This window comes from Trachypithecus francoisi, unplaced genomic scaffold (assembly GCF_009764315.1).
Source record: "Trachypithecus francoisi isolate TF-2019V2 unplaced genomic scaffold, Tfra_2.0 Lachesis_group0, whole genome shotgun sequence".
NCBI lineage: Eukaryota > Metazoa > Chordata > Mammalia > Primates > Cercopithecidae > Trachypithecus > Trachypithecus francoisi.
This window is the reverse complement of record NW_022681453.1, coordinates 155,005,886-155,150,064: the sequence shown is the minus strand read 5'-3', so window position 1 is coordinate 155,150,064 and position 144,179 is coordinate 155,005,886. Positions and strand designations below refer to the sequence as shown.

At 42.0% G+C, this 144,179-nt stretch overlaps 5 protein-coding genes, 1 long non-coding RNA gene and 1 other non-coding gene across 7 annotated transcripts in view; 2 read left to right on the top strand and 5 right to left on the bottom strand.

Annotated features, from left to right (window-relative positions):
• Window positions 1-159, bottom strand: part of FOXL2 (forkhead box L2) — a 2,909-nt gene extending 2,750 nt beyond the window's left edge. The window contains exon 1 of the mRNA XM_033201312.1: window positions 1-159. This exon is cut by the window's left edge and continues 2,750 nt beyond it. The gene's annotated coding sequence lies outside the window, so the exon portion shown is untranslated.
• A 119-nt stretch (window positions 160-278) lies between these two features.
• On the top strand, window positions 279-3,594 carry LOC117077609 (FOXL2 neighbor protein-like). Its single transcript, XM_033201302.1, has 3 exons — window positions 279-489; window positions 2,580-2,699; window positions 3,323-3,594. The coding sequence occupies exons 1-3, from the start codon at window positions 390-392 to the stop codon at window positions 3,574-3,576; spliced, it is 474 nt and encodes a 157-aa protein (XP_033057193.1). The 5' UTR covers window positions 279-389; the 3' UTR covers window positions 3,577-3,594.
• A 24,624-nt stretch (window positions 3,595-28,218) lies between these two features.
• On the top strand, window positions 28,219-60,572 carry LOC117077593. Its single transcript, XR_004434808.1, has 2 exons — window positions 28,219-28,255; window positions 60,490-60,572. It is a non-coding gene; the product is annotated as an uncharacterized LOC117077593 (long non-coding RNA).
• Window positions 60,573-61,496: 924 nt separating this feature from the next.
• Window positions 61,497-62,540, bottom strand: LOC117077584 (proline-rich protein 23A-like). Its single transcript, XM_033201278.1, has one exon. It carries the CDS (start codon window positions 62,369-62,371, stop codon window positions 61,625-61,627), a length of 747 nt encoding a protein of 248 aa, XP_033057169.1. The 5' UTR covers window positions 62,372-62,540; the 3' UTR covers window positions 61,497-61,624.
• Window positions 62,541-76,115: 13,575 nt separating this feature from the next.
• On the bottom strand, window positions 76,116-77,613 carry LOC117077574 (proline-rich protein 23B-like). Its single transcript, XM_033201268.1, has one exon. The coding sequence runs from the start codon at window positions 77,337-77,339 to the stop codon at window positions 76,551-76,553; it is 789 nt and encodes a 262-aa protein (XP_033057159.1). The 5' UTR covers window positions 77,340-77,613; the 3' UTR covers window positions 76,116-76,550.
• A 28,491-nt stretch (window positions 77,614-106,104) lies between these two features.
• PRR23C (proline rich 23C) lies at window positions 106,105-106,945 on the bottom strand. Its single transcript, XM_033201259.1, has one exon. The coding sequence runs from the start codon at window positions 106,894-106,896 to the stop codon at window positions 106,105-106,107; it is 792 nt and encodes a 263-aa protein (XP_033057150.1). The 5' UTR covers window positions 106,897-106,945.
• A 1,806-nt stretch (window positions 106,946-108,751) lies between these two features.
• Window positions 108,752-108,823, bottom strand: TRNAE-CUC. Its single transcript has one exon. It is a non-coding gene; the product is annotated as a tRNA-Glu (tRNA).
• Window positions 108,824-144,179: the final 35,356 nt, after the last annotated feature.

Genomic DNA, 144,179 nt, shown 5'->3' with positions numbered 1-144,179 from the left:
GCCTCGCCGCCCCTCCCCGCCCAGGCCAGTCCCCGCCTTGGTGGGTTTTCTTTTCTGCTCTCTTCCCCTCCCCCCGCCCCCCGGTTTCCCGAAGCACGACCCGCGTCTCTGGCAGAGCTGCCTCCTGGAGTCCCTAGTGCGCCAGGAGCCTTGCTCTGTTCTGATTCGTATGGGCTCCACCGAGTTCCGCTTGCGTCAGGCGCCTTCGCCCCTATAGCGGGGCGGCCAGCCGCGCACGGGCGAGTTCATCTCCAAGTCACTTTTTGTAAACGCCCCGCACAGCCTGGACCGGCCTGCCCCCGCCCGGCGAGCCTCCGGGGCCCAGCCGACAGCCAGGCTCACGCGCCCTTGAAATCTGCCGGTACTCGCTCTGAGGGCTGGGCTGGGAGATGACGAGGACCCCGGTGGGGTCCACCCGCACCCGGCCAAAGCCCAGGAAGCTCGGGCCCCAGCGAGAAGAGGCACTCCAAGCCTCCTCGCAGCTTTCAGGTGAAAGAAAACGACTCCTTTGCTCTGCCGTTTGCTGCTGTCTTGAGGCTGAACTAGCTCGGGGCTGGGGAGGGGCGAGACGGCGAGAGGGCCGGACGGGGAGAGGGGGGAGAGCTGCTCTGAGGCTTTGGGAAAATGAGCACAGAAACGCGTGTGACTGTACGAAGAAACCTCGGACTGGCCTGTCCCTGTCGCTCTCAGAGTAACTCGTCTGGAATGGGGCTGGGGAGAGGATCTCTGGGAATAGTCGTACAGGGGCACCGCCTGAATAACCTCTGCCTCTCCCTGCGTTGCCAGTGGATCTAGGAACAAGGCTCCTCCTTGGAATCCCTGTACTAATCCTATGGGGTTGGAGTGAAGGTTGGATGTGTGCTTTAACAGCACCAAGTAGATGCCCCTCAGCTATTGCGCTAATACAGCCGGGGATGTTGCCGGGACTTTGCGGGACTGTGTATGTGTGTGCACAGGGGTCACATATGGAAGTCATGGAGAAGAACTGTCCTTGAGATGGGTGAGATACCAGGTGCATGTATGCTGCTCAGAAACACAGGTATGCACATGTACAAGGTGTGAGATTTGTATTTACAAGGTAAAACACACTTATACTGATAGTTACATAATATGTTCATCAAGTATCAGAGTAAATGTAGCTGGTGGATATAGCGTCTTCTCTTTTTTCTCCTTTCTTCTTTCCTTCCCCCCTTTCTTCCTTTCTTTCACAATTCTTCGATGCCTCTTTCCCTCCCAGTGCATGTATTTTGCCACAGACTGGGAAGAAAAACATCAGGCTGAGGGAGGGACTTGTTCAAATCTCTCTCCTGATGAGACATTTGTTCTGATCTTTCTCCAGAGGATCAGGAGTTAGTTGTCACCCACCTTAAGCAGAATTCTGATGGGAATCCAGTTATATCAGCATGTACAGAGATTGTTTCAGGGAAAATCAGGTGTGCCTTTTAACAGTATGCTCCTTAACAGTGCCTTTTAACTTGGCCTTAACAAAAAGTCTGCAGTTATAAAGTATGAGAGAGATGGCCAGTGTTTTGAATCCTCAAACCCCAAACTCCTTGGTACTGAGGAGTGGGGCAAGTGGGGCAAGGCTGCCTTACGGAGGAAGGTGGACTGAATGGATATCGTGTAGGTGTGCGTTTGTGATTGGCATGTCTGGAGTGGCTGGCTCAATGCCTGTCACTGCCTCTTCCTCCCAGGCTGCTTAGACTCTGAGAGTTCTCCGGAAGCCCAAGGAGCCTTCAGTGGCCTGTGGTTCCAGCATCCACAGGCCATCTACAAGTGTTGTCTGCTGCTCACGCAGGCCTCTGATCTGCATTCTGAGATGAAAGGGAGGGAGGACAAGGGTGTTGGGGCTCTTTGGAATTCAGCATCTTGAAGATGACACCAGAGAGGTCAGCAGGGCAGCCCTTGCCTAGTCACAAGGATGAGAGGGAGCAAGGCTATCCACAAAGTAGCTTGGTTTTTTTTATGGGCGGTCTCCCACTGCACCCAATACACATGGGGGAAGCAGCACTTCTGCAGAATCCCTGCTGCTGCTTTCTGAGCAGGAGTGCAGATGTTTTTCTTCTTCCTTACCCCCATCCTTGCCCAGGCTTTGGGTGGGAGTAGTGAGTCAGATTTGGGGCTGCTGCAGATTGGCCTAGTGCCTATCCTCCCCCAGCCAGGGCCTGGGCAGAGGGAAAAACAGCTGGGTCTGGCCCTATCCTGGTGGGGGCTCCTCTCTCCTTTTCTCTCTCTCTCTTTTTTCTTTTCTTTTTTTTTTTTTTCTGACCACCCAGGCTGGCTCTCTGCCTCTCTCTCTCTTTCTTTCTTCTTCTCACAGGCATTTCCGCTGCTCAGCCCTGCAGCAGCCAGGTGTAACAGCATTGTTGTGTGTGTCATCACTTCCCTGAATTCCATACTCGGCTCCCTTTTCAGCCTTTAAGGAGCCTGTGTGTGTATGTGTGTGTGTGCGCGCATGTGTGTGTTTGTGTGTTTATTGGGATTGGAGGCAAATGAAGGAGTTCCTCTAAAGGATTTTCAGAGTAGAAAGGAGTTCTGCTCTGAAAATATTGATTTCTGACTGTCCCCTAGAGGAACAGAACCCCCAGCCCTGGTGCAGAAGAGGATGCCTGATGCGTGCACCCTGGGAAGGACTGGAATCTGTCTTCCCAAGATGTGCCTTCACATGGCTGTCCGGCATTCGAAGGCTCAGAAAACAGGCAAGAAAATGCGGGCGGGAAGCCTGGCAGAATGATTACCTTCAGGTCCCCTCCAGGCCTCTGCGGAAAAGCAGGGGCTTTGAGCTGGAGATAGAGGAGCCTAGGAAGAGAGTAGAATCCTCTCCTTGCTAGCCCAGCCAGAGGTGGGTGAAGCGGGCGCTCCAGGAAACGGTGCGGGACGCCTTGATTTACTTCTCAGCCTTCGGAGGCAGGCTGGTTGCTGGTGGGGTCGGGATCCTCTCTGAACAGGGCATACTGTGCTTAGGTTTTGTGGACGCCCGGGCCGGTTCCTTTTCTCCCCGCGGCACTGGGGCGACGCAGGGCCCCGGTTTAGTGACCTTGGGGCGGCGCTCACCTCCAGAGGCCAGGGTGGTCGGCTGGGCAAAGCTCACTGCCTCTTTGCCCCAGTTTTCCAGGGTCCCGCAGCTGCAATTCAGCAGCCACCGGCGCCTCCTGACCGCGGTCCCACCGGAGCGCCGCCAGCGGATACGGTTCCAGTGAACCGCCGACCGAGCGCAGCCTCAGCTCCCGCGCCTCCTCGCAGTCTGGCCCCGCGCCTCGGAGGTCCCGACAGCCGGCGCGAGCAATATGCTCGGCTCTGATGGAGACGCTTTTCTCCCCAGGGCCGGGAATCCTGCAACAGCGGCAGAAGCGGCCCTCGCCTCTGGCTCCCGGCGGCCCAGCTCTACTAGGGGAGCGTCGCGGCTGCTCTGAGGCAGGCAGCGCTTCGCTAGAACCGTTCAGCTCGTCCCGCGCCGACGCCGGCTGCCTGAACCAGGTCCCGCGGTCCCCTTTCCTAGCGGGACCCCGAAACACCCGCCGGCCTCCCATTCCTGAGCGGGAGAGAATAGAGCCTGCTGCAACCCTCTGCTTGTAGGGATGGCCTCTGCAGTGCTTCGCCAGCAAAGGGAAGCTTCATTGTGGCTATTAGTACATCCGCATACACTGCACTCCTCAACAACTGTCAGCACTCACTCCCTCCTGGCACCTCACACCTCCCTTTGCACCCACACCTCAGGGACCCGGTGTCCCTCCACTTAGGTCACGTTACTCCATCCACTTCTCTCTCCCTCTCTCTCGGTCAACTCCAAATCCTCTCTAGTTCTCCTTCCCCGCCTATTTCTCTCACACTCACCAGCTACACATACTAATTCAGATCCTGCACATGTCGGTGGAAAACATGTCAAGCCATTGTGCAGACCCTGAGTTTTTTCCGCACTCTGCTCACCTTCCCATCTCACGGCACAGAAGGACCTCTGGGCTCCGTGTTTGCAAGCCTGACTCCTAGAAGCCTGTGGATTCTCTGATGTCCTTGGCCTGTGATTGGGGTGACTGGGCTGCCACCTGGGTGTTTTCATGGTGGGATTGCTGCGCAGACCACAGAGAAGCTCAGGTACTGAGCACATTCCAGATACACTTTAACATGCACAGGCCACTCACACAGGCTTCATCTCTGTCTGGCAACTCTGCTGAGCTTGCTGCTCCCACCAGCAAGCTGCAGCAGCAGACACCCACATAGCACCAAGTCTGAAGCCAGTGGGTATTAGTCTGCCTGGCTGGGATTAGCAAAGTCAGTTATGTGCTTGGGAGAGAACAGGGGAATGGAGAGAGAGAGATACTGAGAAAGAGGAAAGAGAAGCGACCTCCTACTCTGGGAAGAACTCACACATGAGAGCTGTTTCCTGTTGTTAAGTGTCTCATTGAGCTCCCCTCTTTCTCCCCCAGGAAGGACTGAGAGGCAGTAGACCAGAGCTCTGGCTCCTCTTTTCCTTGCTGATGTGGGAGTATGAATCCACCAACACCATTTTGTCCCAAGGAGTATGTGCCTCACCGTCAATCAGGCAGAATGCAGGGCAGTTTTAGGCCTTTTTCATGGTGGAGGCCAACTGGGAAAAAGGCAGAAGGGGCTGGGTCCTGGGCCAAGTCAGGCCCTCCTCCCTCCAAAGACCCCTGGGATGCTCTCAGAGGCAGATTCTAGGGTGGTGGGAGCTGCTGACAAGCATCCTCTGATATCCCTCATGACATCTCTGGCCCAAAGCCATTTTGTTCAGCTCTGAACAGTGAGTGCCTTGCCAGTAGGCCTCAGACTTGCTTGGGAACATGATGTGCTCTTAAAAGTTGCCTTGTTGCCGCTCTCCACACCCAGACTGTAAGCGCTGATGGGCAGACTCTGCCCTCTACTCCTCACTCAGTGCTTCCCACCAGGATGGGCTTAATGCTTTTTAATAGAATTAGAAAATGGTTCCACTGGTCAGAATTGGGAAATGCCACTTTCCTTATAATGAAGTTAGAATTTTCAAGAAAGGGACTGTAGCTGAGGAAGAGTGGTTTGACCATTGAGAGCCAGCTCAGGATCTGAGAGTTCTCTGCCATTTGGGGTTACTTGCTCATTATAGCTGCATGACCATGGTGCTGAACCTTAGGCAAGGACAGGGACACCTCCCTAGTCCCCAATCAGGGTGAGGACCTGTCTGAAACATTCAAACTAGACTACTGGAAACAGGTCTCTGCACTCAGGGCAGCTGGCTTGCAAGGTAAGGCCTGTAGTCTCCACCCCCATGCTAACCCATGAGGGGATGCCAGAGAGAGCCCTTCCCCCTTGGTCCTCATTCCTGGCTCAATTTTCTCCCACAAAGTGGGCACTGCCTAAAGACGATAGGCAACTGCCATACAGGAAGGCAGTTTTAGATGCCTAGCTGGCACAAAGTCCAGAGGAAGGGAGGGAGAAGGGCTGAGTTTTGTATTACTGTTCTACATTTGGAGATTTTCCTCATGCCAAGATAGGTGTGTGTGTGTGTGTGTGTGTGTGTGTGTACGCAGCATAACTTATTAAACACTTTTTTTTTTTTTTGAGACAGGGTCTCACTCTGCTGCCCAAGCTGGAATGCAGTGGTGCAATCTCGGCTTACTGCAGTCTCCACCTCCCAGGCTCAAGTGATCCTCCCACCTCAGCCTCAGCCTCCCAAGTAGCTGGGACTATGGTTTTGAGCCAACACAGTCAGCTAATTTTTTTTTTTTTTTTTGGTATTTTTGGTAGAGACAGGGTTTTGCCATATGGGCCAGACTGGTCTTGAACTCCTGAGCTCAGGGTAATTTGCCTGCTTCAGCTTCCCAAAGTGTTGGGATTACAGGTGTAAGCCACCATGCCTGATCAGTTTTTTAGTTTTTATTTCAATAGTTTTGGGGGAACAGGTGGTTTTTGGTTATGTGGATAAGTTCTTTAGTGGTAATTTCTGAGATTTTGGTGCACTTGTCACCTGAGCATTGTACACAATACCCAGTGTGTAATCTTTTATCCCTCACCCCCCTCCTACCCTTCCCCACCGAGTCCCCATTATATCATTTTTTTTTTCTTTTTGTGACAGAGTCTCACTCTGTTGCCCAGGCTGGAGTGCAGTGGCGTGAACTTGGCTCACGGCAGCCTACTGAGTTCAAGTGATTCTCCTGCCTCAGCCTCCTGTGTAGCTGGGACTACAGGCATGCACCACCATGCCCAGCTAATTTTTGTATTTTTAGTAGAGATGGAGTTTCACCGTGTTGGCCAGGCCGGTCTTGAACTCCTAACCTCAAGTGATCTGCCCATCTTGGCCTCCCAAAGTGTTGGGATTACAGGCGTGAGCCACTGCGCCCGGTCCATTATGTCATTCTTATGCCTTTGCGTCTTCATAGCTTAACTCTCACTTATAAGTGAGAACAGAGGATATTTGGTTTTCCATACTTGAGTTACTTCACTTAGTACAATGGTTTCCAACTCCATCCAGGCTGCTGTGAATGCCATTATTTTGTTACTTTTTATGGCTGAGTAGTATTCCATGGTGTATATATATCACATTTTCTTTATCCCCTCATTGGTTGATGGGCATTTAGGCTTGTTCCATATTTTTGTATGCAGTATAACTTACAGATGGTAAACAATATACAGCTTGATGTATTATGACATATAATGCAGTATGTAACCACCACCTGGATCAAGATATGGAGCATTTTTGGCACCTCATAAGGTTCCTTCATATCTTTTTCCAATCAATATTGCCTCAAAAGGGAACCCATATTTGGATTTCTATCACCATAAATAACCTTTGCCTGCCTTGAGCCTCATATAAATGGAGCATATAGCATATATGCCTTTATGTCTAATTTTTTCTGCACAGTGTAATTTTAATATTCACTGGTCTTGTTGCATGTGTTAGACATTTATTTCTTTTTATTGCTGTGTAATATTCTAGTATTTGCTTATCCATCCATGTGTTGAGGGACATTTGTTTCCAGTTTTTGGATATCATAAATAAAGCTGCTGCCCACATTGTTGTACATGTCTTTTTGTGAAGGGCATTTTACTACTCTTAAGTGAATTGTAAGAGTGGGCATATATTTAGTTTCAGTAGATACTGCCAAACAGTTTCCAAAGTGATAAAACCAAATACAGTGGTACACAGATAGACAAACATACTTTAACAGGGCCTTTTCCTTATAGATAGCATTCTCTAAAAACCACTGTTTACCTGCACTTATTATTACTATTACTATAAATGGAAAAAACAGCTTTTTTGTTTTTTGTTGTACAAGGTCTCACTCTGTCACCCAGGCTGGAGTGCAATGGCGTGATCATGGCGCACTGCAGCCTTGACCTCCTGGGCTCAGCCTCCTGAGTAGCTGGGACTACAGGTCACACCCAACTAATTTATGTATTTTTTGTAGAGATGGGGTTTCGCCGTGTTGCCCAGGCTGGTCTTTAACTCCTTCAGACAGTCCTCCCATCTCAGCCTCCCAAAATGCTGGGATTACAGGCGTGAGCCGCCACACCTGGCCAAAAAAATAGCTATCCTTTATTAAGCACTTATTTTGTGCCAGGAACATTACATGCATTATCTCATTTTGTTTTTATGAGAAACCTAAGGGATTGGTACTATTCCCATTTTACACTTGAGGAACCTGAGGCTCAGAGAGAATGAGTAACTTGCCAAAGGCCCCCAGCTGATAAGTGACCACTTGACTGTGGGCTCTGAATTTCACTTCCATACATGTACCTCTGTTTTTTCCTGTGAGGTCAGGAAGTTCTCCCTTCCATCCGACCAAATCCAGCTGCCAGCTAAGAGACTCATTTCCTATCAACCTGTGGTCCTCTCTGCATACCTTCTCACACCTAGATTTGAGATCTATGTACACACACATATGCACACAGTTTCTCTCCCACAGCCACACACTCACTGTGAAGAAGGAGAGGATGGGGGCCAATTTAGTGAAGACTTCAGAGCTTGCCAAGTCCCGGGCTTAATAACCTAATGGGGTCCCTCTCAGGGAATTTGCAGAAGATTGGACTAGGGACCAGCCTGTTTCTGGATGCTGCAGAGGATAATTCAGAGCCTTTCTTTCCCTGGAAAGAGATGGGAATTTGGTCCTCCTCCCAGCATGCTGAGCCAAGCCCATGGTGGGCTTCAGAGGCTGATGCCTAAGGCATCCCTCTGCAAGGTTTGTCGAGAGATGTTGCTCTTTGCCCTGGAACATGGTGAGTAGGAAGGATGTGTGTGGTCTGAGCAGGGAGAGAGCAGGAAGTCTGGGGAACTGCCCCTCTAGGCACAGTGCTTGACTAGGCCCTGCATGGAATAGTCACCATGGGAGGGAGAACCAGCAGCCTCCTCCTTGGGACCATGGGTTACCAAATCTCCAAGTCTCCAAGCCCCTAAGCTTGACTGAGAGGAGTGTTGCTATTCTGTGGGTAGAGGCCATATGTGGGTTTTCTATGCTTTGCAGGTGGCCCCTCCTCAGGCCCCTTTCTAGACTAATTGAGGTCTTGCTGGGCTCTGGGTTTATAATTGGGGGTAATTGCTGACAGGCTGTTGTGGTGGTACAAGCAGGTTTTTGTCGGGGAAGCAGTAGTCAGGATTTGGGAGCTTTGGGTGGGGACAGTCCAGGATCCCAATGTTCCCTGTCCCAGGAAGCTCTTGTCCCTCCATTTGCTTGGAGGCGGTACTCCTGAGGACCAGGGACTGGTAGCATGTCTGAACAGGAAGGGACCTCCTCATGCGGGTGCTGGGAACTCAGATTCAGAAGCACACAGAGGGAGGTAGTGCAGCTGCAGCAGAGGTTCTTATGCCTGGCACTGTCATCTATGCACACCACTGACAGGCTGGGAGGCACTGCCGTTGGGTGGCTAACAGACCTCTGTTCCAATTCTTACTCATACCATCCTTGGAAATGATGGAACCTCACCTTGCATCAGAGTTTTAATTTTTTTTAAATCATTTTTTGAGCAGGCAATGTGTTCACATGGACCAAAATTGAAAAATATATAAGGCTTGCAGTGAAAAGTTTCTCTCCCACTTCTGTCCCCCAAGTCACCCTTATCACAGGCAGCCAGTGACCCTAGTTTCACATATATCCTTCCAGACATAGTTTATGCACATACAAACATACCCACATACATTCTCCTGCACTCCTTCAATTTTTGCCTATGGCAGCATCACATGCACAGTGTTCTGCCCCTTAAAAATCTTTCCACATCAATGCATTCTCTTTTTAGAGCTGCAGGTTGTTTCTGATCCTTTGCTTTTACAAGCAATACAGTACTGTATAAGCTTGTATATATCTCATTTTGTAAGTATGTATATATATTTATAAAACGATTTCTAAAAGTGTAAGATTGGGCAGTGGATATATGCACCTATAACTTTGATAGATTATGCCAAATTCCTTATAGATTGAGCCAGAATACACTCCTGCCAACAGTGTGTGGCATTCCTGTTTCCTCATAGCCACTCTAACACGTCTTTTTTTTTTTTTTCTTTTTTTCAGACGGAGTCTCGCTCTGTCGCCAAACTGGAGTGCAGTCATGTGATCTCGGTTCACTACAACCTTTGACTCCCTAGTTCAAACGATTCTCCTGCCTCAGCTTCCCAAGTAGCTGGGATTACAGCCATGTGCCACCACACCCAGCTAATTTTTTTTTTGGGACGGAGTCTTGCTCTGTGGCCCAGGCTGGAGTGCAATGGCACGATCTCTGCTCACTGCAAGCTCTGCCTCCCGGGTTCACCCATTCTCCTGCCTCAGCCTCCCGAGTACCTGGGACTACAGGCGCCCGCCACCTTGCCCGGCTAATTTCTTGTATTTTTTTTTTTTTTTAGTAGAGATGGCATTTCACCATGTCAGCCAGGATGGTCTCGATCTCCTGACCTCGAGATCTGCCCGCCTCAGCCTCCCAAAGTGCTGGGATTACAGGCATGAGCCAATGCGCCTGGCCAACTTACACTGCACTCCAGCCTGGGTGACAGAGCGAGACTCCATCTCAAAAAAGAAAAAGAAACAAATCTTACAGATATAATTGAGGACCCTGGCTTCCTCGATTCCCCTCTGTCCTTCTCTCTCTTGAGGTGATCACCATGGTAAATTTGGTGCTTAAGATTCCCATACCTGCTTTTGCACTTGTACTATGTATGTACCCATTCCTAGGCAACACTTACATAAATGGTATCCTGCTGCTGCAGAAAGACACGTGCTTGCTTTTTCATTCAACCTCATGTTTGTGAAAAAGTTCCTGGTTGCCACACAAAGACAAGCTCCATTCATTTTCCCTGTGTTGCACCATTCCATTGTATGAATACATCATGGTTTATTTATCCATGTTCCTGTTAAGAGCATTGGGTTATTTCCTATTCTTTACTATTACCAATAGTCTTGCTATGGATATTCTTAGGCATGTTTGCTAGTGCTTATGTGCTACAGTTCACCAAGAAGTAGGACTGCTGGATGAAAGGTTACAGGGATTTTTAACTTCACCAGTTACTGTTGAGCAGAGCCTCATCTACATCTGTGAAACAGAGAGTGATGCGTATACCTCAGGGAGTCCATGCCCGTAAGTGGGATGGTGGAGTGGGAGCAAATGTGGGCTCAGGTTTTAGCAGGTCTCAACTTAAATTCTGGCTCTGTGATTTATTTGCGGTGTGACTTTGGGCCCAATATCCAGCCTTTCTTTGCCTCATTTCTCTCATCTGCAAAATGGTGATGATAGTATCTATGTTGCAGGGTTCCTGAGAGATAAATGAGATACTGTATGAAAAGATTTAGTATAGGGTCTGGCACAGAGGAACACTAAAAGACCCTGGCAATGATTAGTAATATATTCATAGTATTAATATTATGAATATAATATTAATTTGTTATTATTAATATTATCATATTGTACCTCTGATCTCTTTTTAACTTGTTATTGTGGCACATTTTGAACCTACAAAATGGAAGAGAGAATAGTACACTGAACCCCCATCTGCTTCCCTCTATAGCCCCATCCAGTTCCTCACCCCTTCCCCACCGGATTATTTTGAAGCCAACCACAGACATCATATCTATTACTTCCTTTGTAAATATTTTAGTTTACATCCCTAAAATATAAATACTTAAAAAATCCCCAAAACTGCTGTGGCTATCATACTATCATCATACCTAAAAACAGTGATTTTTTTAGTGTAGTGAATACCCAGCTCATGGTATTCAATGCTCACACTTTCTCCACAGTCTCAAGAAGATTTTACAGTTGGTTTGCTTGAATCAGTATGCAAACAAGATCTATACTACACATGACATTTGGTTAATATGTCTCTTGTGTCACTTTTAATCTATAGATATCTCTCATTGTTTTCTTTTTTTCTTTCTTGCAATGTATCTGTTAAAGACACTGGACCACTTGTCCTATAGAGTTTCTCACAACCTGGATTTTGCTGACTGCATTCCTGTGACATCCTTTAACATGCTGCTCTGTCCTCTGTATTTCCTGTACATTGGTAGATCTGGAAGCTTGGTTAGATTCAAGTTTGCTATTTTGGTAAGAACACTTCATAGATAGTGCTGTGTAGCTCCACCAGAACACTAGTACCTGGGTTGTTTGTATTTTGATTTTTAACAGTCATTAATGATCACCACCTAGAGTCATTATTCATTAGGGTTTGCAAAACAGTGATATTTTAATTCTATCATTCCATCTTATTGAATTAATCAAATTCTTCCATAAAGGAAAGTTTTTCCTTAACAACCATTTGACTGCCCTGAGTTCAGGCCCGTGAAGGACAGGCAGGATGAATGATGGATTCTTCTTATATCTGATGATAATGTTGATGGAACTCCAGGGGTCATTTAGGAAATAGCTGAATTCGTGGGCTCTTAAAAGACATTAGGTGATATCTTCCACCCCGAAGAAGAAAGGAAGAAAGAAAGAATGAATGACAAAGCACCAACTCCACATCAATCACATCATTTGTTTCTTCATACATTTGTTGAACCCCTTTTCTGTGCAATGACTGTTATGGGTGGGGAAGTGGAGAGGAGCAATGCATGATTTCTGCTCACAGAAAGCCCCAGGTGACAGGTACAAGCCTCTCCACAGCTCTCTCAGCTCAAGGCACAGGTGCTATAGGAGGGAAGAGGAAGAAAGGAGGGATTTCAAGCTGGGCAATATGGGAAGGCTTGTTGGTAAGGGCCAAGTCTCCTAGGAGAGGCCACAGTAGGGCTGAGCTGGCCACCATGCCACTGCAGGTACTGGGGACCGGAGGATAGATTCCCATTGCTTTAAACAAGGGAAACTTTCAGTTGCTTACCTGACAGGTGCCCAGGTATGTGCCAAGTGCTCTGGCAAGCATAAGAAAAGATGTAGAGTAGTTTCTGCCCTTGAAAATTTTTCTTTAGTCTGGTTTGGAAGAAAACACACGTATAGCCCACAGAGATCATTAAGCATTGGCTGTAATTTAACAAATATTCCTTAAGTATTTACTGTAGCCAGAAGCAGGGCTCTGAAGGGGAGTTGGGCCTGGCCCCTACCCTCAGCAGGCCATTTGGTCATCTCAGCATATCCATGTTCTGGGTGCTCTGACCCTGCACACCCCACTTTTCACACTGAACCAGGTGCAACCTTGGCCATGTAGGCCTTCAGGTTGCCCCACTTGGGCATGGTGAAGGGGAGTTGCCTATTAGTGTCTTCTCAGCTGCTTGCTGTTCATCCTTCAAGTTCGCTCAAGGGTAGCCTCCTCTTAGAGGACTTGGAGGTCTTCCCTGTCCCAATCCTATATATCAGTAGGCTGGGCTTGGTGTTTGAGCTCCTATGGCACCTTCTCTGTGCTTGCTTTTTTTTTTTTTTTTGGAGACAGAGTCTAGCTCTGTCGCCCAGGCTGGAGTGCAGTGGAGTGATCTCAGCTCACTGCAACCTCCACCTCCTGGGTTCAAGCGATTCTTCTGCCTCAGACTCTTGAGTAGCTGGGATTACAGGTGCCGGCCACCACGTCCAGCTAATTCTGTGCTTGCTTTTATCTCAGTAGATATTACCTTATGCTGTAATTTATTTGTTAATTTGTCTATCTCCCTCCACTAGACGGAACTCCCTGAGGACAGGGCTGTGTTCTGATTCATTTTGTTTTACGTAGTGCCTGGTGTGTAATACCTCTGACAGAAAATGTTCGTTGAGCGAATGCCGGGGACTTCGCATTTAGAGCTTCTTTCTTTTTTTTTTTTGAGACGGAGTCTCGCTCTGTTGCCCAGGCTGGAGTGCAGTGGCCGGATCTCAGCTCACTGCAAGCTCCGCCTCCCGGGTTCCCGCCATTCTCCTGCCTCAGCCTCCCGAGTAGCTGGGACTGCAGGCGTCCGCCACCTCGCCCGGCTAATTTTTTTGTATTTTTTAGTAGAGACGGGGTTTCACCGGGTTAGCCAGGATGGTCTCGATCTCCTGACCTCGTGATCCGCCTGTCTCGGCCTCCCAAAGTGCTGGGATTACAGGCTTGAGCCACCGCGCCCGGCCAGAGCTTCTTTCTTTTAGATGAAGATTTAGTCTGGTAAGGGATTAGACATGCAATTGTTATTAGTTATTGTGGAAAGCTGGGGTGGAGAAGAATCCAGGTCAAATGTTAGGAGTCCTCGTATGTGTTCATGGAGAGTGAGGCAGTAGCATGAAGAGGCGGGAGATTTAGGATGGGAGAGGACTGCAAGGCAAAGGCTGCGGGCAGTCAGGCCAGGTTCCTGGGTGGAGGAAGGAAGGCACGTTTCCCGGTGTTGTTCCAGGCCTGACGGGGTGTTCAGGGGTGTAGGACTCGGGGTGTAGGACTCAGGGTGTAGGACGAGCGTGGCGCGTCCCTCCGGACCGGAAGCGGGGCTCGCCTCAGCAAGGGGGTCTTCCTCACTTTTGTACCGCGCTCCTTCCCAGCAGAGGCCCGGCGGAAGCGGCAGCCGGCGGTGGGGACCAGGGCCCGGAACAGGCGGGTGATGCAGGAAGCCCGCGGGGCGCCGGGGCATCGCCGCTCAGACCTCGGGCGCACGGGCACCGACGCGCGCGCCCAGAGCAGCTCCTGAGAGCTGGGGTCCTGCACACCGGTCACCTCGCCTTCCTCCTGTCTTCTTGATGCCTGCTGGCTCTCCCACTCTGCACGCTCCCAATGTCACCCTCGGCGAAGTCCTGCCACGGATGCCTGTTCCAGGAAAGGAAGGAAGGATCCGTTCTAAGATGGTGGGACTGACGGGGGTTTTACTGTGGCCGCTTCCAGGGCCGAATAACGAGGGCTTTTAAGGCCAAAAGAAGGAGTAGCGAAGGCATTCTTTAGGCAGGCGCAACTTTAAGATGCGGTGAAGTCCAGATGCGGTGCATGCCTTGTGTAGGGATGGCTGGCACATTCACTAAGAACAGGTGGGACTGCCCTAACTTAACTTTTCTATGAGAAATGGGTGCTCACGGGACTTGGGACTGGGCAGTCTTCTGGGACATTCTTTATATGCCAAGAGATGGTCTTTTCTTAATCTGAAGAGTACATGAATGGAGTAATATAATCATGTAGGCTTGGCTGTGCCCACGCACATGGTTGCACGTATACACTGCATGCTTGCGCACACGTGCACACAGATATGAATACATAGTTGTGCACACAGATAAATGTGTGCCTGAGTGTGCATGTGTGTGTGCTCACCCTCCCACCTCCCCTCCACCACGTCCTTGTCCCCTTTTCTCTCCATGTTGAGTCTTAGGAAGACTATCCATATTGAATGCATACTGTATATGGCAGTCTGTGCTTACCAAATGTTTTTACTGGTATTTCTCCATTTTTCCTGCCTGGAAGGGGATTTCTTTTTCTTTTATCTTTTTTGAGACAGGGTCTCCCTCTGTTGCCCAAGCTGGATGCAGTTGTGTGATCATGGCTCACCGCAGCCTTGGCCTCCTGGGTTCAGGTGATCCTCTGACCCCAGCCTCAGCTTCCTGGATAGTTGAGACTACAGGCATGCACCACCACACCTGGCTAATTTTTTGTATTTTTTTGTAAAGACAGGGTTTCACCATGTTGCTCAGGCTGGTCGCGAACTCCTAGGCTCAAGGGATCCACCCACTTTGGCCCCCCAACATGCCTGGGAGGGGATTTCTGTTAGGATCCCACTAGATTTTCTTTGGCTCTGAGGGCTTTGTAGCAGGATGCTTGCAAACTTTAAACCATATCTGCCTTCTGGGAGGAGGAAGCTTCTACAAGGTATGTGGGTTTACTTGAGATTGACTGTCTCCCAAGGACTGCCTTTAGCACCACCCCCTGGCTGGTAGAAGTTGTCATTCATGCATTTGAGTGAACATACGTATCCAGGGCATCTCTTTATACGCCCTGTGCTAGGAGTGAGGATTTGGAGAAGAGGAAGGTCTTGTTCTTGCCTTTGGGGAGGTACAGTTTAGTGGGGAGTGGGATAAGTAAACAGACAAAAGCAGTTTACTTTGATAAATACTATGATGGGGGAAGGTTGAGGCTGTGGAAGCATGGAGTCTTCCTGGAGGTCCTAAGGGACCCATAAGAGCCAAAGAAGGTGTGGGGAAGGCATTCCAGTAAGAGGAAGCATGTGTGTGAAGGCCCAGAGCTGAGGTCCCTTCCCTCACAGGGAGAGCACCTGTGGCTGGGGTTGGCAGTGCCCAGTGTAGGAGAGGTGTGTCGGGCAGCAGGCCATGAGCTCGGACAGGCTGACAAGGTCTACATCACTGAGGGCCTAGGGTGCCTCCTTGAGGGGCTTGGACTTTATCTTGTGAACATGAGGGGTGTAAAATGGGAGTGAAAGAGAGGTTTTATATGTTAAGAAGGTGAAGGTGGCTGCAGTGTGGAGGATGGAGGGAGGGTGCTAAACCTGAAGCAGAGTCCAGGTGAGAGAAGATGGGCCTGCACGAAGGAAGAGGCAGACAGATGGAGACAAGGGTCCACCTGGAGAGACATTTAGGAGATGGGATCTATGAGTCTTAATGGCTGATTAGGTGTGAGGGTGAGGGAGGATTGAGCACCTCCCAGTTTTCTGACTTGGTCTACTAGGCATAGGGTGTGGCTACCCTGAGACAGGGAAGGCTGGAGGCACAGGTTTCTTGGGAACATGATGATCTCTGTGTGGAACACATTACATTTGAGTGCCTGAGGGACATCCAGGGGGAAATGTCTGGGAGGCAGTTGGACATGCGGGTCTGCACTCAGGAGAGAGGTTTGGGAGTTCTTAGTCTACAGATGAGACAAGATGAAGTCACTCAAGGAGGGCGTGGAGAGACAGAGAGGAGGAGAACATTAAAGAAAAGAGATAAGTAGAGTTGGGGGAAGGTAAAATGATGGAGCAGGAGTAGCTGAAGAAGCAGAGGTGGCCAAGTGTGTGGTCCCACGGAAGCCTTGGGAAGATAGTGGTTAGGGTCCACTCAGAACCCTCTCTAAGACCCACCTTCTCTGGCTTCCCAGGCGTTGGGTGCTTTGTCCCCCATGTGGTGATTGGTACAAAAAGACTCCGTCTCTGTGATGGTGAAAATTTAGGTGATACACTGTAGACTAGTTGCCTGTCAAAGGTGGGAGTCTACTTATGTGTTTTAAATACTCTTAGTTGCAATTATTCTTACTAGTTGTCAGTAACTTTACAAACAATATCTCATTCAACCTTCAAACAACTCTTTCCAGATAAATATTATTTTCTCACTTTACAAATGAAGACATTGTAGCTCAGAAAGTTTAAGTGTCTTGCCCAAGGCCACATAGCTAGTTAGAGCTGGAGCTGGGATATAGAGTCAAGTATTCTTGCTTTACATGCCTCAAGTTTTTTTGTTTTTTGTTTTTTTTTTTTTTAAATGCCCTATGCATTTTTTCTTTAGTGCACATTTAGCAGTGGCTGCCTCCTGCATTAGCATCTGGGCTTGGCCTGCTTGCTCACGCCCTCCAAACCTCCAGGCCATGGGGACTTCAGAAGAGGCGGCCTGTATCCCAGATTAGCCCCAAAGACAACATGCTCCGTAAGAAGAAAGAGGAGGCCCAGGCACAGCCAAGGCCTGTGATGGGAAGGGCTTCCCGGGAATCAGTGGGGAACTTCCTCCTGGGAAAGCCACGAGAAGGGCAGTTCCTCTCCTGGGCCAGGCGTCAGGGAGTCAGGGCCTCAGCTGTTCCTGCCCAGCCGCCTGCAGCCCTGAGCACCCACCGGAGACAGGAGGCCCTGCCTGCTCACTGCCCATTGTCCCAGCACCACAGTGCCGCTTCCCATGCGCCTCCTGTTTACACAGGAAGCCCTGCTCTGGGATGCTACCTCCCTCTCCTGATGGCTGGCCTCAAGCTTGAATTCCTCACGGGCAGCTTCAGTGAGTGAGGGCTAGAGTAAGTTATCACTGCTCAGTGACTTTAAAAATTAGTATAGCACAGTGGGTAAAAGCATGGCCTTGCAGTGTGACTGCCTTGGATCTGAACTTGGCCACTCATTAACTGAAGCACTTTGGGTATTCATGCCAATAGTATGAATGCAGATTCCTCCTCTGTAAGATGAGGAGTATTACGCCTACCTGTCTCTCACAGGTTTTTTTGTAAGGATAAACAAAATATAGAAGTAAAGTGCTTAGAACATAGTATGTGCTCAATAAATTATACATCTCACAGTTGTTATTTACCTCTTATGTGTAGTTGCACACAATTTTAGCTGCACTCCAAATGCTTGTGATAGTTTAAACTATGACCTCCAAATTGTGTGACACTCCTCTCATTGAGAAGTGGGGTCAATGCCCCCTTCCCTTGAATCTGGGTGGGCTTATAACTACCTTGACCAATGTGGTACAACTGGAGTGACACTGTATTAATTCCAGGCTTTGTTTTGGTTGCTAGAACACTTATACTTGGAGCCTTGAGCCACCACGTAAAAATCTAATTACTTGAATTTGGCAGGCAATGAGGATTGTTCTTCTTGAAGCATGACCAGAGGGGTGGGAGTAGGTTTTTCCAGTTCAATAAAAATTTGTTGAGTGGGATTTTGTGATAGTAGGCTGAATGCAAACTGGAATTCCCTCCCTTACCAATGAAAGTTGGCAAAAGTTAAAAAGATAAAATAATAAGCACAAAGTTGCACTTAAATTATGAAGGAATACTCTTGTTAGACCAGAAATGGTGAAACGTTCCTGAAATAAACAAGTAAATGGAACGTGACAGCCATAAGCTGAAGGGCTTCTGAGTTGCATGCCCAAAACATGTGCAGAATTGTCTCAGAAGAGGCATGCACAATCAAGAATCACCAACCAATAGACGTTTGTCAAGCACTTATGTACTAAGCCTTTGTCACTATTATCTGTATATTTTTACAGTCAATGCTTGTTTAGAGTTACTCAGATGTGTGCATTTTCTTTGCTCACCCATTCCTTCCTTCAGAGTTCAATTTCCTTCTTACGGCAGTACAGTGTTCATGATGCTTTCTTCAAAGGTCTGTGAGTAGTAAGTCTTTGATTAAAAATTTTTAAATTTCATTCTTCCTCTTCACTGATAATATTGCAGAATATAGAGCACTGAAGTTGACAGTTATTTTTCCTCAGCATGCTGGAAGATAGTTGGAATATCCCATTATTTTCTAGCTCTGTGGTCGCTATTGAGAAGTCTGTGGTAAGTCTAGTTGTTCCTTTGCAGGTGATATAGCTCTTCTCTCTAGTGGATTTTAAGATTTTGTTTTGATGTTCTGCAATTTTATTATGATGTGTCTAAGCATGGAGTTATTTATATTTAATCTGTTTGGGGATTAGATGATTCTTCCTTGTGAGGATTTATCTTTTTCACTGTTACTGAAAATTCTTTTTTTCCCCCAATAAGCCTTTTGCACTCATAAATTGAAAATTCTTGATGGTTGTATCTTTTAGTATTGCCACTTTCTAATTCTGTTTGCTCCTTCCTATTACAAATTTGATGAACCTTATTATTTCCTCTTCCATTTCTCTTATCTTTCATACTTCCCATTGCTTTCTTTCTGTGCATGCTTATGGATGATTTCCTTATACATATTTTCTAATTCATGAATTCTCTTTTTAACTCCATCTAATCTACAATTTTATCCATTCATTAACATTATAATTGTGATGACTATATATTTTTTCATTTCCAGAAGTTTTGTTTGGTTTTTTAAAAAACCTGCCTAGTGTTTCATTATGATTTCTATTTCTTCTCTCTTTTTTTTTGAGACAGAGTCTTTATTACTCAGGCTGGAGTGCAGTGGTGCGATCTCAGCTTACTGCAACCTCCACTTCCCAAGTTCAAGTGATTCTTGTGCCTCAGCTTCCCAAGTAACTGGGATTACAGGTGTGCACCACCATGCCTGGCTAATTTTTGTATTTTTAGTAGAGATGGGGTTTTGCCATGTTGACAAGGCTGGTCTTGAACTCCTGGCCTCAAGTGATCTGTCTGCCTCAGCCTCCTGAAGTCCTGAGATTACAGGTGTGAGCCACTGTGCCTGGCCCTCTTTTTCCCTTTAATCATTTTAAACATACGTATTTTATAGTCTTTCAGAATGTTCAACTATCAGAAACTCTTGCGTTGTCCTTTCTCCTATTTGTTGTGTCTGCAAACTCTTGGAGTGCAGTGGTGCAATCTCAGCTCACTGCAAGCTCCGCCCCCCGGGTTCACACCATTCTCCAGCCTCAGTCTCCTGAGTAGCTGGGACAACAGGTGCCCACCATCATGCCCGGCTAATTTTTTGTATTTTTAGTAGAGACGGGGTTTCACCGTGTTAGCCAGGATGGTTTTGACCTCCTGACCTCGTGATCTGCCCGCGTTGGCCTCCCAAAGTGCTGGGATTACAGGGGTTAGCCACCGTGCCCGGCCCAGTTTGCCATTTTCATTGATGATTTCTTTCCCTGTGAGAATGCTGTGCTGCCTGAATTGTAGGAATGGCCCTACAGAGAGGTTTTATTTGGTTTTACCAGGTGCCCTGGAGGTTTAACCAGCCTGGGATCTGTGTTTTGTTTATTTGTTAATTTTTTGAGTAGAGAATACTGTACAATGTGGATGGTATAAGTTCAACTCCAAACCATCCCCTGGTGCAAACTTAGTGCTTCTATGGGAGACCAGGAAAAGACAAGTCCTATTGTTATGTCTGTGCACTGGTGAGGAAGTTTTTCTAGTCCTTTTAAGGGTGCAGCCTTTCAAAAGTCCTGACTTTATGCAGAATTCTCACTCTTACCTTACTCTGAGTGATCCCAACACCTGTATCGTGTTCCTGTGGGAAGGTTAGAACCCAAGCTTCTCATCTTTTGTGGATATTTTCCAATTTATAACCCCCCTACCCCCATCTAGGGTTTCTTCTGTGCCAGCTCATGTGCCACTCTTCTGGTTTTCATTTCCCTCCACTTCTAGTATCTAGGAAATGGAAAAAAAAAAAGAACATTTTTATTAGTTATTTTATAATATAGACTTTCTGTAAATTTGTAGTGGGAGACTCTTTTTGTTTAAAAACAAGAGCTTCAGGTCACAATGAACCTTTCTGAACCCTTTGCATATGTTCTCTCATATTATTCTCATGAGAACCCCACAACACAAACATTTTCAAATCAACTTCCTTTCATGCATTAAGATATTGAGGCTTGGCAAATTTAAATCTTGTCCCAGATGAGACAGGGAGGAAATGGCCTTGTCCAGATTTGAATCCAGGTTTCTCTGATTCCACTTAATGTAGCACTTAGGAAATTATTGATAATAGCATCCCCACACCTTTTCTTTTAAAAATCTTCAGACATTACATTACTAATCACCCAGATTCTAATGATCATTTTGCAATATTTTCTTTATTTTATATATATCCATTTACCTATCCTTCTATTTATTTGTCTATCTTGTTTTGTGATGAATTTCCATATAAGTTGCAGATAGTAGTCTACTATACTTCTAAACAGTTTAGCGTGCATATTATTAACTACAGTTAAATATTTCTTTAAAGTTTCTTTCCCTGGGTACAAATGAACTAATCTCAACTCTACCATTCTATGAGTTTTGACTAAAGCATACACCTGTGTAATATCTGCAGGCAGTTTGCTCCTGTCGCCTCCTGGACAATCCCTGCACCCCCTCAGAAGCAACCGTTCTTTTTATATATATTAAAAATATATATATGCACACACATATACACATACATATAATACATATATTATATATATAAATAATACATATATATATTTTGAGATGGAGTCTCTCTCTGTCATGCAGGCTGGAGTGCAGTGGTGCAATCTCGGCTCACTGCAACCTCCGCCTTCTGAGTTTAAGCAGTGGTGCGATCTTGGCTCACTGCAACTTCTGCCTTCTGGGTTCAAGCGATTCTCCTGCCTCAGCCAGCCTCCTGAGTAGCTGGGATTACAGGTGTGCACCACCATGCTCAGCTAATTTTTGTATTTTTAGTAGAGACGAGGTTTCACCATGTTGACCAGGCTGGTCTTGAACTCCTGACCTCACGTGATCCACCTGCCTCGGCCTCCTAAAATATTGGGATTACAGGCATGAGCCACTGTGCCTGGTTACTCTTTTGATATTTTCCCCCGTAGACTAGTTTTGCCCGTTCTAGAAATTCATATAGATAGATTCTTACCAGGTATACTCTCTTGGGTATGGTTTCTTTCTTTCAGCATAATGATTTTGAGATTAATTCATGTTGTGCCTGTATCTGTAGTTTGTTTTTATTGTTGAGTGGTATTCCATTGCCAGGCTATATAACACAGTTAGTTTATCCATTCTCTTATTGTTAGATGCCTGAGTTGTATTCGGTTTTTTGATACATATTATGAATTAAAGCTACTATAAACATTTTATAAAGAATATTAATAGTTTTTATGACATTGGAGCGAGGACAGTAGCACAGCAGCCAGACTGCAGTTAGTTGAGGGAGATGAGAAAGTGCAGAGTGAACACAGACAAGTTTCTTAAGATGACTAGATGAAAAGTGGGGAGAGAAAGAGTAGCAGCTGGAGGGGTGTTTAGGGACTTAAATATGCATATATAAAACATATACATATAATGTACATATTTAATGAGAATAAACTGAACGTGTTTATGGAAGGAGAGGGGGAGGAGGGAGGGGACAAGAATCCTGGCCTCTGTGGACAGCCCATGGCTGCCCTCCCCTTAGACCTCTGTCTCAGACCCTGGCAGAACCTGAGGTCCCTGTGGCTGCTCCCTGGTTTCTATTGGCAGAGTCCTGGGTCCTAAATCTTTTCCTCTGCCAGTCCGATGTCTAGTTGGGATTAGCCATTCTGACAATAGAAGAGAGAGCAGAATTCTTTCTTTGCTCTCTGCTCAGGCTGTTGATGCTCTGCAGAGGACAGCAAGCATCCACTGTGAGAGATGGGGTTGTGGCTTCCCCTGGGTGGTGGGGAAGAACCTGCTCAGAATGATTGAGCCATCACTCATGGTGATGATTACATGGACCTCACCATGGGAGAAGCTCTGAGAATCCTTTCAGGGTTAAGGAAGTTGACTTGGGAAACTGGCCAGTTCCTCCCTTATGGGCAGCAGTTGCTGGTTTGAGCTGCTGGTTTGATCATTTGCTGACAAACATGTACAGCAAGTCAGGAGCAGAGGCCAGCCCATGGATTTGCTTCTGTCCAAGTTTGGTTCTTAAAATTATTTGTTGAATCAATAACAGTCTGATGTTTAAAATAATTTGGGCTTGATTGGGTGCAGGCAGGCAGAATTGACTTGTAAACCCTTGTGATTTTTATTTTTTAAGAGACAGGATCTTACTCTGTCCCCCATGCTGGAGTGCAGTGGTGCAGTCTCGAACTCCAGGGCTCAAGCAATCCTCCCAACTCAGCCTCCCAAGTAGCTGCGGCCACAGGTGTGTACCACTATGTCCAGATAATTTTAATTATTTTTTTATAGAGATGGGGTCTTGCTATGTTGCCCAGGCTGGTCTTGAACTCTTGGCCTCAAACATTCCTCCTGCCTTGGTTTCCTAAAGCATTGGGATTACAGGTGTAAGCCACTGTGCCTGGCCTGACTATCTTCTAACTATCCCTTTCAAAGTGAGGTCAGGCTTGTTATGCAGTGCCTTTCCAACTGGGCTCTCAATAAGGATTTTTGTTCCTTTAAAACTCTTTACTTAGTGATTTATATTACATACACATATTTTCCTTTTAAAAATTAACTTTTCTGATATAATTTTCATAAAATAAAATGTTCCCTCTTTAAGTGTACATTTCAGCAATGTTTGACACATTTAAACACCCATATGATGAATACCTTGCTCAAGATAGAACACTTTCGTCACCCCCGAAAATTCTTTTTTTTTTTTTTTAAGACAGTCTTGCTTTGTTGCCCAGGCTGGAGTGCAGTGGTGCAATCTTGGCTCACTGCAAGCTCTGCCTCCTGGGTTCACGGGATTCTCCTGCCTCAGCCTCCCGAGTAGCTGGGACTACAGGTGCCCACCACCATGTCCGGCTAACTTTTTGTATTTTGTAGTAGAGACAGGGTTTCACTATGTTAGCCAGGATGGTCTCGATCTCCTGACCTCGTGATCTGCCCGCGTCGGCCTCCCGAAATGCTGGGATTACAGGCGTGAGTCACCGCACCCGGCCCACCCCCGAAGGTTCTTTTTGCCCTTTCCTAGTCAATCCCTCACTCTACTTCAGTCCTAGAAAACCACTGATTTGCTTTCTGTCACTATAGATTAGATTTGTCTTTCTAGAATTTCACATGAGTGGAATTGTTCCGTATGTTGTCTTTTGCATCTGGCTTCTTTTGCACAGCACAGTATTCGGTATATTAATCCATGTTGTTGAGCACATCTGTAGTTCATTACTGTTGATTTTCAGGTAGTATTCCATTGCACGCATATATCCAATGTACTGAATGGGTAATATCGACACATGGTTCAAAATATTAAAAATACACGAGTCTTGCCCACCCCATTTCCTAACCACTTGGTTTTTCCTCACAAGCATCATATATTATCAGCTTCTTCTGATTCCTTTTATGCAGTTTGAATTAGATATGTATGTGGGATCTTCCTCCAGTACTTTAGACAATGTATCTAATTTTGCATGTGTTTCAGTATAATCCCAGAAGTGGAATTGCTGGTTAAAAGATTAATGAACATGTGATTTTGATGTGATTTTGGCAGATACTGCCTAATTGCCCCCTTAGAGGTAAAAGAGGTCTCCCCAACTGAAAATTATTTTTTTTGAAAAATTTCAAAATAGAGAAAAGTTGAAAAGATAGGATAATGAACACTTCCATAATATAGTCTTTTGATAACGATGAGAGTCGACTGTTTTGGAGAGGATAGAGACATTTAAGTCTGCGGAAAAATGTAAACCAGTAAAATCATCACTTTGCACACACGAGGTTTTCAACTTCACACTGAAACTCCAGTGAACCTGCTTTCAGTCACATGGTCTTTGGGACCTGTTGCTGTCATTTGCCTCTTAGCACGCAGTTGGGGTTTGGGGTTTAGGATGTTTGTGTTCAGAGCAGCTTGTTGGGTTCCTGACCTGAGCTGAATAGGGCAAAGACTCTAGCCCTGGATGTGGGTCTGAGGAGGAGCTCGGCCCTTGGGTGTCGTGATGCTCTCAGGGGAAGTGACTAGATTGGCATGGGCATGAAGTACGTGTATGTGTGTATGTGTGTGAGTGTGTGTATGTGTGAGAACAATCCATTTCCAAATGACAGCTGGTGTGGGCTTTGAAATATGCCAACCTGGTGTTCTTTTCCAGTGGCTTCTTGAAGGGACAGCAAACTCCTTATCTTGGTCTATAAAGCCTAGTCTGTCCCTGCAGCCTTTTCTGAGGAGCTCTCCCTGGTTCCTGCATTCTAGCCACATTGGTGTTTCAGCTCCTGTCATTCTCCTTCCTCCCTCAGGCTGTTCTCTGCAACTGGAAGCACTCCCTCATGCCCACCCCACCCTCAGCACCCTGGCTTCAGGACTCAGCTCAAACAACACTTCCCTGGGAGGCCTTCCCTGAGCCCCACACAGGGAGGAGCCTCCTGGCACTGTTCTCCTGCAGTGTTTGCATGATTTTTCCTTATATATTTCTGTGATTTCACTCTTTGTGTCTGTTTCTCCTTTTGCCCCATAAAGGTCATACAAGCAAGAATCCTATCTGTTTTACGCACTGTTATATCCTGTGTTCTAACAGAGATTGGCACATAGTAGGTGCTCAGTTAATGTTTGTGAAGTTAGTGCATGAGGAGTTTTGATAGCAAAAGCATGTAGTATGTAGTCAGAACTGGGGGTGTATTCTCTTTCTGCCTCTTAGAAAGTTACCTAACCTCTTTAAGCTGCAGTTTCCCCACCTGAAAAATGGGTATAATAATATAATAATACTGCCTCCTGGAGCTGCTGGGTGCATATGGAAAGTGCTGGGCAAAAAGCAGGTGCCTGAGCCCTCGTAACTATCAGAGTATCATTTTTGATGTGAAGCCAGTGGACACACTTGTTCATGGGCAGCTTGTGCCTCTGGTGACTGCTGACAGCTGGCCTCACTGTCTGGGGTCAGGCTGGGCCAGTGTTCCCCTGCCCCAGGAGGTGAGGGTGACGCTGGAGCTGGGGGTTGAGGAGGTCATTGTGCCTTTTTGGCAGCTGCCACCAAAACCTTGAAGGGAAGACAGCCTTGGAGCACCTCCAGTCACTGACCTCTGCTAGGGTAGTGGAAGGAAGCAGCAGGGAGCCATGGGAACAGGGGAGGGCAGGGAGCCAGGTGGTCCCCGGAAACTGCAGGCTCAGTTGGCGGGCAGGAAGGGAACGGATGAGAATGTCAGGGCTCTGGAGGGTGTAGGGTTTCTGCTGCCTCCAGCTGCCCTAAGCTGCCTCTGCTGTTTTCCAGAGGGACCCAATTACCACCCTCTTTTGGAGCTAGGGCCAGCAGAGATCCCAAGGAGATAGGAGATGGCTCCCAGCAGGGCAGCAGGGGCCTTTAAAGCTCTCCCAACCATACACCTGTTCCTGATCATCTGGGATTTGGGGAAAATATTAGGACTTCTGAACATGGTCCCTCAGGTCTTCATGGAATGTCAGACTTTCAAAGTGTTCTCATAAGTGCCAACTCATTTGATCTTTTTCACAGCTTGGGAGTTGCCTGGATAGGTTTTATTGGCTTCTTTGCACAGTGACCCTGCTGTCCAGAGAGAGGGGAAGCCAGCTGGCTAGTCACCAGGTGAGTAAGTAATCCAGGACGTCTATCTTTATATAGCCTCTTCCTCGTGTCACTTGATCAACCAATCAACATACAACACGGCTCTTGCCCTTGACACAGGCCCCACCATACCTTCCTGTATCCCACCAAACTTTTTCATTTTTTCTTTTTGTTTTTTTTGAGACAAGGTCTCTCTCTGTCACCCAGGCTGGAGTGCAGTGGCATAATCATAGCTCACTGTAACCTTAAACACCTGAGATCAAGAGATCTTCCTGCCTTAGCCTCCTGAGTAGCTAGGCCTACAGGTGTGCCCCACCACACCCAACTAATTTTTATTTTAATTTTTTTGTAGAGATGAGGATCTCCCTATGTTGCCCAGGCTGGTCTTGAACTCCTTGAGCTCAAGCTATTCTCTCTCCCACCTTGGCCTCCCAAAGTGCTGGAATGCAGGCTTGAGCCACCACACCCAGCCCACCCCACCAAGCTATCATCCTTCATTTACATTACCTGCTTGGCTTTTGAAGGTATTTGAGTAGCAGCCCCTACCCAGCATGCTGCTTGTGCCCAGCTTTGTCTTGGGTGTTGTGGAGGGCACAGGGGAAGGTGGAGTGTTCTCTGCCCCTAGGTGTGGATGGCCAGACATGCCCACTGAGAGAGTAACCCGCAATGCTGGGTCCACCATCGACAGGCCATGTGATGCCAGGCCTGAGGCGGCTGAGCCTGAGTTGGCTTTTGTGGGGGATTTGGTTAGGCTGAGCGAAAGGAGAGCCTTCCAGTAGGGAGCCTACGATAGCAAGTGTCGGGAGGAAAGAAGGCGATTAGGGTTTCACGGGCTGGAGAGAAGGCCTTTTTGTGTAGAGTGGAGGGAATTTTGGAGGTTAAATGGCTTTGAATCCATTCATACACAATGTTTACTGAGGACCTTTATGTGTCAGACACCAACTAGGCACCCTACACACTGTATCTAATTTCATCCTTATTACAGCCATGGAGGTAGATATTTTTCTCATTTTACAGCTGTGCAAGTATAAATATAGACATGAAATATTTTGAAATTGAATGACTTGCTCAAGCCCAGTCTGACTCCAAAACCCATGTTTTTCCCATACAGAAGGCTCCTGGGGGAAGGTGAGTTTTGGGTACATATGAGGCAGATGAGAGCATAAGCCTTAGAAGGAGCTGGAGATGGGAGGAACTGTATAGGCAAAGGCAGGTGGCCGGACCAAGGTGCTGATGCGAGGTGGAGGTTTGATTGATGCAGAACTGCTCAGGCCCCATTACTTGGTCAAGGGCCTTGTTGGGCCCACTCAAGGGCTGAGCAGCTGTCTGATCTGCCTATCTTTCCCAGCATGCCAAACTCCTCCAGCTGGCCCCATGTGCTGCCTTTCTGCCACGTTAGCCTTTTTAGGCTCTTTTCTGGCTCCCCACCTTGGCCTTTGCTGTTCCTCCCACCTGAATGTCATTGTCCTCCTATCCTCATTATCCCCTATCCTCTCTATTTATCCAAATCCTGCCTTTTCCTTTTCCTTTTTTTTTTTTTTTTTGAGACAGGGTTTTACTCTGTCACCCAAGTGGGAGTACAGTGGCATGATCATGGCTCACTACAGCCTTGACCTCCAGGGCTCAGGCCATCTTCCGCCTTAGCCCCCCAAGTAGCTGGGACCATAGTTGCTTACTACCATGTCTGGCTAATTTTTTTTTTTTTTAGAAATGAGGTCTCAATATGTTGCCCGGGCCAGTCTTGAACTCCTGGACTCAAACGATCCTTTGGCCTTGGCCTTCCGAAGTGCTAGGATTACTGGTGTGAGTTACCACACCTGGCCTGAATCCTTGCCCCTTCTTTATGGTTCCCTGGCCATTTTTGCTTCTTTTGAAAGCCCTTCTTGATTACTCCAGTTGCCCTGGTTCTTCGTTGAGGGTGCGTAGACCTCTTTCTAAAGTCTACCCCATCTCCCCAGTTCATAAGCTCCCCATGTTCAGGCAGGGGTCACAATCTTACCCACTCTCCACAAGCTCCACAAGCATTACGGGCAGTGGTAGGCCACTGACAGGGGCATTTCCTATTGGCTGGGCAAGGGGCCAACCCCTTCACACACATTTCCTGGTTTCGTCCCTGCAGCAAACCCTATGACATGGCAATGAGTCAACTATTAACTTTTAAAGATGCAGCAACTAGAGACTCAGAGAGAAGGTGAGTAGGCTGCCTGGATGTGGAGACTATCCTTGACTTGATCTGACTCCGGAGCCCACACTCTTGACCCCTCTTCTTGCCTGGAGTACCCATGAAGCCAGAGTAAGTTTTGGATCTGGACTAGCCCAGGTATAGAGCTGGCTCAAATGAGGCCCCTGCTCGCAGGTACCCATGGTTAGAGATGTGAGAGCCCAGTGAGGTGGCTGGCCTCCTTGCAGATGCCTTGCAGCACACCCCCTTCTCTTTTTGTGTTCTTTGTTTTGTTTGCTGGTAGTGGTGTGTGTGCTTCTGTAAACCCAGCCCTGCCTTTCATTTATTTCCACTTGGAAGGGAAGCCAAGTGGCCACAGTTTGAGGAGGTGCCCATTTTCTGGAGGTCAAAATAAGCCCAACTCGGGTGATGCAGGGAGCCTGGGGCTGCTTCACGAACTCCAGCCACAGCTCAGGGGTCCTGGTCCCACTGAGGCCTTGAGTCTCCCATCCTCCTGCCCAGGCAGGATGAGCCAGCCTGGAGGCAGGTGGCAGGACAGGAATGCAGCCTTCTCTCCAGCTCTTGACAGGGCATCTCTGGGAGGCCCCCTGGCTCCTTCAGACCGTGGCTCTGCTGGGGAAGCCAGGGATTAGGGGCCTAATTCCACCAAGAATCCTGTTTTTCTTAGCCTCACACAGATTGCTTTTTAGGAAAGGTCCCTCATCTAATTAGCCTGAGTCAACAGCTCCATTTATTTGGACACGTGATGTTATGAAATGGGCTGCTGCTGGAGTGTTTTTGTACCACATATCTGGGCTGCCCCTCCAGGATGGCATCAGGAGCGAGGCGCTGCAGGCCGTCCGGGCCAGCAAGAACTCAGCCTGAGAGCAGCTCCAGCAGAGGCCGGAAGGGAGGCCACCGGTTGGCCAGCCAGGCGGAGATCTGTACTCTCTCAGATTTCATCACAAGAAAGTGACCCACTGAGTGTCCACATATCCAGCTTCCTCTCCCATTGGTTTTTTTGAATCAAAATAAAGAAGGGATTAGGGACCCTTGACCAAAACTCTTTCCTTTCTTTCCCATCAAAGTCAAAAGAGATTTCTACAAGGGGCTTTTGATGGTGAAAAACCCTTTATCACATCTATAGTACTCAGGACTTTTTGAGAAAAAAATCAGTAATAGTTACTATTTATTTTTTTCTTTTCTCAGACTTCTTAGGGGTGAAAGTTGCTATTTAATAGTGAGCATTTGCTATGTACAATGTGCTAAGCACATGATATAATAAATCTCTCTCTCTCTCACACACACACACACACACACACCACACACGGTTTCTTCTCTCTCTCCCTCACCTGCTATCCTTATCTGCCTGGTGAAAATGGAACTCCCCCCATTCAATCCCCTCCTTACTCTCTCCACCCCCTCTCAACCTTGGTATTTATTTGTTCAGATTATTTTCTGTGCATTTATATTCATGTATATCATATATTATTTCTAATCCTAAAAACAGTCATTCAAGGAAGGTATTAATATTCCCATTTTGCAGATGAGAAAACTGAGGCAAAGAAAGGCTAAGTAACTTGTCCAAGATCTCATAGCCAGCAAGGAGGAGAGCTGAAATCAGGCCAGAGTGACTACAGAGACTGATGGGAAGCCTTGTCCCTCTGGCACCACCTTGACCACAGCAGGTTCCAGACTTTGGCATTTTGTTTTGAGGCAGGATCTCATTCTGTCACCCAGGATGGAGCGCAGTGGTGCGAGCATAGCTCATAGCAGCCTTTATCTCCCAGGTTCAAGTGATCCTCCCATCTCAACCTCTTGAGTAGCTGGGACTATAGGCATGCAACACCATGGCTAGCTAATTTATTTTTATTGGTCTTAATGAATTGTAGTGCATTTCTTACTTGTGTCTCCTTCTTGCCACCTCTCTCCATGTTGTTACTATTTTTGCCAAATCGGTCAGTCAGGGTGGGCACTCAATACAGTTGGGCCTCGTGGAAGTCATCCTCTGCTCTCCTGCCTCTGCCCTTTTTCCCGACCTGGAATCACAGCCCACCTAACAGCTTTAGTTAGACCACCTTCTGCTTTCTGCATCCAGAGCCAAAATGGAAATAACTGCAGCAAGGGTGGCATTGCCACCACTTCCCCCGATTGTGACTGGTCAACGTGCACATACCCCAAGCCACTGAGCATTTGGGACTGAATGTTCATCTCTTTTTGGCCAAATAGGATATTGTTGTGAAGAGCAAAAATGTTTTCCTCTTTATAATGGGCCAGGAGCTGCTGTTTGGCCAGGAGCTGCTGCTGCTGCTGCTGCTGCAGCTGTGTGTGTGTGTGTGTGTGCATGCACATGTGCAAAAGACTAAAATTAATTCTCATAATTGTTGTAGGCTGGAAAAGTGGAGAACTGGGAGAGGCAGGAGTCAAAGACATTGCTGGATGGATTGAAAAAACAAATGTCAGTGCTAGGCTTGGAAGCTTCTTAAAAAGGCGATGGGACCTATTTTCCTGTTGAACTTTCACACTTTCTGACCCAGTAATTTCTGCCCTGGAGTTTATCAGGGACACCAGGGGCCAGGAGTGTAGCACGACTAAAGTTACTGGGACAAAGCTGGAGGCAGGTCAGCGCTCCACAGGGGAGTCCCAAGGGTCTGCAGGCAGCCACTGCCACCAAGAACTTCTAAGGCCAAGAAAGGGAAGCCTCGAAACCAAACATCCCTGCAAAGTCCCTGGCAAATGTGTTCCTCATCAAGGCAGATACAAACAAAGTTTATTAAAAAGCCTTCCAAAGGGACATTCCAAATCACCAGCAGGCCTCCTTGAGGTGAATGTCCATTCTCCTATGAACTCTTGTTTCAGCCTTGTTGGAGCTTTTCAAACACCGAGTCACCAATGTATCCAGGAAGGAAAATAAACAGGGGGCTCAGGGTGACCCAGCGCTCAGTACAAGTCTGCACTTTCTGACACCACAGCCAGTGGGGTTGGTAGGAATGAGCCGGGAATCGAGTACAAATAGGGCAGTGAAGCCTCTGGCCCTGTGGAGGGGGTGCCCCCTCTTTGTGTCCTAATGGCAGCCCACCAGGCAGAGGAAGGGCCCCTGTGGTTGCAAAAATGGTGGGTTGGTACCACAGAGCAAGCTCTGGAATGGGAAAGTCATGTGTCTTCCGCATTCTGGGAGGAGGAAAGGGCCCTGCCTCCAACTAACTGAAAATTTCCTCATCTGTAAAATTGGTGGTTTTCCCAATAGATGGAAGTAGAGTTGCTCTGGTTGGAGTGGAGGTTGCAGGCATCAAAGCCTGGCTTCACGTGTTTCCCAAAGCATGTAGGGGTATGCTTTAGGAAACATGTGAAGGGATCCTTGTGGATCCCTAGGGCCCTGTGGAGCATAATTTAATATTACCCATTCCAGAGTTTAAACTAAGATTATATAATTTAAAAATAATCTAACTATGACAAGTGGACCAATAAGCATGTTGTGAACCAGAATTACTACAAGGGGCAGGAATAGCTCTGTCTCTAGAGTCAGACAGGCCTAAGTTGCCACTGCCTACTGTGTCACAGCTTCATGCTTAAACTTCCAGAACCTCATGAAGATGGGGTTATTACTGCCTCATGCCATTGGTGTGAGCATCTGTGCTCAAGTCTAAATCATCAGTAAAGACTGACAGAGTCAATACGTAATAAGTGGCAGCTCATTTGACTCAGCAATCCCATTGTTGGGTATATATCCAAAAGAATATAAATTGTCACATACACGCATATGTTCATTGCAGCACCATTCACAACAGCAAAGACATGGAATCAACCTAAATGCCTATCAGTGGCTGACTGGATAAAGAAAATGTAGTACATGTACACCATGGAATACTACACAGCCATAAGAAAGAATGAGATCATGTCCTTTGCAGGAGCATGAATGAAGCTGGAGGCCATCGTTTTTAGCAAACTAATGCAGGAACAGAAAACCAAATACTGAATGCTCTCACTTATAAGTGGGAGAAAAATGATGAGAACTCATGGACACAGAGGGGAACAACAGACATTGGGGCCCACTTGAGGGTGTAGCGTGGAAGGAGGGAGAGGAAAAGAAAAAATAGCTATTGGGTACGACACTTAGTACCTGGTTGATGAAATAATCTGTACAACAAACCCCCGTGACATAAGTTTACCTATATAACAAACCTGCACATGTACCTTTGAACCTAAAATAAACGTTAAAAAAAGTAATAGTTATTATATTTTTATTGTTGGATATGCCCTATGACACTAACCTGTTGGACATTTTGGGGAGTCAAGGGGGTGACCAGAGAATAAAGGAGAGGAGGGAGAAGAGAGGGTACTCATGGGAGGAAGGAGGAACTTTGCTGTTGTTAAAAATCACACCCATAACAATTTATTGAGAGCGTCTATGAGCTGGTACTGTGTATGGAGATTATAGCAAGTCCCTCTTGCGACACTCCCACACTGCTGGCTACTGTGTTCCTTTTCTTTTTTCTTTTTTTTTGAGATGGAGTCTTGCTTTGTTGCCCAGGCTGGAGTACAGTGGTGCAGTCTTGGCTCATTGCAACCTCTTCCTCTGGGTTCAAACGATTCTCCTACCTCAGCCTCCTGAGTAGCTGGGACTACAGATGCGTGCCACCACGCCCGGCTAACTTTTTGTATTTTTAGCAGAGACGGGGTTTCACCATGTTAGCCAGGATGGTCTCGATCTCCTGACCTTGTGATCTGCCTGCCTCAGCCTCCCAGACTGTTGGTATTACAGGTGTAAGCCACGGCACCTGACCCTGTGTTCCTTTTCTTACACGGTGAAAACTGAAGCTCAGAAAGCCTTGGTGATTGTCCAAATCTCCAGGCCTGTAAGAGGAGCTAAGATTCAGCAGTCTGATGCCAAAGTCTAGGCTCTCAGCCCCTAAGGGTCACGTGTCCCCAAATCTGAGGTGAAGAGTGCCCTCCTTCTGAGCCAAAGCTTGCCTCGGTCTGGAGATCCACATCTTGTCCTGGGGGGAGCCAGCTATGGCTACCAGTTGCAATGCTGGAGAAATCCTTCCTGTCACAGCGTTGTGTACAAAGCCAGGCAATGAGTTGGCCAGTTGGGGGATCCCAGCTTTTCTGGTTCTAAGCCCGGATTCTAAACTCTGGCTGCACACTAGCGCCACCTGGGGAGCTTTGAAAAACTCACACCACCCAGGCCATCCAGACCAATGACATCAGCATCTCCTGGTGGGGCCAGGACATTAGTATCTTGTTAAATTCCCTGGTGATTCCAAAGAGCTTTCAGGCCTGAGGACCTCTCAGAAAGGAAACAGCTGGTTCTGGAGCTCTCATTCCCTTTCACCAACGGGCTGGGGTGGGGGCTGGGAGTGAAGGAGGAGTTTCGAGGCAGGAATTGTGTATGAGTAGGGAGTTAGTAAAATGGGAGAGATTAAAGACTGACAAAGAATGTGTGGGGTGTGTGACATGGAAGCTCAGACAGGTTAAGTACTGGATTCGGAATGCACACAGGGTCAGTGGCAGAACTGGGAGTCATCACATTGAAGTGGTGCCAAAATGACTGGGATCTTTGTTACTGGGGAGACCCCAAGCTCAGTGATGGAGTTTTCCAAGACCCAGTTCTGCAGCTGATTCTCGTCCCAACGCATCTTCTCACTCAGTCAACTTCGTTCACACTTAAGGCTTTCATCACCACCTGACTCTCAAAGTTTTGTTTCCACTCATGACTGGTCATTGGACCCTCAAACCCATATATGCAGTGACTCACTTGACACTTCCACTTGGATCACGCCAAGGCATCTAGGGCTTCACATGGCCAAGACTAAACTCATGAACTGCCTTTATCCCCAACCTGGTCCTTCTGCAGATTCCCAGGCCCGGGGACCAGGAATCATACTTGACTCTTTCCTCTCACTCACTACCCATGTCTGTCACCAACACCTCTTAGTACCTGTCTTCTTCTTCTTCTTTTTTTTTTTTGAGATGGAGTCTTGCTCTGTCACCCAGGCTGGAGTGCAGTGGCGCCATCTCGATTCACTGTAAGCTCCGCCTCCCGGGTTCACACCATTCTCCTGCCTCAGCCTCCCGAGTAGTTGGGACTATAGGCGCCCGCCACCATGCCTGGCTAATTTTTTGTATTTTTAGTAGAGACGGGGTTTCACCGTGTTAGCCAGGATGGTCTCAATCTTATGACTTCGTGATCTGCCCGCCTCGACCTCCCAAAGTGCTGGGATTACAGGCGTGGGCCACCGCGCCCGGCCACTGTCTTCTTAGCTTTTAGTACCTTTTAGGGACCTGTCCATCTTGGCCTCTTGTCTTCATCTTCATTGCCACCCCACTAGCCAAGCTACCATCATCTTTGGTAATTTATTCTTTTAATTTTTTACTTTTTGGTAGTTTTTTTTTACTTACATGATTATTTGATTATGTCTGCCTCCCCCACTAGCTTATACACTGTATAAGGGCAGGGACTAGCTTTTTTTGTATCTTCAACATCTTACTTGTCTCCTCAGTAAATAGTTGTTGAGTGAATAACCTGTTTTAAACTTTTTATTCATTTTGAAGGCTGTTGATACAATCACTGCTTCATTATGGCTTGCTGCTTTCAGGATGATGAAATCACGAAGCTGAAATCAGGACGATGTGCTTAGATGATTTTGCATTCCATGAAGTCGAGGAGCATAGAGGTTTTGTCTATGGAGGTTGAGCAAGGGGGTCTGAGAGAACCACATGATGTGAGCTGAGATGTGGACACATGACATGGCAGATGAGTGCACACACACACAACCGTCCTTGGTCAGCCCTTCTCCTGCTTCCTTGCTCAACAGACATTATCTTTATTTGGAGAATCAATTATGAAATCAATCCCTCACTATTTCTCCAATAATGCAGCTAATAAAAAGAAAAGCTATTTTGATGGTGTCTGGTTTTCAGCTAAAAGGAGGGTCAAAATAGCAATTTTATCAGTTGCCCTTTGAAAGTGCTTCTCTTGGTCACAGCAGTTCACAGGGGGAAACACGATGATTCTGACTCCATTCTTGATATTAGCTCCTGCTTGAGGTAATAGATTGTGTTACCTTTGAAACAGGGCATCCGTGGGTAGCCAGCAAGGTCGAGTCAAGATTATATTATGCCACCTGTGTCATCAGAACATGGCTGAGTTCTCCCCTATCACCTGTTCCAGTGAAATACTGGCCAAAATGGTGTGTCTGTGGGATTCTGGCAAAAGTGGGCCATGGGAAGAAGCCCCAGGTCCTGGGCTTTTCTTGAACCTTATCTTCTAAGACACTTCTCCAGGAAAACTACCCCAGTGTCATAGTGGCGACTCTGACTTGTTGTTCCTGCCCCCAAGTAGATGGAAAGGCCCTTGAGGACAGAAACCAGGAACTTTCCATTCTCCATTATTACCTATCTGGGTCTTCATGGGTTCTTAGGATTTCCCTGGTAGGGGGCAGAGGTATGGCTGTAAAGTAGTTAGAAATTAAGTACTGGAGTCAGAGAAATAGAAATAAATCTACTTTCTGTACCTGCCACTTCTTGGCTAAGAACTTTGGGCAAATTACTTAATATTGCTGAGCCTCAGTTTCCTTATCTATAAAACAGGGATCATAATAGTAGTTATTGTATGTTACTTATGTAAGGTTTTGTGAGGTGGAGTCAATGAAATAATGCATGTAAAGCTTTTAGTTTAGTGCCTGGAAATGGGAAATACATAATAAATGCCAGTTTATGGAATGAATGGAGGGTGGAAGTGCCCCTCCTTCCTGGATTGGGGGTCAGGGGAGATGCTGGCATACACTGGAAACCATCGGAGGTGAATTCTCAGGTCTTCTAAGTTCACCACTCCTTTGGATCTGATTTCCAAAAATGGAAAACAGACACTATTGCCCTTTACTGCCATCTTGTTAAGCAAGATGCAGATTTAGAACCCACATATTTTACAGGTTAAATGCCAGCAGAAGACATAAAACAGATTGCAGTGTCCCCAGCCAGCAGCCCCTTATTGCATATATCTTTTTTTTTTTTTTTTTTTTGAGGCAGAGTCTCGCTCTGTCGCAGGGACTGGAGTGCAGTGGCCAGATCTCAGCTCACTGCAAGCTCCGCCTCCCAGGTTTACGCCATTCTCCCGCCTCAGCCTCCCGAGTAGCTGGGACTACAGGCGCCCGCCACCTCGCCCGGCTAGTTTTTGTATTTTTAGTAGAGACGGGGTTTCACCGTGTTAGCCAGGATGGTCTCGATCTCCTGACCTCGTGATCCGCCCGTCTCGGCCTCCCAAAGTGCTGGGATTACAGGCTTGAGCCACCGCGCCCGGCCTTATTGCATATATCTTAGAGAAAAAGTAGTTTTATTTGTTGTCCCTTTTACTAACCCATCTGGTCTAAGTATATATTTTGGGACTCAGAATCTGTCAAAGAGGCATTTAAAAGGAACTCTTGGCCACCAAAGAGTAAACAAAAGCACAGATGCCTCACTTTCCTAGGTTAAAACCCCAGCCACCCTGCTTTGATGTACCAACATTCCCTAATGAGGTCACGAAAGCAGCATGTGTTCTCAAGAGCTTCTTGTGCACAACCAGCCCCCCTGCCACAAGACTGGGAGAGACCCCAGTGACAGAGAAGCCCAGGGCGTGGCTGGGGTCAGAAGAGCTCTGCCGATTTACGGTTACTTCTTAGGCTGCCGTCTTGTGGCAGTTGTTCTGAGGTGAGTTTGCCTGTGGGTGATAGGGCTCCTAATATCTCCAAAGATACGCTCCCCTGTGATTATGTGCACTTGCTTGATGATGTGTACATTCCTCTTTGTGTCCGTGTACCTGCCTGCATTTGCATATGGGGCTCTGGGTCCTAAAATCCAGTGGTAGGAAAAGTGAAACGAATTAAGAGGATCTCAGGATGGGGCCTTCTCCAGGTGGGACATTCAGGCCGGCACTGGGTCACAGGGGTCCAGGTGATATGTCTGGAGCAGTGTAGTTTCAGGACAATAGTAAGAGCTGCCATTTATTGAGCAATTACTACGTGCCAGATGTGGCCGAATACTTCCTGCGTATTATTTCATTTAATTGTAACAATAGCCTTCTGGCCGGGCGCGGTGGCTCAAGCCTGTAATCCCAGCACTTTGGGAGGCCGAGACGGACGGATCACGAGGTCAGGAGATCGAGACCATCCTGGCTAACACGGTGAAACCCCGTCTCTACTAAAAAAATACAAAAATCTAGCCGGGCGAGGTGGTGGGCGCCTGTAGTCCCAGCTACTCAGGAGGCTGAGGCAGGAGAATGGCGTGAACCCGGGAGGCGGAGCTTGCAGTGAGCTGAGATCCGGCCACTGCGCTCCAGCCCGGGCGACAGAGCGAGACTCCGTCTCAAAAAAAAAACAAAAAAACAAAAAAAACAATAGCCTTCTGAGCTAAGTGCTGTTATTTCCCAATTATATAGATGAAGAAACCAAGAGAAGAGGAGAGGTTAAGGCACTTTCCAAAGTCATGGAGCTAGTATCCAATACAGTTGGGACCCAAAGCCTATGCTCTAAACACCCTTGTGCAGCCCTGGGTGGGACATAGAGCCACAAATACCTGGGAACCTGTATTGAGTTAGCCACTTGGATTATGTGAGCTTGGCCCAGTCACTTAACCTCTCCCACCCTGTTTCCTTATCTGTGAAATGGAGCTTCCACACAGGGAAATTGCAAGAATTAAATGAGATCACCAATGTATTATATTTAGCACAGTGCTCGGCACGGGTGAGAGCTCAGTAATATAGGTTTTTTTCCCCGGCCCCACCTCTTAGTTTGGGAGGGAAGAAACGGGAGGGACTATCTCTCTAGTTGGGCCTCCTACCATTTCAGCATCATGTCCCTCCCCTGAGCTTTACAGAACCCTTTGCAGCAGTGTCAGGAGGTCCTTGGTTCCTGACAGTATGACCCATTTCTGAGTTTAATCATCTTGGCTGCATGGGAAAGCAGCACTGGCTACTGTAAAGAGCTCTTGACCAGAATTGAGGCTAACCTTGGTTTTAGTCCAATTCCAATTCTGAGACTTGGACAACTTCTGTCTCTCTGGGTCTCAGCTTTCCCATCAATAAAATGGAGGATGTGTCTACATACAGGACCAGTGTGCATATGTGGCACAGGTGCAGCCACTCCCTGGTTCTGCACCTGCTAAAGATGTGATTAATCCATTTTACCATCTTTGTTGGTGATACTGGATGTAGCTGCACAACCCTCCCCAACACATGGAGGCAATCACTGCCAACTGGTTAGAGTTGAAATGACTATTAGAACCTCTTGGGTATTCCTGAAACAGTTTGCTGTCTAAGGACCCTTCCATTTCTGTTATTCTGACTCTACCATCTGGGTCTTGACTGCTCTGTGGGACAGTGCAAAGAGCATGGGTCTGAATGAGGGGAGTTGATTATAGCTCTAGCCACATCTAGTGGTTCTGTGACCTTGAGCAAGTTGCTTACACTCTCTAAGCCCTGTTTTCTAATTTGTAAAAGGGAAGTCCTTACATAGGCTCTGGCCATTTGCATTGTTGTGAGACGGAAAACACTGTAGCCTCCCTGGAGGCAAGACCTGGGTCCCTGTCATTGTTACACTGTGCTTAGAACAGGGCCCGGTCTGAAGCCGATCCTTCATGAAGTTTTGTTCAGTTGAAGCATGGTAGAATATTAAACCTGTAAAAATGGAAGGAACTATAACCCAATCAATTACGTCTCTAGAGATGTGGTTTTCAGTCTTTATGGAGCACAGTGCTGCTCTGGGAGCCCTTTCAACATGCAGATTCCTGGGCTCCGCTTCAGGGAGCTGATCCAGGATGCCTGGGGTAGGACCCAGAAATCCCCCAATTTCCTGGGAATTCTGTTGAAGGTGATCCAGAAACCATGGTGTGGCAAATAGGGCTGCAGAGTTGGGAGACCCAGAATGGAAGTTAAAATAAATGGAGAGGCCTCAATTTGTTGCTAGTTGTCCACCAGGAGTTGAATAGAGTGGCATTTTGGAGTTCCCAGAGCCTCTGGACCAGTGAGGGAGTCACCGGGAAGAATGACTGTGCCTGCCCCTCAACTCCTCGTTGGCTGCTTCTTTGAGATTTCGGTCCTCAGTGACTGATGCTCTTAGGTTTCTGTGCTCTGACCCTTGTGGCCCATGCAGCAAGCAACCAGGTTAGGGGCACTTCCCCTTTTATCCCAAGTAAAGTAGGAGTGTTGGGGTGTAGGCTGCCAGTGCTGTTCATCCTTAACTATCCTGTGTGACTCATATGCACCTCTCCCCACTCCATCCACAAACTAGAGAAGACAGAGATCCTTTAGGAAGGGCGGCTAGGAGGTTGCTGGCCTGGGCTCAGCCAGGGTACTCCAGCTCAGGTGGAGCGTGTGTGTGTGTGTGAGAGAGAGAGACACACACACAAACACAGAGAGACAGAGAGACAAAGTTTTTTCTGGTGATTTTGGCTGTCTACATGGTTCCCAAAACGACTGAGTAGAAAGCAAAAACCAAATGTAGTGTTTGGGATTTTTTTTCCTGCATGTTGATAAACATGGAGATCTTTGCAAACACCCATGTGTTAGATGGAAATGCAAATGTTTCATCTTTATGTTTCAGTATGTGATAATGCATCTTGCATATGTAGACAACTGGTGGAAAAAAAAAAACACTCTTCGACAATGCGAGACTGCCTCAAAAAAACCCAACACTCTCAATGATGTTGTTTTGCTTTACATTCACAATCATCATTGTCATTGTCATCCTCGTTACTCAGCTTGATTTCATGAATTATTGAGAGAGAGTTGGATTTTGAATTCCTGTTAAATATTCAAAATAAATCCAAATAAAAAAATTTCCTTCTTTTCTTTTCCTTTCTTCCCAGGACCTTTCTTCCACAGCCAAGTTCTGTTAACTTCATGGGCTTCTTATGTGATTAAATGAGTTAATATGTGAACTCTCCTTACAATAGTGCCATAAATTCTCTTAAAATGATGTCCATCCTTCTTTGTTACTACTACTACATGCACAATCCTGTTAACATAAATCCAACTGGAGCAAGCCCCTGAATTATCCCAAACTAATGAGGGAATTATTTGTCCTACAGATATTAAATTCTCAGCCTACTAAACTCTTTTACTTTAAGAGAGGAGACTTGTGCACTTTAGCCACCTGGGATGGAGGCCATGCTGGACTCTGCTGTCTTCAGAAACAGGGCTTGATGGGCACAGCCTAATTTTTCTCTGGTTTTGTGGGGGTCAGAATTTAGAACACTAGCTGGTGGTTGTCAGACCACTACATGGCCCAGAGCCAGTGCTTCTTAAGTTCTTTTTCTCCTTGTTATTTATGGTGTACACTTCCCATTCAGAGTCTCAACTGTTTCCACTTCAGAGAATCTTCTGTACTCTTCCTTCTAAGTCGCTGTACCAAATCCATCAGGCCCTAGGGACAAGCAAGACACTGTTAAACTTGTAGGAAACACAATAGTCAGTATCTCCAGAGGGCTGCTTTTCCTTCGTCCTAGGCTGTTAATGATGTTCTGGAAAGTGATGATTGCGATGCAAACACCTTTCAGAGAAATGAACTGTTACCTGGACATTGCATTCTAGTGGGACATGGAAGCCTCTCCTATGCTCAGCCATCCCTGGTTCAGTACCCAGCTGGGTGGGACACTCTAACTGGCCTCCTTTCTTGGGGTCCCTGCTGCCCTAGTTTGTGCAGCATGTTTCACAAGTGAAACCAGATGGCCAGGGTGGGCAGTGAGGGAGACCCAAAAAAGAAAGATCCAAGGAAAACTGAGCTCCTGGTCCCACCCACTGCCCCAAACTGCTTCTGAATCGGTTCATCCATGAACAAACCCTAGAATTCCTTTTATCTCCCAATCACCAAGAATTCGATCCTTTATTTAGTCCTGAAACTCGGAAACTAATCTTTTATTTATCTCTGCTGTAATCCCACTTCAGGCTGTGTGTGGAATATACCACTTGGGAACAAACCTCTAAGATTTCAGAAGGACCCTCGGTCAGGGAAGCGTAAGGGCTTACAAGAGAAAGTAAAACCAGGCCCAGGATGTTTTGGTTCCATGTGTGAATTAGAGAAGAATGCAGCTCATTTGGGCTTGTGTAATGGGGAACGAGCCACAGGCAAGCTCCCTAATCACAAAACCACAGGAGAGGGCAGGAAAATGGGGCTGGCATGATGTTAGGCAAGGCAAGCTGGTTGAAACAATTTCCCAGGCTCCCTTGAATGCTGGCTTGGCCCTCAAGCTAGGGTGGAGGATCGTTGATAAAGAATCATTGCTGCTTGGAGTGTGCTGAGCAGCTTCAGATGGCCATCCTTCTGCCTGATTTTGCCCCCCTACCACTGTGGATCATGGCCAATATGGCAGGCATGTGCCAGCCAAATGCACCCTGGCCACCTCTCCCCATGTGCCCATCCTCAGTGGATTGACTTCCGCTTGGGCCCTGAAAGGAGCACCTTGCCTCTGGAGGTCTTCCAGACCACCATCTCTGCTCTGTTTCATTCATTCATTCTTGTATTCAACTAGTATTTCCTGAGTGTCTACTACGCCCAGGGACCAGGGCTGGGAAATGGCTATTCAGTGCTGAGCAGGCTACCACAGAGCTCATAGAACCTGTGGGGAAAGAAATCAGATGCCAAATAAAGTCATTCGACTAAAATTATGATGGAAGGAGGGGAGGAGCCACATCAGGGGTTTGGGAGTTTGGAATAGGGGAACAAACCTTGTGCCAGCAGTCAGAGGCAAGCAAGCTGATCTTAGAAGGATGAATAGGTGCTAGCAGGGTGCAGAGTTGCAGGGCAGGGAGTCTTCCCAGACTCCTTCACTCTCTTTGGCTTTTCGGCTTCTCCATGTTTCCCTCCAATCCTTAGCTCCTGACTTGGGCCTCAGGGCACTTGGCATGCATTCAGGACTCCACTTCTAGAACCTGCCTCTGGGCCCCAGCCCCTGGCACCACTTCCAGAACCAGCCAGCTGATCTGGCCCTCCCAAGCCCCTTCCCGGGGAGATGGCTTCCCTGTCTCAGTCCTTCTTTCACCAACTCACTCCCTTGTGTACCCATACATCATCGATTCACACACCATGTCAGCCCAATTCTATGGAGCTTTCCTGGCACCTGCCGGCCTCACAGGGGCTGCAGCTCACTTTGTTCATGCATTCTCTCCCTCAAAAGTTTGCTCCTTCACTAATGTTCCCTCAGTCTGGGCCAGGCACTGCTCTGGACACTGGCTGAGTGGTAAAGGTGAGCCTGAAAGAGGACCAAGACAGCAGGGTCAGGGAAGACTTCCTGGAAGGAGTGACTCCTGGGAGAGTCTTAAGGTTGGGGACAAGTTAGCCAGCTGCATTGCCCTTCTGTTCACTTCTACTTCTCATGCCCTTTCCAATGCCTCTCCACCCTCTGTGCCAGCCTGTCCCATTTCTGGGCTTCAGTTTCAAGAGATAGCACTGGGAGGGCCCTTGGAAGTCTTCCAGTCTGACCTGCCCATTTGACAGATGGGGATAATGAGGTCCCAGGAGGAGGAGGGATTTGCCCAGAGTGAAGCAGCTAAAGGAAGCACGATGGCTAGTTAATTCTATTGTTCCAGAGTCTGTGTGCCTAAGACTCACTTCTTCTCCTGCCAGAAAGCCTTTCTTGGAAGCTGACACCCATTCCCTCCTCTGTGTGGCCCCTGGTGCCCTCCTGATCACTCCTCCTCTCCCTGCCCTTTCACTTGGCATTGCCTCATGGTCTCCAGGGAGGGTTTTGCAGGGAGTCATAATACCTACCTGCCCTTGGACAGGGCAGCCTGGAAAGGACATATATTAGGATACTCAGGGGACTCTCTCTAGGGAGAAATATATTCCTAACAGTTTTGAACTCTGGAAGTCTGAGTCTGTTTCCTGCTTCGTAGCTGATGCATTCTTGCGGTGTCCTCACAGGGTGGAAGGGGCCAGGGAAGCTCTCTGGAGCCTATTTTATTTTATTTATTTGAGATAGAGTCTTGCTCTGTCGCCCAGGCTGGAGTGCAGTGGCACTATTTTGGCTCACTGCAAGCTCCGCCTCCCAGGTTCATGCCATTCCCCTGCCTCAGCCTCCTGAGTAGCTGGGACTGTAGGTGCCTGCCACCATGCCCGGCTAATTTTTGTATTTTTAGTAGAGATGGGGTTTCACCGTGTTAGCCAGGATGGTCTCGATCTCCTGACCTTGTGATCCGCCTACCTCAGCCTCCCAAAGTGCTGGGATTACAGGCGTGAACCACCGCGCCCGGTCTGGGAGCCTCATTTATAAGGGCAGTAATCCTATTCAAGAGAGCTGTCCTTGGGATTTTAATATATGAATTTTGGGGGCACACAAACATTTAGACCATAGCAGACAGTGTAGCTTCACTGTTAAGACCTGTGAGACATGCACCTCATTTTAATATCCTGTGAACCTCAGTTTTATCATCTGCACAATGAGGGTAAGAATAGGGCTAGCAGCTAGCAGCAGCTTGAATGAAATCATGTTTGAGAAGTGCCTGCTACATAGCAGGTGCCCACCATTAAATGCTGTTATTGCAGTTCTCTGTTCAGCCCTTGCCCATATAGTCATGGCTAGAGGTTGGGGAGGTATGGAAATTTCTGGAATGCTGCATCAAGAGGCCTAGGGTAGGGGGCATAATATGCTAATGGGCTAGGTCTCTAAAAGGCCTCCAGGGAAACAGAGTTTGATGGATAGGTTGGTAGAGGATAGAGCAGAATAAGAGTGCCATAGGTTAATAAATGATAATCTTCTGGAATCTTCGCCAATTTGAAAGGAAAAGGAAGAAAAACATGAGTAAATGTCTGAAGACCTCTCCTCCAACTTTTTTTTTTTTTTTTCTGAGACAGAGTCTCGCTCTGTCACCCAGGCTGAAGTGCACTGGTGTGATCTTGGCTCACTGCAACCTCTGCCTCCCAGGTTCAAGCGATTCTCCTGTCTCAGCCTCCCGAGTAGGTGGGATTACAGGCGTGCACCACCACGTTTGGCTAATATTTGTTTTTTTAGTAGGGACAGGGTTCCACCATGTTGGCCAGGTGGTCTCAAACTCCTGACCTCATGCTATCCACCCTCCTCGGCCTCCCAAAGTGCTGGGATTACAGGCGTGAGCCACCGCGCCTGACCTGAAGACCCCTTCTAATAAGCATGACATGTACAGATGGTTTTCTTATTCAGTCCTGTCTGTGTTTGTGGACAGGACATCTGTATCCATGAAGGCTTAGCTTGCAGGGCTTTGAGATTGTGATGGCAGCAGAATCTAGGCCTCAGTCTGATGAATGGGTTTAAAAGGAATCCAACTCAGAAGAGAGTTCCTGTTAGAGCCAGGACTCTGTAGGAACAGGGAGAAAAATGATTCCCTGGCTGGATGTTTCTGGGCACACATACCAGCTAATGAACCTGCTCAGAGAAGCATGCTCCCATATACTATCCCATTACAGCAGGGAAAACTTAAGCACAGGGACCTTGATTGACACCCCGTCTGTTAGCAGAGCATCTTGGACAAGAATCTGAGTTTGTGAACTCATGTTTTCTCCCTTTTTTTTTTTTTAAGTCAAAATTATTTTTATTTGCATTCAAAATTGTACATTGATATAGACCCACGTTTGCATTTTAAACTAGACAATAGTGCTTTCCTGCCCTAATCTTGAAGGTTTCACTTAAATTTGTAATCTGTTTTAAGTGAAGTAATATTTTCTCATAGTAGTTTTACCCTGATAAATTTTTCCAATTTCAGAACACATTTTGAACTGTGTTATGTTTTCTCTCCCAGTGTTCATAGCTTTATTCTTCCAAGACCAGATGCTGTGATTCTGTGCCTGTAACCTATTCCTTAGCTCCTTTCTTCCTACTTTTTCTCCCTTTCTTTTTGATTATGGTAAATGATTTGATTTTTATTTTAAAACAACTGAGAAGGCATGATTGTAAGTAGGAAAGTGAGATGATCTGATTTTTTTTTTTTTGAGACAGAGTCTCACTCTGTCGCCCAGTCTGGAGTGCAGTGGCGCAATCTTGGCTCACTGCAAACTCCACCTCCTGGGTTCACGCCATTCTCCTGCCTCAGCCTCCTGAGTAGCTGGGACTACATGCGCCCGCCACCATGCCCGGCTAATTTTTTTGTATTTTTAGTAGAGACGGGGTTTCACTGTGTTAGCCAGGATGGTCTTGATCTCCTGATCTTGTGATTTGCCTGGCTTGGCCTCCCAAAGTGCTAGGATTACAAGTGTGAGCCACTGCGCCTGGCTGAGATGATCTGATTTATGTTAAAAAAATTAGATTTATTGAGTTTTTTATAATTATATAAAATTATAATTTATATACCATGTTTACCTTTTAAAAGTATATAATTCAGTGATTTTTAGTTTATTCACAGAGTTGTGTAACCATTACCATGATCTAATTCCAGAATATTGTTATCACCTCAAAAGGAAACATATAAACATTAGCAGCCACTCCCCATTCCTCCTTTCCCCCAGCTCCTGGCAACCAGAATCTGCTTTCCGTCTCTCTGGATTTGTGTATTCTGGACATTCCATATAAATGTAATCCATTATATGTGGCCTTTTGTCTGTCTTCTTTCACACAGCATAACCTTTTCAAGGTTCATTCATGCTGCAGCATGTATCACTGCTCCACTCCTTTTTATTGCTTAATAATATTCCATCATCTGGCTACATCACATTTTGTTTATCCATTCATCAGTTGATGGGCATTTGGGTTGTTTCCACTTTTTGGCTGTTATGAATATTTGTGTACTGGTTTTTATGTGGACTTACATTTTGACTTCTTTTGGGTATACACCTAGGAGTGAGATTTTTGGATCATATGATAACTCTGTTTAACATTTGGAGGAACTTCCAAACTGTTTTCTAATGTGGCTGTACCATTTTACAACTCAACCAGCAATGTGTGAGAGTTACAATTTCTCTGTATCCTAACCAACACTTCTTATTGATTGCCTTCTTAGTTTTAGCCATTCTAATGGGTGTGAAGTGGTATCTCATTGTGGTTTGCATTTCTCTAATAACTAAGGATATTGAACATCTTTTCATGATCTTATCAGTCATTTGTAGATCTTTGGGGCAATGTCTATTCAAATTCTTTGCCCATTTTGATGTGGGCTATTTGCTGGTCTCCTCTTTTCCGAAGTGTGTTAGTGGGTAATTATCTGATCTTGTGGGTCACAGGGAGTTCCCTGACTCTCTGTAGTCCAGGGATCACCACAGGGACAGGAAGCAGCTTACCAGTTAGGCATTGTCCTCTGGGATTCTGTAACCCCAGATCAGTTTCAGAAACCCTGGGAGTGGTCCAGGGAAAACCAATGCGGAAGGCATTGACTGAGGCCCTGGCTAAAAGCCAGTAGCTATTAGACTTGTTCCATGACCTCTATGAGTTGAAATCCAGTTAGTGACTCAGGGACAGAGGCTATGTAATAGCCAGGACAGAGGCAAGCCTTGGAACTCTGGGTGACGGGAAAGTTAGAAGGTATGTCCAGGATGATATCTCAATCCAGGCCTGCCATCCAGGGCCCTTTGGACAGCCAGGTTGGGCCCAGATGGAGCCACATCAGCTTTGCTCAGGCCTCTCACCCGCCCTTGCATAGGACAGCTTTCTTTTACCCTACCACTCTGCCTCAGCTGGCATTCTGTCACCAGGACTTTCCATCCTCTGGTGAGATCCTGGCCATCCTTGAGACTTCAGATCCTCCTTGTTGTCCCTTCTGACTGCTCAGCTCATGAGGATTTCCCACCTCTGACCTTCTGGTTACTGACCTTCCCCAGTGACCTACCCTTGCCTCCTTGGTAGAGGGCCCTTGGGAGGAAGCAGACACCTAATCCCAGCCAGAACAGGCTCCTGCTTTTCCTTATGAGCCATGCACAGGTGCTCTTTCCTTCAGGCTGTTCCCCCTGGCCAGAGATGTTCCTCCCTTTCTCTCCTTCTTTCTAGCCCATCCTCATAAGTCCATCTCAGTTCCCCTCCCTGACATTTCCTGACCTCTGCAGACCACTGTGACAGCTATGGCTGAATTGTATCCCTCTCCTAAGTTTGTATTAGTGTTATTATTAGTGTTTGTTATTAGTGTGTTAGGGTTGAGCCCCTAACCCCCAATGTGATGGTATTTAGAGAGAGGGACTTTGTGAAATAATCAGGTTTAGATGAGGTCATGAGTGTAGGGCCCTCATGATAGGATTCATGCCCTCATAAGAAGAGATAGTAGAGAGCTTGCATGCTCTCTCTCCCAGCCATGTGAGGAATCAGTGACAGGGCGGCTGTCTACAAGCCAGAAAGAGTACCCTCATCAGAAATCAACCATGTTGGCACCTTCATCTTGAACTTTTTAAGAATTATTTTAGCCTCCTGAACTGTGAGAAAATAAATTTCTGTAGTTTAAGACATCCAGTATGGTATTGGATGACTAAGACGGTGACCTTTTCATCATCTTTCTGAGCTTCCACATATGGGTGGACAAATGCATGTGCATGTACTCATGCACACACACACACAAACATAGACACACACACACAGACACAAACACACACATAGACACAAAAGCACACACACACATATACACCTGGTTCTATTCTATAGCACAATGTTCTCCAGATTCTAGTCTTCCCAGCCAGTACTACCTTCACCAATTTTTCATATCCAGGCATTATTTGTACTTAGAGTATTTGTTTTTTTTAAATGTTTACTTGATACATTTTGTTCCATTGACTTTTTTCACATGCTTCCTCTTCAGCCTTATCCAAAGCAAAAAAATGTAGTGCAAAAAGGGATTTGATGTGATTAGTTTTCTGATATACATTACAATACAAACACATTAGGTTTGTTCCTCTAAAAACCTAAAATCATCTTTGCCATTGCCACCAGTGGCATCAGTTCCACACGTTGGAAAGCACTGCTGCAGCGTTATTCTCTTGCTACTTCATGCCTCTCTATTAAGTTTATAGCCTCCTGGATGTGATGGCGCACACCTGTAATCCCAGCACTTTGGGAGGCTGATGCAGGAGGATCACTTGGGGCTGGGAGTTCAAGACTAGCTTGGGCAATATAGTGAGATTCCATCTCTACAAAAATGAAAATAAAAACATAAAAATTAGCCAGGAGTGGTGGCATGTGCCTCATTTGAGAAATGACTATTTGTGTCCTTTGCCCACTTTTTAATGAGATTGTTTTATTCTTACTGTTGAATTGTTTGAATTCCTTTTATATTCTGGGTATTAGTTCCCTATTGGATAAATAGTTTGCAAATTTTTCTCCCATTCTATGGGTTGTCTCTTCGGTTTGTTGATTGTTCCCTTTGCTGTGCAGAAGCTTTTTAGTTTAATATAGTCGCATAGGATCCAGCTGTTTTCTGAATGTGTTGTGCCAGATGTTTCATGGCTAGATGGCTGAAGAGCTGCAGATTTCTCAGCTCTGCAGCAATCTAGTTTTTTAATGTTTCCTCATTAAAGAACCTCATGGTGAAAGTGATATGCAGCAATTTTTTATTCCTTCCAGTGTTGCTGGATGAGTGAGATCAAAAGTTAAGCACTTGGATGTCCAAGGCTGGGAAAAATTAGATCTGATGACAATTTGTAAAGAGCAAGTCACATTTGTCACAATTAGAAAGGAAAATAAAGGTGCACACAACTGTTGTTGGGTACTTTGCAGAAGATTCATGAACTCCATTTTATTCCTAAAGGGAAGGAGATGCTGGGCAGTATCACCCGTACTTTGCTGAAGGAGTAAAGACTACTCAACCACAGTTATTTTACCTTTAAAATGTTCTGACTAGCGTCACTTCACAATATCTACATTTATTGCATTTTAAAACAATGTATTCACAGAAATATCACTTCTGTGAAAGCGCAAGTAGAAAGTACATAGATCATAATAGTATTATTTCATCTTATGGATCCCCTCAGACTCTCTCAGGCTCATCTGCCCCTGGATGCTTAAACTCTTTCTCTACCTTGCCATCACTATGGCTATGAGTGACCAAAGTCATTCTGTCCTGCATTGTTCCTTGAACTGAGGCCAACCAGCCTCACATGTGGACTGTCTGGATCCTCCTGTCACTTCCAGAGTCAGATGAAACACCGCATTAAAGTGGAGTCTGTCTTCCCAAGAGGCTGCCTAATGGGCCAGATGATGTAGTTGAAAAGTGTGAGGAAATTAATTCTTCATGGGGTAAACTCAGACAAATGGGAGACAGGAAGGAGTTGACAGACACATTCCTTCTCCTTTCTCCCCTTGATGAATGACTGCAAGGCATGCTTTTCTGTTTGCCTGTTGCTCCACTTCCTTGCCAATACTTGATGTTTCCAGTCTTTATAATTTTAGTCACTTTGGAGGTATGTAGTAATATCACCTTGTGTTGTAATTTGCATTTTCATGGTGACTAATGACATTGAGCATCTGTTCATATAGTTATTGGCCATTTAGATAAATTTGTTTGTTAAGTCGCTGTTGTCAAGTCACTTGACCATTTTTTTCTCTCGGGTTTCTATCCTTTCCTTATTGTTTTGTGGTTCTTGATACATTCTTGAGACTAGCCGTTCATCAGTGTAAGTTGCAAATATCTTCTCCCACTTGCCTTTCTTTCTTTCTTTCTTTCTTTCTTTCTTTCTTCTTTCTTTCTTTCTCTCTCTCTCTCTCTCTCTCTCTCTCTCTTTCTTTCTGTGAGAGAGTCTCCCTCTGTCCCCCAGGGAGGAGTGCAGTGGTGCAATCACAGTTCACTGCAGTCTCAACCTCCCAGATTCAAATGATCCTTCTACCTCCTGAGTAGCTGGGACTACAGGTGTGTGCCACCATGCCTGGCTAATTTTTAAAGTTTTTTTTTTTTTTTTTTAATAGAGATGGAGTCTTACTCAGTTGCCCCACTGGTCTCAAACTCCTGGGCTCAAGTGATCCTCCCGCCTTGGCCTCCCAAAGTGCTGGGATTACAAGTGTGAGCCACAATGTCCAGCTTCACTCTCTTATTAAGTGTCCTCTGATGAAAAGAAATCTTAGTTTTAATATAGTCCAATTTATTAACATTTTCCTTTATTTTAGTGCTCTTTTTGGATGTGTCCTGTTTAAGAAAAATTTTCCTATCCCAGAGTCATGATGATAGTTTCCTATGTTATTTTCTAGAAGCTTTATTTTTATACCTTTCACATTTAGATCTACAATTCATCTGAAATTAATTTTTGTGTGAGCTTAAGTATAGGGTCAGGATAGATTTTTTTCATTTCCCATTTGGATAACACCTACTCAGCACAGTTTATTGAATAGACGCTCCTTTTCCTCACTGAATTGCAGTAGTGTTTTCGTCATAAATCAGGTGATTGTACATATGTATGTCTGATTATGGACTTCCTATTCTATTCCATTGATCTATTTGTCAATTCTTAGGTAAATCAAATAATCCCCTAATTTCTGAAGCATTATAATGAAACTTGAAATCCAGTAATGTAAATCTTTCAGCTTTATTCTTTTTTATTTTGTCCCCTCCTTCCTCTTCAGCTTTATTCTTATTCAAAAGTACCTTGGCAATACTTTTTCTTCTTTTTATTTATATATATATATATTTTTTTTTATTTAATTAATTTATTTTTGGGACGGAGTCTTGCTCTGTGGCCCAGGCTGGAGTGCAGTGGTGCAATCTCTGCTCACTGCAAGCTCCGCCTCCCAAGTAGCTGGGACTACAGGCGCCCACCACCACACCTGGCTAATTTTTTGTATTTTCAGTAGAGACGAGGTTTCACCGTGTTGACCAGGATAGTCTCGATCTGCTGATTTTGTGATCCGCCCACCTTGGCCTCCCAAAATGTTGGGATTACAGGCGTGAGCCATCGCGCCCGGCCTTTTCTCTTTTAAAATCAACTTTGGGATATAATTTACATAAAACAAAATGTGTATTTTAATTATACAGTTTGATAATTTTTTTTTTTTTTTTTTGGACGGAGTCTTGCTCTGTCGCCCAGGCTGGGGGTGGCGTGATCTCAGCTCACTGCAAGCTCCGCCTCCCGGGTTCACGCCATTCTCCTGCCTCAGCCTCCGGAGTAGCTGGGACTACAGGCGCCCGCCACCTCGCCCGGCTAGTTTTTTTGTATTTTTTAGTAGAGACGGGGTTTCACCGTGTTAGCCAGGATGGTCTCGATCTCCTGACCTCGTGATCCGCCCGTCTCGGCCTCCCAAAGTGCTGGGATTACAGGCTTGAGCCACCGCGCCCGGCCCAGTTTGATAAATTTTGACAAATGTACACACACAGGGACATCCCATTCCAAACAGGACATAGACCATTTCTATTGCCCCAAAAAGTAATTCCAATTAATCCCTCCTACCTACTGAATATAGACAACTACTGATTTACATTCTGTCATGATAGATGACTTTTGCCTGTCTTAGAATTTCATATAAATGGAACAATATAAATGTGTAGTCTTTTGTGCCTGGCTTCTTTCATTCAGAATAATGTTTGTGAGGTTCATCCATGCTATTGCATGCATCAGTAGTTAATTTCTTTTTATTGCACAGCAGCATCCCATTCTATAAGCGTCTCAAGATTTGTTTACCCATTTACCTCTTGATGGGCCTTTGGGTTGATGCCAGTTTTAGGTTATTATGGATATTGTTGCGATGAATATTTATGTTCACATACTGAGGAGGCATGTTTCACTTCCGTTGGATAAATACCTAGTCAGGAGCTGCTGGAGGGGCAACAGTATACTATTGTGTTCCTAATTTTGCATTTCCCTAATGACTGATGATGTTTAGCATCCTTTCATGTGCTTACTGACCATTTGAATTTCTTATTTGTTCACCTTTCTGCTTCTTGTTTTTATCAGTTTGTCTTTTCATTAATAAGTTGCAAGAGTTTTAAAAATGTATATTCTATGTACATGTCATTTGTCAGATATATGTATTGCAAATATTTTCCCCTAGTCTGTGAATTGCCTTTAATTTTTTAATGGTGTGTTTCAAACAGCAGACACTTTAAATTTTGATGGTCTAATTTATCAGTTTTTTCCTTCTATTCATTTTCCATAGTCCTTGCTTTTTGTGTCTTAATCTAAAAGTTTTTGCCTATTCTGAGGTCATGAAGATTTTATCTAGAAATTTTATTCTAGAAATTTCATAGTCTTAGATTGTATGTTTAGGGTTATAATTTATTTTTAGTACATTTTTTTTGTATGGTGTAAAGTGAGGATCATGGTTAATTTTTTTCCCATGTAGATATCCACTTGTTCTAGCACCATTTGTTGAAAAGACTATCTTTTCCCCTAAAAATTACCTTAGTACCATTAACAAAAATCCTCTGATTGTATATATATCTGGGTCTATTTCTTGACTCTTTCGTTCTGTTCCACTGATTTTCTATGTCTGTCTCTACACCAATAACAATGTTTGCTTACTATAGCTCTATAATGAATCTTGAAATTGGGTACTGTAAGTACTCCTGTTACGTTCTTTTTCAAATTATTTTTGGCTATACTAGGTACTCTGCAATTTATATAAATTTTAGAATCATCTGGGTGATGTATATGAAAACTTACTGGGATTTTGACTTGTGCTGAGTGTGTAGATCAGTCTGACATGATAGAGAATTGACATCTTAAGGATATTGTTTTTCAATCCACAGACATAATAAATCTCTTAATTTATTTAAGACTTTAAAAATTTGTCTCAGCAGTGTTTTGTGGTTTTCAATGAACAGTTTTGCATATGTTGTGTTAAATTTCTTTCTTTTTTTTTTTTTTTTTTTTGAGACGGAGTCTTGCTCTGCCACCCAGGCTGGAGTGCAGTGGCCGGATCTCAGCTCACTGCAAGCTCCGCCTCCCGGTTTACGCCATTCTCCTGCCTCAGCCTCCGAGTAGCTGGGACTACAGGCGCCCACCTCGTCGCCCGGCTAGTTTTTTGTATTTTTTTTTTAAGTAGAGACAGGGTTTCACCGTATTAGCCAGGATGGTCTCGATCTCCTGACCTCGTGATCCGCCCGTCTCGGCCTCCCAAAGTGCTGGGATTACAGGCTTGAGCCACCGCGCCCGGCCAAATTTATTTCTAAGTATTTAATATTTTCGGTACTATTTGAATGTTAGTTTTCAATTTTGGTATCCAGTTGTTCATTGCTAGTGTATAAAAGTATAGTTGATTTTTGAATACTAACCTTTTAACCTGAAATCTTGCTAAACTTACTTATTACATCTAGAAGTTTTTCTGTTGATTCATTAGGATTTCCTACATATTTGATCATGTCATCTGTGAAGAAGACAGTTTTATTCTTCCCTTCCAATCTGTATGGCTTTTACATGTATTTCTTTTCCTTGCCTTATTGCCCTTTCTAGGACCTCTAGTATAATGCTGAATAAAATTGTTGGGAACATTTTTGCCTTGTTCCCAATCTCAGGGGGAAAACACTCAGTCTATCATTAATTATGATTCTATCTGTAGGTTTTTCTTTTTCTTTTTTTTTTTTTTTTGAGACGGAGTCTCGCTCTGTCGCCCGGGCTGGAGTGCAGTGCCGATTCTCAGCTCACTGCAAGCTCCGCCTCCGGGTTCATGCCATTCTCCTGCCTCAGCCTCCCAGTAGCTGGGACTACAGGCACCCGCCACCTCGCCCGGCTAATTTTTTGTATTTTTTTAGTAGAGACGGGGTTTCACCGTGTTCGCCAGGATGGTCTCGATCTCCTGACCTCGTGATCCGCCCGTCTCGGCCTCCCAAAGTGCTGGGATTACAGGCTTGAGCCACCGCGCCCGGCCTCCTTGGAGTTTTAAAAATCACAAATGGATATTGAATTTTGTTAATTTTTTTCTGAATCTGTTGTGGAAATCATATGGTCTCTTTGTCTATTGATATAGTAAATTCTACTTAATGAGTTTGAAATGGTAAACCATACCTACATTCCTTGGATAAATGCCAATTGGTTGTGAAAAATTATTTTTCCTTTAAATTTAATAGTAGTTGATCTTTCTGTTATTAATTTCAAGTTTAATTTTGTCAGAGAACATACTCTGATTGGTTTTAATTTCTTTGAAGTTATTGAGTCTTGTCTTATACCTGGAATATGGTCTATCTTCATGAATGTTGCAGGTACATTTGAAAATATAGTGTTTTCTGCCCCTGGGTGTAGTTATCTATAAATGTCAAACAGGTCATGTTGATTGATAATGTTTTTCTACTCTTCTAAATTCTTACTGTTTTTCTACTTTTTTATCCATAACTGAGAGAGGAATGTTGAAATCTCCAACTCCATGGATTTCCATGGAAATCTCCATGGATTTGTCTACTTCTTTCAGTTGTATCAGTTTTTGTGACTCATCTTCTTCAAGCTCCGTTATTATGATTTAGGATTATGTCTTCTTAATGAATTAAGTCACATGAAACCTTCCTCTTTAATCTTGGTAACAGTTCTTGTTCTTTTTTTTTTTTTTTTTTGTTGAGACGGAGTCTCGCTCTGTCGCCCAGGCTGGAGTGCAGTGGCCGGATCTCAGCTCACTGCAAGCTCCGCCTCCCGGGTTTACGCCATTCTCTCGCCTCAGCCTCCCGAGTAGCTGGGACTACAGGCGCCCGCCATCTCGCCCGGCTAATTTTTTGTATTTTTTTAGTAGAGACGGGGTTTCACCGTGTTAGCCAGGATGGTCTCGATCTCCTGACCTCGTGATCCGCCCGTCTCGGCCTCCCAAAGTGTTGGGATTACAGGCTTGAGCCACCGCGCCCGGCCCAGTTCTTGTTCTAAAGTCTGCTTTTTCTGATGTTACCATAACTACTTAAAAATGAAAATTTTAAATTAAACTATGAATTATGAGTGCATGAATCATAAGTGTATATCATGACAAATTATCATGAACACACACATCTGGTGAACACTCACATCAATATAAAACATTGCTAGCATTTTCCTGATGATTAAAGAGGCTGAATACAAGTTCGTAATTTATACAGTTTCTGTTTTCCAATTTTTTATTTTGAGACAACTATAGATTTACATGGAGCTGTAAGAAATAATACAAAGAGCTCTTGTAAACTTTTCATCCAATTTTAATCAATAGTAAAATTTTGCATAACTATAGCACAATATACTAATTTGGGAGTTGACATTGATAACTTACCTGTTTTATTTAAATTTCACTAGTTTTTCATGCACTCGTGTGTGTGTGCACACACATTTAGCTCTGTGTAGTTTTTCACGTGTAGAATTGTCTGATCGCTATCGCAGTACAGATACAGGACAGCTCCATCACAAGTACCATTTGTGATACCCAGCCCTCTCCTCCCTGTTGCGCCCAAGAGTGGAAGTAGAAAACCACTTACTCTATCCTTCTCACTACAATTTCGTCATTTCAAAAATGTTATACAAATGGAATTATATAGTATATAACTCTTTCAGATTTTGCCTCTTACCTGGACTTTGTGAACAATTTACACTTAATATAATTGTTGATTTGATTTTAAACCTATCATATTGGTATTTATTTTATTTTTTCCCATCAGTTCTTTGTTCCTTTTCTCCTCTTTTTCTGTCTTTATTTGAATAGTTGTGTAATTTTTAGAATTTCATTTTTATCTTCTGTTGACTTATTAGCTATATTCTGCTTTAGTTTTTGGTGATTACTTTAGACGTTACAATATCCACCTTTAACTTATCACAGTCTTCCCTCAAATTATATTGTACTAACTTACACCAGGACACTTCCATTTCACCTCACGTTCCTCGAGTTATTGTGTCATACTTTACTTCTATGTATGTTATAGTCTTTACAACACACTTTGGCTATTTTTGCTATATAAAGTCATTTATCTTTCAAAGAAATTAAAAGTGAGAAAAATATCTTTTTATGCTTATCCATAATTTACCTTTTCTGGTCTTCAATTCTTTGTGTAGATCCAGGTTTCCATATGGTATCATTTTCCTTTCAACTGAATAATTTGCATTAATATTCTTTATAGTGCACATTGACTTACGAAAAATACTCTTGCCTTTCCCTTTCTTGGAAAAGTTTATTTTGCCTTCATGTAGGATATTTTTACTGTATTTAGAATTATAGTTTGACAGTTTTTATTTCTTTCAGTACTTTAAAGATGTCATTACATTGTTTGTATTGTTACTGACAAGAAAACTGTTCTATTTAAACTGGTATATTTCTTATCTCTTTCTTTCTATTTAATGTGTCTTTCTTTTCCTCTGGGTACTTTTTTTTTGAGATGGAGTTTCAGTCTTGTTGCCCAGGCTGGAGTGCAATGGCACGATCTCGGCGCACTGCAACCTCCGCCTCCCGGGTTCAAGCGATTCTCCTGACTCAGCCTCCCGAGTAGCTGGGATTACAGGCATGCGCTGCCACACCAGGCTGATTTTGTATTTTTAGTAGAGACAAAGTTTCTCCGTGTTGGTGAGGCTGATCTCGAACTTCTGACCTCAGGTAATCCGCCTGCCTCGGCCTCCCAAAGTGCTAGGATTACAGGAGTGAGCCATTGCACCCGGCCTCCTCTGGATACTTTTATTTATTTATTTAATTTTTTTTGAGACGGAGTCTCGCTCTACCTCCAGGCGCAGTGCAGAGGCGCGATCTCGGCTCACTGCAAGCTCCGCCTCCCGGGTTCACACCATTCTCCTGCCTCAGCCTCCCGAGTAGCTGGGACTACAGTGCCGGCCACCACGACTGGCTAATTTTTTTACATTTTTAGTAGAGACGGGGTTTCACCGTGTAAGCCAGGATGGTCTTGATCTCCTGACCTTGTCATTCGCCCGTCTCAGCCTCCCAAAGTGCTGGGATTACAGGCGTGAGCCACCACGACCAGCCGTCTCCTCTGGATAGTTTTAAAGATCTCATCTTTATCACTGGTTTTCAGTAAATTGGCTATATACTTTGATGTGTGTGTGTGTGTGTGTGTGTGTGTGTGTATGTGTGTGTGTATGTATGCATGATTACCCTCTTGAGGTTTACTGAACTTCTTATATATGGAGGTTTATAGCTTTCACTGAACTTCAAAATCACCCCTCCCTCCCATTCCTTTCTTCCTGAGATTCCAATTACATTTATGTTAGATTGCTTGATATTATTGCAAAAGCTACTTATTTATTCAGCTTCTGTGTGCTTTAGTTTTGATTTGAAGTCTTACATTCTTAGTTTTTCTCTTCTGCAGTATTTAATACCATCCAATAAAGTTTTCATTTCATATATTTTTTATCTCTAGAAGTTCCATTAGGTTCTTTTTTTATATCTTTAATTCTGTCCTTATTATGCTTAGGCTGTCTTTAAAATCCTGGGACATACTGAGCATCTTTGTAACAGCTGTTAGTGTTCTTGCCTTCTAGTTTTATTATTTCTGTTAATCTACACCACTTTCTATCAACTATTTTTTGTTTTATTTTTGACAAATAATGATTGTATATATTTATGGGGTACAACGTGATGTTTTAATATGTGTTTACATTGTAGAAGGATTAAATCAAGCTAATTAACAAATTCATCACCTCACATATTTTTGTGGTGAAAACATTAAAAACCTACTCTTTCAGCAATTTTGAAAAATACATTGCATTTTTATTTATTATTGTCATCATTCTGTGCAATTGAGCACTAAAGCTTATTCCTCTTGTCTAACTGAAACTTTGTACCCTTTGATGAACGTCTCTCTTTTCGCCATCCACCCTCCTCCTCCAGCCTCTGGTAATCATTGTTCTACTCTGCTTCTACGAGTTCAACTGTTCTAGATTCTGCATCTAAGTGGAATCTTATGGTATGTGTTCTTCTGGGCCTGGCTTATTTCACTTACCACAATGTCCTCCAGGTTCTTAATGTTGTCACAAATGACAGAATTTCCTTCTTTTTTAAGGCTGAATAATATTCCATCGTGTATATATACCACATTTTCTTTATCCATTTATATGATGATAAATACATAGGTTGGCTCCATATCTTAGCTACTCATAATAATGCTGCAGTGCATATGGGAGTGCAGGTACAAAACTGTTTATCAATATGCAGAGGAATGAAATTGGATACTTATTTCACACCACATAAAAAAATTAACTTGGCTGGGCATGGTGTCTCATGCCTATAATCCCAGCACTTTGGGAGGCTGAGGTGAGTGGATTGCTTGAGCTCAGGAGTTCAAGATCAGCCTGGGCAGCAGAGTGAAACCTTGTCTCTACAAAAAATATGAAAATTAGCTGGGCATGGTGACTTGCATCTGTAATCCCAGCTACTTGGGAGGCTGAGGTGGCAGGATTGCTTGACCCCAGGAGGCAGAGGTTGCAGTGAGCTGAGATTGTTTCACTGCACTCCAGCCTGGGTGACAGAGTGAGACTCCATCTCAAAACAAAACAAAACAAAGCAAAACAAAACAAAACTAAACAACAACAAAACGATTGGGAAGTAAATTTGGCAAAGAAAATATGATTAGATTTTTTAATAAAAGAAAAAAAATCAACTCAAAATAGATTAAAGACTTAAATATAAGACCCCAGACTGTAAAATGGCTAGAAGAAAACAGAGGGGGAAAGCTACATGACATTGGCATAGGCAAAGATTTCTTGGATATGACCCCCAAAGCACAGGCAAAAAAAGCAAAAATAAACAAATGGGATTGAATCAAACTAAAAAGCTTCTGCGTAGCAAAGGAAACGAGAAAGAGGGGACAACCCACAGATTAGGAGAAAATATTTACAAACCGTACATCTGATAAAGGGCTAATATAAAAAAAAAAAAGAACTTCATCAGCTATTTTTACTCCTGTTTATGGGACACATTTTCCTGCACATTCATATATTTAATAATCTTTAATTTGATGCTAGTCATTGTGAAGGTTGTATTTTTGAGTGTCTTGATTTTATTGCCTTCTTTAAAAGCATTTGCTTACTCAATTTTGAAAGTGTTTTTCTGGACACACAAGTCATTTATTAGATATTTACCTTGTGAATATATGTTTCTTCCATCTGTGGCTTGTCTTTTCATTTTAACAGTGTCTTTGGAGAACAGAAGTTCTTCATTTGGATGAAGCCCATCATCACATTATTTCTTTTTTTTTTTTTTTTGAGGCGGAGTCTTGCTCTGTCGCCCGGACTGGAGTGCAGTGGCCGGATCTCAGCTCACTGCAAGCTCCGCCTCCCGGGTTCACGCCATTCTCCTGCCTCAGCCTCCCGAGTAGCTGGGACTACAGGCGCCCGCCGCCTCGCCCGGCTAGTTTTTGTATTTTTAGTAGAGACGGGGTTTCACCGTGTTCGCCAGGATGGTCTCGATCTCCTGACCTCGTGATCCGCCCGTCTCAGCCTCCCAAAGTGCTGGGATTACAGGCTTGAGCCACCGCGCCCGGCCCACATTATTTCTTTAAGGATTGTGCTTTTGGTGTCATATTTAAGAAATCTGAGGCTGGGTGCAGTGGCTCATGCCTGTAATCCCACCATTTTGGGAGGCAAGATCACTTGAGCCCAGGAGTTCAAGACAAGCCTAGGCAATAGAGCAAGACCCACTCTCCACAAAAAATTTAAAAATTATCTGGGTGGTTTGTGCCTGTAGTACCTGCCACTTGGCAGTCTGAGGTGAGAGGACTGCTTAAGCCTAGGAGTTCAAAGCTGTAGTCAGCTATGATTGTGCCATTACACTCCAACCCAGGTGATGGAGAGAGACCTTCTAAAGAAAACCCCCAAAACAAAAAAGAAATAAAAATAAATCTGAGGCCAGGTGCAGTAGCTCATTCCTGTAATTCTAGCACTTTTGGAGGCTGAGTCAGGAGGACTGCTTGAGGCAAGGAGTTTGAAACCAGCCTAGGCAACATAGTGAGACTCCATCTCTAAAAAAAATAAAAAAAAATAAAAATAATTTAGCTGTGTGTGGCAGTGCGCACCTGTAGTCTCAGTTACTTGGGAGGCTGAGGCAAAGGATCTCTTGAGTCCAGGAGTTCAAGTCCACTTGATCGTGCCACTGCACTCCATCCAGGGTGACAGAATTTCTGAGACCCTGTCTCCGATAAATAAACAAATAAATAAATAAAGAAAAATAAAATATCACAATCATATGATGGATACCGGAATATTTAGAATAAATGAACTACACATATTTATAAGTCATCTCAAAAATAAAGTTGAGAAAAAAAGTAAACTGGAGAATATGAGGTAGTTACGTAAATTTAATTGTCCAGAAAACAACATAAACATTGCTTATCTATATCTATACATATATATGTATATGTAGCATTCATATATTGACTAGGATGATATCCACCAGCTTTGTGTCATGATGTGAATCCTCTGGGAATGGGGGAGAAGAGTGGGCACAAAGGATATGACAACATTATCTGTAATATTTTCTTTCCTTTATAGTTAAAAAGACATTAAGGAAATACTACCAAGAAATAACGACTGCCAATTCAGGGTGATGGACTCAAGAGCATGAAAAAAACTCTCAAAAATAAATTAGACCAAATGTCCATGCAGTGAAGCTGAGTGGGTACCCCTGAGAGGAAATCAAGGTGAAGCCCACACTGCCCTGAAATTCAGGAATACCCATTGGTTAAAGTACATAGAATATGTCATTGTACAAGCTGCTGCTGGAATGAAAGTGTCACAACTTCCTCCCTACTTTCCCTCATTAAATATTGCTTTCACTAATTTTTAAATTCTTGTTTTTTCGTTTTCTTTCTTTTCTTTGAGATGGAGTCTTACTCTGTTGCCCAGGCTGGAGTGCAGTGGCATGATCTCGGCTCACTGCAACCTCTGGCTCCCAGGTTAAAGTGATCCTCCTGCCTCATCCCCGCTAGTAGCTGGGATTACAGGCACACGCCACCATGCCCGGCTAATTTTTGTATTTTTAGTAGAGACGGGGTTTCGCCGTGCTGGCCAGGGCTAGTCTCGAACTCCTGACCTCAGGTGATCCATCCCCCACCTCGGCCTCCCAAAGTGCTGGGATTACAGGCGTGAGCCACCACGCAGGACCCTTACATTCTTATTTGTAGAAACACTTCCAAAAGGTCCAGAACATTCATTACATTTGAATGTTGTTTGTTTGCTATGTAATCTAATATGCATTTATCTTGACTGTCCAGCACCAGGAAAAGGAGTTAAGGAAAGCAAGCGGAAAGTAAAATCAGTGATCAGAAGCACCTCAGAGGATGTAGGGAGAAAATCGTATAGGTAAATTCATAACTGCAAAAAGAAGGAAAGACAATGATCTGGATTGGAGAGAACGGATAGGTGTAGGGAGGTGATGAAAAAAAGGGGGGAATTTGAAAGAACACTGAAGGGAGCTTTAAGCAAGAGTAGGGGTGAAACTGAGGATAGAGTTGGCTGAAGGGGACAAAGGCAGAAGTAACAGCTCCTGCAGTAAAGGCAGAAGTAACAGCTCCTGCAGCAAAGGCAAGGGATCTGAAAATCTATGACTGGTTATGTGTCGTCTACTCTTCTTGGTAAAGGTGCTTGCCAGAATCTGCTTTTCTTTTTTCATGTCCTTGCCTGCCATTTACCAAGGAATTCTGCCAAGAAACCAACCAACCAACCCACTCAAACAACAGTAATCCAACTGCCCACTGTCGACGAATGAAGATGCTGCATTTCTGGGCGGTGGCAAGTCCTCAAAGTGAGTCTTGGAGGATCCACAAGAACCCGCAGCACAGAGCCCTGGGATGGGGCCCTCCCGGTAGAGACTGAACACACTACTAGCGAAGGGGTAGAGTCCAGCGGCTGAGCCGGTTGGGGAGTCCATCCGGAGGTCCGGGAACTCGGGGTCCGCGTCCTCTTCGTAGGCCTCTTCCTGGGCGGCGATCTCTGGGACAGATGCGCAGAAGACTTCCTGCTCGACGACGACGTCTTCCCTGAGAGCGCCCAGGAAAACGTCCACTTCCAGGCCGGCAGACGAGTCGCCCTGTGCTCCTGAGCGTTCGTCGAGGGAGCTCAGGAGGACCTCGGGGATCAGGATGAGGGTGTGTCCACCGAGAGACACTCGCAGGATCGATGTTGGCGGGAGCTCCAGCACCAAGTCGACGTTCTCCAGGGGCACAAGCAGGGCACAGCCCGCGGCCAGGACCACCACGGAGGTGAGTGCGCCCACGGCCGGGATCCCCGCCGTGTCTTCCAGGCTGGGCGTCACGCGGGGTTCGGGACCCACGGGCTCCTCCAGTCGGAGACGTTTGGCAGGGCAGGGTCGTCCTGGCTGCTGCCCCCACCAGGGCGCAGGGCAGGCGCTGGGGCTGCGGGGCCGGCTGCCCATCACCTCGACGGCGCTGCGGACGGCGCTCCTGGGCCTAGGGAGAGCGGGCGGCGAAGTCCTCTTTGAGGTAACAGGCGTCGGTGGTAGGCGAGGCGGGCTGGGGCAGAAGCGGCCAAGGACGGCGCGCCGCTGGGCGAGTCCTCGGAGATCCAGGGACGCCTCCGGGAGACCTCAGTCTGTGCTACTCTGAGAGCCTCGCGCGATGGAATCTTCGGCTTTCCTAGCGCGGACCCGGATGCACGTCCGATGACTAATAACGTGGGACGTCAGGTGACCTGGGCGCGCAAGAATGTGTCAATATATGCCCCGCCTCCCGACAGTGCTCTGTGGCGGGCGTGGCCTAGAGATGATTGGATCAATTAGAGCAAGAGCGAGGTGGGGAGGTGGGGGGGGGGTCTTTGTGTCTGGAGGGCAAGATTCCTTATGTGCTCGTGGGACCCAATGGCGGTAATTGCTTTTACTCTTGGTTAAGAAAAGCCAAAAAACAATTTCAAAAACTGCTTGCTTACTTTTATGAGTAGCTTACGGCTAAAAGTCTCTTCTAAGATTTTCCAGGAATATATGAAAAATACTCATTGCTCCTTCCCCACCCTTCCTACATAGTACTAAAAAGTTCTTTCATTTGTGATAGAAATTAGAAATGAAAATTTTGCTTTGATAAGTAAACGTTAATTTTTGTGGGTACATAGTAGGTATATGTATTCATGGGTTAAATGAGATACTTTGATACAGGCCTGCAATATGTAGCAATCCCCTCCAGCATTTATCCTTTGTGTTACAAACAATCCAATTATACTCTTTTAGTTATTTTAAAATGTACAATTAAATTATTATTGACTGTAGTCACCCGGTTGTGCTATCGAATACTAGGTTTTACTTCATTTTTTCTATTTTTTTGTACCTATTAACCATTTCTATTTGCTCCCACCCTCACTACCCTTCCCAGGTTCTGGTAACCATCCTTCTACTCTCTCGGTACATTCAATTGTTTTAATTTTTAGCTGCCATAAATAAGTGAGAACATGAGAAGTTTGTTTTTTTGTGTCTGACTTATTCCGCTTAACATAATGACCTCCCGTTCCATTCATGTTGTTGCTAATGACAGGATCTCATTCTTTTTATGGCTGAATAGTACTCCATTGTGTATATGTATCACATTTTCTTTATCCATTCATCTGTTGATGGATAGTTAGGTTGCTTCCAAATCTTGGCTATTGTGAATAAAACTCCAATAAACATGGGAGCACAGATTTGTCTTCAATATCCTGCTTTTCTTTCTTTTGATTATATACGTGGCAGTGAGATTGCTGGATCATATGGTAGCTCTATTTTTAGATTTTTGCGGAACCTCCCAACTGTTCTCCTCTCCATATGGTTTTTATGAGTTTACATTCCCACCAACAGTGTATGACGGTTCCCTTTTCTCCACATCCTTGCCAGCATTTGTCATTTTCTGTCTTTTGGATAAAAGCCATTTTAATTGGGGTAAGATGATATCTCATTGTAGTTTTGATTTGCATTTGTCTGATGATCAGTGATGTTGAGCACCTTTTCACATAGCTGTTTGCTGTTTGTATGTCTTCTTTTGAGAAATATTTATTCAGTTATTTTGCCCATTTTAAAATTGGATTATTAGAATTTTTTTTTTCCTATAGAGTTGTTTGAGCTTCTTATGTATTCTGGCTATGAATTCCTTGTCAGATGAGTAGTTTGCAGATAATTTCTTTCATTCTGTGGGTTGTCTCTTCAGTTTGTTGATGTTTCCTTTGCTGTGTAGAAGCTTTTTAACTTGATGTGATCCCATTTGTCCACTTTTGCTTTGGTTACCTGTGCTTGTGGTTACCCAAGAAATCTTTACCCAGATCAAAGTCCTGGAGACTTTCCCCAATGTTTTGTTATAGTAGTTTTATATTTTAAAGGTTTTTTTTTTTTTTTTTTTTTTTTAACAGAGTTTTGCCCTTGTTGCCCAGGCTGGAGTACAATGGTGTGATCTTGGCTTACTGCAACCTCTGACTCAGGGGTTCAAACAGTTCTCCTGCCTCAACCTCCTGAGTAGCTGGGATTACAGGCATCTGCCACCATGCCTGGCTAATTTTTTTTTTTTTTTTGTATTTTTAGTAGAGATGGGGTTTCACCATGTTGGCCAGGCTGATCTCAAACTCCTGACCTCAGGTGATCTGCCCGCCTTGGCCTCCCAAATCCTCTGCTGGGATTACAAGCATGAGCCACTGCACCCGGCCATATTTTGAGGCCTTAAATTTAAATATTTAATTCATTTTTATTGATTTTTGTATATGGTGAGAGATAGGGGTCTAGTTTCAGTCTTATGCATATGGATATCCAGTTTTCCCAGCTCCATCAATTGAAAATCAGGATATTGAAGAGACATCTGCTCTCCCATGTTTGTTAGAGTATTATTCACAACAGCCAAGATTTGGAAGCAACCTAAGTATCCGTCAATAGAGGAACAGACAGAGAAAATGTGGCACATATACACAATGGAGTACTATTCAGCCATAAAAAGGAATTAGATCTTGTCATTAGCAACAATGAGTAGAAAGATAATGTGTTGGCCAGGCGTGGTGGCTCACATCTGCAATCCTAGCACTTTGGGTGGTCAAGGTGGGCAGATTCCTTGAACAATTTAAAAAAATTATTATTAAGAAAGAGATATAATGTGTTTGCCATATTTTTCTGCTGTTCTATTTCATCTATTGTTTTTTCTTTTTTTTCTTTGTTTTTGAAATGCAGTCTCGCTGTTTCACTCAGCCTGCAGTGCGGTGGTGCAGTGGTGTGATCTTGGCTCACTGCAACCTCTGGGTCCTGGGTTCAAGCGATTCCCATGCCTCAGCCTCCTGAGTAGTTGGGATTCTAGGTGTGTGGGATCATAGCCATGCCTGGTTAATTTTTGTATTTTTAGTAGAAATGGGGTTTCACCATGTTGGCCAGGCTGGTCTTGAACTCCTGACCTCAAGTGATTTGCTCGCCTCAGCTTCCAAAAGGCTGGGATTGCAGGTGTGAGCCACCGCTCCTGGCCCCCGTGTGTGTTCTTAGCAGCTTTGTTGAAAATGAGTTCTCTGTAGATGTATGGATTTGTTTCTGGGTTCTCTATTCTGTTCCATTGGTCTATGTGTCTGTTTTTATGCCAATACGTGCTGTTTTGGTTACCATAGCTTTGTAGTAGGATTTGAAAGCAGGTAATGTGATTCTTCCAGTTTTATTCTTTTTGCTCAGGTCAGCGTTGGCTTTCTAGGTCTTTTGTGGTTTCATAAAAATTTTAGGATTTAAAAAAAATTTCTGTGAAGAATGCCGTTGGCATTTTCATAGATATTGAATTGAATCTGTAGATTGCTTTGGGTAGTATGGACATTTTTAACAATATTGAGTCTTCCAATTCATAAACATGGGATATCTTTCCACTCTTTTGTGTCCTCTTCAATTTCTTTCATCAGTGTTTTATAGTTTTCATTGTAGAGATGCTTCACTTCTTTGGTTCAGTTAATTCCTAAGTATTTAATTTTATTTGTGACTATTGTAAATAGGATTACTTTTCCGATTTTTTCTTCAGATTGTTCACTGTTGGCATTTAGAAATGCTACTGATTTTTGTACGTTGATTTTTGTATTCTGCAACTTTACTGAATTTATCAGTAGTAATAGTTTTTGTGTGGGGTCTTTAGGTTTTTCCAAACATAAGATCATATAATCTGCAAACAAGGATAATTTGACTTCTTCTTTTCCAGTGTAGATGCCCGTTCTTTCTTTCTGTTGTCTGATTGCTCTAGCTAGGACGTCCAGTATTATGTTGAATAACAGTGGTGAATATGGGCATCCTCGCTTGTTTCAGCTCTTAGAGAAAAGGCTTTCAGTTTTTCCCCATTCAGTATGATACTAGCTGTGGGGGTCTATCATATATGGCTTTTATTGTGTTGAGGTGTGTTCCTTCTATACCCAGTTTTTGAGAAGTTTTTAATCATAAAGGAATGTTGACTTTTATTATATGTTTTTATAGCATGAATTGAAATGATACGGTTTTTATCTTTCATTCTGTTAGTATAATGTGTCACATTGATTGATTTGCATATGTTGAACCATCGTTACATCCCTGGGATAAATCCTAGTCGATCATGATGAATGATCTTTTAAATATATTGTTGAATTTGGTTTGCTAGTATTTTGTTGAGGATTTTTTGCATCAATATTCATCAGAGATATTGGCCTGTAGTTTTCTTTTTTTGAAGTGTCTTTGGCTTTGATATCAGGTTAATACTGACTTCATAGAATGCATTTGGCAGTATTCTCTCCTTCTGTATTTTTTGGAATAGTTTGAATAGGACTGGTATTAGTTATTCCTTAAATGTTTGGTAAAATTCAGCAGTGAAGCCATCGGCTCTCAGACTTTTTTTTTTTTTTTTTTTTTTTTACTGCGAGACTGTTTATTATGGCTTCCATGTCATTACTTGTTATTGGTCTGTTCAGGTTTTGAATTTCTTCATGGTTTAATCTTAGTAGGTTGTATGTATCTAGGAATTTATAAATTCCTCTGGATTTTCCAATTTATTGGTCTATAGTTGCCCATGATAGCCTCACTAATGGTCCTTTGAATTTCTGCACTATCAGTTGTAATATCTCCTTTTTCATCTTTGATTTCATTTATTTGGTTCTTCTCTCTTTTTTTTTTTTTTTCCTTTTTTTTGAGACAGAGTCTTGCTCTGCCTCCTAGGCTGGAGTGCAGTGGCGCAATCTCGGCTCACTGTAACCTCTGCCTCCTGGGTTCAAGTGATTCTCCTGCTTCAGCCTACTGGGTAGCTGGAACTACAGGCGTGTGCCACCACGCCAGGCTAATTTTCTGTGTTTTTAGTAGAAACGTGGTTTCACCATGCTAGCCAGGATGGTCTCGATCTCCTGAGCTCGTGATCCATCCATCTCGGCCTCCCAAAGTGCTGGGATTATAGGCGTTAGCCACCACGCCTGCTGTTTCTTCTCTTTTTCTTAGTCTGGCTAAAAGTTTATTAATTTATTTTATCTTTTTTAAAAGCCAGCTTTTCATTTTGTTCATCTTTTGTATTTTTTTTTCATTTCAGTGTCATTTAGTTGTGTTCTGATCTTTATTTCCTTTCTTCTACTAATTTTCAGTTTGGTTTGCTCTTGCTTTTGTAGTTCTTTAAGATGCACTCGCTGGGCGCAGTGGCTCACACCAGTAATCCCAGCACTTTGGGAGGCTGGGGTGGGTGGATCACCTGAGGTCAGGAGTTTGAGACGAGCCTGGCCAACATGGTGAAACCCTGTCTCTACTAAAAATACAAAAATTAGCTGGGCCTGGTGACATGTGCCTGTAATCCTGCTACTTGGGAGGAGGCTGAGACAGGAGAATTGCTTGAACTTGGGAGGCAGAGGTTGCAGTGAGCTGAGACTGTGCCACTGCACTCCAGCCTGGGCAACAAGAGCAAAACTACATCTCAAAAAAAAAAGATGTACTGTTAGGTTAATTATTTGAAGTTGTTCTTCTTTTAAATGTATGCACATATAGCTATGAATTTCCCTCTTAGCACTGCTTTTGCTGTATCCCATAGATTTTTCTATGTTGTGTTTCCGTTATCATTTGTTCGAAGAAAATTTTCCATCTCCTTCTTAATTTTTTCATTGACCCACTAGTCATTCAGAGCATGTTGTTTAATTTCCACGTGTTTGTATAGTTTCCAAAATTATTCTTTTATTGATTTCTAGTTTTATTCCATGTGGTCAGAGAAGACACTTGGTATTATTTCAACTTCTATGGAATGTGTTTAGACTTGTTTTGTGACCTAACATATAGTTTATCCTTGAGAATGATCCACATGCTGAGGAGAGGAATATGTATTCTATAGCCCTTGGATGAAACGCTCTCTAAATATCTATTAGATCCATGTATTCTATAGTGGAGATTAAGTCCGATGTTTCTTTGATGATTTGCTCTCTGGAAGATCTATCCTATGCTGAAAGTTGGGGGTTGAAAACTCCAGCTATTATTGTATTGGGGTTTATCTGTGTCTTTAGCTCTAATAATATTTACTTTATGTATCTGGGTACCCCACTGTTGAGTGCATATATATTTAAAATTGTCATATCCTTTTGCTGAATTGACCCTTTTATCGTTATATAGTGACTTTCTTTGTTTCTTCTTACAATTTTTGTCTTGAAATATTTTTTGTCTGATATAAATATAGCTACTCCTGCTCTTTCTTTGCTTTCCATTGGCATGGAATATCTTTTTCCATTCCTTCATTTTTAGTCTATGTGTATCTTTATAGGTGAAGTGTGTTTCTTGTAAGCAACAGATTGAGACTTATTTTATTTTATTTTGTATCCATTTAGCGACTCTGTGTCTTTTCATTGGAATGTTTTAGTCCATTTACCTTCAGGTTATTATTAATTAGTAATGACTTACTCCTGCCATTTTGTTATTTGGTTTCTGGTTGTTTTGTGATCTTCTCGTCCTTCTTTTCTTCCTTTCTGTTTTCCTTTTAGTGAAGATGATTTTCTCTGGTGGTATAATTTAATTTCTTGTTTTTATTTTTCATTTGTTATATGTTTTTTGATTTGGGGTTACCCTGAGACTTGCAAATACCATCTGATAATCTATTATTTTAAATGGATGACAACTTAACACTCATTGCACAGACAACAAGCAAACAAGCAGGAAAAAAAAAAACCTCATAAAATCTTTAACATTGTCCCTCCACTTTCTGACTTTTTATTTTATCTCTTTGTTGATGTCTTGAAAAGTTGTTGTAGTTTTTATTTTTGATGGATTCATCATTTATTCTTTTTTTTTTTTTTTTGGGACGGAGTCTGGCTCTGTCGCCCAGGCTGGAGTGCTGTGGCCGGATCTCAGCTTACTGCAAGCTCCGCCTCCCGGGTTTACGCCATTCTCCTGCCTCAGCCTCCTGAGTAGCTGGAACTACAGGCGCCCACCACCTCGCCCGGCTAGTTTTTTGTATTTTTTAGTAGAGACGGGGTTTCACCGTGTTAGCCAAGATGGTCTCAATCTCCTGACCTCATGATCCGCCCGTCTCGGCCTCCCAAAGTGCTGGGATTACAGGCTTGAGCCACCGCGCCTGGCCTATCATGTATTCTTTCTACTTAAGGATAGTTTACACACCACAATTACGGTGTTATAATATTCTGTGTATTTCTTATTGCCAGTGAGTTTTGTATAAGAAATTACCGTGGGCCAGGCGCGGTGGCTCACGCCTGTAATCCTAGCACTTTGGGAGGCTGTGGTGGGCCGATCACGTGGTCAGGTCAGGAGATCGAGACCATCCTGGCTAACACGGTGAAACCCCGTCTCTACTAAAAATACAAAAATTTAGCCGAGCGTGGTGGCGGGTGCCTGTAGTCCCAGCTACTCGGAAGGCTGAGGCAGGAGAATGGCGTGAACCTGGGAAGTGGAGCTTGCAGTGAGCGGAGATGGCGCCACTGCACTCCAGCCTGGGCGATTGAGCGAGACTCCCTATCAAAAAAAAAAAAAAAAAATTACCAGATAATTTCTTATTGTTCATTGATGTCCTTTTTATTTTTCCATATTGAACAACTCCCTTTGTAAGCATTTCTTATAGGACAGGCCTGATGTTGATGAAATTTCACAACTTTGGTTTTTCTTTTCTTTTTTTTTGAGACAGAGTCTCGCTCTGTTGCCCAGGCTGGAGTGCAGTGGCACAGTGTCAGCTCACGGCAACCTCTGCCTCCCGGGTTCAAGGGATTCTCCTGCCTCAGCCTCCTGAGTAGCTGGGATTACAGGTGCCCACCACCACACCCAGCTAATTTTTATATTTTTAGTAGAGACATGTTGGCCAGGCTGGTCTCAAACTCCTGACCTCAAGTGATTCACCCGCCTTGGCCTCCCAAAGTGCTGAGATTACAGTTGTGAGCCACCACACCCAGCCAGCTTTGGTTTTTCTAGGAGTCTTTATTTCTCCTTCATGGTTGAAAGATATTTTCACCAGATATACTATTCTGGGGTAAGTTTTTTTTTCATTCAGCACTTTAAATTTGTCGTGCCACTCTCAGCCTTTAAGACTTCCACTGAAAAGTCTGCTGTTGGAGCTACATTATATGTTATTTGTTTCTTTTCTTTTCCTGCTTTTAGGATGCACACACACACACACATATATTTTTAGACAAGGTCTTGCTTTGTCACTGAGGCTGGAGTGTAGCGGCACAATCATGGCTTATGGGGCTCATGGCTCACTGCAGCCTTGAACTGCTGGGCTCAAGTGATCCTCTTGCCTAGGTCTCCCAAAATACTGAGATTACACATATGAGTCACTGCAACTGGCCAGGATTCTTTCTTTACCCTTGATCTTTGGTAGTTTGATTATTAAATGCCTTGTGGTATTTGACAGACATCCTTGCAGTTTAAGATGACACTTTTAAAATAAATTATCTCCTAATGATGACTTGAGCCCTGCCACGCAATGGGAGAATCAGCAGAACCTGTAGGATCTTATTTGCAATTGACATTCTCTATTGTAATTTTGTTCCTGTTTATTTTTAAATTTTCTTTTTGTTTCACTGGACCTTTAGGAAAGATGATGCTCAGTTTTAAACATTAAAAGTGTACAAGTTGCTTTGTTACAATAAAACTAAATGTGTACACACACACACACACACACACAATTTTAAGTTCTTAATGGAAAAATAACAGTTGTAATAATGATGGGGTAAAATGTGGTGCTTTAATATGTGTATAGATTGTGGAATGATTAAATCAAGCTAATCAACATACCCATCATTCACATACCCCCCCTTTTTTTTTGGTGAGAACATTTAAAGTCTCTTTCAGGAATTCTGAAATATAGAATACATAATTGTTTATTCTAGTCATCATGCTGTAAGATAGATCTCAGAAACTTTTACCTCCTGTCTGACTGAAACTTTGTACCCTCTGACCAACATGGCCCCAATCCCCCCACACCCCTCTCACCTCTGGTAAAGCCCATTATACTCTTTACCTCTGTGAGTTTGACTTTTTAGAATTTCACATGTAGGTTAAATAATTTTTTTTTTGCTTATTTTTAAAAGATGGCATTATTAATTGAAAAATTCCAAGTCAAAACAGTCGTTTCCTACCAATACATTGCTGCTATTATTCCACTGTCTTCTGGATTCATTTTTTGCTGCTGAGAAGCCAGTTATCTAACTGCTTTGTCATTGTAGTGGCCTTCTCTTTTTGCATATTAAAAAATCTCTTTGACTTTGGCATTTTGTAGACTTATTCTAATAATCTTAAATGTGTTTTTATTTTTATTTATCATTTGTGAAAGTTGTTATGCTTCCTTAATAAAGGCACTATGCTATGCCCAGAACTATGTATGTTCTTAGAAATATCCTTGTTTTTTCCTCTCTAGGGCACTGAAAGCCTTGCCACCTGTATCTGCCATAGGATGATAAAGATTAATGTACTCATGCCTTTTACACTCGTTCGTGGTGGGAATCTGTTCATTCCCCATACCCCAGATTGAAATAATAAAATTCTCAATACATGGCATTTCTTTACTACCTCCTACCTTTCTCCATCTGTGTTCTTTGATTTAGCTTAGAATCCCTTTATGATATCTCCAGGAAGATTCTTAACCCTGAGTATAGGGTATATTCTTTTCAGAGAATGTGAGGAGAGAATTTGTTTAATTTTTTGCCAGGCTCATCATCTATTAGGGAACATCTTAAGCTAAACTCTCAGCTTTTCCCCCTAAAGCAGATTGTGTTTTATTCTACTTGGAGCCAAGACTGATAAATGCATCTTAGTTCCATCTCCTTTTGTATTGAGTTTTTTTTTTTTTTTTTTTGAGACGGAGTCTCGCTCTGTCGCCCAGGCTGGAGTGCAGTGGCCGGATCTCAGCTCACTGCAAGCTCCGCCTCCCGGGTTCACGCCATTCTCCTGCCTCAGCCTCCGAGTAGCTGGGACTACAGGCGCCCGCCACCTCGCCCGGCTAGTTTTTTGTATGTTTTGGTAGAGACGGGGTTTCACAGTGTTAGCCAGGATGGTCTCGATCTCCTGACCTCGTGATCCGCCCGTCTCGGCCTCCCAAAGGGCTGGGATTACAGGCTTGAGCCAGAGTTTTTTTTTTTTTTTTTTTTTCTTTTTTGTTTATTAGCTTACCCACTAAAGGTATCATGTTTTGGAAGACTGGGACTTTTTTCAGGGCAATGTGTCCGCTACATTTTCTTTTTCCCATAAATGGACCATTAAAACCAAAACTCCAGGTAACCATGGATTGTTAGGTACTCTCAAGGAAACTTTTGCTTTAGCACTCACTGGATTCTACCTCTCTGGATTCGTGATTTGTCATCATTTTTGGCTTTGGAGAATTTCTCTTACATTTTGTAAGCTGTGCTTTGACTTTAAAAATATTAAAATAATTTTCTCCATCACTTTCAAAAGTGTTGTTTAGAGGATTTTGGGGACTGTTTAGTTTGTGTATTGCTGAAGATGGATGTCCTTTGTTACTTCTAGAGCAGGATATCAATCTCTTGCAATAGAAGACACAGTTTTGGAAACAGGGCCACCATCCCTCTTCAGAATGACTAGATAATTAGACTGGGTCTTGTGACTGATTAACTGCTTTGTTATAGGGAGAAGACAGAGAGATAATTGGCTTGTGGTGGCAATTGTGGGCAAGATGGTAGTACAGGGGAGTTCCATCTACTGAAGGCAGAGAGCATTGCTAGGAAATATTAAACCGTATCACCTACAGACATCTACTTTCAAAAGAAAGATACAAGCTTCCAGAGATCAGAAATGGAGTAGAAAACCCTATGTCTGATTGAGCAGCTGATATTTTGATGACTCATGGTACTGGGACTAAACTATATAATGGCAACTGGGATTTCTGCTCCTTTGAGGGGGCTAAAATTTGGCTCACTGCCAATATTCAAAGCTTGTAGAGGCACTAACCACTGTTTCATGGTTGTGTCTACAGTTGATCAAGGAAAGACAAATTGAAACCTGGAATGAGCCTCTGCGTAATTGATTAGACCTGTGACTTTCCAGAAAGACAAGTTACAGGAGTTCCAAAGCCCTAATTCTGAATCGTGGTCCTGGGAAGACTAGGAAGTGGAAACTATAAAAACTATAAATTTGGGATTCAGAAGATGAATTCCCACCCAGAGTGTGCCCACTAATGAAAATTACTAAGCACGAGGCAATCCAATGTGATTAAAAACAAATAATCAGAGATTTTACCTGTGGGGAAATTGAATCAATTTAGCTATTAAAGTTAAAAAAAATTTCAAAGCATAAATGATGGAATGCCTTCCATGAACAAACTAGAAGTTTACGATACCAAGTGGGAAAGTTTTGAAGCAACAATCTTGAAAAAAAATCCTGAAAAAAAAATTCTTTGAAATGAAAACTTTCTTATGGAAGTATAAACAGAATAACAAAAACCAAACCAAAACAAACAGAATATTGGAAGCAGTCAACCAGAGTAGTTAACTGGATTAAAGAATAAAGGAAGTTGGGGCCAGGCGTGGTGGCTTACACCTGTAATGTCAGCACTTTTGGAGGCTGAGGCAGGCGGATCACTTGAGGTCAGGAGTTCAAGACCAGCCTGGCCAACATGGTGAAACCCTGTCTCTACCAAAAATGCAAAAAATAGCCGGGCGTGGTGGTGAGCACCTGTAATCCCAGCTACTTGGAAGGCTGAGGCAGGAGAAACATTTGAACCCGGGAGGCAGAGGTTGCAGTGAGCCAAGATCAGGCCACTGTACTCCAGCCTGGGCAACAAAGCGAGACTTCATCTCAAAAAAAAAAAAAAAAAAAAATACAGGACGTTGGATTTGATAAGGTGTACACACACACATACATATATATTAAGATATTAAGATGTTATGAGCCAGAGGAGATTGATTGAGCAGTGCCATTATATATATATGACTGGATTTCTTTCTTTCTTTCTTTTTTTTTTTTTGGGACAGGGTCCTGCTCTGTTGCCCAGGCTGGAGTACAGTGGCACAATCTCAGCTCACTGCAACCTTCGCCACCTGAGTTCAAGAGATTCTCCTGCCTCAGCCTCCCGAGTAGCTGGGATTACAGGTGCGTGCCACCATACCCGGCTAATTTTTGTATTTTTGGTAGAGACAGGGTTTCGCCATGTTAGCCAGGCTGGTCTTCAACTCCTGACCTCGGGTGATCCAGCCACCTCGGCCTCCCATCTGATTGGATTTCATGGGGATATAGGCGATATTCCAAGAGATGAAACTTAAGATTTTGTGGTATTTTGGGCAAGAAATAATTTCCAATATTGATAGTTAACTAAATTCTATCAATCTAAATGAAAATATAGTGTACCTCTAGACACATTATAGTAAACTGTAGAACACCAAAAGCAAATCAACATTTAAAAAATATACTAAAATTGGCCAGATGTGGTGGATCACACCTGTAATCCCAGCACTTTGGGAGGTCAAGGTGGGTGGATCACTTGAGCTCAGGAGTTTCAGACTAGCCTGGGCAACATGGTGAAACCCTGTCCCTACAAAAAATATACTTGAGCCTGGGATGTTGAGACTGCAGTGAGCCGTGATTATACCACTGCACTGCCCCTTGGGCAACAGAGTGAATCCTGTCTTAAAAAAAGAAAACACACACACACACACGAACAGCCAAATTACGACTTGTTGTAATATAAAAGGAATAACAACTTCATTGACAGAAGACATCCTGCAACAACAAAAAATGTCAAAACAACGGGCTAATATCTTTAAAGTACTGTAGTTAAATATCATTTTAAAATTAAGAATGAAGGTATAATTAAAACATTTACAGACATACAGTTCTAAGAAAGTTTATCACACAAAAACATGGTCAGACTTACAGAAGCAAGATAGTTTATCACACGTAAGACACAGTGGAAAGAAATATTAAGGATATTCTTCAACAAAAAGAAAACTGAAGCTAGAATGAGGGAGTGGAATGTAAGAATAAAAAGGCATGAAATAAGGCATAGTGGTAGATCTGAATAGTTACTGATGTTTTTAAATAAAACCAGCTTGTTAACATCAGCTTCACCAGTAATATTTTATCTCCTATATAAAAATATGAGACAAATACAGTAATAAATTAACATTTTAAAAGTTATAAGTTTGGTTTACATGAGAAAAAACTCAGGGTAGATTTTAAAAGGTATAAAATAATGTGGAATAGCAGGAATGCAAACACTTTCCATTGGGTGAAATCACCAGATTAACAAATTAAAAAAAAAAAAAAGTACATAACACAATGCATGCTGAAAACATCTGATAAAATTCAACACAACTTTTCATTTAGAATTAGAAGACTGGAAGAGAACTTCAGCAGGATAAGGGGTTCCTAGGAAGAAGCAACATACAGTATTGTATAGTAAGCATACTGTTTGGCAGTTTCCTGGGAGAACAGTTGGAAAAACCCTGAGAAAAACCATGGCTGGCCGGGCGCGGTGGCTCAAGCCTGTAATCCCAGCACTTGGGAGGCCGAGACGGGCGGATCACGAGGTCAGGAGATCGAGATCATCCTGGCTAATACGGTGAAACCCGTCTCTACTAAAAAATACAAAAAACTAGCCGGGCGCGTTGGCGGGCGCCTGTAGTCCCAGCTACTCGGGAGGCTGAGGCAGAGAATGGCGGAACCCGGAGGCGGAGCTTGCAGTGAGCTGAGATCCGGCCACTGCACTCCAGCCCGGGCGACAGAGCGAGACTCCGTCTCAAAAAAAAAAAAAAACCATGGCTAAGTCTTCCAAAATTCATGGGAAAAAAATAACAAGGTAATTAACAACGTTTAAGAGATCTAGTGATTTCTTGGTTTGGGGAGAAACGGGCATGGCAGTATGATGCTGGAGAAAGACTGGAATTTGAGAGAAAGAACTGATGCAAAACGAAGGAGAATGAAAGGATCTGAATATGACCTTGTAAAGAAGCCCAGAAATCTGGACACATTTTCTGGTATCCCTGGGCAGATTTTCTATTTAAAGATGAGGTCTAGAATATGCCTTTTCTTGCTAACGGCTTCATCTCCTACTATCGGTAGTGTGCAGCGAAAAAGCAATTGTCCGAACACAGGGTGCCCAATTTCCAGGTGGTTGGATAATGTGAAAGATTCCCGCAATCCCAGAGAGCTGCCAGTAGAGCGGCCAGGATTGTTGGGTGTACGTGGGGGTGGGGGTTTATTCCTGGAACAGGCGTCTCCGGGCCTTGCACGGAGGGCGTTCTGGTAGCGGCGGGCGAGCGTGGGGACCTGGATTCCCCACGCGCGGAGAGGGAGGTAGAGGTTGGAGAGGTGAGGTGGGGACAGGCTCCAGAAGGTGGAATTCCGTGTCGAAGATGGGGCGTACGCTCTCCAAACTGGGGTTGGGGGCCAGAGCACAGGGTTCTGGGATGGGGCCCTCCTGATAGGGGCTGAACATACTTCTAGCGGAGTGGTAGAGCCCAGCGGCTGAGCCGGTTGGGGAGGCCATCCGGAGCTCCGGAAACTCGGGGTCCGCCTCCTCCTCGTAGGTCTCTTCCTGGGCGCCGATCTCTGGGACAGATGCGCAGAATTCCAGCTCGACGACGACGTCCTCCCTGAGAGCGCCCAGGAAAACGTCCACTTCCAGGCCGGCAGACGAGTCGCCCTGTGCTGCTGAGCGTCCGTCGACGGAGCTCAGGAGGACCTCGGGGATCAGGATGAGGGTGTGTCCACCGAGAGATACTCGCAGGATCGACGTTGGTGCGGGCTCCAGCACCAGGTCGACGTCGTCCAGGGGCACGCGCAAGGCACAGCCCGCGGCCAGGACCACTACGGAGGTGAGCGCGCCCACGGCCGGGGTCCCCGGGTCTTCCAGGCTGGGCGCCACGCGGGGTTCGGGGCCCGCAGACTCCTCCAATCGGAGGTGCTTGGCAGGGCAGGGTCCTCCTGGCTGCTGTCCCCACCAGGGCGCAGGGCAAGCTCTGGGGCTGGGGGGCCGGCTGCCCATCACCTCGACGGCGCTGTGGACGGCGCTCCTGGGCCTAGCAGAGGACGTGGGGAGCGCGGGCGGTGAAGTCCTTTTTGAGGTAACAGATGTCAGGGGTAGGCGAGGCGGGTTGAGTAGTGTCCTCGGAGCTCCAGGGGCGCCTCCCAGGGGACCGCAGTCCGGGCTGCTGGTGGTGCCTCACCGGCCGCCGGGCTCAGCCTAGCGCGTTGGAATCTTGGGCCTTCCTGACGCAGACCCGGATGCGCACTGCAAAGCCAATTATGTTGTAAATGACGGCAGCGGAACCGAAGTCGCAAAATGTCACGCAATGCTCCGCCCTCTGGAGGACCCGCGCTAGAGGCGGAGGTATCCTGGCTGTCCAGTATCCGTGGCTGTGGTTGGTCGGTCATGCTGGGGAAATACTCATACAGGCCCCTAGGGGATAGAATGATCAGTATAACTTCTTCAGAAAAAATAGTACAACTGTAATAGAATTTCAAAGATGGCTCGCCTGTAGAAGACATATTTTCTTGCGATTTCAGGGATTCTAGAGAAAAGTCCACTCACAAAGATCTCACCGACCCATCCAAATGCAACATACAATTCCTTTAATGCTACTAAATTATTTCATTTTAGGAGTATTCAGAAAATGCAGATTTCTACTTGGGAAAATTGCTTTTAAAATACTAAGTGAAGCTGGAAGTGGTGGCTCACGCTTGTAATCTCAGCACTTTGGGAGGCCGAGGAAGGCTGATCGCTTGAGCCCAGGAGTTCAAGAAGACTCTGGGCAACATGGTGAGACTCAGTCCCTTTGAAAAATTTAAAAATTCAAAAATTAGCCAGGCGTGGTGGTGCGTACCTGTGGTCCCAGCTACTTGGGAGGCTGAGATGACAGGATTGATGGAACCTGGGAGGTCAAAGCTGGAGTGAAGTATGGTGGCGCCACTGCACTCCAGCGTGGGCAAGAGTGAGATCCTGTCTCAAAAAAAAAAAAAAAGTGAAACGTTTGTGATAATTTCATCCTAAAAGTTAAAAATGTTAGAAAATTATTAATCATATTAATAAAATTTAAAATGATATTAATAAAATTAATTTTTTCTTTTCTTTTCTTTTCTTTTTTTTTTGAGACAGAGTTTCTCACTATCGCCCAGGCTGGAGCGTAGTCGAGATCTCTGCTCACTGCAAGCTCCGCCTCCCGGGTTCACGTCATTCTCCTGCCTCAGGCTCCCTAGTAGCTGGGACTACAGGCGCCCGCCACCGCGCCCGACTAATTTTTTTTGTATTTTTAGTCGAGACGGGGTTTCACGGTGTTAACCAGGATGGTCTGGATCTCCTGACCTTGTGATCCACCTACCTCGGCCTCCCAAAGTGCTGGGATTGCAGGCATGAGCCACTGAGCCCGGCCATATAAAATTAATTTTTAAATTGAACACTTATATTTCCATGATTCTTGAATTTTTTTTTTTTTTTTAAAGACGGAATCTGGCTCTGTTGCCCAGGCTGGAGTGCAGTGGTGCAATCTCAGCTCACTACAGTCTTGGCCTCTCAGGCTTTGGTGATCCTCCCACCTCAGCCACCTGAGTAGCTGGGACTACAGACCTGAGCCACCATACTGGCTATTTTTTTCGTATTTTTGGTAGAGACAGGGTTTTGCCATGTTGCCCAGGCTGGTCTCAAACTCTTGGGCTCAAGCGATCCTCCCTCGTCGGCCTCTCAAAGTGCTGGGATTACAGGTGTGAGCCACTGCATCCGACCTGAGTTTTTTTTTTTTTTTTTTTTTTTTGAGAAGGAATCTCCCTCTGTCACCTAGGTTGGAGTGCAGTGGTGCGATCTCTAGGCTCACTGCAACCTCCGCCTCCCGGGTTCAAGCCATTCTTCTGCCTCAACCTCCTGAGTAGCTGGCAGTACAGGCACTTGCCACCATGCCTAGCTAATTTTTGTATTTTAGTACAGACGAGGTTTCACCATGTTGACCAGTCTGGTCTCAAACTCCTGACCTCAAGTGATCCACCTGCTTCAGCCTCCTAAAGTGCTGGGGTTACAGGAATAAGCCACCGCGCCCAGCCCTGAGTTTTTTTTTTATTTTTATTTTTTTGAGACTAAGTCTCCCTCTTGTCCCCCAGGCTGGAGTGCAATGGCACGATCTCCACTTACTGCAACCTCCGCCTCCCGGGTTCAAGTAATTTTCCTGCCTCAGCTTCCCTAGTAGCTGGGATTACAGGCAGCTGCCACCATGCCCAGCTAATTTTTGTATTTTTAGTAGAGACGGGGTTTCACCATGTTGGCCAGGCTGGTCTCGAACTCCTGACCTCAGGTGATCTGCCCGCCTTGGCCTCCCAAAGTGTTGGGATTACAGGTGTGAGCCACCGTCCCCTGCCAGCCCTGAGTATTTTAAAAAACGATCTTTTTCAATCTTCAGAACACCTGAGACTCAGTGGTAAAGCAAATTTTTCTTTAAAAAAATTAAAAAAATTTGTGTGGGTATATAGTAGATGTATATATTTATAGGGTACATAAGATGTTTTGATACAGAAATGCAGTGTGAAATAAGCACAGTATAGAAAATGGGGTATCCATCTCCTCAAGCATTTATCCTTTGAGTTACAAACACACCTGTTACACTCTTTAAGTTATCAAATAGTAGATCTTATTCATTCTTCGTATTTTTTTTTTTTTTTGTATGCTTTAACCGTCCTCACTTCTCTGGTAAAGCAAATTTTTCAAAATCAAATACCCAGGTTGTGTTGGATATAGGAATCAAATGCACAGACATAGCTGGCTTTAAATCAAAGACTCTTTCCTCACACTTTTATGAGGAAAGTAGGAGTAAATCACCAATTAGTACTGTGTATGCCTTTCAAATTAACAGGTAATACCCTTTCCCCCATTCTTTTTTCAAAATAGCTTTCCCTGCTTACATTCTTGTGAGCAGAGTATGTTTCCATTTCACTACATCTTTGCAAGCATTTCTTATTGCCACATTCTTAAATCTTTTTCAACCTATTGTAGTAAAATGCTATTTCATTTTGCATTTCTGATTACCAATAAAGTGAACCATTTTTTCATATGCTTGTTTGCTATTCTTATATCTTCTTATTTGAAATGCTCCTGTCTTCTATTTTTTTACTTTTAGAAAATTCAGGTTCACAATATTGTATACCAATTATTCATCGGATATATGTGTAGCAAATATCTCTGTCATTCTCCCACAGTTTTTGAAGACATTAGCATTTGATTCATTATTATTCCCAGCTGATCTACTTCTGATATAGTTTGTGGTAATTTTAATGTTTTCATGGATTTTCCCCCCTGAAGTCCTAGCCTCTTAGTTCACAATGTTGTTCTCCCTCCTACCTCATTGACTCATGCCCTTGATTTTGTTGTTACCCTGTAAAGTTGCAATCCCTTTACAATCACAATTTCAACATTTTATTTTCACAGCACCACCTTCTAACTTTCTATCTCAGTTTTACAAAATATCCAAATCTATCCATTTTTCATTCTCTCTGGAAAAAATCCTTTTATACTACCGTCTTTTAATGGAAACTGATATCATCAGGTTCTCACTTCCCTCTTTACTGGGAACTTAAATTCCACGGACAGCCTTGATAATCATTGTCATATTTATATCTTCATCTTTCTTTCCTGTCTACTGCTTTGCTGGTTAAATCTCTCTGCCTACTCGGTGTCCTTACTTGTATAGCTGAATGTGTCTGGAGAAAAACACTCAATCTCTTTGACTAGTCTCACTTTATAATCATGATCACTAACCTCCAGTTGTTTCCAAATGCTGCCAAGTGATCTTACTACGTTGCTCCAGTCCATTCATTCTCTCACTCTTCCAGATGAATATTGCTTGCTTTCTCTTATCTTCTCAAGCCTCCGATACCTAATCTCGTATTTTCACTTTTAAATGATCACCTTGCTTTCTTTTCACTGAGAGAATCGAAGCAATCCAAAGATATTTTTCAAAATTCCCATAATCACATCTGCCCATATAGTTGCATCGGGACTACATATTCTGTCCTCTTTCCTGTTCCCTTAGATAAATTGTTCATGGTCCTAGCAAAGGCCATCCCCTCCACTTGTGCAGTTGATTTAATCTCATCTTGCCTTCTCAAGAACATTACTTTAGTAATTCAGTCTCTGTCCTGGATCATCAAATTTTAGCTATCTCATCAAATTTTAATTACTGAATCAATACCTTCAATGTATAATTTGAGAGGAAACCTCTTCTGTGTTAAACAAAAACTCTTGACTTAAACTCCTCCAGTTTCTGTACCAAGTTTCTCCTTATATACCAAAACTCTTGAGTTAGTCAACAATACTTACATTCCCCGATTTCCTTCCTCCCATCCTCTCTGGAGCCCATTCTAATCAGGCTCCTCTCTGTGCCAGTCATCTATAAGCCCTCTTACTAAGGTCATCAATGACCCCTATATTATTATATCCAATAGTTAATTCTCAGTCCTCATCTTGAGCTATGAGCACATTTGACACAGTCAATCACTCTCTCCTTTAAACATTTACCCCTTTAGCATCCAAGATCTTTCACTTTCCCAGTCAGTCTTTGGCATCTTCTTATTTTTTCCCCTCATTCTGAAGGTTGGAATATCGCAGGAACCAGTTCTTGGCCTCTTTTTTTTCCCTATCAACTTTTACTCTCTTATGTTAAATGCCTTCTGTACATTGGTGACTCTCAAATATGCATCTCCCTCCTGTACCTCCCCTGTGAACAAACAATTGCATTGTCAACATTTTTCCTGAATATCTGCTAATTTGAAACACATGTAGTTTTCATTTTTATAGGTCAGAATAGTTGAATATTTCTCATTTTATGTATTTCAACATAATAATAGGTGGTTCAAACTTTGGGTCCAAATTGGAGCTCTTTGTACTTTCCCAAACCCAATTATCTCCAAGTATTGACCATCACAGTGATCGGTAACTCCATCCTTCCTTTTGCTCAAACCAAAACTTTGGATTATCCTTGAGTGTCTTCCTTTCACGCTCCATAGCCGTTCCATCAGGACATCCTAGATCATGCCACTTCTTACCATCCCTCCAACTACCACCCTACTACCACTTTTATCTCTTGAGTAAATTACTGTAGAAGCCTCCTAAATGGTTTCTTTGCATCTCTCCTATGTCTCTTTTCCAGCTAATCTCCATACAATAGCTAGAGTTGTTCTGTTAAACCATAAGTAGATTATGTTACTCTGCTCAAACACCTCCAATTCCATTCAGGGTAAAAGCCAATGTTTTTATATGGGCCTATGGGTTGTATTGGGATCTCTCACTCCCATTATCTGTCAGTTTATCTTCTATCACTCTGTCCTCTGCTCTCTGGTTTCTATGATTTTCTTAAAAATTGACAGGCATGCTTACAGATTTTGCAGTTGTTCTTCTCCTGCCTAGAACACTTTACATCTGTTTATCTGAGTGTTTCCTCACTTCCTTCAGACCACGTTGCCAGCAGCTCAATTTCTGAGGTTTCCCCAGAGCACACTATCTAAGATGGCAATCCCTGACCCTTCTACCATCCCTCCCTACCTTAATTTAATCCTTAGCACTTATCAGTGTTTAACATGTGGTGCATTTTATTTATATATCTTGTTTATTGTCAGTAGTCTCTTCACTAGACTATAAGCTCCTCATGGCAGCATTGGTTAACTTTAGCTTTTATTTTGCTCTTTGCTATTTCTTGGAACACTCTCTGGTGTGTGGTAGACAATCAAAAATAAATGTTGAAGGAATAAATACTTTTTCTCCATCAATTATGAGCAGTTCTCATTTATCACGAATCTCTTCAAATATTGCCCTCCACCCCATTTTCTCTATTTTCTCCCTCTGGAATAACAACTAGTCATGTTAAAACTTCTTTTCCTTTTTAATAACCATGGCCAACTGGCTTTTTTTTTTTTTTTTTTTTTTTAAATTGGAGAAGGGAACACAAAAATAACAACATGAGACAGTTCGGATCTGAGGTTAGGAAGAACAATCTTTCCTCCCCATACATGCCCACTGCCTCAAATAAAAAATAGCCAACTATGGGAGAGCAGCTGCCACTCTTCCTTTCCTTTAATAACTCTATTCCGTTTTTATTAATTTTTGTCTGTTCCCTTCTATGATAGATAGTTTTTCCAGATCTCTAATTCTCTCTTTAGCTGTTTCTAATATGTTGTTTAAATGCATAACTTATATTTTTATCTAAATGTTTATATAGTATATCTCTGGAAGTTGCTTTTTTATGCATATGCATGAGAATAAATGGAGGTTAATTTTAACTAATTTTAAAAAAGGCAGTTATGTCATTTTTCACAGTTTCTGGTTCCTTAGCCTCGTTTCCCTTACTTTATTTTGTTGAAAAATTTATATATACCTTTATAATATTTTGGATCTGGTAAATATCTTCATTGTTTGAGGGACTGAATTGCTGTTTCTTCTTTTAGCTTTCTCTCGTTTATGTTGAGTTGTTTCTTAAGTCTCTGCTTTGGAATGTGAGAGTGCTCATTGGAATTTTATGTTTGAAAGAACTTTGAGGCCTAAGAAAAAGGAATATTTTCACAAAGATGACTTGCGATGCTTTGGGAAGTTTCCAGAAACATTTTCAAATAGGAAACCCTTTAAACTAAACCCCCCTTTCTCTCTCTGTTCCTCCTATCTGTTGTCTTCCTTTCCTTCTCCTTTCCCTTCCTTCACTTTTCCTTCTTTCCTTTCTTTTCTCTGCCTTCCTTATTTCTTTATTTTTCCACAAAGACAGTGTGAGTTCCAGATCAGTGTCACATCAGGGCCATCCTTGGCTTGTACCTCTCTTGGTCTAAGTGGCTTACCTGGTGGGGTGACCAAAACATGTCTTTGAGGAGAATGAGCCCCTGGTAACCATTAAATCATCTGGGTGCCAAACATTCTTCACTGCCCTAATTGTGAAATTTGCAGAGGAACTTTTATTTCCCCCTCCATTCAGAGGCAAGGTTCAGATAGACAAAATTTACTACCATCTCCCTTGGAAGATTTAGTGTTTTAGTTCACTTACTGATGTAGTCATATTTGGGGGTCTGGGATCTATGCAGGGGTTCTCCAATACAACTCCCATCCTGTTTGTGCACTTCGGCTTGCCTCCTGATCCTCATATTTGCATCATAAAACGAAAGCTCTAGGCTATCATAGGCTTTTAATCATTTTAATCTTTCTGTATTTTCTTTACTTGATTTTAAAGGATGTTAAAAAAGTATGCAGCACTTTTATATGTTTTGATCATGAGGAATTTTGTGGCCATTCTAGTCCAAAATAGATGTCTTTGATTATTTCTTCATGTGTAGAGTGTGCTCTGAAGAAATAGAAGTCACTATTCGTAGAAATAGATTCATCACCCTAGACTAGGACTTGAAGCTGATCAGTTGTTGCTTCTTTATTCTCTGCTACATGGTGGGAGGCATATGATATGGTGTAAGGGGGTGTGTGTGTGTGTGTGTGTGTGTGTATGAATCATAGTCAAAATAGTAGTCAGTGTGAAGAGGGGATATTCTTTCCCTTCTGCAGACCATTAATATTGATAGGAAAAAAATAAAACATAAATGTCAGTTTTCAAAATAATTAAACAACTTTATAGGGTCCAGAAATGGAGCAAAAGTACAAACCTTAAGTGCATATTTCTTGTCATTTAAAATAAATAAATAAATATATTTTTTAAAAGTTCTATTTAAAATGTACAAACATTGCCTGACACTTGGTAACCGCTCAACAGATGTAGCCTTATTAATATTACTGCATACATTTACTACAAAACTTACCACAGGTATTCAGTAAAATTTTTGCTGAGTAGATGACTAAACAGAGAGGCAAAGAGGAACCAGAAGTTGAGGTCATGGTGGTCACTGGAGGAAGAGTTTCAAGAAGGTGGAAGTGGTCAGCCAAGTTAGGTGACAAATCAAGTACTGAAGAAAGACTGTCATATTTGACAATCAGATGAAGAGACCTGACCAAGAAACAGCTTGTGTGAAGTGGTAAGGACAGAAGGTAGACTGTAGTGGGTTTTGGAGGAAGTGGAAATGAGGAAGAAAAAATAGGAAAGGAGATATTATAAATCCATGTGACAGCAATATTGAGATAAGGATGAATACATTTGATCTGCTACTTGAATTTTTAAAAATCTGCTTACAAAAAATGTCAGGTTTATTGAAATATTGGGGTATCTGATAGATTTTCCACTTATCTTTGAGCCTCTTGATGTTGGGTAAAACTTCAGTAATTAAAATTCAAGTCTAGAGCTAGCAGGCAGAACCTGCAGGCAGAAACTTCAAGTTCAGAACTATGAAAAGATTTATGATGGTGAAGCAGATGATGATGTTCATCATGATGAAGTAATGTTACTTTATTAAAAAAGTAAAGTAACTGGCATGCTTTAGAGTTGCTCAATAAATAATTAATAGTTCTATCAGTATAAAATATTGGCTATCCAGAATTCAAATTATTATTGACAATTGAATTTTTTTAGTAGCCCTCGGCTTGTCCATTAAATTACATTTAGCCAATGTGTGTGAAGTTTTTTCTAGCATACTAAAATCTTCCCTGCCTTATAAGGCCATTGTTGAATTCAGAGTCAGCATTATTATGGATTCGTGTAGTTTAGTGAATGGATGAAATGTGTAGAATTGATTGCTCACGGCCGGGCACGGTGGCTCAAGCCTGTAATCCCAGCACTTTGGGAGGCCGAGATGGGCGGATCACAAGGTCAGGAGATCGAGACCATCCTGGCTAACATGGTGAAACCCCGTCTCTACTAAAAAATACAAAAAACTAGCCGGGCGAGGTGGCGGGCGCCTGTAGTCCCAGCTACTCGGGAGGCCGAGGCAGGAGAATGGCGTGAACCCGGGAGGCGTAGCTTGCAGTGAGCTGAGATCTGGCCACTGCACTCCAGCCTGGGCGGCAGAGTGAGACTCCGTCTCAAAAAAAAAAAAAAAAAAGAATCGATTGCTCACTTGCTAAATGGTGCCGTATTGCTGAGACCCCCCCTTTTTTTTTTTGAGCCGGAGTCTTATTCTGTCAACCAGCCTGGAGTGCAGTGGCCTGCACGATCTCTGCTCACTGCATGCTCTGCCTCCTAGGTTCAAGTGATTCTCCTGCCCAAGTAGCTGGGATTGCAGGTGTGCACCACCATGCTCGGCTAGTTTTTGTATTTTTAGTAGAGAGGTTTCGCCATGTTGGCCAGGCTGGTCTTAAACTCCTGGCCTCAAGTGATCTGCCTGCTGTGGTCTCTCAAAGTGCTGGGATTACAGATGTGAGCCACTTGGCCTGGTCAGGCCTTTTGTTTTTGCTATTTATTTTATTTATTTATTTATTTTTGAGACAGGGTCTCACTCCTGTTGCCCAAGCTGGAGTGCAGTGACGAGATCACAGCTTACTGCAGTCTTGACTTCTCAGGTTCAGGTGATCCTCCCACCTCCGCCTCCTGAGTAGCTGAGACTATATGCACCACCATGCCCAGCTAATTTTTAAAATTTTTAGTAAAGGAGGGGTTTTGTCATGCATGTTGCCCAGGCTGGTTTTGAACTCTATTTGCCTGCCTTGGCATCCCAAAGTACCGGATTTACAGGGGTGAGCCACCACTCTGGGGCCTGTTTTTTTTTTTTTTTTTTTTTAATAGGTTTATTAACCTTCTCTCTTTTGTCAGATTGTTGTCTCTTAGTTTTTACAGTTGTCAGTTTGCCACCTAGTAGGAATTGTTGCCTTCCTTCGATCTGCTATGGGACTGGAAATTCAATAACAGCCCCATTAAAAAGATAAGTAAACTGAGAGCACACAGGCTCTGAATGAGGATCTGAGAGGCTATGTAAAGTTTTGTGTCATCTCTTTTGACTTCTCAGAGATCTACTGATTCTTTGCGTGTTCTCATATTTTAGATCACATTGCAAAAGCATAAAAATTCTTGGCATATTGAAAAAAATTTATCAAAGAAATAAAGGAGAAGAAAATATATGAAAATAAAACGGTGCACAATTGATACTGGAGTCCACTCATAGATCGGAACCTCAAAACATGAAGTGGCAGATGGAATTTCAGCTTTTAGAGGGCTGCAATTCCGCTCCCTGCCTGACAGTCATTAACTAATGCTGACCATTTTGAGCCAGTTGCTGTAGAAGTTGTGGTTTGGCTTCATGGACTGGTTACTACAGAGATTGTTTGGATTCTTGCACTACAGAGGTTGGAGGTCAGAGTTCCATTGTCATCTATGATTTGGTCATTGTCAATTTGTGCTTTAAGTCTCTTAGTCCCCCCAACTCATTTTGATCATTCTCTTATTTGTGAGAGGTGGATTAATTCAAGGAAGGGTAGAGACGAAGATCTTCACTGCTTAGGGATTGTTTATTCGTTTCCATAGTCAACTGTATTGCAAGATCTTCTCAGTCTTTTTGTTATTGTAGCATTGTGGTTATCATCTCATGAGACAGTGGCTGTGCAAAAGCATTTAAGACTGCAAATAGAGTGCAGAAGACCAGCATCATGACCACTGTGACAAAAATAAACAACTAATAGTTCATATAAGGTGTTTCAGAACCAGGAATCTCAGTTGCCCAACTCAGGCCAAGAAAACAAATCCCAAAGACCATATAAATCAACCTTAGAGAGCCAAGTAGCTTTTGCCTTACGGTGATGTATAGCCTGTTCCACCTTGCCTGTTTCATTGACTCAAGTACAGTAAGAGATATTGGCAATGATGCAAATGGCATAATGACTAGCTAACAGGAAACCTAAAGCAATGTGATTATCTATCTACTCATGTTAATAAGTTGAGACTGATATGTATTCTATTTGGGACAGAGGTGATATTGTTAATAACTTCCATAATTAAGGATACATTTCTTACATGATTTTCTATTTGTATGATTCTCACTAATGGGAGTACTGCTCTGATGTCTTAAACAACTATCAGTCAGTTAAGTCTGCCAAATGGAGTATCTGAATAATAAAGGCTGTCCTCACTTTGGAGCTTGCATCTGATTCAGAATTTCCAGCCTTGGTGATTTATAGAATTAGGACAAATCTCAGAATAGTATTCCTAAAGTACATGAGGTGTTACCCTGAGACAAATAGGCAAGGCATCCTTGTCACATAGGAAGTAGTATCCAAGAGACCACATAAATATCCAAGAAAAAAGGAGTTGTTCATACATGAGGTTAGAACCAAGACCTTACATTAGCCTGGGTTACATATTTAGATCTCTGAGAGTCTCTTCTAATTAAGCACGTGCCACCTCACCAGGCTAATTAAAAAAAAATCTACTGTAGAGACAGGGAAAAAATATGTCACCATGTTGCCCAGGCTGTTCTTGAACTCCTGAACTCAAACAATCTTCCCGCCTTGGCCTCCCAAAGTGCCGGGATTATAGCTATGAGCTACCCACCCAGACTAGTTTTGCTTATTTTAAATTAAGGACGCTATTGATGCTTTTAACTTTTCTAGGAGATTGTTGGTGGTAAGGGCAGTGTAGTTTTTCAATGAAGGGTAATGTCTTACAGAGTTCTTTTATAATGTTTCCCATAAAAAGTATGTGTCTTGATCATTTGATGTAAAAGTTAGTATGCTCCAGGTTCGAAACAGTATCAAGCAGATTTTTAGTAACTGCAAGGGATGTAGCTTTCTGGCTTGGCAATAATTCAGCCTGTCCTGAAAGTAGACATACAAAAACTAAAACATGTTTAAATTCAAGGAAGCTGGATGAAATCTACCTGAAAGACCAGATGCAGTGGTTCATGCCTGTAATCCCAGCACTTCGGGAGGTCAAGGTGTGAGGATCGCTTGAGCCCAGGAGTTCATGACCAGTCTTAGCAACATAGCAAGACCTCATCTGTACTATAAAAGAAAAAAAAAATTAGCCAGTCTTGGTGGCATGTGCCTGTGGTCCCAACTACTCGGGAGGCTGAGGCAGGAGGATTGCTTGAATCCAAGAGGTCCAGGCTATAGTAAGCCATAATTATGCTGCTGCACCCCATCTTGGGTGACAGAGTGAGAGCCTATCTTAAAAAAAAAATCTGCCTGAAGGTGTTTAAAGTGCCCTCGAGGCTTTGGTTCCTGGCCATTTCTCACCTTTACACTTTTTTCAGAATTGTGTTGACAGATGACAAATGATGCAGAAATAACCTTAAAAAATTGTGCTAAAATACCCGTAACATCAAATTGACCATTTTAAGTGTACAGTTCAGTAGTATTAAATATATTCATATTGCTGTGCAACTGCTCTCCAGAATCTTTTCATCTTGCAAAACTGGAACTCTATATCCCTTTAAACAACAACTCCCCAGAACCCCTCTCCTCCCTGTGCCTTGAAACCACCTTTCTACTTTCTGTTTCTATGTGTTTGACTACTCTAAATACTTCATATGAGTGAAATCACATAGTATTTGTCTTTTTGGAACTGGCTTATTTCACTAGCATAATGTTTTCAGATTTGTCCATGTTATGGCATGTGTCAGAATTTCCTTCTTAAGGATAATTTTCAGTTTTGCACATATACCATATTTTGTTTATCCATTCATCCTTTGATGGATATTTGTGTCATTTCAACCTCTTTTGCTATTGTGAATAGTGGTGCTATGAAAATGGTTGTACAAATATCTTTTTGAGACTCTGCTTTCAGTTCTTTTGGATGTATATTCAGAAAGGGTATTGTCAGATCATATGGTAATTTTGTTTTTGAGTTTTTGAGGTACTGCCATACTGTTTTCCATAGTGACTGTACCATTTTACATTCCCATCAACAGTGCATAAGGGTTTTAATTTCTCCACACTGTCACTATCACACTTGTTATTTTCTTTTTTTCATAGTAGCCTTCCTAATGAGTATGAGGTAACATTTAATTGTGTATTTGATTAACATTTCCTATGATTAGTGATGTTGAATACCTTTTCATATGCTTATTGGCCATTTCTATGTCTTCTATGGAGCAATGCAATTTCTTTTTTTTTTTTTAAATTATACTTTAAGTTCTAGGGTACATGTACAAAACTTGCAGGTTTGTTGCATACATATACATGTGCCGTGTTGGTGTGTTGCATCCATTAACTCGTCATTTACATTAGGTATTTCTCTTAATGCTATCTCTCCTACCTCCCCCTACCCCAAGACAGGCCCCAGTGTGTGATGTTCCCTGCCCTGTGTCCAAGTGTTCTCATTGTTCAGTTCCCACCTATGAGTGAGAATATGCGGTGTTTGATTTTCTGTCCTTGGGATAGTTTGCTCAGAATGATGGTTTCCAGCTTCATCCATGTCCCTACAAAGGACATGAACTCATCCTTTTTTATGGCTGCGTAGTATTCCATGGTGTATATGTGCCATATTTTCTTAACCCAGTCTACCATCGATGGACATTTGGGTTGGTTCCAAGTCTTTACTATTGTGAATAGTGCCACAATAAACATATGTGTGCACGCGTCTTTATAGTAGCATGATTTATAAACGTTTGTGTGTATACCCAGTAATGGGATGACTGGGTCAAATGGTATTTCTAGTTGTAGATCCTTGAGGAATCACTGCACTGTCTTCCACAATGGTTGAACTAGTTTATAGTCCCACCAACAGTGTAAAAGTATTCCTATTTCTCCACATCCTCTCCAGCATCTGTTGTTTCCTGGCTTTTTAATGATCACCATTCTAACTGGTGTGAGATGGCATCTCATTGTGGTTTTGATTTTCATTTCTCTGATGGCCAGTGATGATGAGCATTTTTTCATGTGTCTGTTGGCTGTGTAAATGTCTTCTTTTGAGAGGTGTCTGTTCATATCCTTTGCCCACTTTTTGATGAGGTGTTTTTTTCTTGTAAATTGGTTTGAGTTCTTTGTAGGTTCTGGATATCTGGATATCTGGATTCCCTCTTTTTCTATTGATTGGAATAGTTTCAGAAGGAATGGTACCAGCTCCTCCTTGTACCTCTGGTAGAATTCAGCTGTGAATCTGTCTGGTCCTGGACTTCTTTTGGTTGGTAGGCTATTAATTATTACCTCAATTTCACACTCTGTTGTTGGTCTATTCAGAGATTCAACTTCTTCCTGGTTTAGTCTTGGGAGGGTGTATGTGTCCAGGAATTTATCCATTTCTTCTAGATTTTCTAGTTTATTTGCATAGAGGTGTTTATAGTATTCTCTGATGGTAGTGTCCAAGAGATTCTAGTATGTTATGTCTTTGTTCTCAGTGATTTCAAAGAACATCTTTATTTCTGCCTTCATTTCGTTATGTACCCAGTAGTCATTCAGGAGCAGGTTGTTCAGTTTCCATGTAGTTGTGCGGTTTTGAGGGAGTTTCTTAATCCTGAGTTCTAATTTGATTGTACGGTGGTCTGAGAGACAGTTTGTTTTGATTTCTGTTCTTTTACATTTGCTGAGGAGTGCTTTACTTCCAATTATGTGGTCAATTTTGGAATAAGTGCGATGTGGTGCTGAGAAGAATGTATATTCTGTTGATTTGGGGTGGAGAGTTCTGTAGATGTCTATTAGGTCCGCTTGGTGCAGAGCTGGGTTCAAGTCCTGGATGTCCTTGTTAACCTTCTGTCTCGTTGATCTGCCTAATATTGACAGTGGGGTGTTAAAGTCTCCCATTATTATTGTGTGGGAATCTACGTCTCTTTGTAGGTCTCTAAGGACTTGGCTTATGAATCTGGGTGCTACTGTATTGGGTGCATATATATTTAGGATAGTTAGCTCTTCTTGTTGAATTGATCCCTTTACCATTATGTAATGGCTTTCTTTGTCTCTTTTGATCTTTGTTGGTTTAAATTCTGTTTTTTTCAGAGACTAGGATTGCAACCCCTGCTTTTTTTTGTTTTCCATTTGCTTGGTAGATCTTCCTCTATCCTTTTATTTTGAGCCTATGTGTGTCTCTGCACGTGGTATGAGTCTCCTGAATACAGCACACTGAGTCTTGACTCTTTATCCAGTTTGCCAGCCTGTGTCTTTTAATTGGCACATTTAGCCCATTTACATTTGAGGTTAATATTGTTATGTGTGAATTTGATCCTGTCATTATGATGTTAGCTGGTTATTTTGCTTGGAGAAATGCCATTTCAAGTCCTTTGTCCATTTTTCAGTTGGGTTATTTTGTTGTTGTTGTTGAGTTGTAGGAGTTCTTTATACATGCTGGATCATAGCCTTTTATCACATATTTGATTTGGAAATATTTTCTCCCATTCTGTAGGTTATCTTTTCATTCTATTATGTCATTTTAGCATATGCAAGTTTTTAATTTTGATGTATGCCAATTTATCTATTTACTTTTGTTGCCTGTGCTTTTGGTGTCATATCCAAGAAATCATTGCTGAATCCAATGTCATGAAGATTTTTCTCTGTTTTCTTCTACGAGACTTACAGGTTTAGGTCTTATGTTTATGCAAATATTTCCTCCCACTCTGTAGGTTGCCTTGTTACTCTGTTGATACTGTCTTTTGATGCACAAAATTTAAAATTTTCATGAAGTCCAATTTATTTATTTATTTATTTTTGTTGCCTGTGCCTCTGGTCTCATATTCAAGAAATTGCTATGAAATCCAGTGTCATGAAACTTTTGCCCTGTGTTTGTTCTAAAAGTTTCATAGTCTTAGCTCATACATTTAGACCTTTGATCCATTTTGAGTTAATTATTTTTGTATATGATATAAAGTAATTTCATTCTTTTTCATTTGGATATCAAGTTTTTCTCAAGAAAATTTATTGAAAAGATTTTCCTTTCCTTATTGAATAGTCTTGGCACCCTTGTTGAAAAGCATTAGAGTATATATGGGAGAGTTTATTTCTGGGTTCTTTATTCTATTCCATTTGTCTATGTGTCTGTCTTTATTCTAGTATCATGCTGTTTTGATTATTGTAGCTTTGTAGTAAGTTTTGAAATCAGGAAATGTGAGTCCTCAAGCTTTGTTCTTATTTTTCAAGATTGTTTTAGCTATTCCGGTTCCCTCGAGAATTCATATAAATTTTAGGATGGATTTTTCCATTTTTGCAAAAAAATATTGTTGGGATTTTCATAGGAATTGAATTAAATGAACAATATTAATTCTTACAGTTCATGAACATGGAATGTCTTTTCATTTATTTGTGCCTTTGTTAGTTTCTTTCATTAACATTTTGCAGTTTTGTAGTTTTCAGTGATGCTGTTATAATCAGTTGTCATTTTAAAGGTTTCCACACCAATGTTGATTCAAGATAGTAACCAGTTTGTCATACCTAGCTTCTTCAACCCTTGGTCCGTGGGCCACTTGCAGCCCAGGATGACTTTGAATGTGGCCCAACACAAATTCGTAAAGTTTCACAAAATATTATGAGTTTTTTTTTTTTTTTTTTTAGCTCATCAGCTATTGTTAGTGTTAATGTATTTTATGTGTGGTTCAAGATAATTCTTTTTTTTCCAATGTGGCCCAGGAAAGCCAAAATATGGGAACCCCTTGTCTATACCATAATGAGTAGTCTCATGGAGAAATTTAGCTAATATTCATTTGAAATCACCTGGTGCCACCAATTGACTGTCTTGAGAGCACTAGAGATTATCTGAGTAAGAGGTACAACCAGATTTTTTTCCCATTCTTTCTTTTCAAAATCAGGAGTTAATCATTGATTTTATGTAATGGCCTCATAAGATTGTCTCCAGAGATTTATTCTTTGAGGGTTTATATAAGATCATAACTTTGGGCCAGGCGCGGTGGCTCAAGCCTGTAATCCCAGCACTTTGGGAGGCCGAGACGGGCGGATCACGAGGTCAGGAGATCGAGTCCATCCTGGCTAACACGGTGAAACCCCGTCTCTACTAAAAAATACAAAAAACTAGCCGGGCGATGTGGCGGGCACCTGTAGTCCCAGCTACGTGGGAGGCTGAGGCAGAAGAATGGCGTGAACCCAGGAGGCGGAGCTTGCAGTGAGCTGAGATCTGGCCACTGCACTCCAGCCTGGGCGGCAGAGCGAGACTCCGTCTCAAAAAAAAAAAAAAAAAAGGTCATAACTTTGGTGAAGGCTGGTTGTTCGGCATAGTAAGTTGCTAGAGCATTTCCTATAGCTTACACATTATCTGTTTTTTCCATGAGCTTCAACCTTTATCACTACCTCTCCAGGAAGTAAGGGTGTGTCTACAAATTCCTGAATTTGTTGCCCATTTTTGATGGGGGTTCCAGTAGGGCAAGAAACTCCCTTGTTTCCAAAGCATCTCAAAGTCATGTACTACTCCAAAAGCATATCTGCTATTTATATATATGTTTGCTTTCTTGTCTTGGGCTAGTTGTCAAGATGTAGTAAATACAGTAAGTTCTGACATATGGGCTGATTTTACTCAAAGAGAGCTTAGATTAGTGACTGCATATCCTGGTTGATAACCTCCAGTTTCAGTTTTGAGGTATGAGCCATCAACAAATAATATTAGAAATAATATTAGGTCAAGGTTCTCTAGAGGAGTCTAATCATTCTGAGTAAGGTACAGAGAATTCCTTAAGGAAGACAATCTTGAGGCTCCTTTTCTTTTTCTTTTTTTGTTTTGAGACAAGGCCTCACTTTGTCACCCAGGCTAGAGTGCAGTAGCTCATTGCAACCTTGACCTCTTGGACTCAAGTGATCCTCCTGCCTCAGCCTCCTGAGTAGCTAAGACTACAGATGCAAGTCATCACACCCAGTTAATATTTTATTTTTTTGTAGAGACAAGGTCGGGTCTCAGTGTGTTGCCCAAACTGGGCTCATGTGTCCTCCTGCCTTTGCCTCCCAAAGTGTTGGGAATATAGGCATGAACCACCACACCCAACCTCCCTTTCTTTAGGTAGAGGCAGAAGAGAGGTAGGATTCAGAGTGTTGCCGTGGTGAATGGTAATGTTGGAGGCAATGAGTAACAGAATTTCATAAGATATTAAGACTAGGTGCAGTGGCTCACGCCTGTAATCCCAGCACTTTGGGAGGTCAATGCTGGTGGATCGCTTGAGCCCAGAAGTTCAAGACCAGCCAGGACAACTTGGCAAAACTCTGTCTCTACTAAAAAATACAAAATTAGCCACAAGTGGTGGTGCATGCCTGTAATCCTTGCTACTCGGGAGGCTGAGGCAGGAGAATCCCTTGAACCTGAGAGGTGGAGGTTGCAGTGAGCTGAGATCGTGCCATTGCACTCCAGCCTGGGCAACAAGAGTGAAATTCCGTCTCAAAACCAAAAACCAAAAACCAACAAACAAAACCCCAAAATTAGCTGGGCATGGTGGCATGTGCCTGTGGTGCCAACTACTCCGTAGGCTGGGATGGGAGAATCATTTGAGCCTGGAAGGCAGAGGTTGCAGTGAGTCAAGATCACACCGCTGCACTCCAGCCTGGGTGACAAAGCTAGATCCTGTCTCCAAAAAAAAAAAAAAAAAAAAAAAAGAAGATATTAATTGGCTGGCTGAAAAGTGTTGTATATTTATATTTATTCTGTGAGTAGTAAGGTCTGTACTGCATGAGGAACCCTAAACTCAGATGAGGAGGCTAGAACTAGCTCAGCAGAAGCTGCAATAAATTTTTCAGGTATTAGAAAGCAATTGCCCTAAGACAAGAGGGATGAGCCTTTCAAACTGGGTCAAGGGTGAAGCTATAGTAAACAATGTTTCTGTTCATTTTGTTTTGGTTTTGAGAGTTAGGGGTAGTAGAGGACACAAGTAAGAATAACTAGTTCCTGGTTTCATCAACAAGGCACACTAAGCACTGAGATGACCATTTTAGTGATATTTAGAATTTGCCTTGAACGTCTAACAAAGTCCCCATTTATTGTACATCAAGCAAGTCCCCTTTATTTTATGCTGTGAGGGTATCAACCTGGTTTTTAATGTAAGATCATTTAAAAAATTATCCTTGAAGTTAACTTCTCTAAAAGATCTTTTTTGTTATTTTTTTTAAGTGTAGATTTTAAAAATACTTTTTGCAACAGTTTTAGGTTTACAGAAAATTGAGTAGATAGCAAGGAGTTTCCACATACCATCCCTGCCCCAGACAGTTTCACCTACTATTAACTCTGGCACTGCCATGAGACACTTGTTGTAATTCGTAAGCCAATACTGACGCATCATTATTAGCTGAAGTCCATAGTTTACACTGAAGTTCACTCTTTGTGTTGCACAGTTCTATGAGTTTTGAAAAATGCATAACATCCTATATCTACCATCATAGTATTATCCTGAATAGTTTCATCCCCCTAGAGGTCCTCTGTGTTGCACCCATTCACTCCTCTTTTCATCTCCAAACACTTGGCAGCCACTAATATTTTTACTGTCTCCACAGTTTCATCTTTTCCAAAATGTCACATAGTCAGAATCATAGAGTATGCAACTTTTTCAGGTTGGTTTCTTTCACTTAGTAATAGGCATTTTAAGACTTCTCCATACCTTTTCATGATTTGATAGATCATTTCTTTTTATGGCTGAATAATATTTCATTGTATGGATGAACTACAGTTTGTTTATCCATCTACCTATTGAAGGACAGCTTGGTTGCTTCCAGTTTTCGGAGCAATATGTTTTTAGTGGTTCCTACCAATTTGTGTTAAAACCCAAGGGCTTGTCCAGATTGCTTATTCACAAATAGACAAAGAGATTTTTGTAGTTTGGGATGCCTAGAGAAAGAGGCTGCTGAACGTCTTTTTCAGGTTACAGAAAACCTGTTTGCTTTTGATTTCCTTAGGAGAGGGTCTCTTACTGAGGACTTAGTCAATTCATAAAACGGTATTTCAATCCTAGAAAAACTTGGCACTCATTGTCTGTAATATCCAGTTAAACTCCAAAATACTCTTAGTTGTCTTTTGTGAGGGGTCTAGAATATTTTTGGATAGCGTTTGGCATATCAGTAGAGAATGGTTTATCTTCCTCAGTTAGGTCATGCTCTAAGTAATAGATTGTGGTTTGGAAAAAATTGTGACTTTTGAAACGTGTATGTTTCTTTTCTGATAAGGCTAGGGGCAACTAAATGGAAACCTTTTTACAGACCTCCTTGCTCTCTGAATAAAGTAGGATATCATTTACATATCGTGTCAGAACTGAATCACAAGGGGACATTTTAGGTCTTTTAAGTCTTGATTGAGGACCTGGGAAAATTGGAGGGGGCTCTAGTGAACTCCTGGGGTATGACTGTCTTAAGTACATTATTGTCCTCCTTAGGTGAATGCAAAAAGGTATTGACTATCCTGATTGAGAAGTACACTAAAAGAGGCAGAGCAAAGATCTAATACTGTGAAGCAAGTAACTTTAGGTGGAAATTTATGACAGAATAGTATTTGGGTCAAGTTCTACCAGGAAATGAGGTATAATGATTTTGTTGATGGCCTTGAGGTCTTGAACAAATTGGTATCTTTATCGTTTTGTTTCTTTACTCGGAGGATGGGAGTGTTACAATGGCTAGTGCAGAGTATGAGAAGACTTTTGTATGTAAGGCCTTCAACCATAAGTTTGAGCCCTTCCTTTGGCTTCAAGGGCTATTGGAGAAGTTTGAGTAATGGCTTGGTAGGATCTATTTGAACTTTAATAGGTTCTGCTCTCATTGTTTTTCCTATGCCAGTGAAATCTTTAGCCTGTAGAAGGTCATGGAGTAGTGTCAAGATCTTTATCTGGGGTATACATCAAATAAAATAGAGAATGCAAAGGTATATTCAGAACAAACACAACTTGATTATAAATAGAGGAGTCCTCTGGAAACTTAAGAAATAATCCCTCTGGTGTGCATTTATTTTTGCAATCTCATGTGTAAAGTATATCTCTCCTTATTAAATTTGCAGGTGTATTATCACAGAACAAGAAGGAATATTTCCAGGCAAAGTCCCAAGGGTTACAGGTAAAGGCTGGGAGATAGGGAAAATTTGTGTTATTTGAAATGCCTGCTACCTGTGCAGTACCGTTACTCTGAAGAAGAGAGCATGAAGGCACAGCATTTAATGTAGAAATGGTAGCCCTTGCATTAATTTTTATTGGAAGTGTTTTGGGTGTGGCTTCTAGGAGACTTTAATTTACTTTTCAGGGGTTTTCTGAACTGCAAGTTTTTTATGGAAAGAGATATCCTGTAGATCCTCCGGGTCAGTCCAATCAACTTTTGCTATCTAGGATTTAGCATCTGTGGTTCTTTCTGCCCCATATGTGTATGAGTTGATATAAGTCAGGTAATTCTGGGTCAGATGTACCCAAAAGGATTTTAAACTATTCTATGAATGTTTACTAGTCTTGTCTGCATTTAGGGAAACTTATAGCTCTCAATTCTGCTCAGGTCCAAGCTTTAAATTCTCCAGTTGTCTGAATACCTGGTTCATGGAGGGATGGGTCTGAAGAGACAACTGGCATTTTAGGTTTTGGAGAAAGTTGTTGGGAAAAGGTAGGGGGCCTGAACAAGGACAACTGGAGGGAGGAGTTGATGGAGGTATGGAAGGAGAGAGATTGGAAGGATAAGGGGCAGAGGGAGATCTGGATATAGGGAGGGAACTGGTGGACGAGGACAGAGGATTCATTTACTAGGAAAATGAATCTAGTTCATTGTTGCTAAACTGCACATTAGCTTTGGCCAAATAATCTTTTAATGAAGTCATTTTTGATTTAGAGTTTCATTGGAAACCTCTATGTAAATAAAAATGCTGCTTATTAAACCTGAGAACTCTTATTTTCATTCTTTTTGAAGGTGCCTCTCAAATGAATGATTTCAAATTAAATGTTCTCCACAGTAGCCATTAAAGGCTCACATCACCCTTGGTAAAATTATGCCATTTAGAAAGACAGGGACCAGAATTAGGATTCTAAATGAGAACACATATAAGAAGCAGGCATTTTTTTTCTGTAAGAGGAGAGGATTTGGGCTCAGACAACTCCATAAGAGATGGTGATGGTCAGCAAAATGTGGTGCTGGTGCCTCAGTGTCAGAGGCTCCCAAACTGATAGTCTGAATGTGGACTGTGGTAGATGGAAAACCAGAGAGAACACTCTTTCTGGATCAAAGCCAAGCTCTAAAAACAAAACATAAAAACAGGAAAACCTCACCCACTTTTATTGATAATCCACAGAAAAATTTGTCCAAATGGAAGCTTGTCTGGTGAGAACTGCAAACTCACCAGACTGTGAGACTGGCTCAAACAACAGGTGTGTAGAGCCTATGACTGTGTTGTACCCTGCAATTTTCTTTCTTGTGACAAACAATACTTTTAAACCATACAACACAAAATGGAAACACAAAAGTGAGTAAAAGGAGATGAAAAGAAATGGTTTGATTCCATCAAAGCTGCCAAACAAATGAACTGATAACAAAACGTGGGTACCAAACTGAGAGTAAATGAACAGGGAACTCAATGCAAAGAAAGAGTTCAGACCTAGTGTTGACTTACCACACTGGGCTGTGTGGACCATATCTCACAAAAAAATGGAAAATAAGTGAAGACCACACAAATGGGAACAAGCAGAGGTGATTTATTTAGAGCTTGCTATAGCAAGGGAGTTAGCCCCATCACTTGCGTTTGATAGAGACTTATTGGCAGGCAGGTGAGTTGGAAAATTTTATAGTGAAAAAGGAGAAGACTTCAGGTATGTCTGATTGGAAGTTGCTGGCATAGGGAAACTGTAGGTGGACCAACTAGAAGTGGGGCATCCTACGTGATTGGTTGGTTTGTGCACCTTGTATCTTAGGCATAACGTATTTGGCTTTTTCTGGTTGGTCCTGAGTTGGAAGTGAGGGTGAAAATTAGAACACCTGGCAGTTGTTGAACAAATCTGGACCATTTTGGGCCAGTTACTGCAGAGACTGTGGTTTGGCTTCTGGGATAGTTGCTGCAGAGGCTGTGGGTAAGATTTTTACTGTCATGTGTGGTCTGGACATTGTTCATTTGTATTTTCAGTCTCTCAGATCCTATTATTCCCTTGGCTACCAAGGAGTCCAGCTCTCTAATGGCATTTCCTGCCCTTACCTTGGCCTACTGGGCTTCTCAATGACCCTGGTGCCTCTCTAGGGCATTTGTTTATTACACAATGTCCCTCGAGGCCCTTCCACACATCATAGTAGCTGATGTATTTGATAGCCTTAGGTAGTATATCCACTGTATCATATCCACTTCTCTGGACGTTTTGATCCTTTTCTCTGCTGTCTGTCTTGGCAGTTATGGCATTCCTACTTAGTATGGGACATCTTTTTCTCTAACCCTGCAAGATCCACCCATCAGATTGTTAGCACTATCTTACAGCATCCTTGCCAGGGTGTTAAATCATGTATCTTGGGAGAGTGCTTCTAAATCGATACACTCTCCCTTCTCTAGGCTGACATCTAGCACTCTCAGTCTTACACTTGACTCCTGCTGGTATATGTTGGGTAACACTGACAGCAATTCTAGGGCATACAGAGCCCCTTTCCTTAGTTACAGGCCAGTATTTCCCTGGCTGGGTTATAACATGCTTTAGTTACTGGCCTGTAGCAAAGAGAGGAGGTGAAGGTAGTTCCTGAGGTGGGTGCATGTTATCTTGCTAGGCAGAGGCTTCTGTATCATCTTATGCAAGGGTGGAGTGCCAACCTTTAATAGAGAGGAGTAGGCCACTTCTGCAGGCCAAGAGGATGGAAGGGGGTTTGGGATTCAAGATATTCAAGTGAATCTACTTGGTTATTTTCATCCAACGTTTCAGGGCCCAGTCTGGGCTGGGACCTCACCATTACAGACTTTCCAAGTTTGAGAATTCAGCCTTTATACCGCCACTATCCTTGCAGTAAATTCTGGGCCAGATCCTCAGTTGCTTTCCCCCTCGTTAGCTACAGGAGATGAAAGGCTATTTGTATGCTGCCAGGAAGAACGTCTACATTTCATATTTGGGTTTTATTGGTAATCAATCACCGTCCGACTTTCACTTTCTTTCTCAAATGCATTTATTGTCCCAAAAAAGGCTATTCAATTCCCCATTATTTATAACTATCATGCATATAATTACTCTGTGCCCTCAATTTTTCTAATGCCTGGGATTCTGCCAATGCCAGTATATTGCCTTCTTTCCAGAGTCCCAGTTAGTTTGCCATTGATTAAGATCTTATCTGCTTTCCTGTAACATGCCATGGGCTATTCATGCTCCATGATTCAGCTCTGAAATCCAGTTTAGTGGCTACTTCCTATGACAACCCCTGGCACCAGCTATCTTCAATTGGCTTAGGAAGACTATGTCATGGATATTTGCATGCAGAAATTTTGGGGAACAAAGAAAATATGACAGGACAGATGGAGGAGTTGAACTGGGATACAGCTGCAACAAAGCCTCAGCCAACTCACTGAGAGCCCTAGAATGGGATGATTCTTCAGAGTTGACTCAAAGCAAGTGAGCTGGGCCTGTATACCCTCTACTTGAACAGTTATTGGCATGAATTACCCATGGAGGCTGAGGGTAGTTGGAGAGCAACTGAATTTATCTGCTAATACTCCCAGCAGTCTTGATGGGGTTGAGACTATGAACAGTCCAGCCCAGTGTCACTACTGCATTGAAATTGGAAGTTGGGCCATGTATGATTGCTTGAGGATGGGAACTGTGGTTTTTGAGTTGCAAATCATATGAGCTCCATAAAGTCTGACTCTGAATCTTGACCCTTAGGGAGCAAGAAAGAGGCAAATGTAAAATTCAAATATGGAGCAGACATGCCTGTAATCCCACTACTTTGGGAGGCCAAGGTAGGAGGATTGCTTGAGCCCAGGAGTTTGAGATCAGCCTGGGCAACAGGGAAGATTCTCTCTACAAAAAAATAAAAATGTAAAACCCTAGCCAGGCATGGTGGCACATGCCTATAGCCCCAGCTACTGGGGAGGCTGAGATGGGAGGATTGCTTGAGCATGAGAGGTCAAGACTACAGTGAACTGTGATCATGCCACTGCACTCCAGCCTGAGAGACAGAGTGAGACCCTGTCTCTACAAAACAAAACAAATTTGGAACAGAAAATGAATTCACATTCAAAATATGTCCACATACCAAAATTTTTGCCCAGGGGAAAATCAGTGTCATTAAATGCTATCAAATAATTGGAGATGTTATGCCTGAGGAAATATAATTATTGAGCTAATTAATATACAATTTAAAATAAGAATATTTAATTTCTTCTAGAGATAAAGGAGGAGATAACATCCGTGAAACTAGAAAAGTTTATATGACATTGACCAAAAGTTGTGAAATAAGAGCAAATAGATATAAAAAACCAAGAAATCAAAAGTCTTGAAAATGAAAAATGCAGTATTTGAAATAAAGTCTTATACAGAACAATAAATGAATTTTGAAAACAGATAGTGACAGAATCAGTTAATTGGAAGAGCAAAAGTGTGCTATGATACAGGGTATGAAAATATAGATATTAAGAGATCTGGGAGGGCATTGATTAAGCAGCACCATTTCTCTATTAGGAGTTTCAGAGATTGGAGAGAGGTTTAAACGTGCAAGAGATATATATATTTTGAGATCTTATGGAAGAATTAATTTTCCATCTATAGAAAGCTCACTGAGTTGCAGCTGGCAAAAATCTATCAAAAAATACATCAGGTTTAGTGAAACCATAGGGCATCAAAGTCAAGAAAAATACTAGGCCAGGCGAGGTGGCTCAAGCCTGTAATCCCAGCACTTTGGGAGGCCGAGACGGGCGGATCACGAGGTCAGGAGATCGAGACCATCCTGGCTAACACGGTGAAACCCCGTCTCTACTAAAAATACAAAAAAAAAAAAAACTAGCCGGGTGAGGTGGCGGCGCCTGTAGTCCCAGCTACTTGGGAGGCTGAGGCAGGAGAATGGTGGGAACCCGGGAGGCGGAGCTCCAGCCTGGGTGACAGACCGAGACTCCGTCTCAAAAAAAAAAAAAAAAAAAAAAAGAAAAATACTAGTGTAAGCAGCCTAATCCTGTTAAAGGAATGGCAATACAAATGACATCTTCTCACCTGCAACAATAAATGTCATGGAAAATAACAGAATTTTTTTAAAGTAGTGAGAGAGTATAGGATTTATTTTAGAATTCCAAACCCAGCTACCATACTACAAGTTTGAAGGTGTAATTGAAATATTTGCAGACATACGAACCCAAGATTTACCACATAAACCATAGCTGAAAGAATTCTTAAAAAGTGTACCATGGAAAGAAGACAAATGAGGCCAGAATAAAGGAGTGGAATGCCAAGAATAGAAAGCGAGCAAATTAACTGGTAAAGCATGTTGGAAAATCTAAATAATAATTGTTGATGTTCAACAACAACAAAAAAACTAGCATCTCATTGGCTTTAACTTTATCAGCAATAATTTATTTCATTACAAAAAGTGAGGCAAAACAATGACATTTTAAAATTAGTACGTTATAAACTATCACAAGAACAGAAAACCAAACACTGCATGCTATCACTCATAAGTGGGGGCTGAACAATGAGAACACATGGACACAGGGAGGGGAACATCACATACCGGGGCCTGTCGGGGGGTCAGGAGATGGGGAGGGATAACATTAGGAGAAATACCTAGTGTAGGTGACGGGTTGATGAGTGCAGCAAACCACCATGGTACATGTATACCTATGTAACAAAACTGCACATTCTGCACATGTACCCCAAAACTTAAAGTACAATAAAAAAATTAGTGCTGTATATGGTTATGTAAAACAAACAAACATTCAAAAAAAGGCAAAAAACAAAACAAAAAACAACCCAAGGTGGAGTTAGAATCATATAAAATACGGTAGAATAGCAGAAATGCAAGGATACTTAGTAGTTAGAAATTAACACAAATCACCATGAGTTGATTAAAAAAGAAATTACAAAAAGTCATCTTATTCATACAGAAAAAAAAGTTTCTTAAATTTTTAACATTTAAAACCTTAAATGGACCCTGCAGTTACTGCCTTTCTCCTTCCACTTGTGTCTCCTCAGGTCCTCATAAAGCATCCAATTGTTTTAAATTGGACCAGCCCCAAAGCCTGGTCTCATTAGCACTCTTGCCAGGTTTCTGTACATACTCTCGTGGCCCAAGATTCCATCTAGCTATTGTATCGTATTATTGTATACACACAAATAATTAAATGTCAACATTTAAAATAAGTTGATAACATCTTTCTTTTTTTTTTTTTTTGAGATGGAGTCTCGCTCTGTCGCCCAGGCTGGAGTGCAGTGGGCGGATCTTGGCTCACTGCAATCTTCGCCTCCTGGGTTTATGCCATTCTCCTGCCTCAGCCTCCTGAGTAGCTGGGACTACAGGTGCCCGCCACCTTGCCCAGCTAGTTTTTTGTATTTTTTAGTAGAGACGGGATTTCACCGTGTTAGCCAGGATGGTCTCCGATCTCCTGACCTCGTGATCTGCCCATCTCGGCCTCCCAAAGTGCTGGGATTACAGGCTTGAGCCACCGCGCCCGCCCTCGTTGATGACATCTTTGTAGTAACTTAGGCAAAAACAAAGCAAAAATTCAACACTTTTTCATTATCTGAAAGACTGAAAATTAACTACTTCAATAGATTACGGGTTATCTAACAACCATGTAAAGATCATACTTTATGGTAAAATTTAGAAGCATTAACACAAGGCATAAAACAAATGCCCGAACCATACTGTTCAACCTCGACTTGAAGTAATATCCAATATAAAAGATTAAGGAAAAATAAGATGTAAGAAGCTTGTCAAGAGACAATATTCTCATTATTTGGACTATTTTTATCAATCAATCGAGAATCTACACATACGCCATTAAAGAAATTCAGTAATTGCGTTTGATACAAGATCAACCTAAGAAACATATTATTTCCGGCTGGGCGCAGTGGCTCATGCCTGTAATCCTAGCATTTTGGGAGGCTGAGGTGGATGGATCACCTGAAGTCAGGATTTCGAGACCAGCGTGGCCAACATGGTGAAACCCGTCTCCACTAAAAATACAAAATTAGTCGGGTGTGGTGGCACATGCCTGTGATCCCAGCTACCTGGGAGGCTGAGGCGGGAGAATCACTTGAACCTGGGAGGCGAAGGTTGCAGTGAGCTGAGTTTGTGCCATTGCACTCCAGCCTGGGCAACAAGAGCAAAACTCTTGTGTCAAAAAACAAGCAAACAAACAACACACACATACACACACAGAGTCTTAGAATTATAAGCTTTTCCAAGATAAAATAATTATATTAAAAACATACAAGAAGTAATGAATGAAAAAGAGCTGGCTCTAAGAGTTGGGGGGAAAATAAAGCCCAATAACATAAACAATTTGCTAAGCCAATCATGAAAAAAAGGAGGGTACATGATCATTATTTCCAGTTCTGTCTGTTTTGCAAACAACAAACATTTGTCCAGGTACAGCTATTTGCAAGATCCCCCCAAAGGGTTCAGGCCACCATACAGAAAAATTCCATGGTGAGAAGGTCGTCATAAACTAGCCCAGAGACTAGGGCCAAAACCCATTAAACAAAATAAATGTAATTATTTTTAGTAATTAACTTGGGAGAAAAGGCGTGCCATGGTAAGGTGCGCGGGAAAGGGCGGATTTTTAGAGAAAATTGCTGGAACTGAGGTTTAAAGCAAAACCAGGGGGAATGGAGCTGCCTAGGGGTGACTTCCATACAAAACAGGCCCGATGCAGCAATCTCACAGTCTGAAAGTAGACTGTATTTCAACTAGCGTAGTTTTATGCCAAGGAGGATCTTTTTTTCCAGACTTTCTAAGTCAGCCACTGATCCAAAATTCTGCAACGCAGCCTCTATCAAAAAAGCATCTATCCGTCATCCACTCTCGGAGATCCTTGTAGGTTGCGCAACATCCACAAAAGGGCTATCAGGAGACAGACATCTGGAGCCCAGTAGCGTGGCAAGGGATTGTGGGAGGCAGCTCATTCCTGGAACAGGCGTCTCCGGGCCTTGCACGGAGGGCGCTCTGGGAGCTCCGGTCGCGCGTGGGGACCTGGACTTGGAGAGGGAGGTAGAGGTTGGAGAGGTGAGCTGGGGACAGGCTCCAGAAGGTGGAATTCCGGGTCGAAGATGGGGCTTGGAGAGCGTCTCTCTGAACTGGGATTGGAGGCCGGAGCACAGGGCCCTGGGATGGGGCCCTCCCGGTAGGGGCTGAACATACTTCTAGCGGAGGGGTAGAGCCCAGCTGCTGAGCCGGATGCGGAGTCCATGCAGAGCTCCGGGAATTCAGAGTCCGCGTCCTCCTCGTAGGCCTCTTCCTGGGCAGCGATCTCTGGGACAGATGCGCAGACGACTTCCTGCTCGACGACGACGTCTTCCCCGTGAGCGCCCAGGAAAACGTCCACTTCCAGGCCGGCAGACGAGTCGCCCTGCGCTCCTGAGCGTTCGTCGACGGAGCTTAGGAGGACCTCCGGGATCAGGATTAGGGTGTGTCCACCAAGAGACACTCGCAGGACCGACATTGGCGCGAGCTCCAGCACCAGGTCGACGTTCTCTAGCGGCACACGCAGGGCACAGCCCGCCGCCAGGACCACCACGGAGGTGAGCGCGTCCACGGCCGGGATCCCCGCCGGGTCTTCCAGGCTGGGCGCCTCGCGGGGTTCGGGGCCCGCGGGCTCCTCCAATCGGCTGCGCTTGGCAGGGCCTGGTCCTCCTGGCTGCTGTCCCCACCAGGGCGCAAGGCAGGCGCTGGGACTGCGGGGCCGGCTGCCCATCACCTCGACGGCGCTGCGGACGGCGCTCCTGGGCCTGGCAGAGGACGTGGGGGCGGGGGGCGCGGGCGGCGAAGTCCTCTTTGAGGTAGCAGGTGTCAGTGGTAGGCCAGGCGGGTTGGGGCGGACGGGGCTCAGGACCGCGCGACGTGGGGCGAGTCCTCGGAGCCTTGGGGGCGCCTCCCGGAGATCGGAGTCCGTGCTACTGGTGGAGCCTCGCACGCTGTGGAGCTCAGCCTCGAGCGCTGGAATCTTGGGCCTTCCTGACGCAGACCCGGATGCGCACTGCAAAGCCAATTATGTTGTAAATGACGGCAGCTGAACCGAAGTCGCAAAATGTCACACAATCCTCCGCCCCCTGGAGGACCCGCCCTAGAGGCGGAGGTACCCCTGCTGCCCAATAGCGGTGGCTATGGTTGGTCGGTCACGCTGGGGAAATACTCTTACGGGCCGCTGGGGGCCGAGCATCTGTGCCGCTCTAGGGCCTGGCTTCCAGTATCAAGTTCTTGTCCTTTGCGTTGACCTCAGACGCGGAGTTGAAGACCGATTCAGGTTCACGTCACACTGGTGGAGTGCCAAACCAGCACACCGAGTCCTAAATCCATCCTCCCAGGCCCCGTCCCGGAAGTGCCCTGCGCGTTACTGTTGACAAATAGTGGCGTGCGTTTTTCGGTTCTCCTAGCTTGTACATCGATGTAATATCTTTTTAGGGGTCTTGGAAGGGAGAGTAAAGCTGGGATCCTGCGTGACGATGGCAGCCCCTGCATTATCTGTTTATTACAATAATTGGTACTGTAGTAATTAAAGTCTTCCCTTGATATTCCTGGAGGATTGGTTCCCGGACTCCCGCGTGGATACCAAAATCTACAGATGCTCAAGTCTCATATAAAATGGTGTACATTTGCGTATCACTTACATCCTTCCACTTATTTTAAAACATCTCTAGAATACTTATAGTACGTAATACAGTGTAAATACTATATCCCTGGTTGCTATACAGATATATATATATATAAAATATAGTTTGTTTCTGAGATGGAATTTCATTCTGTCGCCCAGGCTGGAGTGCTGTGGTGCAATCTCTGCTCACTACAACCACCATCTCCTGGGCTCTGGTGATCCTCCCACCTCAGCTTCCTGAGTAGCTGGGATTACAGGCACGTTCCACCACACTTGGCTAAGTTTTGTATTTTTTTGTAGAGACAGGGTTACGCCATATTGCCCAGGCTGGACTCGAACTCCTGGGCTCAAGCTATCCACCCGCCTTGGCCTCCCAAAGTGCTGGGACTACAGGCGTGAGTCACCGTGCCCGGCCTTATATATATATGTTTTTTATTGTGTTATTTTCCATTTTTTGCCGAATATTTTCGGTCTTCTGTTGGTTGAATCTGCGAATGCGAAACCCGTGTTTCCAGAGGGCCAACTCTATTATGCTACAGTCAGCTGAAGTATGGTTAACTTTATCTAATTTGACCTAAACTACAGTTCCGAGGTCTGTTTTAGCCCAATTCATAGATGATGAAAATGTTATGCAGAAAGGTTAACCAACTTGCCCAAGAGCCAGGAACTAGCAGAACGGAGTCTGGCTTGTCCGGCTCCGTTTAAGGTGATACACCTACACAATGTCAGCGTTTTTGACCTGTGTCAGCTGAAAGGCACTTCTGCGTGGCATGTCCAGGCGGTAAAAGGGAAGGTGTAGCTCTGTAGCGGGACGAGCCACAGACAAAACTCCTCAGACACCGGATTAAAGAAGGAAGGGGTTTTTTATTCGGCCGCCCGGCCGAATAAAAAACCCCTTCCTTCTTTAATCCGGTGTCTGAGGAATTTTGTTTGCGGATGGTCCTGCCACATTTCTTGGTTCCTTGACCAGGAATCGAACCTGGGCCGCGGCGGTGAGAGCGCCGAATCCTAACCACTAGACCACCAGTGTTAATAGGAGAAAATACTCAGCTCTGATTTTGGAATAGGTAATATTTTCAAGTGCTTACGGGGGACAACAAAGCATTTCCTGACATCTTTGCTAAGCATGTGATGTCCCACCTTGGCGGGAACCATTATTACATTTTATCATTCCAGAATATTCTTGGGCATTTAAAAGCAAATCTCATACATGTTATTTATCTCCCTCCCCTTTCTACAAAATTTATTCTTTTTTAGGGTTGCATAGTGTTCCTTTGGATAGTCTTTACATTTAAATCAAGTCTCTCTTGCTGGACAGTGGTCTGTCATCACTTGATGGCACTGTTATCCTCTGGTAGGTTAATGGAAAATGCAGATTATTTGCCCCATCCCAGAGCGATTGAAGTACAATTCTTGGAACGTGGGGCTTAGGTATTCTATGTGAGCATCTCCAAAAAATTCTGTTTTACTCCAAGATCATTGGACTTGTTTTCATTTCTCAGTTGAGGAGTTCATGAAACCCGGTGGCTCATGCTTGTGATCAGGGACCTGCTTGTTGGTGTCAGTGTTACGGAGGGAACTTAAACTTTCTGGGCACCGTTCAGTACTTTTCTTAGCACAACTGGCCCGCTTTGGGTGGTTTATGGTGGCTGCCCGGTGGCTGCATGGTGGGGAATTCTCCTGGGGTCAAGTGGCCTGGGACTGGGCACTGGCCAGGGTAACCAGGGTCGAGGACTGCGTTGGACGGCCCTGCTGGGAACCTGTGGTTCCTGCGGACACCTCCTGCCGGGAGAGTGTGGGTGCAGCCGGAACCCGCCTCCAGTTCTTAGGTGAAAGAAATAGCGGCTCAGCGCAAGCATCCAGGCAGAAGGCGGTGGGGGTGGAGCCTGCGGGAAACTGCCTGCTTTGGTCCAGTAGAGTTTTGTCTGGACCCTTGAACCTTCTTGCAGAGAACAGTGGGGGCACCATTCAGAAGCAAGGGTGGACGCGTCATGATGTATGGGGTAGATGGGCAAGCACAGATTCTGCCAGCTTACTGGGAGTGGGGCTCGGGGTTCCTGGCTAGGTCTCCAGCTCTGAGCAGGGTCGTGCCTGTGACTTGAGTGGTGCCACCTCGTGTCTGCTGCTTTCCTGACCTCAGCGGTCTCACCTGAGAGCTCCTCAGTGTCCTGGGCCTTGTGATTTAACCCAACACTCTGCTTACTCCGAATCCTGCCTGTGAGCTCTCTTTCCAAGTGAATGTGGTCCTGCTCCAGGACAGTAGTAGTTAGCAGGGGTCCTGGAGCAGACACATCTGGCTTTCTTTCCTGGCTGGCCACAATCTAATTGGGTGTTCATGGGCAAGTCACTTCACCTCCCCTAAACTTCAGTTTCTTTACATGTAAAATGAGGAGAATGCCATCTACTGTGGCATCTCAAGTGATCTTCTTGCCTCAACTTCCCATAGTGCTTGGATTATCACATATTCTTTATCCATTCATCCATTGATAGACATTTAGGTTGATTCTGTATCTTTGCTATTGTGAATTGTGCTGTAGTAAACATGTGAGTGCAGGTATCTCTTTGACATACTGATTTCTTTTCCTTTGGGTAGATACCTAGTGGTGGAATTGCTGGATTGAATGGTAATTCTATTTTTAGTATTTTGAGAAATCTCCATACTGTTATCCATAGTGGTTATACTAGTTTACATTCCCACGGTGTACAAGAGTTTTCTTTTCTCTGAATCCTCACATCATCTGTTATTTTTTGTCTTTTTAGTAATAGCCATTCTGACTGGGGTAAAATAATATCTCATTGTGGTTTTGATTTTCATTTTCTTGGTGATTAATGTTGAACATTTTTTTCATATACCGATTGGCTGTATGTCTTCTTTTGAGAAATGTCTATCCATATCCTTTGCCCACTTTTTAATGGGACTATTTTTTTTCTTATTGAGCTATTTGAGTTCCTTGTATATTTTATCTATTAGCCCCTTGTAGGATGAATAGTTTGCAAATACTTTCTCCCATTCAACAGGTTGCCTTTTCATTTTGTTGATTACTTCTTCTACTGTGCAGGGGCTTTTTTTGTTTAATTAAGTCCCATTTGTATATTTTTTTTGTCTTCTATGCTTTTGATGTTTCAATGATAAATTATTTGTCTAGACCAATGTCCAGGAGAGTTTTCTCCAGTATTTTGTAGTTTTGTAGTTTTGGGTCTTACAGTTAAGTCTTTAATCCATTTGAGTTAACTTTTGTATATGGTGAGAGATAGGGGTTCAGTTTTATTGTCTGGAATGTAGCTATCCTATTTTCTTGGCACTGTTTATTGAGGAAGGTGTCCTTTCCCCACTGTAAGTTCTTGTCAGTTCTGTTGAAGATCAGTTGGCTGTGAATATGGTGGCTTTATTTCCAGGTTCTCTATTCTGTTCCATCTGGAGAACAGAATTCTCCATTCTGTTCTCTATTCTATATGTCTATTTTATATCTTTACCCTGCTGTTTTGGTTACTGTAGCCTTGTAATATATTTTTAAGTCAGGTAATTTGATTGATGCCTGCAGCTTTGCTCTTTTTGCTGAGGACTTTGGCTATTTGGGCTCATTTTTGGTTCTATATAAATTTTAGGATTGTTTTTTCAAATTCTGGGAAGAGTGATGGTATTTTGGTAGGGATTGCATTCAATCTGTAGAATGCTTTGGGCAATATCGTCATTTTATATTTTATTTAATTTTATTTAGAGACAGGGTCTTACTGTGTTGCTCAGACTGGAGTGAAGTGGCATGATCACAACTCACTGCAGCCTCAAACTCCTGAGCTCAAGTGATCCTCCCACCTCAGCTTCCTGAGTAGCTGGGACTACCAGTGTGTGCCACCACATCCAGCTAATCTTTACAGTTTTTTGTAGAGATGGAGTCTCACTATATTTCCCAAGTTTGTCTCAAACTCCTCATCTCAAGTGATCTTCTTGCCTCAACTTCCCATAGTGCTTGGATTATAGGCATGAGCCGCTGTGCCTGGCCAATGTGATTATTTAAGGGTACTAGTTCTTTTGATCCATGAGTGTGGCATGTTTTTCCGTTTGTATTATCTTCAATTTTTTTCGTCAGAGTTTTATAGTTCTCTTTGTAGAGATCTTTAACTTCCTTGGTTAAATTTATTCCTAGGCATTTTATTTTATTTTGTTCTTTATTCTTTTCTTTTTTTTCAAATAGAGATGGGGTCTCACCGTGTTGCCCAGGCTGATCCCAAACTCCTGGGCTCAGGCATTCCTCCCACCCTGGCCTCCCAAAGTACTGGGATTACAGGCATGAGCCACTGCGCCTGGCCTATTTTTTTTAGTAGCTATTGTAAATGGGATTGCTGTCATGATTTCTTTCTCAGCTAGATCATTATTGGTGTTTAGGAATGCTACTGATTTTTGTATGTTGATTGTGTATCCTCAACTTTACTAAATTCATTCATCAAATGTAGGAAGTTTTTTTGGTACAGTCTTTAGGTTTTTCTAGGTATAAGATCATATTATCAGCAAAGAGGGACAATTTGACTTTCTCTTTTCCAATTTGGATCATATAGCATTGCTATGATATCCGTGATCAATGCCATTTTGCATTGCTATAAAAGACTACCTGATTCCTGGTAATTTACAATGAAAAGAGGTTTGTTTATATGGCTCATGGTTCTGCAGAAGCATGGGATCTGCTTCTGGTAAGGGTTATCAGGGGGCTTCCACAAATGGTGGAAGGTGAAGAGGAGCAGATATCACGTGGTGAGACGAAGGAAGAAAGAGAAGAGAGGGGAGGTGGCAGGCTTTTTTTAAGAATCAGATTTTGTGGGAGCTAATAGAGCAAGAATTCACTCATTACTGCAAGGATGGCACCAAGCCATTCATAAGAGATCTGCTCCCATGACCTGAACACCTCCCACCAGGCCCTGCCTCCAACAATGGGGATCCATTTTTTTTTTTTTTTTGAGACAGAGTCTCGCTCTGTCGCCCAGGCTGGAGTGCAGTGTGCGGATCTCAGCTCACTACAAGCTCCGCCTCCCGGGTTCACACCATTCTCCTGCCTCAGCCTCCCGAGTAGCTGGGACTACAGGCGCCCGCCACCTCACCCGGCTAGTTTTTTGTATTTTTTAGTAGAGACGGGGTTTCACCGTGTTAGCCAGGATGGTCTCGATCTCCTGACCTCGTGATCCGCCCGTCTCGGCCTCCCAAAGTGCTGGGATTACAGGCTTGAGCCACTGCGCCTGGCCGGGGATCCAATGTTAACATGCGAATTGGAGGGGAAAGATATACAAAATACATCAGATGGCTTTTCTTTCTTTCTTTCTCTGGCCTGATTTATCTGGCTGGAACTTCCAGTGCTATGTTGAATAGGAGTGGTGAAAATAAGCATCCTTGTCTTGTTCCAGTCCCCAGAGGAAAGGCATTCAACTTTTCCCCATTCAGTTAGATGTTAGCTGTGCATGTGTTGCATATGGCCTTTATTATTTTGAGGTATATTCCTCTGTGCCTGGTTTGTTGAGAGTTTTTATCATGAAGAGATGTTGAATTTTATCAAATACTTTTTCTGCATCTATTAAGATGATCATATGATTTTTATCTTTCACTCTGTTGACCGGTTGTATCACATTTGTTGATTTGCATGTGTTGAGCCATCCTTGAATCCTTTATATAAATTCCACTTGATCATGTTGTATTTTGTTTTAAAATGTGCTATTGGATTTGGTTGGCTAGTGTTTTGTTGACGATTTTTGCACCTAAGTCCATTAGGGACATGGGCCTGTCATTTTCTTTTTTGTTGTGTCCTTGTTTGATTTTGCTATCGGGGTGATGCTGCACTCATAGGATGAGTTAGGGAGAATTCCCTCCTCTTCAATTTTTTTGAATAGTTTCAGGAGGATTGTTATTACTTCTTTGTATGTTTGGTAGAATTTGGCTGTGAATCCATCAGATCTTGGACTTTTCTTTGTTGTGAGACTTTTTATTACTGATTCAATCTCACTACTCATTATTGGTCATTCAGGTTTTCTATTGTTTCCTGATTTAATCTTGGCAGATTGTATGTGTCCAGGAATATGTCCATTTCCTCCAGGTTTTCCAGTTTGTCAGCATATAGTTGTTTATAATAGTTTCTGATGGCCTTTTGTATTTCTGTGGTATCAGTTGTAATGTTTCTTTTTTCATTTCCGATTTTGTTTATTTGAGTGTCCTCTCTTCTTAGTGTAGGTAGCAGTTTGTCAATTTTGCTTATCTTTTCAAAGAACGAATTTTTCATTTTGTTGATTTTTCTATGTTGCATTTTTAGTTTCTATTTCATTTAGTTCTGCTCAGATCTTTATTATTTCTTTTCTTTTGCTAATTTTGACATTGACTTGTTCTTGCTTTTCTAACTCCTTGTGATGGGTTGTAGATTGTGGATTTGTACCTTTCTCCTTTTTTGATTAGGCATTTATTGCTATTTTCCTTCAGCACTGCTTTTGCTGTATCCCTCAGGTTTTGGTATATTGTGTTTCCATTTTCATTTGTTTCAAGAAATTTTATTTTTTTATTGATCCAATGGTCATTTAGGAGCATATTGTTTAACTTTCATATATTTGTATGATTTCCAAAGTTCCTCTTGATATTAATTTCTGGTTTTGTTCCACTGTAGTCTGAGAAGATACTTGATATGATTTTGATTTAAAAATTTTTTACATTTGTTTTGTGGCTTAACGTATAATCTATCCTGGAGAATGTTCCATTTGCTAATGAAAAGAATGTATATTCTGCAATTGTTGGATAGAATATTCTGTAAATGTCTTTTAGATCCATCTGTCTTAAAGTCCAGTTTAAATCCAATGTTTCTTTGTTGATTTTCTGTCTAGATGATCTATGTAATGCTGAGAATGGGGTGTTGAAGTCCGTTATTATTGTATTGCAGTCTAGCTTTCTGTTTAGATTCAGTAATATTTGCTTTATAATTTTGGGTGATCCAGTGTTGGGTGCATAGATATTTAGAATTGTTATACCTTCTTGCTGGATTGATCCCTTTATGAGTATATAATGACCTTAATCATCTTTTTTTGTTTTCACCGCTCTTGACTTGAAGTCTGTTTTGTCTGATATAAATATAGCTATTCCTGCTCACTTTTAGTTTCTATTTGCTTAGAATATCTTTTTTTCAGTCTCTTTACTTTCAGTCTATATGTGTCTTTACTGTAAGGTGCATTTATTGTTAAGCAGCCATTCTATATCTTTTAAGTAGAGAATTTAATCTGTTTTACATTCAAGGTTGTTATTGAGGCTTTGTTCCTGTCATATTGTTAATTGTTTTTTGGTTGTTTTATATATTCTTTTCCCCTTTTTCTCTTATTATTTGTCATTGTGGTCTGGTGTATTTCTGGAGTGCTGCCATTTAAGTTCTTTGTCTTCTTTGTATGATTGCTTCATCAGTGAGTTTTGTAATTTTATGTTTTTTTTATGATGGTATATGTCATTATTTTGCTTCCAGGTCTAGGACTCTCTTGATCATTTATTGTAGTGCCAGTCTAGTGGTGACAAATTGCCTCAGCATTTACTTATCTGGGAAATACTTTATGTCTCCTTTATTTTTGAAGGTTAAGTTCACCAGATATAGTATTCTTCTTTGGTAGTTTTGTTTTTCTTTCAGTACTTTGAGTATATTATCCCATTCTCTTCTGGACTGTAAGGTTTCTGCTGAGAAATCCATTGTCAGTCTCATGGGATTTCCTTTATAGGTGGGTAGGCAGTTTTTACTTGCTATTTTTAGGATTTCGTTTTTATCTTTGACTTTAGGCAGTCTGATTATAATGTATCATGGAGACCTTTATGCATTGTATCTGCATAGGGATCATTGAGACTCCTGTATCTGAATGTCTAAATCCCTTGCTAGACTTGAGAATTTTTCATCTCTTTTTATTAAATAGATTTTCTAATCTTTTCATTTTTCTCTTTGCCCTTGATAATACTGATAATTTGTATATTTGGTTGTCTTGTGTCCCAAATGTCATGAAAGCTTTTCTCATTAAAAAAAATTAGTTTTTTCTTAAGTTTTTGTCCGACTGGGTTTTTTTTTTTTTTTTTCGCTTTTGTCTGATCTAGTCTATCGTTGCAGCTTTCAAATGTATTTTGTATTTCCTTCAATGAATTATTTAGTTCCAGAATTTCTATTTGGTTCTTTAAAAATATATATATCTCTGGTAAATTGCTAGTTTATATCATGAATTGTTCTTCTGATTCTTTGTATTGTTTTTCAGAATTCTCTTGCAACTGAACTTTAGAATCAATATATTGAATTATTTATCTGGAATTTTGCAGATTTCCTTTTTATTAAGATCTATTGCTGTAGGATAATTGTGTTCCATTGCAAGTGTCGTATTTCCTTGCTTTTTCATGTTTCCTGTTCTTATGTTGACATCTGCGCATCTGGTGTAACTGTTGCTTCTTCCTAATTTTCAATGTACTTTCAAAGGGGAGGACTGTTCCCTGAAGATGTGTCTGTGGTATTGGTTGGGTAGGGCACTTTGACTTTGATTTTAGGTATGTGCACTAGTGTTATTCTGTATGATTTATTTGGCTGTAAACAGCATTAGTGCTTTGTGTGATTTCCTCAGAGGGTTAGGGTGCAGTTACTGACGGAGGGTGTGGTGAAGTTGTGCTGGGACCTGGGAAGCCAAGTGGGCCAGTTCTTAGACCACAGTGGTGGGCTAAGCATGCCTGTCTTTGTGCCCCATGGCAGTGTATGTGCTGGCAACTGTGCTGATATTTAACAGTGGGCTGATTCTTTGGCCTCCAGATGGCTTGCTTGGATGCCAGTAGTGGCAGCAGTGGGCCAGGCAGGTGAGTGGGTTCTTGGGTCCCTGGGTAGCTGACATGGTATGAATGATAGGAGTAGCTTTATTTGGAGGACCTTCTGGGTCCTCAACAGCTCTGGTGGTGACTGTAGTGTGGGGTCGCTCCCTGTAATTCCAGACATGCTGGGCTCAGGCTTTCCTGCTTTCTGCAGCAGCAGCATAGCACCATGTGATGGTAGTTGGGGGCTCTATCTTCATGCAGAAGTCTGGGCACAGAAACCTCATGGTCAGTGGGGTTGCAGTCACCACTTACCACCATAGACAGGTAGTCCTCTGGTTCAACCACCCCAGCCTCTGGTGGCAACAGGAGCAGGTGTGCAGAGGGGGAAGAAGGGTCTTATTCTCTATGGGACAACCTGAACACAGAGGACACTCTGCTGGTGGAAGGGGATTTCATTCTATGCTTACAAAGCTGAGCACAGAGTTTGTGCCAGCGCTGGGCATGGGATCACTTCTCACAGCATCCAACAAGGAACTCTTTGGTCTCTGGAAAGTGTGAACTTTGGATTCCTTTGTCCCAGGGGCTGCCTTTTTGTTGCACTGCATCATCTTTTCTTGGAAAGTAGTGGGCTAGAGTACTGGGAACTCTCTGTGGGCTGGAGTGCTGGGAGCCCTGCAGTAGCTTTGGGTCCATCCAGTGCTGTGCTGCTGCAAGCCATAAAAGTGGACTCTGGGGAATGTCAGTGGGAGCTCCTGGGATGTGGAGGTATGGGGGCTGTTGTTCCCAGGGCAGAATGCAGTTCCATGAAGGCTGCACTCTTGAAATGATGCCCTGCCACAACCACTCAGGTCTTATGGGAGGGTGAATGACCCAGTGCAAGATCCTTGTCTGCTGCAATGCCCTCATGGGGCCTGTTACTCAATGTCTGTGCCAGTGTCAGGATTTGTGCGGGTAGAAGAGCTCTCCTGTGGTTCAGATTGTAGCAGTCCACAGGCTTGCTGGACTGCTGAACTCTCTCTTACACTTTCCCTGCAATATTGAACCCCTTCATGTTCAGGCAGATCTTGGCCAAGCTGGATGTTTGCTTCCTTTATCTTATATGCCTCAGGTATTTCCCATGTGTTCTCCAAAGGAATCTGGTTGAGGGTTGAGGTATAATTGTCTAGTCATAATTTTGTTTCTTCTTTCTGAAGGGGGCAGGTGTCTGATGTCTCTAGTCAGTCATCTTGAACTGGAATTCTACTGTTTATTAGGTTTATAACCTGCTTCTCTCACTTGATAGTGCCAGCCCTCTTCTCCAGCATCATGTATCAGGTGCTCAGTGAATGGTTAAAAAAATTACCACCATCATCATCATCCTAAAAATAGGTCTGACCTTTTAGAAAAAAACTATTCTGGGTGTTTTCATGGCCACTGTCTACGGGCGGCAGAGCGAGACTCCGTCTCAAAAAAAAAAAAAAAAGAGTAGTTGTGTTGGGCACTGGTTCGTGTGTCTTTCATTCTGCCTGATTTTACCTTCCTCTTAAGACTGCCCAAGGACTGCCAGGTGAATTGTCAGGCCCACTCATTGGGCTTCCCTGGTGTCAATAAATACTACTCAATGAATCGTCATGAAATGACTGAACCTCGGTGCATGAGAAATTTAGCAAAACTGTCTTCAAGGTCTGGGCAGTCTGGAAAACGTCCATTGGGAGAGAAACCCAAGGGAACCTGCATATAGGAAGCTGAATGCAAAGTGGATATCAATGAATGAAACTTAAGTTTCCTCAGCATCAGATGTCTGGGAACTCTGACTCTTTGCTGCTTCATCTGAGACCCTGAGGCTCAGACTCAGGGCTTGGACCAGACAGTGCCCTTGGCATTGGCTGTAATGAGGGTGGCTCAGTTACCTTCTATAATGCAGAAGTAAGTGGCTTTAAAAGTTTCTGTTTATTTTTATCCATACAAGTAATATCTGAATACATTAAAAAACATCTATACAGTGTAGCTAAAGTTGTAGTTTCTCCTTCACTCCCCATCCAACCCACCATCCAGGGTTGATTTGATAAGGTTCTCTTCTATTATTTACAAACACAACATAGGGTTTTTGGTTTCTTCCTGGGATGGCAATGCATTGTGGGTAATTTCCTGTAATGTGTTAAGAGCGAATGCTATTTGGTATTGCTATCTGCAAAGTATATTGTCTCTTCATGCTTTTATTCAAGAGACCTTTTTCTACATGCAATACAGCCTTCTATATCTTGCTTGAAAAATTTGTGTAGGTACGAGAAAAGATTACTTCAAAAATCTGTTGTACAGCAACTCCTTTGTCTTTGCCGGAAAAATGAAGATGAAAGTGTTTCATTCTCTTTCCACTTATCTCACAGTAATTTGTAATTCTGGTGTATTACGTTATGCTATCTTTACTTCCTGAATACATAACTGAGGTAGGGGCAAATGGCATGGTATTACTGATGCTGTTACAAAGATTAAATTATGGCTGGTGTGAACACAATGTCATTAATCCCTTACTATTTTAAGGGTGCCAAAACTGACTATTAAAGAACATAATTTTTATGTTCATTTTTTGTAGAGAGAGGGTCTTTCTAGTTTGCCCAGGCTGATCTAAAACTCCTTGCTTCAAGTGATTCTCTTGTCTTAGCCTCCCAAAGTCCTGGGATTACAGGCGTGAACCACCGTGCCTGGCTTTGAATACTAACAAGTAATCTTGTGTTCTTCTCTGGGGTACACCATAGTCATTTGTTTTTTACAGGTGATGTTAATTTTATTTTTTCAATTTAATGATTACCAGTAAATTTATGGAGTTGTGCAGCCATCACCAGTTTTAGAACACTTATATCACTCAAAATATTCCTTCATGCCTGTTTGCATATAATCCCCGCTCAAATCTCCAGACCTGGGTAATTGCTGAATCCCTCTATCTCTGTAAATTTGCCTTTCACTAGATAGTTCACATAAGTGGAATGATGGTGTATACAGTTTTCGTGGTTTTTGTGTCTTGCTTCTTTCACTTAGTGTCTCGTTTTTGAGACTTAATCCTGTTGTAGCAGTTGTCTAAGTTGTACCCTTGTTGTAGTATGTCGTATCAGTATTTAAGTCATTTAAATTGCTGAATAGTATCTTTTGCATGGATAAATTACATTTTGTTTATCTGTTTACCAGCTGGTGAAATATTTCCAAATTTGTCTATTGTGAATGATGCTGCTCTGAACATTTACATACATGTCTTTGTGTAGACATGTTTTCATGCTTCTTCGATATATTCCATGGAGTAGAATTGCTGGCCAAAATAGCAAGTTTATGTGTCACTTAAAAAAAATCCCTGCGAAATGAGTTTCCTAAGTGGCTGTACCATTTAAGATTCCCAACAGCAGTACATGAAGATTCCAGTCTCTTCACATTCTTACCAACACTTGTATTGTCTGTCTTTTTGATTCTAGTCATTCTAGTGGGTGTGCTGTGGTATGTCACGGTGGTTTTAATTGAATTTTTCTGAGGACTAATGATGTTAAATATCTTCTGAGTTTATTAGCCATGCTAATCTTCCATGCTTAAATGTCTGTTCGAATCTTTTGTCCATTTTAATATTTAATTGTTTGTTTTATTATTGAATTGTAGGAGTTCTTTCTGTATTCTGGATACAAATCTTTTATCAGATACCTGGTTTCTGCATATTTCCTCCTAATTTGTGAACTAAATTTTTTTCTTATAAATATTTTCTATAAATATTGCATTTATTTTCCTTTTCCCCCCAACTTTTAAGTTCAGGGGTATATGTGCAGGATATGCAGGATTGTTACATAGGTAAACATGTGCCATCATGGTTTGCTGCACAGATCATCCCATCACCTGGGTATTAAGCCCAGTATGCATTAGCTATTCTTCCTCATGCTCTCCCTCTCCCTGCCCCCCACTGACAGGCCCCAGTGTGTGTAATTCCTCCCCATGTGTCCATGTGATCTCATCATTCAGCTCCTACTTATAAGTGAGAACATGCAGTATCTGGTTTTCTGTTTTTACGTTAGTTTACTGAGGATGATGGCTTCCAACTTCATCCATGTCCCTGCAAAGGTCATGATCTCATTCCTTTTTATGGCTGCATAGTATTCTGTGGAGTATATGTGTCACATTTTCTTTATTAAGTCTGTCATTGCGTAAAGAACATTGACGCCCACTGATGAGCATTTAGGTCTTTGGTATTGTGAATAGTGCTGCAATGAACATATGTGTGCATATATCTTTATAACAGAATAATTTATATTCCTTTGGGTATATACCCAGTAATGGGATTGCTGGGTCAAATGGTATTTCTGCCTCTAGGTCTTTGAGGAATTGCCACATTGTCTTCCACAATGGTTGAACTAATTTACACTCCCACCAACAATGTAAAAGCATTCCTTTTTCTCCACAACCTCACCAGCATCTATTGTTTTTTGACTTTTCCATAATAGCCATTCTGACTGGTGTGAGATGGTATCTCGTGGTTTTGATTTGCATTTCTCTAATTATTAGTGATGTTGATTTTTTTTTTTTCATGTTTCTTGGCCACATATATGTCTTCTTTTGAGAAGTGTCTGTTCATGTCCTTTGCCCACTTTTTAGTATTTTTTTTTTTTTTTGTAAATTTGTTTAAGTTCCTTGTAGATTCTAGATATTAGACCTTTGCCAGCTGGATTGATTGCAAAATTTTTCTCCCATTCTGTAAGTTGTCTCTTCACTCTAATGATAGTTTCTTTTGTGGTGCAGAAGCTCTTTAGTTTGATTAAATCTCATTTGTCAATTTTTGTTTTGTTGTAATTGCATTTTGTGTTTTCATCATGAAATCTTTGCCCATATCTGTGTCCTGAATGATATTGTCTAGATTTTCTTCTAGGGTTTTTTATAGTTTCGGGTTTTAAATTTAAGTCTTGAATCCACCTTGAGTTAATTTTTGTATATGGTATCAGAAAGGGGTCCAGTTGCAGTTTTCTGCATGACTAACCAGTTCTCCTAGTGCTATTTATTAAACAGGAAATCCTTTCTTCATTGCATTTATTTTCTTATTGCTGACTTCTGAAGTGCAAATGTTTTAAATTTTGATGAAGTTTAAAATATTTAAATAATAGATTGTGCTTTTGACGTTATATCTAAGAACTTTGTCTAACTAAGCTCATGAAGATTTTATTTTTTCCTAGAAATTAATAGTTTTACTTTTTACATCTAGGTGTATGATCCATTTTGAGTTATTTTTTTGTGTAGGGTGTGAATAATAATTTAAGTTTGTTTTTTTGAGGTGTATACTCCGTTGTTAAAAAGAGTATCCTTTTTACATTGAATGGATACATTGGCCTCACATATATAGTTTATCCTAGAGAATGTTACATTTTTACTTTAAAAGCATGTGTATTCATCAGTCTTTGGATTGACTGTTCTATATATGTCAGATTGAATTGGCACTTGGCTCTTTTCTGAAAAATAAATTGACCATAAATGCAAAGATTTATTTTTGGACTTACAGTTAAGTTTCTTTCATCTATATTCTTGAGACAGTACCACCCTGTATTGATTACTGTATCTTTAGTGCAAGAGTTGAAATTTAGTAGTGAAAGTCAGCTTTGTAATTCTTTTTTTGTTTTGAGGCGGAGTCTCGCTCTGTCAGCCAGGCTGGAGTACTGTGACACAATCTCAGCTCATTGCAACCTCCGTCTCCCGGGTTCAAGCAATTCTTGTAATTCAGCCTCCCAAGTAGCTGGGATTGTAGGTGCCCACCACCACGCCCGCCTAATTTTTGTATTTTTGTAGATACGGGGTTTCACCATGTTGGCTAGGCTGGTCTCGAGCGACTGACCTCAGGTGATCCACCTGCCTCGGCCTCCCAAAGTGCTGGGATTACAGCTGTGAGCCCACTGTGCCCGGCCAACTTCGTCATTCTTTTTAAAAATTATTCTAGTAATTCTGGGTGTTTTGCATTTCCATGTGAATTTTAGGATCAGCTTGTCAGTTTCTACAAGATACCTACTGGATTTTGATAAGAATTGTGCTGATTTTATAGATCAATTTGGCAAAAATTGCCTTCTTGACAATATTGAGTCTTTCAATCATGCATATGGGATATTTTCCATTTATTTAAATCTTCTGTAATTTCTGTCATTGATATTTTGTTGTTTTCAGTGTACAAGTCTTGTACTTATTTTGTTAAATTTATTCCTAAGCATTTTATTCTTTTTATGGTATTATAAATAGAATTGTTTTTTAATTTCATTTTCAGAACATTGCCAGTATATGAGAATACAGTTGATTTTTCTATTTTCATCTTGTATCGTACAAACTTACTCAACTTTTTATTAATTCTGGAATTTTTTTTGGTAAATCCTTGGGATTTTCAACATACAATGTTTCATCATTTAAGAATAAATATAGTTTTACTTCTCATTTTCCAATCTAGATGCCTTTAACTTCTTTTTCTTTTCTTTTTGCACTGCCTTGAATGTCCAGTAAAATGTTGAGTAGAAGCATTGATAGTGGAATCTTTGCCTTTTTTCTGATCTTAGGGAGGAAAGCCCCATTCCTCCTTTCACCATTAAGTTAGATATTAACTGTGTTTTCTTAGATGTCCTTTGTTTTGTTTTGAGACAGGGTCTCGCTCTGTCACCCAGACTGTAGTGCAGTGGCATGATCTTGGCCTACTGCAGCCTCAGCCTTCTGGGCTCAAACAATACTCCCACTCCCAAGCAGCTGGGATGATAGGCACGTACCACCATGCCCAGCTAATTTTTGTAGTTTTTGTAGAGATGGGGTTTTGCCATGTTGCCCAGGCTCTTGAACTCCTGAGCTCAAGGCATCCACCTGCCTTGGCCTCCCAAAGTGCTGGAATTACACGTGTGCACCACCATGCCTTGCCTTAGATGTCCTTTATCATGTTAATAAAGTTGTCTTCTATTCTTAGGCTATGAAGAGTCTATATCATGAATGGGTACTGGATTTTGTCAAATGCTTTCTTCCTTCTGAATCTATTGAGTATATTGTATAGTTTTTGTTCTTTATTTTATTAATATGCTGTATTGCATTAACTAGTTTTTGGATATTTTGCCAACTTGTATTTTTTTTTGGATAAATCCCACCTGTTCATGGTATATAAATCCTTCCTATATGTTGCTGCATTTAATTTTCTAATATTTTGTTAAGGATTTTTGCATCTTTGTTCATGAGACATACTGGGTTTTAGCATTCTTTTCTTGTCATGTCTTCATCTGGCTTTGATATTTTTATTTGCTATGAGAGTAATACTGACTTCATGCAATGAATAGGTCCTGTTTTATCCTTTCCTATTTTCTGAAATTTGTGAAGACTTGATATTATTGGTGTTATTTCCTTAAATATCTGCTAAAATTCACTAATGAAGTTCTCTGGGCCTGAAATTTTCTCTGTGGGAAGATTTCAAAGAGATATTTCAGTTTAAAAGAAAACTTTTTAAAGACATATTCAGACATTCTATTTGAGTCAGCTTTGGTAATTGATATCTTCCTAGTAATTTGTTTATTTCATCTACGATATCTAATGTTGGCATAAAGTTGTTTATAATATAACCCTTTAAATTTTGTTTTTATTTAATTCAAAGTATTTTCCAGTTTTCTTTGTGGGTTTTTCTTTGATTCATGGATTATTTAGAAGTTTACTGCTTAATTTCAAAATATTTGGAAATTTCCTAGCACTCTGTTTTCAAAATATTTGGATATTTCCCAGCACATAGTTCTCATGCAATCAGTTGCATCAGAATGCAACTGATTCTGTTGCATTCAGGGAACACATTTAGTATGATTTCAGTCTTTTTAGGTTATTGGGACTTGTTTTATCCTGGAGAATGTTTCATGTATGCTTTAAAATAATGCATATTTTGCAGTTATTAGATGGAATGTTCTATATATGTCAGGTTGAGTTGGTTGATAGTGCTGTTCAAGTGTTCTTTATTTTTGATGGCTTTCTAATTGTTATGTCAGTTTTTGAGAGTGGAGTATTAACGTCTTCAATTATAATTGTTGAATTGCCTATTTCTTTTTAAAATTCTGTCAGTTTTTGCTTTATGTATTTTAGAGCTATGTTGTTAGGTGAATGTACATTTATAATTATTACATTAGCTCAATTTATTGAGCTTCCTTTTTATCATTGAGTTGTTTGTCTTTTCTGCTAATAATAATTCTCATTTTAAAATTTACTTCCCCCCCGATATTAATAGAGCCATTCTAGCTGTCTTATGGTTACTGTTTATATGAGGTGTATCTTACCATTTCAATCCATTTGTTCTTTGAATCTTAAATGTATCTCTTGTAGACAGCACATAGTTGGATTTTAAGTTTTTATGCAGTTTAACCATTTCTAACTTTTGATTAGACCATTCATATATATGGTAATTGTTGATATGGTGAATTAACATTTGCCATTTTGATATTTATTTTCTACATTCTGCCTTTTTTTCCCCTCTGTTACTCCTTGACTTTTTTGTGTTAAATGTCTTTTAGTGTATTATTTTAGTTCTTCCCTTGATTTTTAAATCATTTTATTTTGAATTATTTTCTAAAGTTATTGGAATCTAGGGATCACAATTTGCATCTTAACTTATCACAATCTATTTAGGATTAATATTAACTTAATTCCAGTAATATATAGAAACTGTGCTCTAATTTAGCTTTATTTCCTCTTCTTTGTTCTGTACTCTCATCTATATTTACATTTGTTGTAAATCCAATAAAACAGTATTGTAATGATTAAGTTATATAATCTTATGCCTTTTAAGGAAGTTAAGAGAACAAATGAAAAAATACATTTGTAGCATTTACAAAATAATAGACTTTATTTTAAGAGCATTTTTAGGTTCATAGCAAAACTGAGTGAAAAGTGGAGTTCTCAAATGCCCTCAATGCCCAGGCATGTATAGGCTACCCCACTATCAACATTCCATACCAGAGTGTTACATTTTTTATAATTAATGAACCTACATTGACATACAGTCATCGGTTAAAGTCCATAGTTTACATTAGGATTCACTCTTGGTGTCATACATTCTATGGGTATTGACAAATATATAATGACATATATCCATCATTATAGTATTATACAGATAATTTCATAGCCCTAAAAATTCTCTGTGCTCTGCCTGTTCACCTGTCCTCCCCTAAACCTCTGATCTTTTTACTATCTCTATAATGTTGCCTTTTCTAGAGCGTCATATAGTTGGAATCATACAGTATGTAGCTTTTTCACTGTGGCTGCTTTTATTTAGTAATATGCATTTAAGGGCCCTTTGTGTCTTTGCATGGTTTTATAGCTCATTTCTTCTTAGTATTGAATAATATGTTTTATAGATGTTTCAGAGTTTATCCATTCACCTACTGAAGGACATCTTGGTCACTTCAAATTTTTGTCCATTGTAAATAAAGCTACTGTAAACATTCATGTACAGGTTTTTGTACAGACGTAAGCTTTTAACTCCTTTGGGCAAATACTGAATGTGATTGCTAGATTGCATGATAAGAGTATATGTGGTTTTGTAAGACACTGAAAATCTGTTTTTCAAAATATCTGTACCAGCAATGAATAAGAGTTTCTGTGGCTCCACATATTCACCAACATTTGGTGTTGTCAGTGTTTTATATTTTCCCCTTATTAATGGATGCGTAGTGGTATTTCATTGTTGTCAATTTGTAATTTCTTAATGATATATAATGTTGAATATCCATATCAAAGCACTGTCTCTACAAAAAAATTTTAAAAATTAGCTGGTTATAGTGGTACATACTTGTGGTCCCAGCTACTTAGGAGACTGAAGTGGGAGGATCACTTGAGCCTGGAAGGTCGAGGCCACAGTGAGCCATGATTATGGCACTGCACTCCAGCAAGAGTAACAGAATGAGACTCTGTCTCAAAAAAAAAAAAATGTTGAGTATCTCTTCATATACTTATCTGCTGTCTGTATATATTTGGTGAGATGTCGATTCAGATCTTTTCTGTGCCTTTATAGGTAAAGTGGGTTTCTAGTAGGTACCATATATTTGGGTCTTGTTTCTTTATCCATTCAGTCACTCTATGCCTTTAAATTAGAGAATCGAGTCCACTTACAATGTGTTATTATTGGTAAGTAAGAACTTAGTACTGGCATTTGTTGCTTGTTTTACAGTCATTTCCTATTCTCTCCTTTTTATCCTTTCTTACTGTCTTATTTTGTGATAAGTAATTGGATTTGCATTACCATGATGATTAGTGACGTTGAGCATTCTGTATAAACCCGTTGGCCATTGGTATGTTGTCTTTTGAGAAATGTCTATTCATGTCTTTTGCCTACTATTTAATAAGATTATTATTATTATATTATTATTTTACTGATGAGTTGGTTGAGTTCCTTGTATATTCTGGATATTAGTCCCTTGTCAGATGAATAGTTTGCAATATTTTCTCCCATTCATTGGGTTGTCTCTTCACTCTGTTGGTTGTTTCCTTTGCTGTGCAAAAGCTTTTTAGTTTCATAGAGTGCCATTTGTCTATTTTCGTTTTTGTTGTCTGTTCTTTTGAGGTCTTGGCCATAAGATCTTTGCCTAGACTAATGTCCTAAAATATTTTCCCTGTCTTCTTCTAGTAGTTTTACAGTTTCAGATCTTACAATTAAGTATTTAAACTATCTTGAGTTGATTTTTTTTTTTTTTTTTTTGATGGAGTCTCGCTCTTGTCACCCAGGCTAGAGTACGTGGTGCAATATTGGGTCACTGCAACATCTGCCTCCTGGGTTCAAGCGATTATCCTGCCTCAGCCTCCTGAGTAGCTGAGATTACAGGCACCTGCCACCATGCCTGGCTAATGTTTGTGGTACTTTTAGTAGAGACGGGGTTCTCAAACTCCTGACCTCAGGTGATCCACCTGCCTTGGCCTCCCAAAGTGCTGGGATTACAGGCATGAGCCACCGTGTCCAGCCGAATTGATATTTTATATGATGAAATATAGAGGTCCAGTTTCATTCTTTTGCAAATAAATGTCAGATTTTCCCAGGACCATTTTTTGAAGAAGGTGTCTTCTCCTCAGTGTATGTTCTTAGTTGCCTTTGTTGAAAATCCATTAGCTGTAAATATGTTAATTTATTTCTGGGTTCTCTGTTCTGTTCCATTGGTCTGTGTGTCTGTCTTTATACCTATACGATGCTATTTTAGTTACTATAGACTTGTATGTATTTATAAGTTGGGTAGGGTGATGCCTCCAACTTTGTTGTTTTTGTTCAGGATTGCTTTGGCTATTAAAGATATTTTTTTCGTTCTATACAAATTTTAGGATTTTTTTCTATTTCTGTGAAAAATGACATTGGTATTTTGTTAGGGAACACATTGAATCTGTAGATTGTTTTGGGCAGCATGGTCATTTTAGCAATATCAATTCTTTTAATCCATAAGCATGGAATGTCTTTCCATTTGTTTCTGTCTTCTTCAATTTCTTTCATCAACTTTTTATAGTTTTCCTAATAGAGGTCTTTCACCTCTTGCTGAGAATGGGGTGTTAAGTCCCCCACTGTTATTGTATTGCAGTCTATCATTCTATTTAGATCCAGTACTATTTGCTTTATGAATCTGAGTGCTCCAGTGTTAGGTGCATAGATATCTGAATTTTCATTTCTTCCTGCTGGATTGATCACTTTGTCATTATATAGTACCACTTTTGTCCTTTTTTACTGTTCTTAACTTGAAGTCTGTTTCGTCTGATACAAGTATAGCGACTCCTACTTGCTGTTGGTTTCCATTTGCATGGAATATCTTCTTGAATGCCTTTACTTTCAGTCTGCATGTGTTTTTACTATAAGGTACATTTCTTCTAAGCAGCCTTTCTATATCTTTTAAGTGGAGAATTTAATTAGTTTTCCATTCAATGTTATTATTGAGGCTTTGTTCCTGTCATATTAATTGTTTTTTAGTTGTTTTATATGCTCTTTTCCCCTTTTTCTCTTACTATTTGTCATTATGGTCTGGTGTATTTTTGGAGTGGTGCCATTTAAGTCTTTTATCTTCTTTAACAACAAGTTTTGTAATTTTATATGTTTTTATGATTATATATGTCGTTGTTTTGCTTCCAGATTTAGGACTCTCTTGACCATTTCTTGTAGTGTTAGTCTAGTGGTAACAATTTCCCTCAGCATTTTCTTATCTGGAAAAGACTTTATTTCTCTTTTATTTTTGAAAGCTAAGTTCACTGGATATAGTATTCTTTGGCAGTTTTTTTTTTTTGGTCTTTCAGTATTTTGAGTATATTATCCCATTCTCTTCTGGGCTGTAAGGTTTCTGCTAAGAAATCCACTGTCAGTCTCATGGTGGTTTCTTTTATAGGTGACTAGCCATTTTTTACTTTCTGTTTTTAGGATTTGATCTTTATTTTTGACTTTAGGTAGTTTGATTATAATGCGCCATATTTTTAGTAAACGTATTATAGGTTTCTGCATTGTGGTTACCGTAAGACTTACAAAAACAGTCTTGTAGATATAAGATGTTATTTTAAGTAGATTACAACTTATTGTATATTACAAAGAAAAGAATAGAAACCAATAAGGAAACAAAGTTTTAAAACTCTATACATTAACTACCTCCCCCCAACATTTTGACTTTTTTTGTCTAACTTACGTATTTTTAGGTTGCCTATCCCTTAACAGGTTGCCGTAGCTATTATTATTTTTGATAGGTTTGAGTTTTGGGTTTCATACCGGACTTATGAGAGGATTGCACATGACAATTACAGTATGAGTAGTCTGGGATCATCTATGTATTTAATTAATTAATTTTATTTTTGAGATGGAGTTTTACTCTTATTGCCCAGGCTGGAGTGCAATGCTGTGATCTTGGCTCACTGCAACCTCTGGCTCCCGGTTTCAAGTGATTCTCCTGCTGCAGCCTCCCGAGTAGCTGGGATTACAGGCACACACCACCACGTCTGGCTAATTTTTTTATTTTTAGTAGACATGGGGTTTCTCTATGTTGGTCAGGCTGGTCTTGAACTCCCGACCTCAGGTGATCTGCCCACCTCGGCCTCCCAAACTGCTGGGATTATAGGTGTGAGCCACCATGCCCGGCCTATGTATTTAATTTTACCAGTGGGCTTTATACCTTCAGATGTTTTCTTGTTGTACATTAGTGTTTTCTTTTTCTTTCATATTGAAGAACTCTTTACCATTTCTTGTAAGATGGGTCTGATGGTTGTGAATTTTGTCAGTATTTGTTCTTCTGGAAAGATTTTATCTTTGCTTAATATTTGAAGAATGGCTTTGCCGGATACAGTATGCTTAGATAGCAGTTGTTTTCTTTTAGTACTTTGAAAATGTTGTTCCACCACCCACTCCCTCAGCTTGTTTGGTTTCTATTGAAAAGTCTGTTGCCCAACAAATTGGAGCTCCTTGACATGTTATGTGCTTCTTTGCTTTTGCTGCTTTTAGGATCATGTCTTTGTTCTTGGCCTTTAAAAATTTGATTACTATATGCCTTGGGGATAGTCTTATTTGAGTCAGCTATGTTTGCTATTCTCTGACCTTCCTATACCTGGATATTTATCTCTTTCTCAAATTTTGGTAAGTTTTCTATTTTTTTTAATAAGTTTTCTACTCCTTGCTTTTGTTGAACTCCCCCTTGAACAATATTAATTGTTAGATATCTTCAAGCTCACTGATTCTTTCGTCTACTTGATCCATTCTGTTGTTGAAAATATTTGATAAATCTTTTTCAGCAAATATATTTCTCAGTTTTAAGATTTTTATTTGATTTTTTTCATTATTTTGATCTCTTTGCTAAATTTCTTTGATAAATTTCTTAATTGCTTTTCTGTGTTATCCTGGAGATCACTGAGCTTCCTTAGAACTGTTATTTTGAATTATTGGTCAAAGAGTTCACAAATTGCCCTCTTGTTAGGGTCAGTCATTGATTCCTTGCTTTGTTCACTTGGGGAGGTCACATTTCCCTCTTTGCTATTGTTTCTTGTGGATGTGTATCTGTGTCTTTGCATTGAAGAATTAGTTATTCTAGTCTTCTCTGTCTGGCTTATTTTGGTTTTTGTCGGGTATATTTGCTTAGAGATTCTTTGTAATTTACCTGCTGATTTTCTTTTCTTTTCTTTTCTTTTCTTTCATTTCTTCTTTTTCTAGGTCATGGCCTCCTTTTGGAATTGGATATTGAATGGTGTCTAAAGCCCAGTTTTACCTTGGTTCTAGTAGACTGTCCGAGTGCCATCAGTTCCCAGTGCCATCAGTTCCCAGTGGAGGAGGTCCCAAAGGAAAAATCTCAGTAGTATGGGATGGCTGGCTAGGGTTGTGTGCCCAGGAAACCTAGAGAATGAACCCTGTACAGAGGGATGCTGCTGAGCAACCACTCTGATTTGGCACCTCATTTGGCCAAGTTACAGGACAGAGTTTTCAGGGCTGGGGGTGGTAGTCCCACCTCCTCCTTTATCTCTATCTGACCTTAGGGATATTTCTCCCTTTGAGTACTTTCTATGCCTCCTGTGGGTTGAGGTAGGGACAGGTCTCCTGCCAGGGATCTCAAGATCTCAAGACAGTAGGGAAATTTGTTGTCCACCTAGATCTGACTTTTTCCAGGGTGGAAAACATGAGTCAGGAGAATATTTTTCATGTGCTTGGTGCTGGTCAGATTGGGGGAAGGGGTGTCATGGATATGGAAATCGGATTCTCTTACCATCTTCTCACAGTTTTTTTTAACTTCTCTGTGGCCCTGGGAACTGAATTACTCTATATATGAGCTTTGGGAAGTTGCTGGCTGTGATTTCAGTGCTATATATTTGTTTTGGGATTTCTGTGAAAGAAAGTGAAGACAGCATGCTACTATATCACCATTCTGTAACTGGAAGTCTATGAACAGTAGTTCGTTTAATCATCATGACTCTTTGAGGGTTATTATCTTCTTTTCTTTTTTGGATGGAATCTTGCTCTATCGCCAGGCTGGACTGCAGTGGCATGATCTCGGCTCACTGCAACCTCCACCTCCTGGATTCAAGTGATACTCCTGTCTCAGCCTCCTGAGTAGTTGAGACTACAGGCGCGTGCCACCATGACTAGCTAATTTTTGTATTTTCAGTAGCGACAGGGTTTCACCATGTTGGCCAAGATGGTCTCCATCTCTTGACTTCATGATCCATCCACCTCAGCCTCCCAAAGTGTTGGGATTACAGGCATGAGCCACCATGGTCGTCTGGTTATTATCTTCTAAATGAGGCACAAAGAGTCTTTCATGAAGGCACACAACTAGTAATTGGCAGAGCTGAGATATTAATCCAGGCAGTTTGAATCCAAGTTAACACAATTAATCAAGTAAAAAAGGAACAAATGCAAATAAAGAAATTAAGAAATGATAAAAAATGACTACAGGTCCACAAATAATGAATACAGTTATAAGGATGCCTTTACTTGGAAAAGTAAATGTTATTAATACAAGCTGGATAAAAATAGTCATTTTCTTGGAAGAGGTAACTTATCAGAATTGACTCTAGAACATGAAGAAAATCTAAATAGACTAATTATAAAACACCAGATTTGTTATGCTAAAAGTACTGGGTCCAGACAGTTTTACAGAATTTCCCAGATCTAACAAATGAATTCTTCAAATGTGGTTTCAACTGTTGTAGTGCATGGCTTAAAAAGCTTCCAAATTATTTACAAAAAGCATTACAATATTGACACAAAAACTTAACAAAAATTTCATTAAAAGTATTCGAGACAGAGTTCAGTATGAACTCAAAATCCTAAATAAAATATTGACAAACAATTCTATTGCACATGAAAAAATAATGCACCATGACCAAATGGGATTATTCCAAGAATAGGAGGTGAAATCAATATTGTGAAATCATATTAATAGACTTAATGAAAAAAATTATATAGTCTTCCTCACAGACCCAGAAAATGTATTTGTCAAAAGTCAAAATTCATTCTTGATGTTTAAAAATTCAAGAAAATATCAACAAGCATCAGAAGAAGAAGGGCTAAAACTAAATATAAATAAAAGCAAATGAATCTAACTATATTTCTAATAAATAGAATAACCACACAGAAGGGATCAGAAGTACTAATCCACATAAATTTTGAGCACAGTATTGTATGTCTGGACGGAGGGAGAGGGAAACAAAGAACAAAGGTGACTAAGATGGCGCACTTCCGGGTTCTTCATCACCAACTTTGCCCGCCGGGGAAGGGCACAGGTCAACTGCGCAGGTGCAGCATGACGTCCGACCGAGGAAACCGAAACCTACTAAAGTTTCCTTTTTTATCTTGCCTGCTTGCCTTTTCCTCTGGCGCCGGCTCTGGTGGTCGCATAAAACAAATCATTGTAACTATAGACCCTGAGTCAGTAGGGAAAATTGCAAATAAATCTTGACCCTTCTTAGAACATTTGTTGAAGTGATGTGAGTATATCAATTCCAAAAGTATTTTGTGTACTGTATGATTGAACCTATTGGTAAATATATTAATATTGTTGGAAGCCAGGATTGTCACTATGGGAGACGGGAGACAAATATGAAATGGAAGAAGTTAAATAAGAAGGCAGTGGTTCATGGTAATTAAAGGTACCATATTTGGTTCATAATTATCTTCACTAAGAAACAGGACTCCTTACAGGAATGGCTAATTGTAAAACTGGGGCAGTTAAGATATAAGATGAGCTTAGAACGTCTTGTGATAGAAAGTAAGGAAGTGCTTCCCTCCAAAAATGATGGGGATCTGTCAAAAAGACACAAGGAATGGCGTGAAGAGGCTCGCATCAGTCAAATCTGGAAAAAATTTAGCATCAAAATAATGACAGTCATAAATTATAATTCAGTGGACAAAATAAGAATACATGAGTACATATTGATAATGGATGGATATGTGAATGGATAAAGGGGGAGAGGGGGAAATTTCCTCATAGTACAATGACAAGTGAAAATTAACATTTGACTGAAGGGAGGAGCTTGAAGATAGCTGAATAGAGGGGCCTTGTACTCACTTCTCCACAAAGAAACAAAATAGTGAGTAGATAACCATACTTTGTATGGATCATTAAAAAGAAAATTACTAGAATCCAACAGATAAGTGACAGGAAGCACCTAAAGCAGCGAAGAGGAGGGAAGTGAGGCAGCTTGCCTAACCAGGATTGGCTGGGAACCCAGAGAGGCTACTCAATATGAGGAAAGAGTAAATGAGAGATCCCCACATCCTCACTGCAGACTCCTGCAATCCTAGCCACAGGAAAGCCCTTTGATCATCATGGATCCTGAAACTGAAATAGGGAGCTGCCTGGAGATCTACAACAGCACTGCTCCAGAGAAGAAACTCATGCTTCTCAGACACCAATTAATAATTTACAAATTAATAATTTACTGAATTTTCAGCAGCTACAGCAAGGTGCCATTTTGAGAGCCTAGGCCTGAACAAACTGCCCCCTGCCCTGGGGTCCAACAAAGCCTGCATCTCCATATTCCTGGAGCCCCACTGACATCCTCTACCTGCAGCTGCTGTCACAGATGGCTGCTGCTGCCAGGCCCATGGTGTGGGCAACCAGCAGTGACTCTATTGCCACCAGCAGCCAAGCTGCCACACATTTTTGTGTGCCCAGACTGAATGGAACACATAAAGCAACCAAATATTTGACTTTTGGAATCCCAAAAGGTCAAGAGTAGATGAAAGTGTTAGAAAAACCTATATAATGGGAAAATAGTTGAAAATGTACCAAGTCTAGCAAGAGATTTAGACATCCAGATACAGGAAGCTCAGAGATATCCAAATAGATGCAATTCAAAAAGGTATTCTACATGGCACTTCAGAGTCAAACTATCAAAAGTAAAAGAGATAATCCTAAAATTAGCAAGAGAAAAGTATTTATTTGCTTATAAAGGAACTCATACCAGACTAACAGCAGATCTCAGTAGAAAACTTATAGGCCAGAAGATAATGAAATGATATATTCAAAGTGATGAAAAAAAATGTCAGCCAAGAAAACTTATACTCTGCAAAGTTATCATTCATAAATGAAGGAGAAATAAAGTCTTTCCCAGACAAGCAAAAGCTGAGGGAATTTATCACCATTAAACTGGTCATACAAGAAATGCTTAAGAGATTTCTACACCTGGAAGTGAAAAGATGATATTACTACTATGAAAACATATGAAAGGGTACAGTCAGCTGGTAGAACAATCATACAAATAAGGAAGAGAAAGAATTCAAATTTACTAATATAGGAAACCACCAAACCACAACGATAAACAAGAGAGAAAGAAAGGGACAAAGGATATATGAAACAACCAAATTGTCAATCGGTAAAATGACAGGAGTAAGTCATGATATATCAATAAATGGATTAAACTTTCCACTGAAAAGGTATAGACTGGCTGAATGGCAGAACAAACAAAAACAAAAACAAGAACCAAACCCACAACCCAACTATATGCAGCCTGCAAGAAACTCATCTTACCTATAAAGACACGTATAGGCTGAAAGTAAAGGCATTCAAAAAGATATTCTAGATGGGCGCAGTGGCTCACACCTGTAATCCCAACATTTTGGGAGGCCGAGGTGGGCAGATCACCTGAGGTCGGGAATTTGAGACCAGCCTCAACACAGAGAAACCCCATCTCTACTAAAAATACAAAATTAGCTGAGTGTGGTGTTGCATGCCTGTAATCCCAGCTACTCAGGAGGCAGAGGCAGGAGAATTACTTGAACCTGGAAGGCAGAGGTTGCGGTGAGCCGAGATTGTGCCATTGCACTCCAGCCTGGGCAACAAGAGCGAAATTCCGTCCCCCCCCCCAAAAAAAAGATATTCCATGCAAACAGAAACCAACAGCAAGTAGGAGTCGCTATACTTGTATTAGATGAAACAGACTTCAAGTTAAGAACAGTAAAAAAGGACAAAAGATGTATTATATAATGATAAAGGGATCAATCCAGCAGGAGGAAGTGAAAATTCCAGATATCTGTGCACCTGAATACTGGAGCACCCAGATTCATAAAACAAATAGTATTGAATTTAAAGAGAAAGATAGACTACAATACAATAACAGTGGGGGACTTTAACACCCCATTCTCAGCAAGAGGTGAAAGACCTCTACTAGGAAAACTATAGAAAGTTGATGAAAGAAATTGAAGAAGACAGAAACAAATGGAAAGACATTCCATGCTCATGGATTAGAAGAATTGATATTGCTAAAATGACCATGCTGCCCAAAACAATCTACAGATTCAGTGTGTTCCCTATCAAAGTACCAATGTCATTTTTCACAGAAATAGAAAAAAATCCTAAAATTTGTATAGAACGAAAAACTATCTTTAATAGCCAAAGCAATCCTGAACAAAAACAACAAAGTTGGAGGCATCACCCTACCCAACTTATAAATACATACAAGTCTATAGTAACTAAAATAGCATTGTATAGGTATAAAGACAGACACACAACCAATGGAACAGAACAGAGAACCCAGAAATAAATTAACATATTTACAGCTAATGGGTTTTTGACAAAGGCAACCAAGAACATACATTGAGGAGAGGACACTTTCTTCAAAAAATGGTCCTGGGAAAATCTGACGTTTATTTGCAAAAGGATGAAACTAGACCCCTATATTTCATCATATAAAATGTCAACTCAAGATAGATTAAATACTTAATTGTAAGATCTGAAACTGTAAAACTACTAGAAGAAAACAGGGAAAATATTTTAGAACATTGGTCTAGGCAAAGATCTTATGGCCAAGACCTCAAGAGAACAGGCAGCAAAAACAAAAATAGACAAATGGCACTCTATGAAACTAAAAAGCTTTTGCACAGCAAAGGAAACAACCAATAGAGTGAAGAGACAACCCATTGAATGGGAGAAAATATTGCAAACTATTCGTCTGACAAGGGACAAATATTCAGAATATACAAGAAACTCATCAGTTAAAAAAACTGATTAAAAAGTAGGCAAAGGACATGAATAGGCTTTTCTCAAAAGAAGACATACCAGTGGCCAAAGAGTTTATGAAAGATGTTCAATATCGTTAATCATCAGGGTAATGCAAATCAAAATCACAGTGAGATATCACCTCACCCCAGTTAAAATGGCTTTTATAAAAAGACAGGGAATAAGAAATGTTGTTGAGTATTTGAATAATGGGGACCCTTATACACTGTTTTTGTGAGTATATATTGATGCAGCCACTATGGAAAACTGTATGGAGGTTCCTAAAAAAACTAAGAACTACTATATGATCCAGCAATTCCACTATTGGGTATGTATCCAAAAGAAAGGAAATAAATATATTGGAGATATTTGCACTCCTATGTTTATTGCAGCACTATTCATAATAGCCAAAATATAGAAATAAAATATTTCCATATATATAAAATAAATACATATTTGACTTTTGAAATCCCAAAAGGTGAAGAGTAGATGAAAGTGTTAGAAAAACCTATGTAATGAGAAAATAGTTGAAAATGTACCAAATAAAAATAAAATTTAAATTTAAAAATTTTATAATAAAAAAATGGGAGATGTTAACATCCCACTGTCAACATTAGACAGATTAACGAGACAGAAAGTTAACAAGGATATCCAGGAATTGAACTCAACTCTGCACCAAGTGGACCTAATAGACATCTACAGAACTCTCCACCCCAAATCAACAGAACGTACATTCTTCTCAGCACCACATCACACTTATTCCAAAATTGACCACATAGTTGGAAGTAAAACACTCCTCAGCAAATGTGAAAGCATAGAAATTATAACAAACTGTCTCTCAGACCACAGTGCAATCAAACTAGAACTCAGGACTAAGAAACTCATTCAAAACCGCTCAACTACATGGAAACTGAACAATCTGCTCCTGAATGACTACTGGGTACATAACCAAATGAAGGCAGAAATAAAGATGTTCTTTGAAACCAATGAGAACAAAGATAAAACATACCAGAATCTCTGGGACACATTTAAAGCAATGTATAGAGGGAAATTTATAGCACTAAATGCCCACAAGAGAAAGCAGGAAAGATCTAAAACTGACACCCTAACCTCACAATTAAAAGAACTAGAGAAGCAAGAACAAACACGTTCAAAAGCTAGCAGAAGGCAAGAAATAACTAAGATTAGAGCTGAACTGAAGGAGATAGAGACATAAAAAACCCTTCAAAAAATCAATGAATCCAGAAGCTGGTTTTTTGAAAGGATCAACAAAATAGATAGACTGCTAGCAAGACTAATAAAGAAGAAAAGAGAGAAGAATCAAATAGATGCAATAAAAAATCATAAAGGGGATATCACCACCGACCCCACAGAAATACAAACTACCATCAGAGAATACTATAAACACCTCTACGCAAATAAACTAGAAAACCTAGAAGAAATGGATAAATTCCTGGACACATACACTCCCCCAAGACTAAACCAGGAAGAAGTTGAATCCCTGAATAGACCAAGAGCAGGCTCTGAAATTGGGGCAATAATTAATAGCCTACCAACCAAAAAAAGTCCAGATGGATTCACAGCTGAATTCTACCAGAGGTACAAGGAGGAGCTGGTACCATTCCTTCTGAAACTATTCCAATCAATAGAAAAAGAGGGAATCCTTCCTAACTCATTTTATGAAGCCAACATCATCCTGATACCAAAGCCTGGCAGAGACACAACAAAAAAAGAAAATTTTAGACCAATATCCCTGATGAACATCGATGTGAAAATCCTCAATAAAATACTGGCAGACTGAATCCAGCAGCACATCAAAAAGCTTACCCACCATGATCAAGTGGGCTTCATCCCTGGGATGCAAGGCTGGTTCAACATACGGAAATCAATAAACGTAATCCAGCATATAAACAGAACCAAAGACAAAAACCACATGATTATCTCAATAGATGCAGAAAAGGCCTTTGACAAAATTCAACAGCCCTTCATGCTAAAAACTCTCAATAAATTCGGTATTGATGGAACGTATCTCAAAATCATAAGAACTATTTATGACAAACCCACAGCCAATATCATACTGAATGGACAAAAACTGGAAGCATTCCCCTTAAAAGCTTGCACAAGACAAGGATGCCCTCTCTCACCACTCCTGTTCAACATGGTATTGGAAGTTGTGGCCAGGGCAATCAGGCAAGAGAAAGAAATAAAGGGTACTCAGTTAGGAAAAGAGGAAGTCAAATTGTCCCTCTTTGCAGGTGACATGATTGTATATTTAGAAAACCCCATTGTCTCAGCCCAAAATCTCCTTAAGCTGATAAGACACTTCAGGAAAGTCTCAGGATAAAAAATCAATGTGCAAAAATCACAAGCGTTCCTATACACCAATAACAGACAAACAGAGAGCCAAATCATGAATGAACTTCCATTCACAATTGCTTCAAAGAGAATAAAATACCTAGGAATCCAACTTACAAGGGATGTGAAGGACCTCTTCAAGGAGAACTACAAACCACTCCTCAATGAAATAAAAGAGGACACAAACAAATGGAAGAACATTCCATACTCATGTTTAGGAAGAATCAATATCATGAAAATGGCCATACTGCCCAAGGTAATTTATAGATTCAATGCCATCCCCATTAAGCTACCAATGACTTTCTTCATGGAATTGGAAAAAACTGCTTTAAAGTTCATATGGAACCAAAAAAGAGCCCACATTGCCAAGGCAATCCTAAGTCAAAAGAACAAAGCTGGAGGCATCATACTGCCTGACTTCAAACTATACTACAAAGGCACAGTAACCAAAACAGCATGGTACTGGTACCAAAACAGAGATATAGACCAATGGAACAGAACAGAGTCCTCAGAAATAATACCACATATCTACAACCATCTGATCTTTGACAAACCTTAGAGAAACAAGAAATGGGGAAAGGATTCCCTATTTAATAAATGGTGCTGGGAAAACTGACTAGCCGTAAGTAGAAAGCTGAAACTGGATCTCTTCCTTACTGCTTATACAAAAATTAATTCAAGATGGATTGAAGACTTAAATGTTAGACCTAAAACCGTAAAAACCCTAGAAGAAAACCTAGGCAATACCATTCAGGACATAGGCATGGACAAGGACTTCATGTCTAAAACACCAAAAGCAATGGCAACAAAAGCCAAAATAGACAAATGGGAAAACTAAAGAGCTTCTGCATAGTAAAAGAAACTACCATCAGAGTGAACAGGCAACCTACAGAATGGGAGAAAATTTTTGCAATCTACTCATCTGACAAAGGGCTGATATCCAGAACCTACAAAGAACTCAAACAAGTTTACAAGAAAAAACAACCTCATCAAAAAGTGGGCAAAGGATATGAACAGACATTTCTCAAAAGACGACATTTACACAGCCAACAGACACATGAAAAAAATCCTCATCATCACTCGCCATCAGAGAAATGCAAATGAAAACCACAATGAGATACCAACTCACACCAGTTAGAATGGCAGTCATTGAAAAGTCAGGAAACAACAGGTGCTGGAGAGGATGTGGAGAAATAGAAACACTTTTACACTGTTGGTGGGACTGTAAACTAGTTCAACTATTGTGGAAGACAGTGTGGTGATTTCTCAAGGATCTAGAACTAGAAATACCATTTGACCTAGCCATCCCATTACTGGGTATATACCCAAAGGATTATAAATCATGCTGCTATAAAAACACATGCACACGTGTGTTTATTGTGGCACTATTCACAATAGCAAAGACGTGGAACCAACCCAAATGTCCATCAATGACAGACTGGATTAAGAAAATGTGGCACATATACACAATGCAGTACTATGCAGCCATAAAAAATGATGAGTTTGTGGCCTTTGTAGGGACATGGATGTAGCTGGAAACCATCATTCTCAGCAAACTATCACAAGAACAGAAAACCAAACACTGCATGTGCTCACTCATAGGTGGGAATTGAACAATGAGATCACTTGGACGCAGGAAGGGGAACATCACACACCGGGGCCTGTTGTGGGGTGGGGGGAGGGGGGAGGGATAGCATTAGGAGATATACCTAATGTAAATGAAGAGTTAATGGATGCAGCACACCATCATTGCACATGTATACATATGTAACAAACCTGCACATTGTGCACATGTACCCTAGAACATAAAGTATAATAATAATAAAAAAAGAAAATGTACCAAATAAAAATAAAATTAAAATTAAAAAATTTAATAAAATTAAATAAAAATAAAATTAACAAATTAATATTCACAAAGCATCGACAGCAGTGCTCATCAATGGAGGAATGGATAAAGACAATGTAGTGTGTATACATGGGGAATATTATTCAGCCATAAAAATAAAGAAATCCTGTCATTTGCAGCAATATGGAATGGGACTATGGATGGTTATTATGTTAAGTGAAGTAACCCAGACAGAGAAAAACAAATATCTCATCTTCTAACTCATACGTGGGAGTTTTAAAAAGTGATTCTTTTATGATAGAGAGTAGATTGGCGGTTACTAGAGGCTGGGAAGGGTGTAGGGAAGGAGGGGATGAAGAGAGGTTGATTAATGGGTATGTATGTATATAGTTTGATAGAAGAAATCAGACCTAGTGTTTGATAGATCAGTATGGTGACTATAGCTTACAATAATCTGTCACATATTTCAAAATAGCTAGAAGAGAATAATTTGAATGTTTAAAGAATGAGAAGACAAATATTTAATATAATGGATATTACAATTACACTGATTTGATCTTTACAAATTATATCCATTTAAAAATTATCACATGTATCCCCTAAATATTTACATCTATTATGTATCAATACAAGATAAAATTAAAAAATTAATATTCACTAAGCATCTATTGCAATAGTGCTTGATGCATAAGTGCCATTGAGAGCTTTTACTTTTTCAGTCAGCTTTTAGATTTATTATACTACTATTTTCTATTTTTTTTTGAGACAGAGTCTCGCTCTGTTGCCCAGGCTGCAGTGCAGTGGCCTGATCTCCGCTCACTACAAGCTCTGCCTCCCGGGTTCACGCCATTCTCCTGCCTCAGCCTTCTGAGTAGCTGGAACTACAGGCGTCCACCACCACGCCCAGCTAATTTTTTATATTTTCAGTAGAGATGGGGTTTCACCGTGTTAGCCAGAATGATCTCGATTTCCTGACCTTGTGATCCGCTCGCCTTGGCCTCCCAAAGTGCTGGGATTACAGGTGTGAGCCACCGTGCCTGCCCTTCTATGTTTCAATTTTAACTTCTTGAGTTTGATGCTGCATTATTTACTTTTATTCTTGCTTATTTATTAAGATAAATATTTAAGGTTGTGAATTTTCCTCTGAGCACTGCTTATGTTGTCTCTTAAAAGTTCTTTTAAGTATCCTGATGGGAGTAGGGGTTTTATTTTCTGATGATGTCATTAATTTCTAGTTTAAATGCATTGTGGCAGATTGTATTTTCTGTTTTATTGTTAGATTTTGGAACTTAAAAAATATTTTTAGACCTAACATTTGTTCAGTTTTTGAGAATCGGCAAGGATGTGTGAAAAGAAGGAATATTATCTATTTTCAGATATGTTGTTTGATATATATTAAATAGATTTTCTTTATTATGTTTTTAATGTCTTTTATATTCTTAATTATTTTTCGTGATCTATCATGACAACAAAGTGTAAAAATGAATAAAATCTTCAGCTTCTAACATGTTTCTGTTTCTCTTGAAGGTTTTATTTTATTAACGTTGATAGTGTATTTTTTGATGCATAGATATTTGTACTGGTTAAATCATCATGGTGAACTACACTTTTCTACATTGTGAAGGAGCCTTCTTTTTTTAATTTAATACTTTTACTGTGAATTAAAGTTGGTTGTTCAATCAATTGATATCTTTTTTGTTTTTTTTAACTTAGTATACCATTGCTTATTTTATTTTTTAGCATTTTTTAATTATTTTGATTTGAGGTGACTCTTAAATATAAAACAAGAGTTGCATTTGGGTTTAAGAGCCAATCTGAATGTCTTTTTGTTTTAAACAGGTGAGTTTAGCCTGTTTACTTAAGTTGCTAACAATGAATATATTTGGACCTAGTTCTGACGTTATGTTAAAACAATTTCTCTGTGTGATCTGCTTATTTTTCTTTATTCATTGGATTTTTTTTAATAATTAAAAAAATGTGTAATTTTGTTCTGGTTATAGTTATTATTATTATTATTATTATTTTATTATTATACTTTAAGTTCTAGGTTACATGTGCATAACGTGCAGGTTTGTTACATATGTATACTTGTGCCATGTTGGTGTGCTGCACCCATCAACTCGTCAGCACTCATCAATTCGTCATTTATATCAGGTATAACTCCCAATGCAATCCCTCCCCCCTCCCCCCTCCCCATGATAGGCCCCTATGTGTGATGTTCCCCTTCCCGAGTCCAAGTGATCTCATTGTTCAGTTCCCACCTATGAGTGAGAACATGCGGTGTTTGGTTTTCTGTTCTTGTGATAGTTTGCTAAGAATGATGGTTTCCAGCTGCATCCATGTCCCTACAAAGGACGCAGACTCATCCTTTTATATGGCTGCATAATATTCCATGGTGTATATGTGCCACATTTTCTTAATCCAGTCTGTCACAGATGGACATTTGGGTTGATTCCAAGTCTTTGCTATTGTGAATAGTGCCGCAATAAAATACCTGTGCATGTGTCTTTATAGCAGCATGATTTATAATCCTTTGGGTATATACCCAGTAGTGGGATGGCTGGGTCATATGGTACATCTAGTTCTAGATCCTTGAGGAATCGCCATACTGTTTTCCATAATGGTTGAACTAGTTTACAATCCCACCAACAGTGTAAAAGTGTTCCTATTTCTCCACATCCTCTCCAGCACCTGTTGTTTCCTGACTTTTTAATGATTGCCATTCTAACTGGTGTGAGATGGTATCTCATTGTGGCTTTGATTTGCATTTCTCTGATGGCCAGTGATGATGAGCATTTTTTCATATGTCTGTTGGCTGTATGAATGTCTTCTTTTGAGAAATGTCTGTTCATATCCTTTGCCCACTTTTGGATGGGGTTGTTTGTTTTTTTCTTGTAAATTTGTTTGAGTTCTTTGTAGATTCTGGATATTAGCCCTTTGTCAGATGAGTAGATTGCAAAAATGTTCTCCCATTCTGTAGGTTGCCTGTTTATTGTGATGGTAGTTTCTTTAGCTGTGCAGAAGCTCTTTAGTTTAATTAGATCCCATTTGTCAATTTTGGCTTTTGCTGCCGTTGCTTTTGGTGTTTTAGACATGAAGTCCTTGCCCATGCCTATGTCCTGAATGATACTACCTAGGTTTTCTTCTAGGGTTTTTATGGTATTAGGTCTAACATTTAAGTCTCTAATCCATCTTGAATTAATTTTCGTATAAGGAGTAAGGAAAGGATCCAGTTTCAGCTTTCTACTTATGGCTAGCCAATTTTCCCAGCACCATTTATTAAATAGGGAATCCTTCCCCATTTCTTGTTTCTCTCAGGTTTGTCAAAGATCAGATGGCTGTAGATGTGTGGTATTATTTCCGAGGACTCGGTTCTGTTCCATTGGTCTATATCTCTGTTTTGGTACCAGTACCATGCTGTTTTGGTTACTGTAGCCTTGTAGTATAGTTTGAAGTCAGGTAGCATGACGCCTCCAGCTTTGTCCTTTTGACTTAG

Coding starts and splice junctions, on each gene's coding strand:
- LOC117077584 (XM_033201278.1), bottom strand. CDS start 62,371: ATGGGCAGCCGGCCCCGCAGCCCCAGCGCCTGCCCTGCGCCCTGGTGG.
- PRR23C (XM_033201259.1), bottom strand. CDS start 106,896: ATGGGCAGCCGGCCCCGCAGTCCCAGCGCCTGCCTTGCGCCCTGGTGG.
- LOC117077574 (XM_033201268.1), bottom strand. CDS start 77,339: ATGGGCAGCCGGCCCCCCAGCCCCAGAGCTTGCCCTGCGCCCTGGTGG.
- LOC117077609 (XM_033201302.1), top strand. CDS start 390: ATGACGAGGACCCCGGTGGGGTCCACCCGCACCCGGCCAAAGCCCAGG. Junction 490..2,579: donor AGCCTCCTCGCAGCTTTCAG/GTGAAAGAAAAC, acceptor CTAGAGGAACAG/AACCCCCAGCCCTGGTGCAG. Junction 2,700..3,322: donor TTCGAAGGCTCAGAAAACAG/GCAAGAAAATGC, acceptor TTTTCTCCCCAG/GGCCGGGAATCCTGCAACAG.